The following is a 113745-nucleotide window of genomic DNA, read 5'->3' as shown; positions in this document are numbered from 1 at the left end:
TTCTTTTTGATCAAGACGAAAGATTGTTTTATCAAAATAGATCAAATTTTTTAAAATGGCATTTGTTGCCTTAGTTAGCCGATAACGTGACCATGGATACTCTTTGACTTTTGCAGTGTATATTCCCTCAGGCACTAGACAGGGAAAATCGTTGCATCACTTTGCAAACGTCAGAGCAATTCGATAATTGTTTTACTTTGTTGCGTGTCTTTTATTTCAACTTCCGGTGTTTTCGTTACACCGGAAATCCATCCTATTCGTACCCACATTTACTATCCCACAATGCATGATGCACTTATCTCCGCCATCTTACTTTTCTTTGCTCTCAAAACAACTACAAATTACAGCTTGTATCACTGCGTTTCCCAGCGGGTAATTTTGACAATAATTTATACAGGAATCTTCCTCAATTATAAAATATCAACTGCTAAGGAGGATAGCACGTCGGAGGGACGTTATTTCAAGAGAGCCCACCATTGTTGTGTCATATCGAAATTGGTTTTAAAGAGAGGGAAAACGGAAATAGGCTACAGATTTCCCTACAGAGTTTCGACAACTGAATGTCTAACGACAACTTTCAGCCAGAATTCAAGCTCTATACTGGCTGTTGATATACTGTTGTTCTAGTCAAGATGAGAGGAAATCGAGGTGAATGACAGCGACATAAAATGTCTCGGAATTCGAGCAAGAGAAACAGTTCTAATCGTGGATCAACGGGATCGGACACAGCTCGTTCAACACTGAAGGTTGTCCTTTCAAATGGCGATTCCAGATCAGTGAAATGTGGCGAAGCAACAGATGTTAAGGTTGGTTTATCCATTTCGTTGTATATCCAGTCTTTTCGTGGCGGCATTTTTGTGCTTTTTATTGTTTTGATTTTAGTATTTAATCGCACGAAAACTCTTCAGGAATTCTTGGTGGGGTTTACATAAATTCAATTGGTGCCTGGTGAGAGATTGCCGAACCGTACCCAATGATTTTCATCTTTTCTTTTTGTGTTGTTTTGTTTCTTGTTTTTTTTCTGTACGCGTTTTACCGGTACTCTCTCAGCAATGTTTTCTCTGTCTAATCTGTGAGCATAATTTTCGTGGTTGAACATTGTAACAATTTTTTTGCGACGGATATGGTTTGATATTTTAGCCGAACGTGCTCTAAATTTATTTTAGAAAAGTAACAATTTAAAGAAATAATACTAGGAAAAGATCTTTGGATTATCTGGTTCTATCCTAACAATCTTACTTTGCTCGAAACCAGTGTTTTATTTTGGACTTCAACAATGTGTTTTTTATTACCACCATTATCATAATGAACCCGTTTTTTTCAACTGTATTGATGACGATCCGAAATACGATAAAATGTCAAGAACTAAAGATCGTGCAGCAAATATAGAGGATTCTTCTGTTGGATTTGCTTCTTAACAACACGGATTAAGTTTAACAACAGTTACTGTAATGAATACAATGTTGGAGGTTAATTCACTGTCAGTGAACAATGTTTTTGTTCCCGAGATTTAGCCGGATTGAATAATATTTTTTTTCGAATTCGTGTGCCAGGTACTTTATGATATTGTTGAAAATAAATTTCTTTAGAAAGTACTTAAGGGTCAACTTATAAGATTCCATCTCTTGATCTTGTTTTGATGTCCTTTTAAGATTGTTTTTCATTTCGTAAAAAGAAAAGTTAATTTGATCCAGATCGTAATGATTTGATTAGTATGATTGGCAATTAGTTGATCACTTTCTTTTTATCCTTTAATAAGAATCCTGGTAATTAGATTTGTTGGGTTGTGGAGCTGTCTTTATCACCTAGAATCTTTTGCTTCGATATCCTTTAAATTCCAAAATTATATTCATGCAATGCATAAATATTATTTAGATCACATCAGCTTAGCAAATACTTCACAAGTATGCATTTTGCTACTCTGTAAGAGATCTGTTTTCATTTTTCAATAATTATTCCATTTAAATTGGTTGATTAAGGTACTACCAAAGTTTGGTTAGGGCTGGTTTTGATTAGAGTATGTAGGTTATTACATGTTTTCCAATTTTGAAACTGGGTCAGATTTTCTGTAGATCTTCCTAAATATGAGATTAAAAGCAAAGAAGTATCCAAGGGGAGACATAATTTGTTCCCAATGCAAGTTTTTGGCTTTGAGTAGCCATCTGCAGTTAGTTAATGTTGAAATTAATGTTCTGTTTTGCCTTACTCACCTGTACAATGAAATATGTCAAATTGCTGTAAACTTCCTTTTGAAAATTGTTATAATTATTGTACAAGGTTGCTTAACTTGTGGAAAGCTAGAAGTTCTGATGCAAACAGAATTTACTGGCTGCAAGACTTTAAAATCTGGTTTTAATTGCTGTCACTTGAAAAGTAATTGATCACTAAAGTCATAAATGAATGAAAGTGCCAATAATTATTATTAACTAGTAACTAGTCAATAATGGAAGATTTGGAATGTTCTAAATCACATGGGATGAAATATATGATGAAAAAAGTCATGCATTTGTACCTCTAGCTCTATCTCAAGTCATGAGACAGACATTTTCTCTGTCCTGTGACCAAATGGATACCTTTGAAGCTGTCTTAGAGAATTTGATTATGTCTCCTCAGTCATTAAATATAGTAATAGTCATTTATCACTGTCAAACCTCTGTAGTTATTTATTATTTTAATATACTGTCTTATGGGTGTTCATGTCATTTAAGCAAAAACTCACTTGTAGTATTAAGCCTTTTTTAAAGGTATATTAAAAGGTACACATTTTAGGATTCAACAGCAACTGTAATTGCTACTGTGGCCTTAAAAACTTCAGACTGGTCTGTGGGGTCTCTTGACCTTACGTCAGAAAGCTGATTCCCTGCAATTAAACACCTTCGATTTAACCTTAAATCTTGTGGCCAAAAAAATGTGCTCATTGCTTTTGATAGTGCTTCTACTTTTCAGTAGAAGTTGTAATCTTGGTCTTACACCAAATTATTGTATGTAATTAGCCAGAAAATGTGTAACAGCTAGAGAGGAGAGTAAATGATCAGATTTTGGGTGCCAAAGGGTTAAGGAGAAGTTCAAATGCCATTTAAGTTGCCACCTTGTTTTCCCATTATGTTTTATGCAATGCATGGTGTTTTTTTCTATTGAGATAGATCTCAACTTTTCATATTTATTTAATTTTGCTATTACTATGTTAAATTACAGTTATAAATAAGGAGGAAGAGAAACAAATGGCAATGAGACCCTAAAAAATTTTTCCAAAGCTGGTCAACATAGGTTGCCCCACATGAAAAGCAGATTGAGTTATTTTAGACAACAGATGAAAGGGACAATATATTGACAAGGAAATTTGTAATTTATAATTTAGAGTGCAAGAGACAATGAGAAAGTGTTTCAGAAAAAATGTTTTGGTTTATGGCCATCTGAATTCTTTCAAAATACATGATTGCAAATGTTTGTGAAGCAGAACAAATGGAATTGCTGCAGGGTTACTTGTATCTTGCAGGATCTTGGCTTATAGCTGAGAGATTTCCAATTTTGTTTGGTAAGCATCATGCTAGTATCAGCTTTGAAAAACTTAGAGTCTCAGCCTATGGCCAAGATCAGCTTATAGCTGAATTTCATAACATACCAAATAGTTTGCATTTGTCAACATTTCAGGGAATTGTTCATTTGGTGATTGGAAGTCTTGGTGCTGATCCGATAACTGCAGGAGACTACTATGGCATTAAACTTGAACATGTCAATACAAATGAGTCCTTCTGGCTCAACAGTAAGGTCACAATTGGTGAGGTACGAGGCAAGCATGAGGCTCTTTATCCTGCAGATGAGTGGAAGTAAGTTAGTGTTCTCCCCTATTTAAGTTTAAAAAAGCAAAATAACTTTTCATGCAGTGAAATACAATTTAACAGAGCTAACAACAAAGAGAATTAAGGTTCTCTAGTAGTCAGCAGTTTTTTGCATATGTGCATACATCTGAATTCCATGTGCTCTTCGTTTGGGGCATTCTTGCATGAGCTTTGAGCATGAACTTGAGCTTTGAGCATGAACTTGCAGTGTTAAGAGGAGTGCTAGCTCATCATCCAGGCAGTTTTCCCCACCCCTTCCCTCCCTCTTCCCACTGTTTATTCAGTGTGACAGTTGCCTATTTCCACTCATGGCTGGGTCGTCTCAGGATTTGCCAGCCACGGGAAAAGTCTCCATCTAGGAGCTGGCTACCAATAGGGGAAGCTCCTGGATGTTTCAGGTACCCAACCTCCACTTAGTGATGCAGTTGTTAAAAACTGGTAGAGCAAATCTCTTACCTGTGCAATTTTCAAGCACAGTACTTTAGGCAGAAATATGAGGTTCTACAGGCAGTAAATTTTATTGGTTACTACCTGAAAAGAAGGAAACTGAGTACTTATTGGTGCAAGCAAGCTGTTGGTTTACAGGACAAAATGGTGGCAGAAAATAATTGATAATAGACTGGTATCCTGTTGAGGGGTACTTAATGATGTAGTAATAATTCTATTTTACTACCACTACAGAAACTGTGGTAGTCATGAGTAGGAAGTGACATGTGCTTGTTATTTAAATTCATCTTCAGGTACCAACTAAGAGTGCGATATTTTCCTAAAGATTTGAAAGAGCTGTACACCAGAGACAAAGTTACTTTCTTTTATTTATTTGATCAGGTATGAGTACAGATTTAGTTCTATTAATTGACAGTTTTTCAGTCATCATTTTAAAGGATATGTTGTCTTTGTAATAGTTTTAAATTATAGGATAAAAGCTCTCATGATAGCAAAGGCAGTTATTCTTAGTAATGGGATTTTGAGTGAAACGACACTGTATTTCTCTGTCCTTAATCACTTTCATTATTAACAGTAAGGGATCAGCAGACTTTTGATGTTTTTAAGAAATGTATCAGAAAACAAGATCTAGATAAGTTTATCTGTACAACGACTCCAGAAATTGTGTCCGTCTAGTGCACCTCTTAGTATGTATGTATTTGCTTCAATTGAGTGTGTTTGTCTGTCATAGGATTATATATAATAGAACTTTGTACATCATCAGTTGAGTTATTCTAATTATCCCTTTTAGTTTTTATATTAGTCCTTACTAAGCAAGTATCCGCTATATTTATTGACATAAAAATGAAGTTATTTGAGCTAGATAATAATATATGAGAGTAAAGTATTTGATTGGCAGTTGCACTTATTTTCTGGGTTTTTCTTTGGTTGTTATTCTGTTTATTTACTCTTAAAGATCCACTGGCTCACTGGTTATTAACTCTTTGTAACTGCATGTATTTATTTAATTAACCTTTAGTTAATTTATTTTTCTGTAGGTCAAGAATGACTACCTCCAACACAACAGTGAAAAAGCAGATGAAGACACTGCATTTAGACTTGGAGTTCTGGAAATGAGGTAAAAAAGAAAAAAAAAATCATAGCTGTTAATTTACTTCACTCTAGCTCTTTTGTAGTAGGGACTGGAAGAAACCATGTCAGTATTGGCAACAAGAATGTTGTGAAGGAACAGATTAAGAGTGACTGGCATCTAAATTCCCCATACAATATCACCTCTGAATCACACATTGTAGTCACAGGAGTAAAGGAAATGACTACCACCTAAAGAAATTTTTGATTGTTAAACAAATTCTCCCTGCCAGCACCTTAAGGAAAGTATGATAACAGTATGGAGAATAAACATACTGATGTTGGCTTAAAAATTGTTATTTTTTTTTTTCTGAACAGGAGGTATTTTAAGGATATGCCTCAAATAGCTCTTGACAAGAAATCAAACTTTGAGTACATTGAGTAAGTAATGTCCTTTTATCTCTTGACCAATCAAACTTCTGTTGCCTCTTCTCTTTTTACTTTTTTTTAGTGTAGGTAATAAGTTACATGATTTTGAGTGCAATTTGGTGTTAATAAGCACAAAAAAATTTTTCAAAGACAACAAAACTGCATGAGCCTGTAGGACTTGTGCCATTTGCAGTCTTCGAAAAAATTAACAAGTGCTTAGTTACACAAAATTGTATAAGAAATCATGTTGTTACTTGTTACTAATTTACATGAAAAAAAGCATGATAGAAAGTCAGGACAAACAAAATTTTGACAGCACATGCACTATTTTCAATTTGCACTCTGGTGTTACAACTTTGCACTGGTGTTACAATATTGCATTTGTGTTACTTGAAAAATGCACACAATTTTTTCATTAATATACAATTTTTTCATGTATATTACTAGAAAAAAAATCATGATGGGGAGTTTTGATCTTATCAGATTTGTTACCTCATATGTCCTCTTGAGAAGAAACTTAGTTTTGTCAGCATGTGATATTATTTTGGCGTAGTATTCACTTCTCAGATTTCTTTTTGGAAATAATGACTGAACTACAAAAGGACATATTCACGATATGAATTTTTGTCAGTGATGACGCTACACTAGTTATTGAGTTGTCTTCAAAATTGTGCTGATTCTGTTGTTCATCCATGACTCTTCAAGGGATCAGTTTTCATCAGTTTCATCTTTTTTTTTCTATGACATTTAGGAAAGAAGTTGGCTTGACCAAATTCATACCAAAGGCTGTTTTGGAAAACATGAAGGTTAGTCTGTGTAACAAATGTGTACATGTACAAGCTGTATTTGTGTACCCTGTTGTCATGAAACTGAAGGTTAACTATTGTCAGAATCAGAAAATTTTTTTCTTGGGATGCTTTTATATGTGACTGCATGTGTCTACCCATTTGCAAGGAATGCTAAGTAATACAAACTGTGGTACTCTATCTTTTGTTAGGACAGTGGTAAGTCATGCTTGTGATTGGAGTGCATAATAGGACAGTCAATGCACATGCATGTCTGATATATGCATGTATGCATACTGCTGTTATGCATTTTACCAAGAAGTTTATTGATTGAGATTATTGAAACCATCTTACTGATGACCAGTTTTTTCCTCAAATGTTGCTTTAGTATTGATTAATTGGTAACAGGACTTGGTGTCACCCAATTCTGTCTTGTGATCATTTCCGTGTTAAACAAAGAGGATGCCTTCTTCATGGTCATCCCATTTTGTTAATCACCCATACAATTACAGGCTAAATTGGACTCCAGTCAGTCCTATCTCCATAGAGTATAAATCACCATATATGATGTAACTGATATTTAGTGTTACTCATAATGTTGTTTCTTGTTTTTTTTTCAGTCCAAGCTTTTGCGGAAGACCATCCATGGTTATTTTAAGCAGTATGCACACTTGAGTGAAGTGGAATGCTGTTACACTTTTTTTGATATTCTTTCCAAACTTCATCGATTTGAATTGGAGTCTTTCAGATGCTCCTTAGGGGTGAGTGAAGCCTCTGTTTCTTCATCAGTTATTTAATGTTTTAATATCAGACAAAATGTTGTGGGAATTTGCTATGGCATAATTGATTGTGACTTGAATGAAACAGTAGCAGAGGCCAAAAATCCTTCCTCCTCCCTTATAAAAGAAGTGCTATGTATAGTTGATTTCCTGGCTTTGCAAGTGACTGTGCTCACCCCCTTAACCTATGAGTAAAGCTTCAGACATGCCTTATATAAAACAAATTTTTTAATAGCAAGTCAGATTTTAAACATTTTTTCAATTTTCTTTTTCTTAAAGCAAGATTGTCAAAACTTACAAACTTAGCTGGTAGAACTGCATGCAGCTGCTAATGCACTCTTTAGTAAAATGGAACAGTGCACCTCTCTATCCCACAACATTAAAAAAAGTGACAAATTTCATCTACCCAGTGCAATTTACAATCATAAAGGGATCAATGAAATAAAGGGTACCAGTAACCTTGTACAGCAAGGACCTATTTGTTTGTTTTTGGTTTTTTTTTTTTGTATGTGTGTTTGTTTGGTTAAATTCATAAATTTCATTTATCCCTCTCATGTTGTTTTTTGGTGTTATGTTTGATTGACATCAATTTAATATCATTTTTGATAATTCATTTCCTTTAGACTGGTTGGACAATAGCAGTAGATGTGGTTATTGGGCCCAAAGATGGAATAAGTTACCGAGCTGAACGTGGATCACTTGTGAGTACCTGTGTATTTGAAACAGGAAGCTGCAATATGACTTGTTATTATTTGTTTAAATGTTTACCTTAATGAGTACTAATCTACAACCTGATAGTGTGGTTTTGGAAAAGTGCATTCACTTCTTTCAGGGATCTCTCACTGTAGTTTAAAGAATTTAGAGGTGGCCAATATTATTTTTATTGAATTAGGACAATAGATTTTTTTCGAGGTGGGCATTTCTCATGGGAATTATATGTGGTTTGTGAGTGAACAGATGTGTAGGAAAGTGAATGTATGTATAGCAAAACCAAGTGGTGTGTTTTTCAGTAAGGATTTCAGTGATGTAATTATTTCCTGTGGGTTTACTATGGAAGCATTAGACTTGTGTCTGTGTGTGAATATATGGAACTGATGTAATTCTTTTGTAGTTGAATGCCTCTAAATACCTCTCAAAAACAATTTTTATAACTTAGCCCTTTAACTCCCAAGATTTTCTTGTTAATTCTCCCCTCCAGCTGCTACTCATTACAGGAATTTGGTGTTAGATCAAGATAACAACTTCTACCTGATAATTTTGAGTATTCTCAATGCCTGTTTGCTAAATAATGAATAGTAGGGAGAAATTATATGTTAATCAATCTTGGAAGTTAAAGGTTTCTGATATGTTCCACCATGAAATGTCCACATTATGCATGGTTGATACGATTTTTATTTACCAATAAATCAATCAATGAATGAGCAAACAATACCTTTCAGTAGTAGTACTAAATGAAGTTGCTTTCATCTGTTTCACTGCAGATTACACACATGGCTGATTTCCATCAAATAACTTCAATTTCAATAACAAGGATACCACTCATCACATCATCTGTCCAGACTGATAAACAAAAAGCTACTGTTAGTTTGAAAGTGTTAGGAGCTGCTGAGGTTTGTTAGGCTTTATAAGCTGTGTTTGTATTTTGCAAATTTTTATACAGTCATATATGTGGGTTTTCTTAATTAAAGCTGCATTTACATTAGATTCCTTGATGGTTTTAGAAGTTAGGGTGGAAAATGTATGATGGTGATTGGACATAGTAAAGTCCAATCTGGTTTTGAATACGTAATTACTGGCAAGCATTTTTTTTATGGTTTTGTGGAGACAGGTTTTTGGTAGTCAAGTCTCTTAAAAGCTGACATGCTTATTTTTAACAGAGACATTTATCAGGGAAGTACTTGTTGCAAGATTATGTGCAGCCAATTTGTTCTTGTCAAGTGCCCTCAGCTAGATTTCTTGTCATTTTTAATAAATAGAAAAAAATTTTCTCAAAACTCTTATTTAATCGATTTCCAAAGTCTGTAGTTGTAAACTATACAAGTAAGGAACTGATCCACCCAGGTGAGCTGCAATTAAAGAAATTTCAAAAAAGAAGCCTGGAAGAATACAGGCTCAGATGGGATTTGAAGTTGTGCCTTCCAGCTGCTTGCTTTTTTGTGCATTACTGCATGATCTAAGATGGCACTTGTTGTGAATAAGGTAAATTAAATCATGTCGTTTGTTCCCTTAAAGGAATCTGTGAGGATCATTTAATACTTGTATAGTTTTCACAGGATAATATCATTTTTTTATTTAATTGTGAGTTATAAATATCAATTGCAAGTTGTTTGGACCCACTGTACAGTACGTAACTGTCTTTTTATCACCTTTTTGTTTGCAGCCTCTTGTGTTCACCACATTCTCATTAGCTAAGGCTGAAGAGATGGCCGACTTGATTGATGGATACTGCATGCTCTTTAGTGGAAACAAACATTCGCTGGTCTTTAAGAAACTAGGTAATGGTAATATTTCATAGCCATGTATACTATGATCCAACAATTTATATTCTGTACCTCACCCAAACGCCTGCATGCCATCTCCACTTGGAGTTGTCTATGCTATTGAGTGTGCAGTCTTGAAAACAAAAAATGAAGGAGAAGATCAAGTGCTAACAGTTGCTTATGTTCTTGCAGATATTGAGAGATCTCTGCCATCAATTCCAATACCAGCTTCTCCAAAAACTGAGGAAAAAAACAGGTAATCATAAGCTGAATAAAAATTTATCTTCAGAGGCTCATCATAACTTCCTTCTCTCATAATGACTGAGGAAATGAAGAGACACAGTAATGTTGAAATCAGTGCACAGGGGACAGTGAGGAGGGTGGTGGATACATGTATTTTTGAAAAAATACAATACTTAATTTTAGTCATGTAGGAGGATCCTTAAATTGTTTTGCCAATTATGGGACAATATCATCTCTCACTTGAATAAATGGTAATTTATGCATAGTACTTTTTTTTTTCAGCCCATCTATTTTCTCACCAACCCTGAAACAAAACACGCCAACTTTGGGAAATGATTTTGCTGAGAGGAAGAACTCTGTTACCTCACCTGTGCAGAGAAAAAATGGAGGTATGTTTACATTTCACTGGAATTCCTCAAATTGATTTTTTCAGTTCCATTAGCACTCTATTGGCAGGGGAAGATTTACTCAAAGAATTGAATAAATGTGTTTGTAACTTCTCCTTCAATTTCATTATTGAGTGATCTGGTACAGGGAATGGACAGACTTATCAGTTAGTAGGTGTAGTCTCAGTGTAACACCAAATTCTCAAAAAAAAAAATTACTAAAAAACGAATAGCACAAATTTAAGGTTAAAGGGTTAAAGAAGGGTGTACATGATCAGGAGGTGTAAAATTTCTGGTTTGCTTGTGGAAATAGACCCTGACTTCCATTCGTGTACTGTTTTCCTACAGGGTGTGCCTGCTTGTACAATCTAGTTTCCTTGCTTCCTTGTTTCATACTAAAATTGCAATAAACTTCATGTGAAAGGAAAGGAGAAGTTTTGACAAAAAATGCAACTGCCAGTTTTTCATATGCTGGGATTACTTTAATAAGACATGTAACAATATTGTCGATGTTTTCATTGTTGTAGAGTTTGATGATTATGCTGAGATTGTTGATGATGATCCTGATTACGCCCATCCTATGGCAGGTATGAATGATGTTGACAGTGTTTGGCTCTTTATAGAATTTGTTACTTTTTTCCAGTCTGTGTCTAAACTCACATAGGAAATTTGTTTGGAAAAATAATGCACAGTTATTAAATTTTAATGACTGAAAATCTAGTTACAAGGAAATTGATATTGTGCATAGGTAGTATCACCTACTACTACTACTACTAAAACTTTATTTGTCACCATTAAATTTTTTTTCTCTACCATTATGTACAATTTGTTTATTAGACAGTGATTTAAAAATTGTTGGTAGACTAAGATTTAATTTTGTGTTGAATCAAATAAAATCACTTTTAAAAAGTAAGGATTTTTAGTAAAATTTTTAACTCCCAGGATGATGAAAGAGTGAGTACTTAACTGAATGATTTGTTACACCCTAAAACCTAAAACTTTCCCTTTTGGTCTTCTATAAGAATTTATTGAACATGTAGCTTTGTAATGTATTTTTTATGTAGTACAATCTTCAGAATACTGCATGGCAAACTCAATTACTCTAACGTTTTTAAAACCTTCTAAACAGTTATTGGTTTGAAAGAAAATTGTGATTAGAATTGTCAGGGAGAGTGTAAAGTAATGCAAAATATTCACTCATAACACTGTACCCTATTATGAGCCAAATTGGTAAATTTAAAAGTCTTATTGTAAATCACAACTTCACCTCCTGTCAAGCTCTAGATTTTGTCAATTCTTAAATAAAAACAGAACAAGCAAAGTTCTTATTCTAATTGACTCTCTTTTGTAGAAGAGATTGTATAATAACTTAATGAGCTAATTCTTTGAACTAGTGAAATACTTTAAGACTAGATAACCTTTAAAAGATAATGCATCCGTGTTTGAAATGACTCTAATACACAGTACTGGCTGCTGCACGTGTAGCGGTTGCAATGTCCAGCCGAAGTTCTCTGGTTATTAATAGGAGACCAGGTAAAATAACAAAAACATAATTTATTTTTGACATAATTTTTGGTAAATGTTACAGTGTATTTTAAATTGTCTTTGATAACTGTGATGGCTGATGAATGACTGTGGAATGACTGAGTGGATTTCAGTAACAATTTTAATGCTGCCAAAAGTATTGTAAAGAGCAATTACTTTCTTTTTAATTTGTATTTTAAAGATCAATGTTGTATTTGTTTTGGATAATACATGTACCCTGGAGGTATTTTCTGTTAAAAAATTTATACCAAGACTTAAAGATTTCATATATTTTAAACTCCAAAAGAAAGAATAATCATTCCTAACTTTCTTTTTCATGATGTATCACAGTAAATGATTTGAACCTAGGACTAACATGTAATCGTGCAGTCTGATCGGCTAGTTGTGGGAAGTCCTCAGAAAGACATGTGACTCTGATGATGACACCCACTTAGGATGTCAAAATGTCAGTCACTACTACTGACCACAGTCCTTCTCAGGACAACCCTCACCTGGACAGACAGGCTAAACTTTCTCATTAGGTATCGTCTCTAAACAGTTAACCCTTTAAACCCTGGGAGTGACCAGCATCTAATTTCTCCTTACAGTAATAGGGCAGAATCATTCATTAAGACCATGAGAATAAAGGAAATGATCGCCCCTCAAAGAAGTTTTGATTGTTACACAAATTCTCCTTGTCAGTACTAAAGTAAACGTATAGAGAAGAGAATGGAGAATATGGATACTGATGTTAGGGTGTAAAGGGTTAATTCTGGCCATGTAATTGGTCTTACTAGTGGCATAGGAAAAACCCGACCCCGCACACAAGGCCTTTCTTTCTTTGATCAAGAGAGTGAAATAACATGGCTCTTACCTTTAAAAGGTTTGAGACAGTGTAGCTTCAGAGACTAAGATGGGTCAAAACATTTTCAGCATCATTGAATAAAATTATTCTTTCTAATCCCTAGCCAAAGATTATCAAATTCCCCGGACAAAGTTGATATTGGAGACGATAATAGGACAGGGTCAGTTTGGAGATGTACACAGAGGAACCTTCATCAGTCCAGTGAGTGATGCGCTCTCTAAGAACTTGACAGATAGCCGACGTTTGGATTGATTTCAGATTTACAGATTACAATTGAGTTTTCGAAAAACCAAAACCAAAACTAAAGTAATCACAACAGCAAATCGGGACAGAGGTTGAGATCATCATCAGCGAATTAGAACTCAAAGTAAAAAAAGGCAACCTGCGTGAAACGCGGGAAAACTCGGGTGTCCAAATCATGACTGGCTTTAGTTTGGTTTCTGATTGGTTGAGATGGTGGCGTGAGTTTTCTGCACCAATCACAGAGCGAAGTTTGGCAAAACCAAACAAACCATGGATTACTTTCGACACTCAATTCAAGACGGCTCAAACAGTTGACTATGGGAGGCGACATTGTGTTCTCAGCTACATGAACAAGGGTCATAGCAAATTCGTTTTTGATATAATTAACGATAATATCAAGTTGCAAAGGATAGCTTATATTTACAGAAGAAGGTATTCCTAAGATTGCAGCTCCGACTGTAAAATTTTCAGAAAAAGAAGGAGCGTGCTTGTCGGAGAGTTTCAACTTTCAAACCATTACGTTATATTTGTATTGTTTTATGGCAGTCACAAAATTTGCCAAGGTAGAAGGGTTCGTATTTTTGTGTAGATTCGACATCAAAAACCTTTTCTAGAGTTATCCTTGAAAAAAAAATAGGGAATTTTAAAACGTTCAATTGAAAAGTGCTTTACCTGTATTATCATTGTATCATGGCCACTGCTGAATTATGCCTAACGTTTTGTTTCCACTAGGATGATCCTAATTTACAAGTGGCTATTAAATCATGTAAGAATCCGGATTCAAGGGAGAAATTCCTGGAAGAGGCATGTGAGTATCAACTGTGTCAGTCTGAACAAAAGGGAAGTTCGAAAAATGTAAACAGTAACCTTCTGAAGTTGTTTTCATTAACCGATAATTGATCTGTAGTGTGGAATAAATAAGACTTGAAGCACGAGTGTTTGACTCTTTTTTCTTCTTGACAAGGTTGACAAGGGCGTAGTTAGGGGGAAGGGTCCTGGGGTGCCAATAACCTCCCCTCCCTTGTGAGCCTTTTTTTGTCACATTAAGTAAAACACAGCGTGAAGGTCAACATGACAATCTGGTGAGTAACCTGTATTTGACACTGTGTGAACACCCTGACTACTCTCCTGGTTGGTGGGAACTAAACTCGATGAATTTGGTTATTTACATTTTAAAGTTTTTGATTGTAATTTCCTTCTCAGATACAATGAAGCAGTTTGATCACCCGCACATCATAAAGCTCATTGGCGTGTGTACGGATGAAGAATTTTACATTGTAATGGAACTGGCTGCATATGGAGAGGTAACAGTGCTTCTTTCCTTCACCTATGTCATTACACCGGCATGTGATATAAACCCTAAAGAAACGTGTCCCTCGACAGCCAATCGACCGTTGACGTTCAGTCGGTCGACTTTTGTCCGACAGTGAACCCTACAGATAGCCCAGCGCACAATTGACAGGCAGTTGGTCAAAAGGTAACCAACAGTTGTCTGACAGCTGTCCTACAGTTGACTGTTACTAGGCAGTTGATAGACAGTTGATGGATTGTCAGTCGACATTCAAACGACAGTGATTCGGCAGTTGATCGGCTGTCGGTCAAGTGTTGCCCAATGGGTGCCTGACGCCTAAGCCTATTTGTTGGTTAGACAAAAGTCGTTACCATCCCTCTGCCGTTTGTTACTATAGAGGGGATAGCATCTTTGTGCTGTATGTAAAAAAAGTGGTGTCACTGAACGTCACAGGCGCGTTTCTGTCTCTGCGTGAAGTGACTACTCCTCATGAACGATATACTACTTCTATCAAAGATCAAACAATATCTTTATAGTTTCTCTCTCCTTCCCCGGGAATTCTTATGTCTATAACGTTATCGTTTACTCAACCTTCAACCCAAAGAATTTTCCTCTGACAAGATTTCCCATGATAGATTTTTGTCAACCAGAAATGTTTTAGCGCTGCATCATGTCTGTGATATTTCAATGTAGGTACTGCATTTTGTTGCTAAAAGATGTCAAGACTTGATTGGTTAAGATGTCTCTTGGACTGTTATAGTAATAGATTTGTTTTGTTTGCTTTTAGATGAGATCGTATCTTCAGAAGAGCAGACACTCCATTAACCTAGAAACACTACTTAGTTACATTTTTCAACTTAGTACGGCCATGTCATACCTTGAGAGCAAGAATTTTGTACACAGGTTAGCGTTTGCTTCATGAAATTTACTCACGCAACGGTTTCGACGTTGCTGATCGTAGCAATGCGCAGGTCGCGTCACATATGAACCGGGTACTAAAAGGGGCAAGTTTGTAAAGAAACTGTGGTGCTACATCGGTGGGAGAGTATAACAGCGTAATTTAGTATCATCAACTGAGTTGATAACGTAAATTGGCCACCGTAAAGAGTTTAAAATCTGACGTTTCGAGCGTTAGCCCTTCGCCATTCGCTTAGACGAAGGGCTAACGCTCGAAACGTCAGCTTTGACACTCTTTACGGTGGCCAATTAAAGTTATCACAGTTGATGATACTAAAGTACCCTGTTGAATCGGGTGATAGCCGAGCTAGCCAAGTGAGTGGTGGGGCATCGGTGTTGTGCATTGGCAAATAACGTGACTTAATCAAATGCGTTGCCACTATTTTCCTGAAACCTTGGTGGCGGCTATAAACAAAGTACAATTTTAGTAATGTTATTAGGGAACGATTCTGGTAGTAAAAGAACGCTACAGAACTTTTCACTCAGTTCAGAAAATTAAGAGGTTTTGATAGTTCATGCTTCAAATTAGAAATCCTATTTTACAGTACTAGTAAGAGATGAGTGGCAGCATTGTTTTAAGTAACCGTAGGTAAGTTTTCTACATTTTTGTTCCTTAGAATTTCTCCTTCTTATCCGATTCTTTTTTTTTTATTTTTATCAGGGACATAGCAGCTCGTAATGTCTTGGTATGTACGCCTAAATGCGTCAAACTAGCAGACTTTGGTCTGTCAAGATGGGTCGATGAACAGGCTTACTACAAAGGTAAGGATAAAATTGCAGTGAACCAAAATACACCAAATTTATCGGCTTCAAGACGAAGAAAGAGAAGGAGATCAGATTTCTTATAGCTTGCTTCTTTTTTTATCCTGGGATACGTTTGATGCGAGTGTAAGATTCACCTCACTTTACATATTCTTTGTTACAGCTTCAAAGGGTAAACTTCCAATCAAGTGGATGGCTCCAGAATCAATTAATTTCAGGAGATTTACAACCGCTAGCGACATCTGGATGTTTGGTGAGTGAATTTCATTGTCTAATGTTATAGGTGGTGGGAACGGGGAAAGCTTCGGTTTACTACAGTTGTTGTTAGTTGTTTGCGCTTGGAACAACAAACCGAAATGGAGAAAATCCTGCTAAAAGTTGGTTTCAGTGATTGACACGAGTATGTCTCGTTTCATATGAATTTTTTTGCGCGAGAAGCACGAGATAAAACACTTACTGCGAAGATCGTGAAGTTGTCAAAGTCACGCATTCAGCAAGCTCAGATGACATCTCCAAGCGGTAATGCTAGCAATGCATACTTTGAAATAGCTAATTACGGCATGCAGTACGCGTGAGGTCATAAATCGCGAAAACTCTAACTGTGAAATTGTCTTTCAGGTGTGTGTATGTGGGAAATCCTCATGTACGGTATCAAACCCTTCCAAGGTGTTAAAAATAATGAGGTGATTGGCAAAATAGAGAATGGAGAGCGACTTCCCCTCCCCCCTAACTGCCCACCTTCTCTGTACCACATTATGTTTGAATGCTGGTCTTATGAGCCCTCTAAGAGACCGGTCTTTCAGGATCTCAAGACGCGTCTAAGGTAAGTCACTTTACACCTTATAGTGTGATTTAAAATTAATTGTTGAAAGTAATCCGCGATGGCTTTGGTTTTGCTTTACTTCGCTGTGTGATTGGTCCAGAAAACTCGCGCCACTATCCCAACCAATAAGATTTAAAACTAAAACCGATTGCCACTTGGTCGCTTGCGTTTTCCCGCGCTACAAGCAGTTAATCCATCTTTGTTACGTGTCTAGTGTAATCGTCCAAGAAGAAAGATTTCAGGCAGATGAAAAAGTCAGAAGGGAAACTCGAAGAATACAGGCGCTGTCGATGGGTGAGTAAATATGTCTCTTCTCAGTCATATTCATTATCACAAACTGCTTTCCATCTCTTGAAAGTTTTGTTGCGGTTATAGAAATAAAAAATGCCACCATGTTCAGCTTAAAATTCATACCCTTTTTTAAACTCGAGCATCAGTAAGCATATTCTCCAAACTGTAATATTTACAATTCCTATGGTTCTGACAAGGAGAATTTGTGTAACAGTGAAGAGCTTCTTTACGAGGAGATCATTTCTTTATTCTCATAACCTTCATGTTTGATTCCAAAGTAATAATGTAGTGAGAAATTAGGTGCTTGTCTCCCTTAGATGACGTTGGGTTTATCTTAGACTTTTGGAAAGTCTCAAAGGCGACTTTCCTTACCAATATGTCTTAATTCGCATTTCAATTTTTACCAGAAGTTAACGAGTATTGCCTGTAACTGTGCACGGGCGATTTCCATCCAATATTGTTCTTGTTACTTTTTCTTGTGTCTGTCTAACAGGAGCCATACAAGACTCTGTCGCCCCACCCAAGGTACAGATGTTTTATTCAACTTACATTGCTCAGTTCCTGAGAATCCATTTTGTGCTAAATAGTCTTATACGATATATACCTAATTTCTATAACATTGTCAATGAAAAGTACCAAAAGAAAAAACTAAATACAGAATAATTACAGTACGTGTTTCCTTCTGAGGAACGTACCAGTTATAAAACATATGCCATAAAATTTGTGTCATGTTGATTTTAAAGTCTTAGTTTCTTGTATAATTTTACACATAGCTCAGTGTCAAATATGAACGATGTAAAGATAATGGATGGGATTAGGAGTATGTCTCAAAAAATAATATGCAGTGGTTTTGAAATCGTTTTATTTTAGTCTTAAGCCCTCATTAAGCAATTTGTATGTAATTCGTATATCAGGGGTTACTGGCGGTCTTCCGCTGCCCACAAGACCTCTTACTACCGTCTGTTGAGCCCGCGAGCAGGCTCTCCTTTCGCCTTATGGCCCTTTTCTGAACACACCCGTCTATTACACTTTCGGCGACTGCTTATGGAAAAAGTTAGTGAGACCTCTGCCTCTATCTCCCTTACTTAGTGATTATCCCTTGGAAGACTACTAGCTTTTTGTATGCGGTTTTGTTGGGTAACTTCAGATCATTCATTCTTGTGACCAAGCGTTTGTTTTAAAGAACAATAAGAAAAGACGAGAGACTACAGTGCAATTCATTCGTTTTAGAAAGGCAATAAAAAAAAGGTGGTATTACTTGTTTCCAGTTTGCAGACACTGTTGTTGCAAAGTAGCGAGGGCAGTCGCCTTTGTGTTTGAAATACATGGCATAATGGAAGCTTTATAGCTAAAACTTTGTGACTTTGTTGGATTATGTTTAGCCCTCAAGACCTGGGATCCAGCCATCTTTTGTACAAATCCCTTCTGGTGCGGCTCAATCCTCGGCAATGTCAACATTTGACAGCAGTAGAGGAGTAACAAGTCCGAGAGGTAGGTTGGGTCCAAGTGTGTTTCAATCAGTGATTCTTTCCACCCTTCACAATTATCTTGCTGATTTGATTTCTCATCACGCCCTGCCGAGGGCGTTTCATCCTTGAATTACGAATGAAACGTTTAAAGATAGCATATCAATAAGAGGCAAAAGCTGTGGGAATTAATTTTTAAAGGAAGGGAATATTTTAAAGTAAAAGTCTCCTTTAAGATTAGTATCGATATTTGACTAAATACCTTCATTCTGTAATCCTTTAAGGGTCAACTCTGCCAGCTCAGTACCCTGGGAATCCAGGATCACCCAGATCTCCTCGTTCACCACAGTCTCCATCGTCCCCTTCCCGGACGCTCCCAAGGAACTTCAAGTCGTACCACGAGGCCAGCGGTGTCCACGCATTGCTGGAACAGCCATATCGGAATTCTATCGGTGGGAGTCAAACCTTACCGAAAAATTATAAAGCGACCAGTCCAGTAACAAGTCCTCTTGGGAGTCCAACGAAATCCAGAGATGCCGTTATTGATTTACCGGTAGGAGAAACTGAAGCTTGATTGAAGGGTTTTCGTGTAAAGTGCAAGTTTAGAGAAGAAATCTTAAAAATTTACATACTGGGAAGCTTTCATATTGAAAGTCTTCAAGAAGTCTTTACAAAAAAAATTGGTTCGTACCGTGTGGACATCTTGCGCGGAGCCAACTCAACTTGTTTGATATTCCTTTGATTCGCGCGTCATTTACTTTTGTCGCTCTCTCCAAGCTTAGTCCCTCGCGTAAGTCAAGCAGGAAAAAATTAATTGGTATCATGCGAACTCTCGCGCGGAGCCACCTTCGTTGCTACTCTATGTTCGAATTTGGTAGTACCTAGTTTTCCTTTATTCCTGTTTCACGCTTGCGCACTGTCTCTTTAGGAAGGATATCACTTGCTTATAGCCGTACACGTCTGACATTTAAGTATTTAGGACAATCTCTCATTTGTTTCGCACAGAGTGACGAGGAACTGAAACGACGAGAAGATGCTGAAAAAGCCCAAATGGAAATGAGAGAGCAGGCCATGTTTCGACAAAGGCTTCGCCAGCAACGCCTTCAATCAGAGGCAGATTCCAAATGGCTTCAACAAGAAGAGCAGAACATTGAGCTCCCCTTTTCACCGGTTCGTGTTATGGCTTTAACTCGCGCAATCACCAAGATATATCTTCTAATGAAGCAGTTTTTAGTTGTCTGTCGAGAAAAACGAACTGAGTAATTCACAATAGCGAATTGTAACAAAATAAATACCATTATCAGCCAATCAGAACTTTGACACGAGGTGGCCGGGATGGCAATTCTGGTTGGAATTGTCTGATTCAAGTGTTCGATGTATACCCTTTGTCTAAACAACTAGCAGGACTACCACGCCAATTTTACTTTTAGTTATTATAGAAGATTTTCAGCGGTGGTGTTTTGTTCATGCAGCCTCGTTTTTCCCTTTAGGTACAGCAATCACCCAAGAGTCCTAACTTCCTCTCCCCTGAGGACGGAGTTTCGGCGGCGGTAGAATCATACAACCCACGTGGATCAGCGTCATTCATCGAACAGCGCCAAGCAGCCAAGGAATGTAAGTTTGGCGAAGTAACTCTCTCCTTTGCTTTGCAAGGTATCATTCAGTTTAAACTTGGGACAGAAGAAGAATAATCTGAATGTCAAGTAGAATATCTGTTGTTCCGTTTACTTTGAGGTACAAAGGGAAGATTTATACATCAGGCGACTGTTATGATGCCCTGGGGTTGAGATGAGAGGAGGGATGAGGGGGGAATATGAGTGGAGCTCCTCAGGTGTTCCGCCTAGAATAGGTTCTTCCCTTTTCAGGCTAGACTTTAGAAAAGGATAGGATTTCACATGTTGAAGTATATGAATGTTGTCATTAGGTGTTTGACAAGGTCTAGCAGCTGAGCCATTTATTAAGTAAGCTGCGGGAGTAACAGAGAAACATTAGCGCAATTCGCTCTCTTATTCACCAAGATTAAGGCTGCTTTTGCCTCTGCTTTGTCACCACAACGTGAAGCCGAGGTTAAGAAACAGGTACATCTTTTCATTCTAGAGAAGCAGGGAAAAGTAAAAGACGTAGGGGTTTTCGGTCTATAGTGGTCTTAACGTGAGTTAGTGTTTGGACCTCGCCACGGATAGTCCTCTTGCACAGCTTTTTTTTTTAAATACCTACTTCTTCCCTCTCATATCACAGCCTTTCGTGTACACTTTATAAAAGATTTTGTCTCCTCAGATCACAGTACCCCAGTGGATCCACCGAGCCATCAGGCTGCTACAATAGCCGATACAGATATGAATGAAACAGTAAGTATTAGCCAGCAGTGCAAGAGTCTTGTTAGGGAGAGCTGACGTTTTCTTTGTTAATCTTCTACGATGAGAAAAAGTTAGAGTTTGACAATTAGCTTCCTCATCTCATGTACATTCATCTATATTAACAATTTTTCAATTTACCAAAGTAAGTGAAAATCGTGAAATTTGGACTCAATCGTGGACTTGTGGAGATTACTGTAGCCTGCTTAGGTGGTTTGGGACGGAAGATTCTTTTTCCTTGGCGGCATTGCCTCCATGCTCATCACTTAGCGCACAAGATTGTAAAGCGCACAAAATTGTACAGCGCACAAAATTGTAAAGTGCACATAAAACTGCTACCTATGCTGGCTAAGATTTTCACTACTGATCGTTTCGTTTTCATTTTGTTATAGACTGTATTGACGCAGAGAGAAGAAGATCCCAGAGAAGACCGCTCCACAGACACTGTGTTCATTAACACCACTCATGTGGTGCAGGCTGTTATTGGTCTAAACAATGGCTTACCATTTGCCCGGTGTGAAGATTACCCGACCTTTGTTAAGGTATAGAACACCTTGTTTTAAATTTTCACATGTTGTATACGCTCGTTGCGTTTCACGGCGAAGGGAAGACACCACACCCCCTCCTAGCGGGATGTGAGAAGGTGAAAGTGAATTAGGTCTCGCTCCAATCTTTCGAGACTTCATACGCCAATTAGGGTTATGCCGCTTGAATAAATCTAAAGAAAGGCCATACAGTGAAAGAGCCTAATCTCCCTGTCTATTGGAGCCATGGAATTATTTGTTCCTCGAGCATCTTTGTTATTGCGCGTAATTTTCATCTTGTTCCATTATTTCCGCACAATACCAAGAGCTGACATGGCCTCTCTTTCCCGCAGGCAATCGGTCTTTCGCTCAGAGATTTACTAGCACGCGTTGACGAAGAAATTCACAGATTAGATCCGTCATCCCACAAGGAAGTAAGTATGAACTTGAGAGAAAGATTTTTTCATTTTGTCACGAGCGTGGGACAAAGAAAAAATTCCAAGTCCCCATGAGGAATCGAACCTCAGACCTTTGTTCTACCATTGTGCCATAGAGACTCTACGGTGAGCGAGGTCTGTTACGAAGTTCATATGACACGCGTCCTGCATACTGCTAGGATCAGCAATGTCAATAACATGACGCTATCGTCAGGGAAAAGGGGAAATTAGCTAACGAGCACACCACGCTCGGCGAAAGGCACCAAGACTCTCGAACTTTTTTTTTCCGGCGTTCTTTACTAACTGGGTTCTCCAATTCTACTTACTTCCAGTTTTACTTCACTCTGTGTAATTCTGGTTAATCTCTTAGGCTCTCACACTTTGATTCTCACTGACTTGTGCTGCTTAGAAATCACTTCAACTACGGAATTCTGTCTCTGCAACTCTGCACACTGTCTACATTCCTCCCACTCTCTCCTAAGTAAGCTCTAAAGAACATGCCCATATAGCCAGCTGGCTGGCCTTTCACGAGATTTTTTGAAATGAACAACGAAGTTCTTAATCATGAGGCTTCCGATGAATTGAATCAACCTCTGACTGCGTTATCCATAACAAGAACTTTCGAGTGAGTCCAAAACAAGGTCAGCGGCAGACAACCTAAACACGTCCACCTATAGAGGTTAGACAAGGCTGTCACAATTCGGAAGCTCGTCACGACAGCTTCAACCCCAATAACTTCGGAATTCAAATTCACACATTACATACATTTTAAGTATAAACGAAGTATTAGACCATATTAAACTAACTAATTAACTAATTATAAACTAACCGAATACTTCATATCGCTGTTAAGAAAATCAGGATAAATGACCCTTTGGAAGAACAGTCAGCGATGTTAGTATCAGTCAGTTTGACTTTGATTAAGCGTTCCAGATTCGGTCAAGGATTTGAGCCTTTGTAGGGGTCATTGATGCGCGCTGTTGGGAACGACCGCGTCTCTTGCCATACAAAGAGTGCTTTTGAGTTGTAATTGACCAGTGAGGAGTGGAGTGGGGGAGTGTAATTGACCTGTGTGGGGTGGAGTGGGGAAGTGGTATTGACCTGTGTGGGGTGGAGTAGGGGAGGGTAGCTCGGAATGGACTAGCATCCTACATAGAGGGGACGTTCGATTTGGCTCCTTCATGTCCAGAGGACAGGATCTGATGTCAGGTCGAGTCTAACCATTTGTGCGCGTTTTAATTTTTTTCCTTCTTGTTCTATTTTAGGTGGAAATGGCCCACAAAGTGCTCTCCTCTGACATGGCTGAGCTGATCAACTCCATGAAAATGGCGCAGAAGTACAGCACTACTACACTGGACCAGGAATACCGCAGAGGGATGTTGTCTGCTGCGCATGTGTTGGCTGTTGACGCCAAGCATCTATTTGATGTTGTGGATGAAGCCAGGAAGCAGTCTGCAAAGTTGTCATCCAGCGCCTAATTACACTTAGTCGTGAATTACGTTCACGAAACTTGGGCACAACGTGGATATTTTATTCGGAATATCTCGGTACGTGTCAGAGGAACTTAATAAATCGAAGGATGAAAAGGAACGCCTTCTAAGGAGCAGATAACCTCGTCTTTTACTTAGCTACATGGAGTAAAATATACCGCGCTGCTGCTTTAAAGAAAGGATCGTTTCATGAGAAGATTTAAGGATCTTCAATTGACTCTGCGATAACATGGCGGGTTGAAAAACCCTGTGAGATGCTTTTGTTGGCTTTTTTTCATGTGCTGTGAAAGAGCATGTTTGGCAAATGACTTGTGGAGTGACACGTTGATTTGAGTGTCATGCTCGACAATTTGATAATTCAGCTGTTGTGTTCGACCAATAGTTGTTGTTCTTGGTTTGTGAGCTGCCTGTGTTCATGGATATCTTCTTTCTTGGCCGCTTTGTGGACTTATGCCAGGGAAGTCGAACACCTACCTGCCTTTCAATTACCAAATTTTTATACTTTTTAGAAACGATGAAAGAAATTTGTAATGCTGCGAAGCTGTGCACTTTGGCCGACTATTTGAACTAAGGGCTATATATTTTGGACCATCGACTTGAGATTTTTTTAGACTTACTTAAAGTTTTTACTCTATTAAGGGACTTCTGAATTTCTTCTCTTCTACAGCTTTTGCCTGTAAGGGTATTTTCTTGTGGCATGAAATTTCTAAAAAAGTATCGTGTTAATCTTGAAGCTTAATTAGATTGTTTTAATTTTAATCCCGATAAAAAAAATGAATACGCAATGAATTGCATGCCGTTTGAAATGATACAAAGTTCGAAGCTATTTTTTATATGAACTTTAAAAAGGAGCTAGTTGATGTGGATAGTTAATTGCTGTACATATAAAATTAAATTGGTTTAGGTTACTTTGTGTACATTTCAGCTTTATATCGCATGTTACGATCTCGAACTTTTAAACGCACTGCAACGAGTGATGAACACGCGCGAAAATTTCGCATATGGCGAAGTTTGGTTTTGATTGATATTTCAAAGCTAATGAGTTTGAATTCTGTAGTTTTAGTTATTACACAATTGAACAGTTTTTACGTATTTTCATTCGGGCTGGTGTACTCCGCAAGAGCCACCGGATGTTGTAATGAGGCCATTTTGTTCGTTTTAGTTGACTTTACGTCTATAGTCGGTAGTATTTCTAACAGAAATAAAATGCAATGGAACTATAGTTTTGGCTCTGGAAGAGCTTGGGTGTTATTATTTGCGGGGAATGAGTGTGGGAAATCATTTGAACGTGCGTGTTATTCGCGAGTTATTTTTGAAATTTCTCCAATTCGCTCCAGCCGAAGGCGGATACTGTTAGAGAAGTTTCAAACCATCGTTAATGATTTTTAATAATATTTGTTATCTGTATCATTTATCTTATTCTTTTTCTGTAGCAACCTTGGTTTCGAACCCAATGAAAAAAATATCTCTATGACCTCTATTGCATTCAAACTTTTCATTCATCTGTTACTGGCCAATAAGAAACAAATTTCTTGTTTGCTTAAATGAAGGTACAGTCGCATTAGACTTCCACTCCTCTCTTGGATAACAGTTTTAAAAAGCTTCCATGGACTCGCGTATTGAACCTTTCAAGATAGGGATTATGACAATTGTTTGCAATACGGTCAGTAATGTTGGGCTCCAAATAAACCTTCGTCCCAGACGATGGTTCTTGAGGCTCAAAATATATTCATCTTGAACAAATTGGGACAACAGAGGATCCACAATCCTTTATTACAGTTAGAAGATGATACTGAATGAAACACACAGCAAGATTTCGCGTTGTTAGTATGTAGTATTTAGTATGTATCCGGGGGCTCCGCCATCGCACGTCCACGAGCTTTCCTTAAGGACCATAGTGCAGGGCAGAGGTAAGGGACAAGAGGGCGAAAGACCACCCCTGAAGTGAAGAATAAATCCCGGCCTCTCCTTCGAGGGAAAGCAGGGGAAAGCTGGTTAAAAGGAGGGCTGTAGTACCTCAGAAAAAGAAACTGGAGCTAATAGGACAGACAACGCCCTTGAGCATGAATACGTTAGCAGTTGTCTAAAAGGGAGGAGACCCCTCCCCTTCCCCTCAAACCGCTTCCCCTAAGTACAGAGATCAGGGAAAGTTGCCAATCACTTCCTCCTTTAATCAGTCCAAGAAGGCATCGCTTTTAACTGATACAATTTTCGGGAGGCAAATACTTGGATGCCGAGACAGAGAACGCCCAGGAGATGACTGGAAATCTTGAAAGTACCTTCAGGTACTTACGAAGCAGATTGATGATGGGTTAGTGATTTATTCTTTGAAAAAATCTATTTTTCTGAGTTTTCAGGTTTTTCACATTCTCTTTGCATGTCTCACTACATCGAAGTATTCTTTCATCCCGAGAGAGATTTAAAGATAATGAAATCAGTAAATTGAAAAGTGTTTCAACGATATTGATTTGAAAGGAAGCTAGAGCATGGTTAGCGTCAGAGCCAACCTCTCTTGATCAATAAATGCTGATGGTATCAAAACTTTTATTGCTAAATCATCATATTTTGCTAACACTCTCGGTAGACGCGCATTTTGCGTGTAGCGTGACGCGCGGATTTGCCTTGTCGAAAAGGACTGGACACAAGCTAAAAATAAATCAACATGGTGGCGTCTTCTTATGGAGAATTTGAGGTGCTGCTGAGGTTCTCTGCTTTTTTGAGACCAAACTGACAGCGAATACGACACTTACCTTTGGTAACATGTACGCTGTTGTTTGATGTTGTTCGGTTGAAAAAAATAGACAACAGCCGAGCGGCGTCAAAACACTGAAATGGAGACCATGTCTAACATTCAGATTAACTGAAGGTAAGGAAAAGAACTGATGTTGCCTCAATTTATTTCTGCCCCGTGATGTATTATTAGGAATTTAGCATGTAATTAGATAAGATTCGCCTGATACTTCAAGTGTTCATCTACTGCCTGTTTTAGTTCCTTCTGGTCAAACTATGATCATGAATTATTAATTTTTTCTTCACCCAGGATGGTCATCATTGTTTCTTTATGAATTTTTTTCATCCTTAAAACCCAATAAACTAGCTTCTTACTTCATAAATTATTATACGGAGTAAAATTATAAAATTTTCTTTTAAATCTACGAGTTTGTCTTTTATTTATAGACTGGTACATGGTCTGTGGACTGGAAGCCTCAGTCGAGGGTCTGTTTACTAGTCTTTGTGGGTAACATATGGACAAGCCTTGGTATCTGGCCTCTGGAGAACCCATGGAAGGTGGCCTGTGATTAGTAGGTAGCCTTTGAATAAGCCATGGTATGCATTCTTTGGACAAGCCCCATTGGTATGTGGTCTTTGGACAAACCCTATTGGTATGTGGTCTTTGGACAAGCCCTGTTGGTATGTGGTCTTTGGACAAGCCATGGAAGGTAGCCTGTGGACAAGCCATGGTGTGTGGTCTTTGGACAAGCCATGGTATGTGGTCTTTAGACAAGCCATGGTAGGTAGCCTGTGGACAAGCTGTAGTATTTGGTCTTTGGACAAGCTGTAGTATTTGGTCTTTGGACAAGCTGTGGCATGCATTCTTTGGACAAACTGTGGTATATGGCACTTGGAAAAGCCATGGAATGTGGTCTGTGGATAAGCTGTGGTACATGGCCTGTAGGCCTGCTGTATTACTCGTATTTGGTCTGGAAACAAGCCTTGCTACACCTGCTGGATGGGATGCAGATAATGTTGAAGGTGTGCTCTATTCAGCTATTTAAACTCTGAATATCATTTGCTATACACCTCCAGGCAACTCATTTATATATAGGATTTATGCTTGAATAGATTGTAATCATTGCAGGAATAAATGAGTTTAAGTCATCTTTTGTACTATATTACCTCACTGTGTTAAGTATATACTAAAACAACTATTCACCTCAGTGGTGGCTAAATTGGAGGATATATACCTTGCCACTTCATCAGTCAGAAAATATCCACCACTAGCCATGCCATTTGGGTGAATAGTTGTTAAATATCAAGTTTCCTTTAACAGACAGTTTGCTCGTGTCAGTTATACTCTGAGGTGGAGAGAGGTAGTGTGTGACTGAACTGCCTCTGTAGAGAAAGTACAACAGTGACCCTGGTCAACAACCAACCCTGGTTGGGTTTTCATTTTCTTGAGCCTTAAACGGTGTAGCAGCCTCATTAGAAGGAGCCTTTTCTGGGTTGGAAATCTTAAGTGTGCTATGAGAGTAGCAGTGAACAGTCTGTGCAGTTTGTGATGATAACAACTTTTTAAACTTTTACTCTATGTGTCCTTTTTGAGTCAGTGTTAAGGCACAACATGTAAAAGAAATTTTCAAACCGGTACAGCAATCCTTTTACCTGTTAAAATTTCAAGGTCAAGGGATTTTAGTTGGTATTAAGTGGTACTATAAGTGGTAAATTTTTCTGTTTGCTGCCTGAAAAGGAAAACATCACTGAATATCATAGGGGTGGCTCACTAAGGTTGTTCCACAACTTACATTTTTTCTTTATCCCAAAAAAGATTACAAGAATACTAAATGAAAAGATACTGGGGTTGCCTGATGTTAACCCTTTGGACTCCAGATCAAAATGTTCAGTTTCAATCCCTGGATTGTGTGCTATGAGACTTTCACCTTTCAGAGCATTGCGGTCTGTTTGCCTCCATTTTGAAAGAGTAGTAATACTTTCAGTTAATGTCAGCTTCAAAAACTGAATTGAATCCAAGAGGAGTAGGCCTCTTGGCTTGTTTTGTTTTGCTTTGTTTTTAAGACAAAAAATGACAAGACTAATTAATGTCTTCAGTTTATGGAATGAATTTTTGTATAAAAAGTTTTTGAATTTCATTTTTCTAATAATTATATTTTTTTATTGGCACTGTAGAATACAGAAATGATCGAATCAGACCAGTCTAGGAAGAGAAACCCCGGCAATGGACTAAAGGGACAGGAGCACAAGAAGATTTAACATTTATTTTTGTGGTATTTTAGTCTCTTTTAAATATCTAATTGGCCCAGCCCAGGAGGCCTTTGAATGTGAGGTACAGCTGGCCTGGGTTTTCCTCCTAGGGGCAAGTGGACGTACAAGGAGGTTTTCCACCCAGCTGTTGTTCCACAACCTCCATTCAATACTTGTTAAATCAATAAGCCACTCTATGGCTTTTTTTTATGTAGACAATGGTTAAGTGTGTGTGCCACAATTATTCAAACAAGTGTTGCCTGGACTATTGGGTCTTTGATTTTTGGTCTAAGGTTTCCTGGGTCTTGATTTTTTAGGGGTGGTTGGGTTTGTTTTGGAAGTTTAGGTTTCAGGTTTGTAGGTTTTGTAACATCTTAAGCTTTTTTGGGTCTTGGGTATTGTCTGGGTCATTGGTATTTTTGTGGTAAGGGTATTTTGAGTCAATCATTGGTTTTTGGGGATTTAAGATGTATGTTTTTTAGGTTTTTTGGATCCTTGGTTTTTGAGTCTTAGACTTTTTTGAGTCTAAAGTCTCTTTTTAGGTTTTAGGCATTTTTAGGCTATGGATTTTCTAAGTTTAGGTGTTTTGGGGTCATAGGTGTTTGGGACATAGCTATTAATGGGTTTTGGGTTTTGGATCTCAAAGTTCTTGTAACAAGGTTTTTTGGGTCTAAGGGTTTTTGAGCCAAAAGTTTTTTCTGGTCTTTTGGTTTTGGTGTCCTTGATGTTCTGGATTGAAGGTTTATTTAGGTCCTAAGTATTTTAGTGGAAGGGTAAATGGGATGCTCAGTTTTGAGTTGCAGAGTTTTTGGGTCTAATGTTTTTTTTCGAGTCAAGGGGTTTTGGGTGTTTGATTGTTTTGGGTCTAATGTTCTTGGTTCTTGAATTTCTGACTGTTAAGTAAATTGATGAATGAGAATTACAGAGGTCTTAAGGGGCAGAGTTTTCTTGACCCTAGATGTTCCTTTTCATAGTTTTCTGGGTCTGGGATTTCTGCCATTTTCTAATTCCAGGGTGGATCCAAAGCTAAAATTCTTGATTTTCACTGTGGGTCTTTATTATTCAAATTCAAATTTTCCTCATGCCTGTGTGATCCAGGTTTAGCACTTGTTTGTATAAAATAATGTCATAGAAGCCATAAAGATTGGGAAACAAGATTTCTTTGAGCAGCTTTAACCTAGATGTAGCTGGAGTCAGTGCCTCTAGATGTCTTTGGTTAATTTGTTGAGTTACATTTTATCACTTATTCAGATTTACCAGGTACAAATTGTAGGGATCTATTGTGCATCTTTATTTCAATCTAAAGGGGATTAACATCTTATTAACTATCATTCATTTACCAAATTAGTTTTTACAATGATAGGTATTGAACACTTAATCAGGATGGAGCCAATGCATATTAAATTGATAGGGCTCTCAATTTTCATAGTTAGGCAAAGAGGTGCTAAATTTTTAATGCAAGGATTTCCCCCACAAGAAGGAACGATTCAAATTGAGAACCATTTTACTTCCAAAGCTAGAATCTTCAGGGAAACTTAGGACCATTATGTGGCAATGAAATTTTTTGATAAGTGTAGGTGACTGATTTAAGTTGCAACTGGGCAATGGTGACTACTGACCAATCATAGCCTAAATTATACTTTTGGTAAAAAGAACCCTAAGCTACAGGAAAAACGTTTATTGGTTTATTTTCACATGGTCAGGTTTTAAAGATAGATAAAGTGTAAACTGTATGTAACTGTAGGACATATCTCACTGCTCAAAAGGAAACCTGTAAAACATTAGATATATATACATCTTAAGTTGTAATTTTTACCAACATCATGCTGCCAGGGTTTTTAATTTTTCAGACTTTAGGTAACTGAGTCTTGCTCTTGTAATGCTTTGGGTTCTTATGGGTTTCTAGGGCTAAATTATTCCAGTTATAAGGCTTCCAAGTATCGGATTTCCTGGTTGTAGATATAATCATTGTTTAAGGATTTCTTGGTTCCGAGTTCTATGTTTTTCAACATCAAGTTTTTTTAGCTTCCATTACTTTGTGTGGTAGGATTCCTCGGTGTTAGTTTAGGGGTTAAGTTTTTTCTAAATCCTTAGGATTTCAATTCTTAGATTTATAGGTCAGATAAATATTGTCTGTTTTTTGTGGGGCTTCAGAATCTTGAGTTCTGGGTTTCAGGTTGAAGGATCCTAGATTTTGGGTTAAGGTTTTTGGGTCGTAGATGTTCAGATATTGTCATCATATGTTTATTTCTCCATCTTGGGGTTAGCTTTTGGGGTATAAGGTTCTATATTGTAGGTTTCTGGGTCTCAAATCTTGGTATCAGGTTAGTATTTTCTTATTTTTGAGTTTCAGGATCTCATTTTCTATGTCAGAGGTAGGGGTCCTAGATTTTGGTTTAAATTTTATGGGTAGGAATCTTATCATAATAACTCTATAAGTCAGTCCTAGGTCTTCTGGCTGTAAGTTTTGTGAATTTCTGGATCTAAGGTTTTTGGGATTGATATTTCCAGGTTTTAGGTTCATTTTAGATTTCCAGGTTTCAGGGTCTCCAGATCTTCACAGTTTTATAGGTTTCAGATCCTTAGATTTCAGGTTGGCATGATGTTGGTTGTAGTACATCAGCAAGCTCATTAACACAAACTACTCCTAAATATTAGAATATATATTTTAGTTTGGTTATTACAAGCTCATCATACAGTCTTTTAGGTTGCTTTTTGGGCTGCTAAGATATTTAATCAGTTAGTTTTTACAAAGTATGGAAACCTGGATTTAAAGTCATTGGTAGGTAAATTGCCTTATTTAGAAAGGTATGATTTCAGTGGTGGGTAACACCTGGGATAATTTCCAATATTGACCCTTTTTTCACCCTAACAGGAATATAAATATTCTCCTTAATGTTCTCTATACATTTCCAAAGGTTCTTACAAGAAGAACTTGTTTAACAAGCAAGAGCTTATTTCAATTAGGTGATCATTCCTTTAATTTGTGATTCAGGGGTGATATTTTAAGGGGAAGTTAGAAGCCAGTCATACTTAGGTGTGTATTTCACCTCATTATCTGTATTGTTTCACGCAACCACTTGGGTTTGCTAGTCATGATATCTTCAAGGGTGTCTGATAGGTCTCTGAAGTTTTTTCTTGTTTTCTTTCCTTTCTTTTACCAACATGTAGATTTTTTAAGCTCACAGGTATTAGGAAATCCTTTGAGTTCCTAGTTAGGTTAAAGCATAGTGCCATGAACTTGCATCACCTATAAATATTGTTAATACCATTATTTATTACTTTCTAGTGTATCTAATGTGCTAATGAGCTTGCATATGTACTAAAGTTGTTAGGATTTTATTTAATTTCAGATTGCTGGTGGCACACACACAAAGAACAAAGAAAAAAATTCAAAATCTAGCCAATCACATCCCTGCTGGGTTGTGGAAGCTCTGCCTGCTTTGAAAAGGTGTGTGTTTCTGATGTCCTCTGAAACATTCTGACTGAGAAATCCTACAATGCTTTGTGTGATCTTGATATTCAAGCCAGGGGCAGTCGAACACTTGGATGACTACTTGCTCTCAAGTTGGAAGGACAGTGTGGAGGAAGGTGAGAGTTTGCTCTTTATGTCTTAAGGGTTTCACCCAATTTGTCACAGAACCACAACCAAACATCAATTTAGAAAATTTTGGCTTTCGATGGTGCTTTTTTGCAGTCAGTGTATCAAAATGTTCCACAACCAAGGATCATTAAAACAGGGGTGCTAAATTGTAGGACTCAAGGAAGCTGCATCTCTGTGAGCGCAAGGTTTGGTGACGACTTCACCGAGTTTCATTTGTCCAGGTTAGACTGGATGCTCATGATGACATCAAATTGAGCTAATAGTTACTGGGGTCTCTCTGATGGGTTGATCCTGTATCTGGTCTCTCTCTTCCTTAATTTTTTATTAGATATAACTTGAATATAGGATAAATATTTACCATAGGCCTTATTATAAACATAGTAACAAAATAATAGCAAAATAATTTTAAGATCAACATATTTCTTCATATACAAATAGTAACTATAGTAAAAGTAGCATAATTTAGGGTTTTCCTCATCCTTAAGTAAATAATTAAAAGCTCTTCTTTCCACTTCTTCCTTTTCCTGACAGTTAGCATTTTAGTATTAAAAAAACAAACTACTATAAAAACTTTAATTTAGAATCACCATAATTTTTTTCTAAAACAAATAAAACAAGGGCAATTTTGAATTTAAGCATTAGTTATGAATAGGATAGGCAAGATTAATTCACTTTTTGATTGGGGTAGCATTTTCTTTGGTAATAAGAGTAATTTTACCCCCTAGGATTTCTCTAGTTTTCCTATAAATACATAAATATATAGGTTATTATTTTATTTCATATAATTTAATCAGACAAAAGAGTGAGTTATCACTAGGCAAAATTTAGTAAATCTTTGATAAAATAATAGCACTTTAGGAATAATTATAGCACTTTTAGTTCTGGATTTTCCTCTTTTTTCAGTCAGTACATAGGTATTTAGGTTAGTATTTTATTTCATCATAATTTAATTATACATATATCAATTGTAACTTGCTTTTGTGTAGGTGTTTTTTGGGCATGTCTTCAGTCATGAATAACTTTGTGACTGGAGTCTACTAAAAAGATTAGCATATCAATATAAACAGTCTTAAGTGGAAATTGAAAATATTTAAGCAAACTAGGTTTCAAGGAGTTGTAAGTTGCATAAAACTAAAAATTAGAAGGGGGTTTAGGTATCACAGATTTTTTTTGGCTATTAGTTTTTTTTTGTTTTTTTTTTTTAATATTCTTGCTTTTCATAGATTAACTTCTATCTCCTTAGCTTAGAACTTACTGTAAGACTTGTTCGGCTTTGTTTTGTTGATTGCCTGTTTCAGATCATGGATATCCTCAGGAGAGTTGTTCTTTTGTTTTCTGATTCAATTATTCCTTTGCATGCATGAACATATAATTAAAATTTAAAAGGAACAATTCCCTGAAGACATCTTGTGATTTAAGATAGTCAGTAAACAAACCAAGTTGAATAAAAAAATTTAAATAACACCTTTTGCATCATTTCTTTTCCTGTTAAATTCAACTAAACCTTTCCTGTAACATATAAAAATGAAAGTAGTGATAGATTACTTTAATTTAGTTGAGAGAATCTTGATTTTGGTATCTTCCCTGATGAGAGACCTTTAGTGACTTGTGCTCTTTGGTATTGTTGTGATGTGTCTGGTTAGCTTGGACTGGTGAGCTTGGCATCTTTCCTTGCTCTCAATGGTGATGTGCTGAAATTGGGCACCGCAGGCTAGTGCCTCAGTTTTTTTTGTCCAGGTTGGGAACATTTTCAACTCAAATAGGTTTTAATGGGATGGCAAACTTAACCTTTTTTTTTTCAATTGCGCATAGGAAAATTACTTTAGCTTTCTGGTACACTGACTTGCAGATCAGCATCTTCAATCAAATTCCATTTGGTGTGTTAATTTTTTTTCACTCATGAATATTCCAAATTGATCGGCTGTGGTACTGTGACAAATTAGGACTGACACCCTGGAGACATGGGAAGCAAACTCACACTTTCCTGTACCCTGTCCCCCCTACTTGGGAGCAAGTTGTCAACTCTACCAAGTGTTCAACAGTCCCAGCCTTGAATAAGTGATCAGACAAAACAGAACAGGGTTTTAAAGTTGGAATAATAAATGAGGACTACAGACACAACACTGAACAAAAGAAGCAGAGTGGAAGCAACCCGATAGCAGGGACAAGATTGGCTAGATCATTATTATTTTTTTAAATTTTAATTTGTGTTTATTGTAAAATAATGTAGACAGAGACAATTTTTATTTCCTCAATAAAAAATTGTTGTCTAACTTTACAATCTAACTGTTTAAGTGAAGAAGGTAAACACCTCATAATAAAGCAAAGTTCAGTTCAAGTCTCAGCAAAACTTTGTGGTACAAAATATGCTGTAAATAAAAACTTAGACATTATTTTGCCACTGTTCTTGAGCAAGCGTCACATAAAGTGCTGCCTGTTGGCATGAAAATCTGTGATCTATGTTTCTGTGATTTTCATTAGTGTCTTTGGCTTTGGTTAAACAGGAACTAACCATTCACAAAAACCAGTCTACAATGTACCACTCAGTGTTATTTAGACTAAGATAAATTTACTGTGAACACAACTTAACTTTCAAATTATAGGTTTTCTCAGCATGTGCCTTCCCTCTCTTCAAGTGTGTTCCCATCACTTGTTTCTCAATGTTAGTCTCAAAAATTGTATGTAACATCAATTTCCTACATCCTGATTTTGATTTCTCAAGTGGTATATTAATTCAAGTTATTTGATAATTGAGGAGCTCAAGTAAATTTTCTAAAACTTCTCCCTCACTAGATTTTGTTCTCTTAAGAGCACAAGAAAGTTACGAAATAAATTCCCATTAATTTTGAGCATTATTCAGTAAATCAATATATATGAATCTAACACTTGGCTAATCATGTCTAGAGACTAATAAACCTTTGATGCATTTTACTTGAAGAAAATTCCCAATAGTTTTAAAAATTGATGGTTGATCAATGGTTCAAACGCGTTGTGTCAAGTTTGTAATCTTACTAGCGACGTTTCAATTTTTGAACCGTGCAACGTTACACTTTGATTTGACTAAAATCAGTTCCGAGATTCTTTTCTTTTATTCTAATAGAAAAATGAAATGAAAAGTTTAATAAAAATTTTTGAAAAGAATAGGTGCTAAAGTGAATTTGCGTGAAGTGTGACGTTCTTTTGAAAATGCTTGTTTAAATTAGTTACCAATAAACGTGTAGTTTCCTCAACGTAATACAAACGACTTAACGTTCTATTCAACGAACTTTCAGAAATCCAAAAAGCTTTAAACTAAACTGATATAAGGAACATTAAAAGACAACTGAAATTCGTGATAAGTTCACTGAGGAAAAAGCCATAGAGATTTACGTGTAAATAAAAAATGCCAAATGTTGTGTTCACAGTAAATAATATACAGTCAAACCATCCACAAGCAACAACCTTGGATAAATCAAGTTGATTAATTAATAAAATAATGGTTTATGCAAGGGGCAAGCATAACCCTTTACACCCTATCATCAATTTGCATGTTCTCCATACTGTCCACATACAGTTCTTAAGGTGATGACGGAGAATTTGTTTGGCAATCAAGAGCTTCTTTGGTTAGTGATCATTTCCTTTACTCTTGTGACCTTAATGGTCTAATCTGGTTTAAGGACACCTTTGGGCAGCCATTTCTTTGAACACTTGCATGTTTTTTTTCTCTTATCTAATCTCCTCCCAATAAAGAACTCCCATGATAATTTGGTGTTTCCAACAAAAATTTGCAATATATCTCTAAAAATAATAAACTCAATTTTCATTTCAAGTTTTAATTTAGTTTTGATCCAGACCTGACTCCAAACACATGAACACTAGTATTCCAGTGACTGAAGGTTCAAAATATTAAAGTTTCTCTCCAATTTCTGACAGTAAATTGGAAAATTGCCATAATTTTTTGTTTCTCCAAGGTTGTCACTAATGAAGGTTTGACTGTGTCTGACAATGTTGACATGCAATTTACCAAGGAACCATGCTTAGATTCTAATGAATGTAAAGAGAGTTCATCAGAAAACTGGAGGAGAATTTCCATTCCTATCCTACATATTAGTTTTGACTTTAAGTTGTTCAACATTTGGATTAGAAGCCTAATGAGAGGCAGGCACAAGAGGGAGGAAGAAAGGAGATGGGATGGGTGTGTACAATAGGGTCCCTATCTTCCTTGTGTTTCTTCACCTTTATATCATCTACACCAATTTTTTTTTTTCTCTTTTCCAGAAAAATCCATACTTCTAACATTACAAAATTCTTAAACTCACTTGGAATTTAAAATGCATGTAAATGAGAAATATGTTCAATTCTTGGTTTTGTACCGTGCTGCCTTAAAAAAAATCACTAAATTTCAAGATTGACTATGTTTTCAAGGTTTCCCAAGACAGTAAGTAGGTTCTTGTGACTTGATGTTTCAACCCTCAGATAGATTTACAGCTCAGTTAGTCAAAATAAAAAGATGAAAACACTTATATTTATGTTTCACAAATGGCTTATTTCATGCAGATGATTGACTGCAATTATGGGTCAAAAGCCGTAATTTGTCTCAGAATGCCCAATTTGCAACTTTTGCATGTACAGATGAGGACACATTAACATTGTTGGTTAAATTTCAAGCCATTCACAAGAAACATTTGAGAAATCTGAAAGTGACTTCCTTTCCATAAAAAAAACTGAAATTTTTCTAAATCAACTGACCATCCATTACAAAAAAAGAATGTGATTGGTTACCACAGATCCTTGAAACACAGTTAGAATAAAGCATGGTATTTGAGGTAGATTGCATGTCAGACATGAATTTGGAACTGAACTTAGCTTACAAAAGAGTTTTGTTTACCTTGTTCACTCAACAGTTGGATTATAAAGTAAGACAATCATTGCATTAAGATTAATGCCACATCTTGATCACTTGGGCTCTGGTCTACTTCATCTTCATTATAGCATCTATTCTACAAAGTAAAAATTCCCTTCATTAATCTTAGTATTAATGTAAATACTGACATGAGTCTAGGTTTGACTTAACATCAGCAACTACCAACTTAAAAGTATTTCAAAAGGAAACGATTGAGAAGATAAAGGTCGATGACAGTTACTTAATAGACAAATACTATGTTGATATGATGTTTCACGATGGCATAACCACAATTATTTTGCATTAAAGTTTGCCCATATAAATCAAAAGGAGTAACCTTTATGATCTAAATCAGGTTATGAAGCCAAAGCAAACTGTCAATGCTGTTACTGCGCACTACTCAAGATATTGGTTTTGGGAATTATATTAAACAATTGCTTTTGTTATTTAGAAAAAGCAGTTTCTACATGAAATATAATGCTAAAGGGACATTTCTTTTGAGCAGCATTATTCCTACACTGGCCATGTAAAGCACATTTGCATTTCAAGTAGTGATATTTGAGATTCACTAACTCTCTGGGTGGTTGTTTTGTGATTTACAGATGCTCATGATTGTCACTTTTTACTGCTCATTTGTTTGATTCATAATGAATTGCTGGAAAAAGTCACATGTAGATAGACTATTTAATAAGCAGAAAGCATGCTGCTATAACTGACATAAAGGTTATGATATTGGGGATTCAAGAAACCTCGAAGGTGCAGAAGACATAATGAGGAAATGCACAATGAGCGAAAAACTTCAAGAATTTGAAATTAAAATCAGTTGGCAGGTGCATAGTCAGTTGCTCTATCAGACATTCTGACAGTCAGTTAGTGCACAGCAATCAATCAGTCAGGTTTCACATACACAGTCATTCAGTCACTCGTGTAATCATGCAGTTAGTCATTCAGTCTACCAATAATTTAATCACAAAGTTAGTCAATCAGTCAGTCATGTTATCACACAATTAGTCAGTCAGTCGGTAATAGTGTAATTACAAATTCAGTCATCAGTCACAATCACGGAGTACAGGCGTAAGTTAGTCACTCGGTCAGTCTGTAATGCAATCACTGAGTACAGATGCAAGTCAGTCAGTCAGTCAGTCAGTAGTGTAATCACAGACTACAGGTGTAAGTCAGTCAGTCAGTAGTCAGTCAGTAATGCACAGAGTACAGATTCAAGTCAGTCACTTGGTCAGTCAATCAGTAATGTAATCACTGACTACAGGTGCAAGTCATTCAGTCAGTCAGTCAGTGATGCAATCAGAGAGTACAGGTGCAAGTTAGTTGCTGAGTCAGTCAGTAATGTAATCACAGACTACAGGTGTAAGTCAGTCAGTCAGTGATGCAATCAGAGTACAGATTCAAGTGAGTCACTCAGTCAGTCAGTCAATGATGTAATCACAAAGTACAGGTGCAAGTCAATCAGTCAGTCAGTAATGCAATCACAGTACAGGTGCAAGTCAGTCCCTCAGTCAGTCAGTCAGTAATGTAATCACAGTGTACAGGTGTAAGTTAGTCACTCAGTAATGTAATCACAGAGTACAGGTGTAAGTCAGTCAGTCACTCTGTCAGTAATGCAATCACAGAGTACTGGTACAAGTCAGTCACTCAGTTGGTGAGTCAGTCACTCAGTCAGTAATGCAATGGCAGACTACAGGTGTAAGTCAGTCAGTAATATCATCACAGAGTACAGGTGCAAGTCAGTCACTATATACATACATATATACATACATACAGAAATACTTTAATGAATAGCTTCCCCTTGGGGGCTCTTCCACCACTCATGAATATCAAAACATCAAGTTACAAAGAAAAAAGAAACTCAGTCAGTTGTACTCAGCACAGAGTACAGGTGTAAGTCAGTCACTTAGTCAGTAATACAATCACAGAGTACAGGTGTAAGTCAGTCACTCTGTCAGTGATGCAATCATAGAGTACAGGTGTAATTCAGTCACTAAATCATTCAATCTGTAATTTAATCACAGACTACAGGTGTAAGTCAGTCAGTCAGTCAGTCATGTAATCACAAAGTCAGTCAGTCAATCATTAAGTCAGTAGTGTAATCACAGAGTAAGTCAGTCAGTCAGTCAGTAATGTAATCACAAAGTAAGTCAGGTCAATCAGTTGCTCAGTCGTGTGATGACACAGTTAGTCAATCAGACTTCATTAACTTTGAAATACCAGCAAAAATGAATTATCTTAGCAGGGTGAGGATCCCTTAGCATAGGAAACTGTGAAAAGTCCTTAACTCCTAAACTCTGTCTAACAATTTCCTCTGTCCTTACAATACATTTCCTTGTGATAAAAAAAAAAAGAAAGAAGGAAAGTGGTGTTGTCTTGCTACAAAACCCTTAACCCTTTAACTCCCATGGGTGACCAAGACAGAATCTCTCCTTACAATATTAACACAATATCAACCAGATAAGTGATGAGAACAAAGGAAAATATCAGTTTGAAGATAATAAGTTGATTCAGTACTAAATTATCTGAACTAACATCATAACAATTGTATGGTTGACAGTAAGGAGAATTACAAATTTGATCTCGGAGTTCAAGGGTTAAACTGATTAGCTTGTATTTTCTTATCACCTTATTTCAGGATAATATCTTGAGATTGCTTAGAGAAGTATACATATCTCTTGGGCAAGCTTAAGGGTGAAAGGGTCCGCAGTCTGAACATTGGTCATTTAATCAGTTACGGCAAACATGTTTTACTCTAACAAAATTAGAAGATACAACTATTGTATATCTATTTAACCCTTTGCATCCTAATATCAGCAATATATTCTCCGTATTCCACATTCTCATTTCTCACGAAGTGATACTGTAAGCGAGAAAATGTTTCTCCTTTAAAGAGTATGCTGTGTAGATCCTGCACGTGTCCCGAATCCAGCGAAAAAACAGAGTGAATATTAAGTATCTCAAGATTAGCGTGAAGTAATCAAAATACTTTAGTCGCTTCAAAAACTTCAAACAAGGAACAAACCTCTGCAAAATGCCATAGAACAAGAATTTTGAGAGTCTTCTTCTCTTCTTCTTTGGCAACATGGCCGGTGATTGCATCTTAACACTCGACAAGACTGCTGGGAGTCCTGCATCTTATTACTCCTAATCGCGCCATCTTGAATTGAAACGATGGGGAGAACCCTGGGACGAGAAGTCAAGCTAATCGTTGGGAACCAGTTATTAACTTTCACCTAAGGTGGGTGGGGAAGGGGGTTCGAAGGATCTTGGGGAGCATCACATGATTTTCAAGGGAACGGAAGGGGCATCAGTCGTCGCTAACAGAGTATAAAAAGAGAAAATACAGAGCATTGAATGCCAATAAGGGGGATCATTCGAATACAATAGAGGGACTTGCCCTTAAAATACTGCGTCCAAGTTTTAGAAACAACCTATGGACAAATTTTACTTTGACTAATAATCTGAACCGATCATCTTTAAAAGACTTAAATTGATACCTAAAACAGAAAAACAACCGGATAAACAGACATAGCAAACGAAGAAAAAACTGGTGTGCAACATATTGGCGTAAAAATCGAAAGACGAAGAACACTATAAAGAATAAAAAGGTTAAATAACAAAGGAAACTACCAGAGCACAAGATGCAAATGTAATAATCAATTAACAGGCAAAAATGAAATTGTGCGTGTTGCAACCTTGAGAATCAGACGACAGAAAAAAATATAGAGTAAGTAAGATGCAAACGTCTTAATCGAATAATCATTAAAAATACTTCAATTGCGCAGAAAACTAACGTGGCAATAAGGTAGAGGGAAAACTATATGTGCACTACATAATCATGCAAAAATCTAGTCGCAAAAAATACCAACAAACGAGAAACTAATACAACAATCAATTGACAAAGTAAACTACAAGTGTGCGAGATAGAAACGCAACAATGAAGTGACATATAGGAGTAAAGGTGACCAAGTTAAGAACTTAGCACTCGAATGACAAACAAAATTATCATTGCGCAAAAACTAACGCAACAATCAAATGAGACAGAAAAAAACCACAACTGCGCGAGATACTAATGCAACAATTACGTGACACAAAATACTACAAGTGCACGAGATACTAATGCAACAATGAAATGACAGAGAAAACCACAAGTGCGCGATATACTAACACAACAATCAAATGAAAGAGGAAACTACAAGTGAACGAGATACTAGAACAACAATCAATTGACAGACCAAATAGTGCGCAAGATATTAACGCAACAATCTAGCGACGGAGGAAACTACAAGTAAAGAGATACTAACTCAACAACCAAATGACACAGAAAACTACCAGTGAACGAAGTAATAACGTAAAGATCAAATGACAGAGAAAACTACAAGTGCGCGAGATACTAACGCAACAATAGGTGACACATAAAACCACAAGCGCGAGATACTAACGTAACAATTGCATGACACAGAAAGCCACAAGTGCGCGAGATACTAACGCAATAATAAATTATAACGTAGCGCGCGTGCTTGCTCTATATAATTCCTATTGAGCCGTTATGAACAAAATCTTTATTTGCGCACGCTCGTGCGTAAATAAGATGACGTGAGCAATGCAATGTTCGCAGCCAACCTGAGTCTTCTGCTGCAGCCATAACTGTTCGTCAAAATAATAGTGTGGTGGTTGCCCAGGAGAAAACTGCAAGTTTCCTGCAGCCTGTCTTCTCCAGTTGCACCTTGCACGGCAGCGTAAACGTTATTTTGAACCATCAAAACCCTTGATAACTTCGGGTCTTTGACTTTTAAAACATTTTTTAGTGTCACTTGAGTTCATTTGGCTTTGATTTTCTCCATTTTACCCGTAGATTTTGTGCTTTTCATTCACTGTTATCGGTTAACTGGCTCAAATGTTCTCGCTCAAACCAAAGTATAAAATGTTGCGTGTTTTTGACCAGCCAATAGGGACGTTTGTTTACTTTTTTTGTGCGTTGTGAGAATTTTGCTCTCTATCACAATAAAAGGCTACTTCGCGCAGATCCTCATTGTCGCTCTGTTATAAAAGAATTTGCTCATACTTTTAGCTGTGCGTATATCGAGTTATGGATGCACTTGGGAAGTTTGGAGAGCACTAAAAAGCTAGAGTTGCTTTCGGCTGCGCCTCGAGCTACTCTTACGCATTTTTCGCGCTCTCCAAACTTCCCGCAGGCATCCATAACTCGATATACGCACGCTAAGCATGAACAAATTCTTAAGTGACCCATAAAGCCACAAGTGCGCGAGATACTAACGCAACAATCAAGTAACACAGAAAACTACTAGTGCGCGAGATACAGACGCAACAATAAGTGATATATAAAACCACAAGCGCGAGGTACTAACGTAACAATTACATGACACAGAAAACTACAAGTGCGTGAGATACTAACGCAATAATAAAGTGACATATTAGACCACAAGTGCGCGAGATATTATTAACTCAACAGTAAGTGACACGTAAAACCACAAGAGATACTAACGTAAGAATCAGTGACACAGAAAGCTACTACGCGAGATACTAACGTAACAATCAAGTGGCTCAGAAACCACAAATGCGTGAGGTACTAACGCAATAATCAAGTGGCACAGAAACCTCAAGTGCGTAAGACACTTACACAATCATCAAGTGACACAGAAAACCACAAGTGCTTGAGATACTGACGCAATAATCAAATGACACGGAAAACTACAAGTGCGTGAGATAGCAACGCAATAATCAAATGACAGAGAAACCCACAAGTGCACGAGATACACACAAAACAAGTACATGACACTTGAAACTACAAGTGCACGAGATATAAATCCAAAAATCAAATAACAGACAAAACTACAAGTGAGGGAGATCGTAATGTAACAATAACAAAGAGAGAGATGACCAGGAGTACGCGGGATACTAACGTAACAATCAAATGAAAAAGAAAATTGGAAGAGCTCGAAAAACCTTGATAATTATCAAATGACGTAGGAAACTAGTGGTGCGCAAGGTGCTACTGTACCAATCGCGTGGTAGGAATACAACAAGTGCTCACGATACTGATGTATCAATGCCACGACAGAGAAAACTACAGGTGCGCAAGTTGGCCAGCTGCGAAATGTATAATAGCCAGAAAAGAGGATTACTACTTATATCTCGAGAGCTGAAGTGGGTTTGTCTTACCTTCGACTTGACTCATTTTTTTTTAGGCCTCTTCCTCTCAGTTTGTGAGGATGATGAATGACTTCCACCACCTATTTTATGATTGTTTCCCGTGAATCACAAGTGTGACTCCATTCAATTCAAACACGTTCGCAAGTTGATGGACAACCGTGCATGTCTTCGTGAATTCACAGTGGTTCATAAAGTGGGCAAACAAAAGGACGCGGTGGACAACTGAATACGTAAGTAAATATCAAGCAGACCACAGAGAACAATAGAAAACACGTCACAGAATATGCCAGAGCGCACATCACTAAGCATAGAATGAAACACATAATGGAGAGAATGAATTACACAACAATGTAAGCTATCGTTAACGGATAACGAAGGAAATATGCAACGGAAGACAAAAATGAACACAGAAACGAAATACGTCAGTGAACGCAAAACGAAACACGTAAAAGAAAGCAAAACGATCAGCCGAGTAAATTAAATGCGTGACGTGACCATTTGTAAGTGAAAAAAATCACACGTTTTTTAAAAGTGATTTCTAAAGATAACTTCTAGGTGAAAGTACAACTTAAAACCAAAGTTCTGATTGTTTCTTTTGTTTAAACAATTTATTTCAACTTATTTTTTTACACTAAAGATGGACGAAAGGCACTTTCGCGCATCACATTGCATATCCAAATCTCGCGCTTTATGAGGCTTTAAACAACTTGTACATCTATAAATAAATAAGCCTGTAGCTTTAAAATAACTCTGCAATATTTAGTTACGAAACTGAATCTTGATCTGTTCAATAACAGTTTCTTCAGCCATGGTTTTCTTCATGGTTCTTGAGTCTACTCTGTTTTTCAAGAACAGTAAATAAAAAACCGCAAGGGTGTGATTCACACATATTCCTCATCTAAACACTGTACGGTATCATTCACGTCTATCAAACCACTATAAGTTTTCATGGAAATAATAAGTCAATTTTCCAATACTGTATATGTGCAGTCCTTTTATATCCACGTAAGAGATGAAATAAAAGATAAAAAAAATGAATGCAAGAGATACCCTTGAACAGCGTCGTGAAATTGACTGTCTTGATAACCACAATTCAAAACGCACAATACGACAAGTTGTTCAGAGGACAGTTAGAAGCAAAACCAAAGAAGAAATATAAACTAGGGGGCTAATCTAAGGGTTTCTAACACTTAAAAAAGTGTCTGAGTGGACGAGTCAAGGCTGAGAACCTTTGCTTGATCACGAACCTGAATTTCTTGTCAGAAACATTACGTACTGCATTAGTTACAATTTCAAGGATTTAAGAACATTCATTCTGATGGCCGCTTCATCAGCGACGCGATTGAGAACTTTATCATCCCGAGCTTCGTCTGTGGCTCCAGACAAATCTATCGACTTGGTAAGTTGCATGATTCGTCTTTGATCCTTTCGTGTCCGCCTGTGTTTTTCTCTTGAGCTTTTCTCTCCCCTGGAATCCAGAAACTTTTCAACGACATTGTCCCAGTCGACAACGGATTGGATTAGACTCCATTCTTGATAAGCATCTTCATCCATGGCCTCATCCGTGAAGCTCAACCGCCGGCGTCTCTGAGTGTCACATACGCCATTGTTGTCGTCCTGTTGCACAGCAATCTCTTGCACTCGGCACCTGCAGCGAGACCTATACAGCATCTTGATGACATGGACCAGCTTTGAGAAGAGATTTATCGGCGTTGGGTTGGAGGTCTCGCGTTCCATGTTTCTGATAAGCCTGGCTCGTCCGAACTTCCACTCCACATCCGACGCGACTTGCAACCGTTGGTAGGTGTCGCTCATCATGGCGATCAGGAGGTTGATTAGGACGATTATTACAAGCACGTTGTAGAGTCCGAACACCACTTTAGACATGTCTTTCGCTCGCACATTATCGTCTGAAAGAAAGTCTTTTTGATTTGTCAGTCCAAAGATACCAAAGAAGAGGAGTTCCACGATTTTCAGAAAGGGAACTGCAGGTTTTGCTGAGATCGCACCGCGGTCCGTGTCGTTGGCAGCCTTCAACTCCAATGGCTTAAACACTGCTGCGAGCTGCAACGCGAAGCTGGAGAAGAATATTGTCAGGATGAGCAGAAAACGAAGGACATCGACAACGAGATGACCGATGATTACTCCCCAAGGACCAAATAACCTGTGAATGGACAAGAACTGAAGAAGTTGCAGACCATTTAGCATCAGCGCCGTGCCCAGAAATTGGTCCCGCGCGAACACGATTTCAACTCTCTTTTCACCATCGTAACCAATTGCAATCATTCGAAGTAATTCGCCAAACAGTACCAAGAAGATCACAAGGGTAGGGACCCATCCAAGCCCGCTACGTTCCCGTTCGCTACTAATCTCAGTCAGGAGCATACCAATGATCCACATGAATAGAAGGTATTCGTACCAGTGGGGTAAGAGGTCGCTACCGTCGTGGTTCCACGGCACTACCACCGTCAGACAGAGAATTAGGATAAGATAGAGGTGAGAGATGAGCCGGCAGATGAACTTGATGATGGGGATCTTGCGGTGCCTGTTCTTGAACGGAAGTGAGAGGTATACCCAAATGGGCGGGAACAAGAATGCCACGAGGAACAAAACCATGAATTTCCAGTCCTCCCACTTGAGGTCACCGAACCAGATCTGAGTGACATATTGCTGAACCAAAGGATGCGAAACACACTGTTTCAGCTCGCATTCGATCAGGAAATCGAGGAACGCCACATTTTTACCGTCAATTGAGTTGAGCACTGCTCCAGAATCCTCGGCACATGAGATGCTGATAAGGTCCTTTGCCACGGTTTCGCAGAAACCGCTGGCCAATTCCAGCTCGTTTGCGTGTTCTTTGTTTTTAGTAGTTTCAATGCGGTAGTGACGCGACAGGAACGATGAAATGTGCACAGGGGCTGGTGCACTGAAAAAAAAAAAGAAAAGATATTGAGTTAATAATTGGCTTTTACAAGGAGTTCTGTCGGGAGTAACATTTTCGACCTGTTGATTACTCAACCTGGGTAGCTAGAAGCTGGGTTTTGGCCGGCGAAACTGCTAGAGGAATGGGAATGAGAGTGTTTACGCAGCTTCACCACAGTTGTAGACCTGCAAGCGCGCAACCTAGTTATCACTTAATACGGTTTTACATGACGCTTTCGTTGGTTTGTACGTTCGCGTATACTCAGTTGTTCGTCACCTCGTTTGTTTTTCCCGTTTTAAGTAAGTAATTAAGTAGGTAAGTTAGCAGTATCCTTTATCTAAACATGACGAGGAAGAAAGAATTACATGCTTGAGGGGTGCAAGTAACTAGTACTTACTTTACCTACAAGTAAAAGTGGATAAAATACATGAAATGAATAATGAAACTTCAAAGTAAATGCGTGGCAATACAAAATGTGCTCATACAGTGCAGGTTGGAAGGTCACAAACATTTTCAATCGAATTTGAACCAGAGGAAAATACCCCCAAGAAGATGTGTATTCAAAACCATTAGTATAAAGTAGACAAAACTTTATCATCAGTTTTTATCGCTTTTCCCTTCAGAAACTGTAACAGTAGAGCGTAGTAAGACATACGAGCTGAGAAGACCACGATGCCAGAGATTATCCCGGTTTCCTGAGCATGAAGCGACTAAGAGCTTTAATGCTCCTCCGCTGAAACGAGATGTTAGTGTATCAAGGAGCCTTTTTAATTAGCCCCCCACATTAATTCGTCTATTTTCACCGGAGCTCAACTAGGACCTTGGCATAGTACAGCTTTATGTTACTATCACAATCAAGTTTTCTGTATATTTGTTAAAATACTAAGAAGAGCGAGCACTTCATTTTGGACGAAGACAACAGTAGTATTTTTAAATTATACATCCATATGTAAAAAAAAAAATTAGAGTGTACTTGGAAATTATTATCTTTTCGCTTTCTAGATAAGATAACCACTGACTAAACAAACCTAAAATATAAATCTACCTGAGAGTAAAGGTCATCAAAGATTTGCAATTGGATGAACGAGAACAAATCACAAGGTCCAGCAAAAACTGCAAAACAAACAAACAAACAAAAGATAAAAATCAAGGATCCAGAAATGAACCTTTTCTCTCCCATAGGTGACCAAGAGAGAATTTCTCCTTACAATATCAATATAATATCAGGAAGACAAGTGATGAGAATTTAAAAAATATCAATTAGGGGATCATTAGTTGATCCAATACGAAACTCTCTGAACTAACATCATAAGAATTGCATGACAGAAATTACGGAGAATTACCAATGAGATGCTGGGTGTTAAAGGTTTAAATCACTAATAACTATTCGGAAAAAGTGTTGGTCAATGAAGGAAAAAAACCTGCAATAAATCTTAAAATCAACGTCGCGTGGCTTATGTGATCCACAGGAGTTACTACTCACTCTTAAGCACGTTAAGACTTATTGTTAAAAGTTAAGCGTAAAAAATTTTATTGTTATGGTTGATATGTTCTGTTTGAAAAGTTCCTAAAATATATTTTCTAGGTGTACAAAGGACCTTCTTGGATTTTGGTTGATCCCCCATTATTGGCATTCAATTTTCTACAGACCTCAATTCATACTCAGTTAGTGACGGCTGATCTACCTCAGTTCCCGCTGAAAACCATGTGATCCTTACAAAATCCACCATCCCCTCCCTTCCCTCCCTCCCAGGTGATAAACGATGACTGGTCTCTTACTCACACGTTAGAGCCATCAAATACCTTTTTGTTGCTCAGAAGTCGTTCATGATTTACTCTTTGACTGAGTAGGAAATCCAAAACTCCAAGGTGTCTTTCTCTCACTGCCAGACAAATAGGTACATCTTCAGCCTGGAGGAAAATCGACACCAAAATGTTAGATATCGACGCCTCAAACTATCGACATCGGTCAGCGGTCCATCATAAGTGCAAAAGCACTATTGTAGCGTCAAAAACTGTATCAAATAAATGTTAAAGGAAAAGGGTCGTGAACACTAGATTGGAAAAAAGTAAGCCTTTATACAGGTCCAAGTGGCCCATGGGGCAGGCGCTTAACTCCGGTTTCATTAGCATGAAGCGGCTAGGAGTATTGCTACTCCCCTATGCTAGTCCATCGCAGGGTTACCCTCAGCATATCTGCTGATACCCATTTGTACACCTGGGTGAAGATAAGCACTGCGAGAGTAAAGTGTCTTGCCTAAGAACACAACACAATGACAACGGCCAGGGCTCGAGCCCGGACCACTCGATCCGGGGTCGAGCGCACTAACCATGAAGCCACCGCGCTTCCACACTAGATTGAAGGCTTTGAATTTTTCATAATGGTTGCAGAAGGAAAACGGAAAAATTTTAACATACAGTTCTTTTTGGTAGATTAAAATTAGAGAAATGAGTGTAAAGCAAAAAGAAAAAAGGTGTGTTCAAAGGAAGAGAAATGACATGGACTGAAGATGACAAATATGATGAACTGAGGCTGGAATGTGCAGTGCAAATGAGCAAATGAGCGTTTTTCGCATTCTACAAGAAACGCTGAGTCCCTCTAAAAGGGATAACATAATTTCCTTACGTCTGACCTTGTTTTCGATCAAAGGCGAAGCTCCATACTCCACCAACACTTTTACCACCGCAATATAACCAGCTTCGGAGGCAATGTGTAGAGCCGTATTACCCATCTAGGAAGAAACAATCACATATCTTTAATACGAGACCCTCTAGCCTGTCCCGTTGGTTGAAAAAAAGAGAACCCAAAAACACGACTTTCGTTAAAGACTGTTTAACAAGAAACTCTGACGATGTTTTTCTTTGGATAAGGAAGGAGTTAAGGTCGTGCATTTCCCAAAATAATGATCTATAGTTAGCATACGTTGTCCTGGGAGTCAATATCAGCTCCCTGGCCAATCAGGATCGTCAGCAGCTCCCTGTGGCCATTAGCAGAGGCGAGGTGTAAAGGTGTTCGACCATCATTGTCCGTCAGCTGAAGTAAAGCTGAGGCTTTACTTATCAACGTGCTGGCTACTTCAATGTGACCTTCCATGGATGCTATATGGAGTGCTGTGCGACCCTGCAAAGATGGAAAAGAAGAGAAAAGCGTGTAGCCAGAGGGACCTTGAACCACGTCATTAAAAGCATGGGGCACGTGCTCTGTCGTGTCGCATACTTTTGATACACTGATAATCTTAAGTGAGAACAAATTAACTGTCTCCCTTCTCTCAATGCAATCAAATTTGTCTCGCTGACAAATCGTCCGAACATCACGAGCTTAGGAAAAGAAATAAACGGATTAGAATTGAATGAATACATGAATGAATGAACAAGTATACAAAATTTTGTCAGAGGGCCTTGCTCACCACGTCTACTTTTGGGTGTGGTTTTGAGGGGAAATCTTAAAGATGTCCCCTTGTAAGTCACTCTGAATTCATTTGCGTATTAAGGGTTTTGAACAAAAGAAGGCATTCAACCTACCGCCTTGCCAGTCACAGTGTCCACTCGCACACCAGGATGGTTGGTAATGGCCCGCACCAGAGTGTTGTCGCCATTTTGAGCCGCAAGATGAAGAGAAGTAAAACCATACTGAAATAAAAAACAGTATAACATACACTGAGAAACTTTATGCTCTTACCAAAAAAGAAAAATTGGAATTTTCTTGAGTAGAGACAGTGGACTTTCTTTGAGGTATGGAAGCCAAGTACTGCCGTACTTTTTAAATTGAATTTTACTTTTGATTAAATGACTGTAAATATATGAAAATCTTAGGTGTGAATTTCGGTTGAAGAAACGAATATGGAAGCGATCTCCGCAGTTATGAACATTACTTAAGTAGTAGTGAAAATAAGGCCTGAAAAAAAATTTTCTTCAACCGCAGTTCATATACATGATTTTCCTATATTTGCAGTCATTTATTCACCCCTTCGAGGCTTTATTCGGAACCAACAAAATGACCAGCTCCCAGTTGGCTTTTTAGCTCAGTTGGTGAAGTGCTGCACCGGTATGGCAGAGGTCATGGGTCCAAATCCTGTACAGAAATGAATTTTTTTCAGGCCTTACTTTCACTAATAGTTAAGTAGTGTTCATAACTGCGAGGATGGCTTCCATATTACTTTTAATAAGTTTTATACAAAATTGTCAATTCAAAGAAGTAAATAATTAAACGATAACTAAACAAAGTAAAAAAGTGCTCACGTCATCGTCTTCGTCTTCACCATCGGCTTGAACTGGACGCTAAAATAAAAATAAGAGATAATCCGATTTTGAAGAGCTATGTTGCAACAGGGTTAGAAACTCTAACATCCTTTCTTTTTTCGTGCCGAAAAAAAGAGCATATTAAATAGATCTTAAAAGGATTTTTTCATTGGGGTGTCAAGGGAAATCCGGGTTGTATTGGTCCAGAAAACACACGTCATCTTCTCAGCCAATCACTTGCAAATCTAAAACTAATCGCGACTAATGAACACATTTTCCCGCTCTCCAGGCCCACGTGATTACTTTTAGTTCTAATTGGCTTCTTCTGGTATGCCCTTTGTTCTGATTGGTTGTTGTGACTGCTTTTGTTTTAGCGCTTAAGGTGCCTGTTTTCTGACTTATGAAAAACATCATACATGAAAAATGCACAAAATGTTTCACCAAACTGAAAATCATCAAACAATTTATCATACAAGGAGACCAAGATCGTTATTTTTCTGGCTCATCAGTCGGTTAGTTTTTGCAGAAAAGTTAAGAAAATCACACAACGATGAGTAACAATTATTGGTACCTCACCTCACTGACGAGCGTGGCAGAATAAGGGGCCCTAGTGAGAAACTCCTGCACAACCTCTGTCTGACCATATAAGGCAGCAACGTGAATGGCTGTCATTCCATTCTGAAAGAAATTTGACAAATTACATCACTAACCACAACCCACTTGCCGGTTACCACCGCAACATGTCGCGAAGGGGGCCCGTGGAGGGGGGGAATTTTAACATGGAATTGAACATGGTTGAATTCCACAGGAATGTCGTATTTTTTAGCCACTTTCAGGTACCAACTCTTGAAAAAAGGGAAATTCCAGTGACACTTTCAGGTGATCACCACCACAAAGAGTACCTGTGAGAACAGACCCATGAGCGGGGTGTTGCTCGAAAGGGAAAAAAATTCAGACATTTCATAACCTAAATGCAGTCACTCCTAAGATCTTGTTAGAAGTTCTCCTTACTTTATACAATTGTTGCCATACAATTCTTACGATGTCACTTAGGAGAATTTGGTATTGGATCAACTAAAAACCCCCTAATTGATATTTTTCTTTATTCCCATTACTTGCCTGCTTGATATTGTAAGGAAAAATTGTTTTGATTACTCATGGGAGTTTTTTAAGGGTTAACTTACAAAGAGTCTCCTGAAGGAACATCACAAAAAAACAAAGAGGAATGGAAAGAAACTTTTACAAACCTTAACACTGGTTCGGTTAAGAGGTGTTTTCCCCCATAGCATATCAATAACTTTGACTTGACCAAACTTGGCGGCTAAGTGTAGAACACTGTTGCCCTCCTACAAGTATGAATGAAACAAAATATGTATCTTTCACCACAGAGCATCCCAAAGTGCGGTGCACGCAAAGAGATGATCTTAACAGATAAACTGCAATAAGAGACAGTGCAGAAAAGAGGCCTGAAAATTTGGGGCTTCGACGGAATTCTAACCTAGGCCTCCCAGAAACTGGTTGGGCTCTATTACCAACCGATCTGTGAAGCAAGGGGTTTAGTTTCTAAAGAACCTGTGATGCTGCGTCGGTTGGAGAGTATAACAGGGTAATTTAGTATTATCAACCAAGTTGATAACGTAAATTGGCCACCGTTTAGCCCTTCGTCGGAGCAAATGACGAAGGACTAACGCTCGAAACCTCAGGTTTGAAACTACATACTGTGGCCAATTTGCGTCATCAACTCAGTTGATAATGCTAAATTACCCTGAACTATGAAGCCACAAGTTAGGAGCTAATCTCAAAGTGCAGTTAGGAACCAGCGAGTTGAATAAAACTCAAGGTGGATGACCACACATCAGATGTTCTCTTATTCAACACTAGAGGCGACAACGGAAGCGGCTGGAAAATGATGGAGTAAAGGAACTTAACTTTTTCTCTGAAGAGGTAACTAATGTGATCGCTACCCAGAACTTCTCACGCCCGTTTCGCGTTCAACAGAGGAAAATACTACAGTTTGTTGCCTCATTTTGCTTTACATCCTACATTGCTTAACTGATAATGCTTTAAATTTAGTACCTCTCTGCTTAACTTGGTTTTATTTATCATGACGTGAAACTGGCAGTTCATAACATTGAAAACAGGACAATACATGAGGGTGTTTTTACCGTGTCTTCTTCAGTTGGTGAAGCTCCATTTTGAAGCAAGAATTCCACTATGTCTTTATAGCCTCCGCGAGCAGCCAACAGAAGAGGTTTGCACAAGACGCCCTACAGGACAAGAGATTTTGAGACAAACTGTTTAGCAAGGTAGTTTCTTTGATATACGCGACAAATTAATCAAGGGCCGGAGATTGATAGGAAACCTTGACAGCAGTAGTATGTGAAGAATGGAAGGGGGGCATAAAGTGACCTTAACGTCTGATTCAGGGATTATAGTGTATACTGACATTCTGCTTTCGGCATCGCAGTCTTAATAGAATAACCTAGACAATATCTTTGTTCATATCAGAAATCCTCTTTTGCCAAGAACTTTCCATGCTCCCGCCATTTTTCATGGGAATGGCTTTTTGGGTACCCTTTTCTCGTTTACACAGACAACAACAAAATTTAACAAGAATCAATAAGAATAATTTACAAACTACATGTTCTCCTGTTCAAGAACTAGATAACTTCAATTAGGCTAGTGTGTTTAAATCTGTCCTTGTTATCCCTAGATCCAGATAATGTGATGGAAGGCTGCAAGTATTCTGTTCGTACATACTTCCGTGCAGTCTTCCACATGCGACAAATGATACAAAGGAAAAATTGTAAAGTCTGAGTTGTGTGGCATCACAAAATGTGAACACGTTAGCCTAAATCCGTCTACTGTCATGTTTAGTTGGGAGATTTACAAATAAAATTTGGTTCACTCTTTCTTTGAAACCTTTCATTCCCAAGATCTGATTGTTAATTCTCCCTTCCAGTTGCAACACATTTTGTCGTAAATTAGTTGCAAGAATTTGGAACTAGATAAAAATGACAAATATTACCTGATAACTGAGTACTTCTCATTATCTGTTTGCTAGATAATATATGGATATTGAGGGGAGAAGCTGTATCTTAATCTCTTTTGAGTGCTAAAGGGTTATGAAAAATCCTTACCTTATCTGATGAACATTTGGCAAAGTCGAGCTTAACAAGTTTCCTTACAACTTGGAGACTTCCATTTGAGGAGGCGATGTGCAACGCGTTAAGTCCCTCCTGACAAGAAAAAGCAAACGAAAGAGATAATTGAGTCAAGAATTGACCCTCGCAGTTGGACTGCAATTTAAGTTATTATAGAAAAGGATTCTGAAAAATTCAGAATTCGACGAGATTCGTACCCGGGCCTCCGCGATACAAGTTGGGTGCTACTGGGGATTGAACTGCGAAACCTCATGTCGGGAGTGAGGCAAAAAATTGGCTTTCAAAATATGATTTATTTCATCTGATTTTGAAAGATATTTGACGGAGGCCAAGTCAGTCGCACCTTCGTTACCTACAGTCGCACAAATCACAACAAAACAAACAAGTAAACAAACACGAGGGGTTTTCCTGAGCTCACCGCGTTAATCTGTGTCATGGTGTCGGGTCTCACGTTGAAAAATAATTCGACGATATCTTCCCTGTCATTTAGAGCAGCGTAATGTACAGGAATCATGTCTTTCTGTTCAGGATAAAAGCCATGTAATTACATTAATAAATCTTATTTGTGTGATATCAAGTGCTTTTCTATTAGGTGTCGTAGAAAAAAACAAAACAAAACAAAAAAAAAGAAAATACGAAAAAGAAAACAACAACAACAAAAGCAACAAAAAAACCAAAAAAACACCGTAATCCCAACAGCCGATCAAATCAAAGGTATACACCTAACCCTTTCACCCCAAGAGAAATTATCTATTTTCTCTTCTCAGTATTACTGCTGAATCGAATATCAAGGTCATGAAAATAAACTAAACGATCACTAAAGTTAAAAAACACTTGATCATTAAACAAATTCTCTAAGGCAGAACCATAATAAATATGTAGAGCACCTTATGGAGAATATGTATACTAGAGTTAAGGTGTAAAGGATAAACTCCCTTAAGCGCGGGAAAACCCGCTTGGTTGAGTCTCACTTTTGATAGGTCAAAACGGTTGCATAAGTTAATGAACTGCATAGCATAAGGAAGCATATGCAGTGCAATCTTGGATTACTTTCCACCCTCAATTATAAGTTATAGCAACGTCCAATTCGATCTGTCACCATACATGTGATTAATAGTGTATTGTTAATTACGAGTATGATTACAGAACGAATTGGAAGACACAAAGTCCTCCGAGTTACCAATTAATCAGAACTATGACAAAATTAGAGAAAAAAAATAACCTTTAGTTAAATATTTTTAGAAAAAATGCGACAGCTACCCAGGATAAACGTGTGACAACAGAGTTTACATGTCTAATTACTCAGGTATGTCGTGTACACTTTCCAATTGGTGCTCAAATTGGGCTCAGGATAGGAAACAATTACGTTCGAGAATATGGTTAAAGTTTTCGGTTATTCTCTTGTCAATAACTCTGGTCATCAGTGACATTTTTGGAAAATTTACAGCAGGTCTTTGTAAACACTCCAACTGAATTTTCGACCTATAGGAAAATAAAATGCCCCACTAGTGTATAGAAGACAATTATCCCTAAACAGAAATGACTCAGACTAGATAACCGAGCTGGCCAGAAGTTGGGTCTCAGTGACATTAGCTGTGGTCTCGGAATATCGAAGGAAAGTACTTAGCCGAAAAAACTCACACTATCTGTCACGTTAGCATCTGCACGTAAATCCAGTAGAACCTTGCACACTTGAAGCCTGCCATTCTCAGCTGCTAAATGCAAAGGACTCTTCTTTTCCTATGGAAAAAAAATCAGTATTATTGTATTTATGAAAAGGCAGCAGGTACGCTAAAGAAATAATTCAAAAGTGCAATCTGTTGGCAGGGAGTTCGACAGGTAATTGGAATTACTTTAGACATTCAATTAAGAACTTTCCCATAAGGAGTTTCCAACTCTTTATGATAGAAAAATATTTTCATCACCATCTGGAAAATTCCAGACGATTGACAATGATGCTTTTCACCATTTACCCCTTTAAGTGAGCAGCATCACTGCTAAATTAATCATTAGGGTCACGAGAACAATGCCAGAGTCTATTGATGGGTGACTCAGCGAATTCCCTCTGTCAGAACCATAAGAAATGTATGAAAGACAGTATGGAGAATATGCCTATTGATAACCAGGGTGTATACGTTTAAACAACACACACCACTGTCAGAGGGTCGATAATGGCATTGTACTTGGTAACAAGCACACGAACAAATTCTGGGTGACCCTTCTCGGCCGCCATGTGAAGCGGAGTCGTACCAATCTGAAAAAAAAGGTCCACACGTTATTAAAGACCTAAACCAGTACAATAGGGTATGATTTGTGAATCTGATTTGTGATTTGTGCGAAGACGTTTCTAAGACTGAGATGACCAACAAGTGGAAGGTGAGAATTAACCTTTTCACTTATGTAAGCGACCAAGACAGAGTTTCTCCTTACAATATTAATAAATACAATGTCAAGTGATGAGAATAACGAAAAATATCACTCGATGGTCCAATACCAAATTCTCCGAACCAACATTATAAGAATTGTATGGCTGACAGTAAGGAGAATTACTCTGAGATCTTGGAAGTGAAAGGGTTAATTACAGAGAAGTAAAGACGGTGTTTGGTGCTTTTTTCTAACGAACTACTTAACGAATCAGTTGAAACTCAGACAAGGCCCAAAACATATCGTTTATGTTCAGACACGAATAAACTTTAATTTTATTTTAATCAACATGTTATTAATCAATGAACCAATGAGTGGAAGATAAGAACTTTGTACTCGTTGACTAAAGTTTCTAGAATTAAGTTACTTCAGCATTTTAATATGTTTTCATACCAACCTGGCAATTCTTGATAGCGAGACGACGACACACGAAGTAAATTTGATTTTAATTAAGATATTGTATGTAGAAATTGTGAATTATCCGTTTATTTATTCCTTCATTTAACTATTTATCTCTTAATCATTTATTCATTTACTTCTTTAATCATTTGTTTGTTTGTTTGTTTATTAGTCTATTTACTCGTAAATATGCAGAGGAAAGCAAAGCAGAGGCCATTTGCGGGTAGAAATGTTTTATCAGAGAGCAGTTTTCAACTAAGTGTCGATAGTAATCAAGAGTTGCTTTTGCTTTTTATTACTTCGCCTCTTGTTTATTCCAGAAAACTTGCGCCATTTCTCAACCAATCAGATTCGAAACTAAACCCAATTGTGAGTTGGTTACCCGCTTTTTTCCCGCGCTTCGCTTTTACTATGAGCTCTCATTGGCTGCTCTTCACATTTTCCTTTTGTCTGATTGGCCGTCGCGAAAATTTCAGTTTTGATTTTTACGACACTTAATCGAAAAATACTTCATTACAATAAACTTTCTTACAAAAACGAGACGCAATGCTTTAATTTTATTTCTGCTTAAGCAAGTTATTTGATAGAGTGTAACAAGGTCATTAATCAGAGTGCATTGAAGGCAAAAATAGATGATGTAGAGGAAGATTTCATGGATGGAATATGTCAGTGAAGATGCAAATGGAGCCCTTACAGGCAAATCTTCTGTGTTGTCTTTGCGTGTTTTATCGCTTGAATAACGGACATTTGGCTGAAAAGAGAACATTAATGACCAATATATGAGGTTATCAATTCGGTTAAATGTTAACGGTTAGTTTCAGTAACTGTCGTTTCTTGGTGGACCGTGACAAGTGTGTTCAAACGTCAATTAGCCATAACTGACCATCATAAGTAAGCTTATGAAAGTTGTTGAAAGCAGAGAATATGGAAATCGATGTGCCTAACCATTTCCTTTTTTTTGTTGTCTTTGGCCTTTTGGTTCGTCACGTTCTAACTAACAGATGCAACGTTGAGTCGTTCGTTTGATCTGAATCAACGTTTGAAGGTAATTGAATCGAATCCTTACATTAAATTGTGATTTCTCATCATAAATAACGATTAAAATAAAACACATAAACGGAAGAAAAAAATACTTTTAAAGGAGGCTAATGACTAAAAATCGAGCAAACACCATGGAATATTTGAGGGAGTCAAGCGCGCTGACTACAAAGCCACCGTACCAACCACAACTTTTAGACTTCTTGGTACTCAATGGCCAAACTCATTTTCGAGTCGTTTGCGCCAGACACAAATATTAGGTTTTCCTAATTTTGTGCGCAACTAACATCAGAAACTCGCAAAACGCTGTGAAACTATTAATTTATACTCAGTTTTTGTAAGTATACTAGTTTATATGATTTCAGGCTTCATATTAAAATGGTAAATACTTAAAAAAGTATATGAAAACGTTTTTTAGAGAAAAGTAAAAAAAACGAGTCAAAGTTACGAATTTAGCATGAGTGGTGGTTGATGGCGCGATGTGGAGGTTAAACCTTTTAAATCACTACAAATTATTTGCACAAACCTTGGTTCTGCCGTTCACATAAGCTTTGTAATTCAGCAGTTCACGTGCAACCTCCACATGTCCTCTGGATGCAGCGTAGTGGAGCGCTGTGCCACCCACCTTAAGATAAAAAGGAACGAGAATTTTCAATGCGCGCGCACTCTCCGAACATGTATAAATAAATCATCCAATCGTATAGCTCCAATCTGTAGAGATCCCATCTGTATACATGTATACTGTATACATAAAAAAATTATGACAAATATTTCTTTTCTTGTCATTGTTCTGCTCCCTCAGAACAAAATCGCAAGAATTCGTTACTAGAAGAAATCTCGGTCATGTAGAACCGCAAACATCTTTTTCCCGAAGAAGAGAAAAAATCCTGGCAAATTTGATGTTTCGTGCTACTCTCTGTGGCATTTTCAAGCACATGTACCATCTCACATGAGGAACATAAAATTTTGCTATACACAGTCTTTTTCAACTCCATCATTTTTCTTGTGATATTTTGTTTTTTTATATCACCTTGCTGTTGTGGTCTCACTTAAGTTAAAAGTATTTATGCACGTTACCAAAAATAAGCTTCCTGAAGAGACGTCTTGGTTTACTTTAAAGTGAGAGGGGCAACTATAAGATACTGTGTTTATCCCACAGTAGTAGTTTTTAAAGTTTAATTTTCATACTTAAAAATTATTTAGAATACTTGATACCTCGTCAAAAACATCTACTCTGGCGTGAAAACGCAAAAGTGCTCGCACCACTTCTAGCTTGCCATACTGTGAGGCAATCATCAGTGGAGAGGCTCCGCTCTACATAACATTAAAAATAAAAAATCTCATTCATTAAAAATACAACAGTTTTACACATTGTGAATTTGATGGAATGGTTTTAGTTTAAAATAGTTCCAAGTAATTTCATGCTAATAGTTATTAGTTTAATTGAATGTACAACTACCAGCCTAAGTAGGATCTTGGAGTAAAAGCCCTCCCTCTGTCTCCCACCCACTGCCCCCCCACCCACTGCCTCCCACCCACTGCTCCCCACCCACTTCCCCCCACCCACTGCCTCCAACCCCCGTCCCCTTCCCTCCAACCCCATGCCCCCTCCACCTCTTGTCTACGTGTTGTCCCCATTGGTCAGCCAGACAGTTATGTCCCACCCAAGGAAATCAGAATTAAAAGTCCGCCCTGCTCCGTGCCCAGTATTGTGTTAGTTACCTCAGTTGTCTTGTTAATGATACTCAGTTTGATGTACTCTGGAACCTTTGGGGAAGTAAATATTTTCTCAATCATTTGGTAGTTTCCTGACCGTGCGCACCAGTGAAGGGGTGTCTCTCTTTTCTAAATTAGGCAAAAAACGAAAAGAAAATGAATTAAAACAAGGAGTAAAAAGAATCTACACAGAAAGAAGACATTTGATAAAAGTTGCCATCACGTGTAGTGTAGTTCTTCTTAGAAAAAAAAATTATACATGACGACAAAGCTCAGACACCAACGAAGCTGGAATTCCGCATGAAAAGTCGAGGCCTGGTCGGTGTGAGCTCTGCTAGGGGTTTGGCACTAGTAATGAGTACGTGGCAGACCCCTCGCTGCAGACTTCATGGCGGTTCTCTTGTTCAAGGCCCGCAACTCTTCTACGAGCGAAGGAACACTCGTCCAGCAATAACGAGGGCCTGCTCACCACATTAACGAACAATTCTTCCAGGTTACTATCCTCAACAACATTGTGCATTACCTGGTAAGTTGAAAAAGTCAGGTCTGCACCATGATCAAGAAGAATCTGCACGGTATTAACAAGATCCTCTGTGCCCGCTGATCCTTCAGGAATACCAGCCACCGAATGAAGAGCAGTCACTCCAAGCTTAGAGAGAAAAGCAACGTGTTAACCCTTTCACGCCCGGATGTGATCAAAGAGGAATTTCTCCTTACAACATCAAAATATTTTTACGGAGAAAGGTGAAGTGGAGGATAAATTACATCAGCAGGAGAACTGATTGTTGGATTGTGGAACAAATTCTTAAAGCCAAAATTACAGGAAATGCATGGCAAACAATGCAAGGAATTGGTTTTGGATCAGTGAAACCTTTAATCCCCAAGAGTGACTGGCCTCTGATTTCTCCATTCAGAATCACCCTTAAATTAAATGTAAAGGTCATGAGAATATTGGAGATGATCACCAATTTACGAAGCTCCTGATTCTCAAACAAATTCTCCAGGAAATGTTGGGAGATCAGTGTGGAGATTATGAATACTAGAGTAATGGTGCAAAAAGGAAGCCTCCACTGGTTTAAGAGAATTTCTCAAAGTTATGCGATAACATCGAGTCCTTACAGTTTACCACAAACTTACATTGTTTGGTATGTTAACAATCAAACGAGCGAGAAGGTACGTCTTGTCCCTAAAAAGTTGCGCGATCAGAGCCTCTACTATTTGAAAGTGTCCATTTTGACAGGCAAAATGAAGAGGGGTGTCTCCTGACTGCAACAGAATAACAATTGAGTCCTTTAGAGAGTTTTTAACCCTTAAAAGAGTGATTAGTAATTATTTCTCTCATCAGTATCGCCCCTAAAACGAACATGAGTCATGAGAATAAAGGAGATGATCACCAACTAAAGAAGCTCTTGATTGTTATATGAATTCTCCTTGTCAGTACCATAAGAAATGTATAGAAAGCAGTGTGGAGAAAATGCATACTGATGTTAGGGTGTTAAGGGTTAATTGAGTGCCGAGAGTAATCCGGGACTGCTCTGTTTTTACTTCACTTCGCTCTGTGATTGGTCCAGGAAACTCGAGCCACTATCTCAACCAATCAGATACAAAATTAAAAAAGAAAAACTTTTGGTTGGATTAACCTCTTAGAGTATAGGCTAACTTTAAGTATACCTTGCTACGGCGGGCCACTTCAGTATTTTCTCGCAAAAGGATATTTACAACTTCTAAATTCCCGCATCTGGAAGCTAAATGAAGAGCTCTCTCGCCGTTCTGTGAATGAAAACCACAGGTTTGTTTTCAGATATGTAATTAGCTCTTATTGAATCATATCCACCATGTTCTCAATGGTCTGTTGTTGTGTTCATGAAGAAGACAGCAGTGATCTGCGCTAAGAGGAAGGGATGGGGGGGGGTGGGGGGAGGGAAGTTTGCATTGTGCGTAAATCAATCAAATAATCAACGGTCACTTCACTATAGTAGACTACGTTATAAAACCATTCAATAGAATGTCAAATTTCACATTTTCATGAGAAACTTACGTCCTTTGCAGAGTCTGGGTCAGCTCCACTTTTGATCAAAACGTCCACAACTTTTTCTCCTCCTTTAACTTTTGCAGCCATATGTAGCGGAGTTTCTTTCGCCTAAAATTCCAATATTGAGAATTTAAGAATTCTTTTTCAACTAAACCAGGCCAACATGCCTTATCTCAGTACAAAATCACAAACGAAGATAGGTGTCAGAACATGCCCGAGAAAGTCATTGACAGAAAGTGCCGGCTTTCTTGTGGAGTGTGAATGAAATCTCAAAAATTCAAACCTGAACTGATGAACAAAACACCTAACTGTAAGTTAGCAAAGAAATTCAGAGAAAATTTTTAACTAAGTATCCAAAATAATTTCGGGAACTGAAATGGTATCGCTTTTTTCCCGCGCTCTGTGATTGGTGATAAATTTCAAACCAGCCTAACAGCCAATCAAATGAAGAACTATCCCAACTTGACCACTCAAAGTTTTCCGCGCCTCTGATCGGTTACATATTTCTGCTCTGGGATCTAATTGATTCCCAGTGAAGTTTTCCTTTCCTCTGATTGAGCGTGATTTCTCTGGTTTTGGTATTTCGATACCAAGTGGCGCTGTAAAGTAACAGAAATATTTATAAAGCCTTACCAAACCACCGTCAACTGTGACATCCGCCCCGTGTCCAATCAGCAGTTGCACAACTTGATGTTTCTTACTGAGACAAGCCAAATGAAGTGGAGTGTATTTACGCTGTCAAACATAAGAAGAGTGAAGCCAAGAATGAACGCTTTTTATAAAACCACTAACGATTCTTTTACCAGACTCTTAAGATTCCAGGAGTTTTAAAACGTAGAAATATCTAAGTCAAGGTCTGTAAATTTTGAGAAAAATTATCCGAATTGTTTCAGTTTATTATTTGCAATCAGTGCCAATCTTCCTTATCGTCAACAGTCCTCGTTCCTTTGGACTTTGTCTAACCCACCAAACGATTATCAATATGTTTCATTCTTTGTTCGAGCAATCCTTTATGACCCCTGAACACGATTCACATCATAGTATCGTAGCATTTTATGGTGAACTAAAGTCTTGATCCGTTATATAAAGGGTAAACACAGCTGATTACATCACCAAAATAAACTGACTTAGTTAAACTACTTTACTGTATTTTACGTTCACGTTGATCCCTCTGTACAAAAATAGACTTCAGATTAGTTCAAGTTGCTGATCTAAAAAAGAGTTATTTCGATCTCAAGATCTTTTGCTCATAGGAAGACTGTGTGCTTTATCACAGTCACCCCTCTCCCGTGCAGTTTTTACGTCGTGTCTGACCGCTATAACTGAAAGGTTAAAGAAAAGAACCTTGAAGGAGTTTTCTTGTCTTGATGAACAGCCTATTGAAAGAATGAGCCAAAAAGGTGATCGTTATTCTCACCTTGTTCTGGACGTTTACAGGAACTCCTCTTTCGATCAACATTCTAACCAAACCCAAGTGACCTTTCTTCGCCGCCTCGTGGATACATAAGCCCCCACTCTGTAAAAAGCAAATATCTGAATGAATCACATAAAAATTGTTGATGGAATGGAAAATTGTCAAAAGGAGTCTCTTTTCTGAACACGTTTTAGGGTTAAATTCGGGACCACCGATCCCAGATCCACGTATTTTTCTGACAGAGTGTTAAACTTGAACCCGGGAGCAAAGTTGCGGGTACCGTAATGACATGACCAAAGTGCACCCTACGTGTGAAAGCCAGTAATATCTAAAATAGGATATCGCATTACCTTATTAGGCATGAGTAGAAGGACACCTTTCTTTATCAGAGCATTGGAGGCGTCCAATTGACCCGCCATGCACGTCTGATGAAGCAAGGTACTGCCATCCTAAAGAAGAACAATAAGGAGCAACAAATTTGTTCACAGACAGCTTTCTTAGCCCTTAAACTCCCAGAAGTGATTAGCATGTAACTTCTCCTTATAATATCCATACATTACCCAGAAAAGAGGCAATGGGAAAGCTTAAACGTATCAGGCAGCCTCATTCGAGCGGATCATAGGACAATTACCTCTCTATTTCTGATAAGAAAGGACCTGTAGATCTACCTAGAAGCCGCGTGGATTCACTTGTTTTTAAAAATTTATTTTTATTTTTATTTTTTTCTATATATTATACTTACATATGTACTTACATTATACTTACTTCTTACACGATGCTTACACTACATTAACTTGCACTACTTACAATACATATATTACAATACAATTACACTAATCAAATTGAATTACAGTTGATCTACTTACTTTATTGTTTGCATGTTAATTGTTCGAGTAACTAATACGAATTTTGTTTGTTAATTACACTACATAGGGTATTAATTTTCTAGAATTTAATAGATTATTAAATAAATAGGTAGCGAAAAGAAACAAATCAAAATACAAAAGTTGAGAAGAAAAAGGACACAATACAAATTTTATAAAGACAAAAAAATTTCCAACATTTTCTCCTTATTACCAGTGACAGCAATATATTTTTCTAAATTAATTTTTTCGCACACAAGTGAGACAAAATCATCGAATTGGTACGTTATGGTTTTTAAAGCGTTAACATATAAGAAATATTTACCCAAAATAATGAGTTGGTTGAGGGCTAAACAGTAGGTGTGACAGCGAATAATTCCGAACACAACCTTTAGTTCTGACGGCAGCAGTTTCGTATTACTAGAGATTGAGTACCAATCCTGGAATCTATTCCAAAAAGAACTTGCGTGCATGTAGTTTATAAACAAATGCCACAGGGTCTGACACTCAGAAGGACAAAAGGGACAGGAGGGCGAGACAACTTTTCTCATTTTGTGTAACAAGCTATTCGTTGGTAAAATTCGGTGACTGATTTTGTATTGGAACATCGTCAATTTAATTTCTCTCGTGGCTTTGAATGGTAGGAGGTAGATTTTAGTCAAGTCAGTTTTCTCGACGCCAGACGCTAAAAGTTTTTTCTCAAAAGTTGGTGGAGGTAGATCTTCAAGGTTAAGCAGCGTACTGTATATTGTCTGGCACGACAGTCAACAGATTGAGGTGGGAGGCGTAACTGGGTCTTTGGAACCTTCTTGCAATACTTTCTTCCAATTTTGGTGAATAGAAGAAAGAATGCTGTAATTTTGTAAAAAGTTACATTTTACATTGAATTTTTTGCAAAAAGAATTAAATGGAAGGAAATGGCCCTCACAGGAATCAAAAAGGTCCGAGATTTGTTTTATTCCTGCTTGATACCAATGAGGAAAGAATACCATTTTCTTATTCACAGTTAAAAATCGGTTATTCCAGATTTGCTGTGAGAGAACCTCACTTTTATTTTTAGGTGTGGCCGTTGCGATGTCTTGCCAGTAAAAGATGATTTGTTTGTAAAAAGCAGGAAGATGGTTGTCTAGGTCAAGGAGATTATAATCATAATTACATTTTAACAGTTCTGTACCGCCAACATCGACTAGGAGCGATTTTGGTATGTACTGCCATGGAGCATCCGAGTTAGAGCATAACCGTTTGACCCAGTTTAACTTAAGCGTTTTGTCGAAGAGTGGATTCACTTTTGCTTGCACAATTTAATGTTTAGTTTTAAAATGTGTGAAACTAGAGAGTAGATTTTGTAGTTCATTATGAAAATGTTTTGTTACCCTGCTTCTGGAAGACACGTCCACTTTAAATTTTTCCAGAAAAAATGTCACAATATTGTGATGCCCAGCGCTGGCTGCCAAGTGAAGCGGATTCATGTCGTCCTGTAGGTAAAAGTAAGAAAGTGAGACCCTCGAAAATTTTTTCCGAGTACAAAACTAAATCATGGGTGTCTAAACGATAACATTGCGAGTCCTGGTAATAATTCAATCCTATAAAAGACCGAGATTTTGTATATTTTTAAGTATTATTATACTGTAGGTAAATTTCTAGATTAGTTTGAACTTTTGTTTGTCAATGATTTTTATCGACTTGTACTGAATTAAAATACCATAGGGTGATTTTACAAATTATTTTGTTTATTATTTCACATTTTACTAGTTAATTGTAGTCCACATCAGCATCATGGCTGCACTTTTGTAACCTGCTTTTATCACTAAATAAAATGATTGATTGATTGATTGATTGAAGGTCTTTGTTAACGAATTTAATTTCCCTTTGGGCTCTCCAGGTTTCGGGTTCCCTGCTCCACCAAAACATTCAAACTCAGTTGGTAGACAGCTCATATTCAAGTGATTGACGACACTATTTACATGCTACTCTTCATTCTTGGATGTTAATTCTGCCTCTCATTTCCCTCATTGCTTCCATACAACATTTCCACTCTTCACATCAGTTACTTACGTTATCTAGTGTGTTGGGATTCACTTTCAAGCCATGTAGGTATTTCACCATTTCTTCGTCACCTTTTTGAGCTGCTAAATGTAATGGAGTTTTTCCTTCATCCTACAAAACAACACAAACGAAAGAGAAACCAGAAAACGTCACCACTATCACCACTGGCGTATTAGAGAACAAATCGCGCTTGATTGTTCAGGAAGTTAGTCTGACAAAGACTTCCCTCATACGCGTCAGATGCGCTTTTAGCGCCCACAGAAAACTGAAATGAATCCTTATGGTAATTATCTCTATTCTGTTCGATCGTTGGAAAAAGCGATCTTAGCCCTCGTCTGAATTTTAAAAAACTTCCTTCCTGGGAGAGTTTTTTTTAATCTTGATCTTTCTCCTCCCACTTAAACAACAACCAACCCCAGGAGATTCAATCGAGAAAGACTAGATTCCAAACCGCTTTATTCAAGCCGTTTTCGATTGAGTGTCATAAGTAACCAATTATTTTCTTGGTTTTGTTAAACTTCTCACTGTGATTGGTCTGGTAAACTCGCGCCACCTTCTCGACCAATCAGATTAAAAACTAATACTAATCCTGATTTAGACACTCGTGTTTTCCTGCGCTGCACGCAGTTTTCCTGTTTCTACTTGGAGTTCTTATTGGTTGATGATGTCAATCTTGGCTCCAATTGGCTTTTGTGATTAATTTGGTTTTGGTTTTCCGAAGGAAAAATTGCTGTACCACTAAAGTATCCCGTTCTTCTTACGAGGTATCACTCCTTTTATAATTGATGTTGGTCAACTTACGTTCTTTTCGTCCGGTGGAGCCCCCCACTGTATCAGGAGTTTGGCCAATTCTGGATCCTTACTTTTCACTGCGATGTGCATCAAAGTGTCTCCATTTTTCTATAAAATAAAGTCTTACATAAGTCAACCAAGAACAGGACCACAGCGGGACGCAGAACCCTGTGGAGCTGGGTTACAATACCACAGTTAACCAATCTTTAAAAATTCAACCTGTAACATTTTCCAAGTACATCGTGTTCGATTCGATTAAATCTTCATCATCCTTAACCATCCCTGGTACTTGTTAGTCAATTATTGACTCTGCATCCATATGTTTCAGTCATTTACATTGTGTCAATTTTCTCCATCCCGAACTGTCCTTGTCTCTTACAAGGCTCTTCACGTTTCTTGTATGTTTTTCCGTTTACTTCATAAATGTTTATAGTCAGTTATTTCTTCTTGGTTTATCATATGGTCACTTTTGCCTTCTTCTTCCTCAATAGGCTCATATATTGTAGTCTTCGCTTAACCCTTTAACTCCCAAGATCTGATTTTCAATTCTCCCCTCTAGCTGTTAACATTTCCTTATAAATTAGTTATGAGAACTTGGTGCTAGATCAAGATAGCAGCTTCTACCTGAAAAGTTTGAATATTCTCATTACCTTTTTGCTGATTAATGTATGAACATTATGGGGAGAAGTTTCATGTTGATCACTTCTGGGAGTTAAAGGGTTAATGAGTATGAAATTAGAAGGTCCTCGCAGCTAAGAACACTACTGAAACTAGTAGTTGTAAGTAGGACCTGAAAAAAATTTCAGGCCCGTACGGGATTTGAACCCATGACCTCTGCGATACCGGTGCAGCGCTCTACCAATTGAGCTAACAAGCCAACTGGGAGCTGGTCAATGAATTGGGCACAAATAAACATCCGAGTGAATAAAGATTTTAGACATTTTAGGTTAATGAGTAGTTTTGTACCTCACAGTAATTGTCTCAAGTAATCGAGAAGTCCTCCTTGAACTTTCCTGGTTTTGTTTTGTTTTTTTTAAGGATGTTAAGATCAAAGAAAGGAGATTACCAGACAATGTTACGTCACTCACCGTTCTACCAGATCTGACGTCTTGATCCGCTTGTGAAGTATGCAAAAGGTCCTTGATCGCCTGTGTGCAATTTACTCGGACAGCAACAAACAAAGGTGTATCGCCAATCTGATAGAAACAGTCAATTATAAATAGATATTACTTTACCAGAACATCATACAAATAAAGCTCAAACTGAGGATAAAAATTTTCAGTTTTAGCTATTTTAATTGAAATAAGTTTCCGGCATTAAGATTAGCCGTGAGAGTGACGAATGGTTGGCCTGACTCGCGGAAAACCAAGATGCCCTCACGCCAGCCGTCAATGACGAACATCTTATTTCTCCCAATAGTGTCTCCCCTGAATCAATCATTGAGGTCACGAGAACAAGGGAAATGATTGCAAACTTAAGACAATTCACCCTTTAAGTACCAAAGGAAATGTTTAGATAACAGAAGGGAGAGCTTGCATACCAATTTTAGGATGTAAGGGATGTAAATGGACCTGGATTTTATACCTAGAATCAAATATTCTACGTACGTTTTATCGCACTGTTGTCTAAAACCAAAAGTAATAGCAACGAATACTTCGTCGCCTTTGAAAAGGATAATTCCAAATAGAAACATAAATCTGAGAGACTCAGATATTAATAGAATTTTTTTGCTGATTCAGCCATCTCCTGCTTTAAAAATCTTCGAAAGGCCTGAAAGGTCCCTCGGACAGTAATCTGTAACTGCAAATTTTCCGCAATAATCAAGTGCTTTATGCTTTCTTAACAAGTTACTCGTACAAAATACCTTGTTTTTGATGTGGATGTTAGCTCCAAATTTCCCCAGCAGCAGTTCCACAATATTCACATGTTTTTTTCTACATGCTATGTGTAAGGGCGTGTCTCCCGCCTGTAACAAAAGCAAAGTTTCCTCACGACACAAACTGTTATGATGGGGAGGCCTTAAGCAAACCCAGTAGTACGCACACTGGTCAGGTTAAATTAGCGGATTTAAGATTTGTTTAGCGCTATCTTCAACGGAATGTCTAAAGTAATCTGGGACTGAACTGGTGTTAGATGGTTCTCACATTACCGCCTTTGCATATCAGATACAAACGTACACCATGCACGACTTGCAAACTTCTGTTCCACGTTTACTAACATTACTATCTAATCACTTCAGGCCGGTTATTTAAACAAATTTTTAGCGTTTGTTTAACAAAACCGCGTTCTAATCCAATTTCAGTTTAGTCGAAACTTTTATCTGAACATTTATTTTTGTAAACAGTGTAAAGAGGACCGAACGCTATAGTGGGAGGACATTTATTTAACTAGACCAACCCTCTTATACAGAATCCCTGAGGCCCACTACTTGCTACTTGGTTTGGGTTAGACCTCGTGTAAATAGCTGGCCCTTTTATCTCTCGTAGGTTCTCTTGGCAATTTTCACTACTCTGTAGTTGGTTGTTTCACGACATTAAAATGAAAAGAATTTCTTCATATTTTTCGCACTCTACGAAGAGAAAAACATTTTAATAACTGAACAGAAAGCACAGCTGGATGTATAATACGATCCACTTGATTAACCAATCCCAAGACACGTGCTAACAAGTGTCTGGGGATACTTATTGATTGCTGCTCTCGATACACGAACCTAGGAAATCAATTTCATCGACCCTGGTGATTAAGTTTCGTTCATGCATTTGAGGTTATTTGACAGAGCTCAGCGTAAAGAATAATTCGTCTAATTATTTAACTAAGCGAAATGAAATCTTGATTAACATGCCGCCAGGTCACATAGCCGACATTGTTCAGATTTGAACTGTGGGACAAACCGTACATCGTTGGAAACGTTTGCTTTGGCTTTCACAACTTGAAGGAATCTTGCCATATTGATATCTCCTATCTCAGCGGCAAGGTGAAGAGCGGTGTTTCCCTCAGTCTACAGGAAACGAAGAAATAGGGACAAAAGTGAGGCTAGCATGCGTATCACAGTTTTGGCTTTCAAGGGATCACAGAGACGCAAGAAATAACCAACCAGTAACAACTGCAATTTAGCATCATTAACTGAGCTGATAACGTAAATTGACCACCGTAAAGTGTTTAAAAGCTGACGTTGCGAGCGTTTGTCCCTCGTTATTCGCTCCGACGAAGGTTACACGCTGGAAATTACAATTTTTTTTAACTCTTTACGAAGGCCAATTTACGTTATCAACTTAGCTGATAATACTAATTACCCTGTTATACTCTCCCACCGACGCGCAGTACCACAATTTCTTTAGGAACTTACCCCCTCTATCCAGTAACAACCGTGTTCGATAAAAAACTCCTATCATGGGAACGGTGGAGGTGGATATCATTAAGGCATGGTATCTTTGCTTGAAATTGAAAGGCTTGGGCCTGCTTATTTAATTTTCTTTAATCATGGTTTACACAAAGTTAAACATTTCCACGCGAGAAAAAAACTATGAAGACCTTAGACAGAATATAAAAACAATCAAACGCACATAAGACGTTTAACTTACCGTTTTAGTTTCAGTTTTAGCTCCTCCTTGAACCAATATTTTGCAAATTTCGACGCTTTTCAGTTTAATGGCAATATGTAGGGGTGTTTCGCCATTCTCCTGCATAAGAAAGATGACAAACATTTTTGTATGGTCTGCAGGGTGGTAATTAAAAGTTATCAATTAACCTATCCACATAAGCTTGTTCTTTAGAATTCACAGACTCGCATCTTTAGGGAATGATCATTTTTAAAAAATAACAGCTAAGGATTGCCAAGCTTCTGAAATTGAGCTTTTCTAAAGTAACACTTTAAGAACCGCAGTCAGTGTTAATATATCGATGTTCACCAATGATTGAGCATTTCTTTAAAACCAATATTTCACGCAAAAAAACTTGATATTTAATAACTTCACGCAAAACAAAAGCGCTAAAAGATGTTCTGTGCCACTTCAAACTGCTAACACTTCGTTGCCCGCTAATTCCGACCCAATTTCTTGAGCAAATAGAACAATCTTCAAATGAGCGTCAAAAGTAATTCATTGGTTTTGCTTTACTCTGCTCTGTGATTGGTTCAGAAAACTTGCACCACTCTCTCAACCAATCAAATGCGAAAATAACACTAACCATGACTTATTTTCCCGCGCTTTCAGCGCTTTGCTTGTTTTTTATTTTGAGTTCTCGTTGACACTTCAGGCCATTTTCTCTTCTTCTAGCTGAACGTTGTAATAACTTTGATTTGGTTTTTACAACACTCAATTGAAAAGGCCTGTGGTAGAAAAACCAGTTTACCATGCGACGGAGAAGGTCAGTGAAAGCTTCTTAGAGATTCTGGTACCAGAAAATGAAAGTATACGTACCGATTTAGTTTCGAGGAGATCCTCGTCCAAATATCCACCATCAAGAAGCTCCTTCAAGTCTTCTACATCTCCAGTCGCGATCGCATGGAGTACTGAGTCAATCACGCTCTACAGAGGGGACGCAAGATATGTCACAATCATGAAAAAAAATACGGTTACAGCAACCTCACCGGACATTCTCGAAAGCAACCAGTTGTCCTTGCGGTTTTAAATCACCTCCCCAGTGGGGGGGTATTGGCAGAAAACTGTCAACTAAACGGCGTGGCTGAGGATGGGTGCATCTGTACCCCCTTTTAGCCAAGCAATAGTACAATACAGTAATATACAATACCGTAACCTGGTGTATCCCTAACCGCCAGTTAAAAGCTTATTTAGCTGCAGCCTTTGGTGGAAAAATCCTGCTTATGTCCCCGAAACTCTGAATGAACTTATGAAACTCGGTGTAAACTCTTTCCCGTTAGTGACTTGATCAAGTTCTGCATCAGCCTGGGGTTTTTCCTTACGTAAATATAAAACTTTATTTGGGATAGACGGCAACCATCACATGTAGTTACTTTGCCTTTAATGCGGTAAAACAGCAATAACTCGAGAAATCATGAATAGAGATACAGGAAATTAAATGTCAATAAGAAATGAAATATTTTCGGTCGTTAAAGCTCATAGTGACATCGGTTACTCACTCAATGACTGCGATGTGAAGTGAAAGTTTGACCGGCACTAATCGAAACACGCGTTATATGTCGACAATCCATTGGCTGGAATGAAAAAGTCTTTGCACCTTGATCGGCTAATGTTAGCCAGTTACGGCAAGTGACCAATCAGAAGATACGTAAGCCATACTTACTGATAGTACTCGTCGTCGCCTTGGTGTTCCAGGTGTTCTAGGTGTTGGCACTCTTTCTCGGAGCCTTTCGCTAATTGCTGTGTTCTCGAGACGCGATGCTAGATCAGTCGCAGTTACTGATTCCTAAACATAGAGCAAGAAAATGTTTTGTTCAGAGGAGGAGCGAATTTCATGCGAGTGTCTAAAATATTCCGGAATAGCCATTAATTTGACTCAATTGATGGTTTTCAAAATTCCTGCCACCTTCTCTTTATGTCCTTCATGGGTTTTTGTGATGGCAATCTTTGATCTGACTGACAGTTGTGATTATTTTGGTCCTAGTTCCACGATGTTTTAAGTGCTCTCTAATAAACAAATAGATTCCAAGATGCCTTGCGTCTGCAAATTGACAGACGTAAAAAATTTGGTAAGAACAAAAAAAAAAAAAAAAAAAAAAAATGTTGTTGATAATGACATCATTTATGCGTCTGTCCCCCAATATATCATAACTAAGAACTGATCAAAATTCGCACAAAATTCAGCTTATCAAATAAAAACTTTTTGACGAAAAACAGATCAGGAAAAAGGATTTTAGTACTGCTCAGTATCGAGCACAAAGACTGAGTGCTTTGCATGCCTACGGAGACACGGGCTTTGCAAAAATGATGTGTGGTACAATTGTGCCATGCCATAACAATTACCAAATACACTCCATGTTGCCGCGTGTCTCTTCAGCAATAGATCACAGATGACGTTGAAATGTGGTGAGACCAAAAAATTGGCACAGGAGGCGCAGTTGAGTGTTTCATTGAGTTACCTGTCCTCCAGCAGATCATAAGTAAGAAACAATCAAAATGCGTGAAGATCATTAAAGAAACACAGCAACTCACACTGTCTGCAATATCAGTTTTAGCACTACGGCTGACGAGAAAGGCAACCATTGTCTCATCCTCGTTGGATACTGCGATATGAAGAGGGGTCTGGCCTTCACTCTGTAACACAATTGTATGGTTCAGTTTGTTTAGAATTTTCTTAACACTTGGCCCTTATTCCTCTTAGTTTTCAGAGGATATTATTCTATGAAAATTTTAAAGGTTCAACTACAGCGGAATCAATACAGGAGATTAGTTTCTTTCCATTCCGGTTATTTCTATCTCTACGTGCTCGCAGACTTCCTTTATGTACGTTATCTGTTCTTTAACTTTTGTCCTATTCCCGTGCTATTGAATAAGCGATCCCTCGATTAAGTGCTCTTCTTCCAAAAATCGCTCCTTCTCTTAGCTGAAATATCAAATAAGCGCCTGGGTGCTTATTCGAGGAAATACATTATTCAAAAAAATTGAATTAAGTATACAGTTTCCATTATGGTCCGTTTAACACCTTTTCACCGAGCAAAATGTCCTTCAACTAAATGAAAACTTAGAAAAATTAGTTCAACGAGATAAAAAGACAAAAGTGAAGCATCCACGAATCAAAAAGGAACTAGAGTACTTAGCACGAATGAAGATTACACTGGATGGCAGATGATGAATTCGAAAAATTCAGGCTAAACCTCTAAGGGTCGTCAAATTGTGGCAAAGCTCTCTCTAACCAACGCGGTTTTTAACATATTCAAAAGAAAGTAAAAAGTAAACACCCAGAATTTAGTTTTTATTTGACTCACTTACATTTTGAATGTTGACGCTTGCTCCGTTCTCCATGAGAACTTCGACTATTTCAGTGTTCTTTATCCGGGTTGCCACGTGAAGTGCAAAATCACCTTCTTCCTGCAAAATTATACCGTAAAGAGGTCAGAAAATAACTTGATGGTTATAAGATAAATAGCGCTGATGCCACTTATGCCACGGTGAATCATTAGCAAAGTTAAGATTGTTGCATTTTGAGCGAAACATGGAGCATAGAACTCACAAATCTTCAACTATTTCTATAGTCGAGTAACCCGTGGAAGCAGCAAAACCACGAGAAGGGATCCAATGATACAGCTCTCACTTCCTCTTTTGTTACATCTATTTACTCGGAGAGTGTCTTCTGTTTCTCCCTCTTCTCTTCTGAACTTCCTTCCCCTCGGCTTACCAACATATACACACACACAGACAGTTTAAATCGATTAAAAATATTTCTGTGGGTTTCCACAAATTAAGAAGAAAATACCTTAGGCAAGAATGGTTTTATTAAAAAAAAGCGACAACGGGCTCTTGTTATGTCTACGTGAAAACATGTTTAACCTATAACAGACATTTTTGAACAAGTAATGCGTATACTCATGCTGATCAGGTAGATGGTGTTTTCATGATAAAACACAAAATTCTTGTAACTAATTTATTAGGGAATGTGTAGCAGCCAAATAGGAGAATTAACAGTCAGATCTTGAGAGTTAATGGGTTAAACTATGGTTAACTTAATTTAAGCTCGAACACGAGACACTAAGAGATGATGGCGCCGTTACGACCAAACTTCTGTTTCAAGAGCTTTACCCTTCGGCTACGAGATCAGTAGTCTTGCTGTCTTACATCATTGATTATTAATCTCGTATTATCACATCTATCTTAATGCATCATCCTACACAACAGTGAACTGCAAGATAGATTAAGTGGAGCAATTCAATTACGTAACTGAATGCCGGGCCATTGCTACCAATTTAAGTTTTCAGCCTCCTTATCTCTTGGAGTTTTACAACGGACCGTTAAGTAAAATTTATCTGGTAAATTCCTTAACTTCCAAAAAGAATTGATCACTCTATCTTCTTCTCCATATTTTTTTGTAAATTTGCAAAGACTTTTGGTGGTTTGATTATCAAGATGTTAAATCCTTCCTGATACGTTTTTTATAACCTGTTTACTGTGTAATATTTTCGATACTGTGAGAAAAAGTTACATGTTTATTACATCAGGAGCAATTAGTTTTTCGTCATTTCAACACGCGCCCCCGCTCCAACGAGGTGCTGGAGGGCGCGAAGAGAGAACGCAGTCGGTTATTTCTGAATAGATGTGTTGTAATAACAGCCGCTTGACTAATGTATGGCCCAGTTCATGAGAAGTTTCACAGAATCACCGCCTTAAAAAAAAAAATACTTCTTCACATAATATTAACCCAGATGTACATTTTTTTAATTTGGCAGTTTATCGCGAATATCACCGCGCAGGAGTTTAAAACACCTTGTACTGATTCTTTTTCAGCTATCTTCAGATCTTACAATCCATAAAATATTTTTTCCAACCGACTCCTTGCTGAAGCGCGGCATCAAATTACTTAAACAACGTCCCTAATCCCCGTCTCCACTTAACGAAGCCTTCCTGAAACTAAGCCGCAACAAATCGCGCTACTCTCTCAGATCTGCTCAATGAGCCTAGTCTTCCTCCAGTATATTGCTTCGTTAAGTGTGATTATGCAATGACTGAAAAGAAACCGTCACTCAGAGAACAGAAACAATTTCGTTTCACTGGCTTGTCCAACTTGATTGTTTTTCCATAGTCTACCATATCCGAGCTTAGCTAGTGTCCTTAAAAAAACCACGGAGATCATTTATCATGAACTAGTAAGCAGTTTAACTGTAACAACCCATGAGAGGAAATTTTTTCATCTGGGTAATTAACATGATCGAGAACACTGGCATAGACTAAACTTCCGACCTTTTAAGTCAGCGAAAAGCGCAGAAAAATTAGAGTCTTCGACTGACCTGACAAAATAAAACAGGTGCAAAACAGCAAGGTCAATCTTGAGATGTTTTACATTTTTAATATCATGATCAGCAATTTCGAACTTTCTATACGCCTTAGGGAATAAACTTTAGCGACAATCTGTATTGTTACATTAAAACCTTTAGATTAAAAAAAATTAAATATAGTCACAAACAACTCGATATTAACACTGTTTTAATGTTTCCACCTAGAAGGCGGTACAAAAGTTTTTCCATTGTTGTCAAGAAACTTTTCCGCAGACGACGATTTGGGTTACTTGGATTACAGTATCGATATTGCAAGGCTCTCTCTCCCTCGAATATATCGACTTGCAATGACAAATTACTTCTTGTTCCGTTAAGTTCTTAATGATTTCTGACGTCTGCATTTCTTGCAGACTTATTTGTTACTTAACAGATGTGAGAGATGGAAAAATAAATTCAAAAGCGGAAATTAAGAGAGGGTAATATGAAAACAATCGAATTGAAGTGCTTTTGAGTGAAAATCGGCACAATTGCACCAAAATATTTCAGAAAAAAGAAGCCACCTTTAGGAAACTTAACTTATTTTTGACTGCTTTGAGGAAAAAAAAAGGAAAAATATTTCTAAGAGAGCTTTGCAGGATTTATTTGCACGATTTTTTTCTGTTTTCACAAAGAAAACAGGTGTGCGAATAGCGACTTAGGCGAGAACATCTCTGACCTAATTCAGATCATATCTGATCAAAGGGAACCCAGTTTAGTCAGTAATGCAGGTATTATGATGAGAAACCGGAAGTTTTACAATTTTTACAATTTTCATGGCGTCGAAGTCTAAATCATGTTATTATTTTTATATGTTTGCTTTCAAGCAGATGGCTAATTATATTCAAACTAAGTTTTACCAAACGTTAGGCATAGGCATAGGCATCGAAATGTGAATCCAGATTCTCAGAACTTGAATGAAAAGACAAATTGGACTTCTTGATAAAGGATAATAAAGAAACTATAGCAACGTTAAAAGCTGTGCCTTGAACGTGATAAAGAGTTAACAAGTCATGTTTGACTTCTATAATATGCGTTTTGTATACGCTTCTAATGAAAATTTTGACAGCTTCAACCTTGGGGAAAGTTGTTGCTGACATTTCCAATATTTAAAATTGAAACACGAGTCAGACAGTCACGATCGATTCACACAAAGACAATAAAACTGTCAAGAGGAAAACTGTGGTGAATATTACAAGAAAGCCAGGGGTAAAAACTAACCCAAAATAAACTGAAATTCTCGAATTTAAAGAAAGCGTTACATAACTAACATAACGAATGAGATGCATGGCATCATAAATATGGTGGGATATTTAAACTTTTATGAGTGGTCTTGAAAGAGCTTTACTGAGGTTGAAAATTGTGTTTCAAAGCCACATTTAAAAAGGCAAGAAGCCGAAAATTTCTGCAAAGGAAATCAAATTTATTACAGAATTGTGTTGGTGCTGGAACAACTGTTATAGGAAATAATTACGGAGCAACGAAAATTAAACCTACTTTTCTATGCATGGTGGGTTAAATAATATTAATTAAGGGGAAGGTAAACATCTTCTGTCTCAACGACAGAGTAAGTCCTCGAAGAGCTACACTCGTAAATTGTACGTGACAAAGAATATTGGAAAAAATTGAAGCGAAGAATCCTTATCTTGAATGACCGAAAAAAGGAAAACACGAAAGTATTTTGTAGGCTGTTTCTAATTTTAGATTGTAAACATTTAGTAAAAATAAAACATGACTTGTCAAAGTAAGATGAATGATGAATTTTCCACGCAAACAATTAAGGAAGAAATATCAGAAACAATTAAAAATTGTGTATTCGCTACCTTTAAGAATCCGAAAAGATCTGCGAATCCGTGGAAAAAAAAACCCAAACTTAAACACGGCTTGTCAACTTCTAAGTACAGTAAATAACAATCACTTAAACACTGGGAATAAAAATAACAATATTTTTAACCGTTTTAGCAAAATATAGATTATCATAACGTCAATACCGAAAACTGTTCCAAGTTTGAAGTTGTGGGGGCAGTGAAATAATACTATTTAACTGGAAATATAAGATTTAAATCTCTGTCACGGATTTTTAACCACTTCCCTCAACAGGTTTTTGCTAAACTTCATATGTCGTGGAATACTTCCATAATTTTTGCCGAAGAAGTTGATTAAAGTACGTCTTTTACCCCTTGTAGAAGGTCATACACAAAGAAATGAAAGACGTATTCATGGACGCACAGCGTGCATAAAAAATGCGAAAACAAACTACTTAAATGTAGTCTTAACTTGTCACGAGAAGAATTTTAAAAAACTTTGCCAAAGTTCTTATCTACCGTTTTGATGTCGTTTAGTTGGGCGGGCTGTTCTTCCAGAAGTTCCTTCAGCGTATCTCTGTCGCATTCGCTGATTGCCTGGAACATCTTTGAAGCCAGCGCTGACGCACTCATCCTCTGCAAGAGAAAAACGGTTTTACGTTTAAATGACCTAAAGGGAAATTTAACCATAAAATTTGAAGCCGGAAACGTACAGACATTACTACAGTGTTAGTGCTCGTCCTTATTGCATGTTTCACGAATGAATTTGATGAAACTTTGATGAGGCATCACGCGTCGGATATAAATTCAGTTTTGTCTAGATACCAGTTTCTCTCGAAGTTTCCCGCTATTGTCTTGATGTAAAAATAATTAAAAAAAAACTAAGCTCTAAGAACTATTTGAAGACGTTTCAATGAATATTGAATGCTAGCAAACAGACTAATTGGTTTCCTCATTAGGGCTGAGATCGGGGAAGTATTTGCATTAGTGTTGTCAGTAACGAGCATCATTAAGAAGGAGCTACCAATGAAATGACAAAATAAGTTAGGACTAGTTTTTCACGTGAAAGAAGAAAAAAGAAAGTGAGTTAAATTTTCTTAACATACACACGAAACGACGACAGCTGTAAAGGAAGAGAACGACTTGAATGGAGGAAAACCCAACTCCTCGACAAAAATCTGGTGTGCCTATGACATAATGTCATAGTTAAAATCGAAAAAGTTGAAAAAGAGAGGATAAAATCACTGAATTAATTACTTAAGCAAAAGCAGCAGATATAAAGACAACATTAGTTCATCCTGACGGCCAACAGGACCTAAAATTGATGCTATTGAGCCAATGAGCGAGATTTCACTGCGCAGACGATGGTGAGAGGCGGCAAACGATGACACATTTCTTCAAAAAAAAAAGGAAAGACCAACGATAAAGCGTCCTTCCTTACGAATTCATTTCATCTCTCGATCTGGAATCACAAGAAAATCTCGAAGAGCAGAAAGATAAAGAGAAAAGGTAGTAACCAAGAGAAATTCCCTTATGATAACTATTCAATTATTCAGCGAATTGCAACTCATGAAGGCTAAAACCAAATACACCTTAGCTCGTTATGATTAGAAGGCATTCAAATATTTGTTTTCTCATCAGTTTACTTAAGTTGACGGGAGAATTTAGAACTTATGTCCAATATTGGGAAATTGGTCAAATGCTCTGTTTATCTATCAAGCAACTGTAGCTGGAGCCAGATGACATACAGAAGGGCCACCCAGAAAGCACCCTTAGTCCCTTTGGTAAATAGAAACTGCTTTCTTAAAAGGAAAAAGATTACAGAGTTAACCAAAGACCAAAAGGAAAATGGAGGTCAAAGGATGAGCAATATCCGAGCAATTTTCGATCAGGTGCCAAACGTTACGCATGATTATCAAGGTTTTGGTTTATTTCGCTCTATGATTGGTCCAGAAAACTCGTGCCAGACTCAAACCTAAAACCAAACGCGACTTGATCACTTATGTTTTCCCGCGTTTCAAGCAGTTTTCACGCTTTCACTTTGAGATGTCGTTGGCTAATTTTGTCGTTCTCTTTTTTTCGTATTGGCCGCTGTTACTTTGGTTTGTTTCTGTGACGCTAACTCGACAGGCGCAACAGAGACACACTAACGATCCCCCCCTAAATTGATGTCTACTTTTTTAATTGAAAAACAAGAACGCTTTGTGTGGACATGCATAAAAACATTTGATGACAGATTCCTTTCGCTTTTACGGGACGAATAACTGCAAAAAATAAAAAGGACCAGACAAGCGAAATGTTGTTTAGCCTTTGTTAGTTGTAGTATAGCATGGCTTAAGCGTTTTTTTCGTTTAGGCAAATACTGAAATCAACAAAGCAAGTGGTGACGTCTTGCAAGCATACATTGGTGGCGAGACCTGACCTTTCAGACCATAGTACTACATATGTGGTGTGTCTTTATTTTCTCTGAGGTTTGAAGAATCGTCCGTTTCCAAAAGACACATTTGCATCTTGCTTCTCGTGAAAAAAAGTGTATTTTTACTGAGAGAAAAGTAAGTCACGTAATCCATTGGCGCAGAAAGCCCATAAAAAGTACCTATGGTTACGGAGAATTTCTCCATGATAACGAGCGGTCATACTCCTCTAAAAATGAGGGAGGATCTGACTGTTCTAAATTTTTCTTTAGAAAGAGGTGAGCAACGATTTTAGCTCTGTCTTATTGTTGTCAGTTGAAGCCTTGTTGGTTACCAAGACTACAAAACCAAAATAAAAAAAATGCATTGCATTGAACATAATTTGTCGACGACTTATGCTAACAGATAGATCTGGGGAAGGGATCAGAAAGTACGATATGGATTGTAAAACAGTACAGGTGGTCTATTGTATCTAAACTTGTTGTCTCCTTTCAACTACAACAACACTGCAGGGTCAAAAACGAGTGTCTCAAATGAAAGCTTCTGCAATGTATCCATTCGATGTCCGATGTTTTTTTTTACTTTTCGCATTTGATCGAGCGCTTGCATGCTTTCCTACGTGGGTTCAAAGCCGTTGACTTAGGCTTATAAAAACACTATTTTTAGCATGAGGACCGTGCAGCGAAGACAGAATACAAATTGAATAATGCAAATGTAAATTGAATGATATATTTTTATATGTGATAACATCAAAGGGGGTTAATTAAGGTTTGTTTTTACCTCCGGCAACCTAGCTCTACACCTAAAAATTTGTCATTGTTGAGCTTTTAAGAGGCAAACTAACAATTTTAAAATTGCTCCAAAAAACAGCTATGTTTCGCGTCGGTAATAACAAGATTTCGACTGAAATTTGGTATTTATAAGCACGACTAAAATTTGCTCTTACCCGAAATAATCAGAAGCGCGTATTTTTTTTTTATGTATATCATTACATACCTCACCTCTCTTCGGACAACAATTGCTTTTCTTCATGCTGAACTGAAAGATTTAATTCGCGAAAAGGCGGCAAACGTTTCTCACCAGAGAACCACCTCAAGGGCAACTGCAGGTGGCAGCCCAGAGGGCGTGCATCAATCATAAAAAGTCGTCAAGTTTCCGAGACAGTATGGTCGGGTAGCTAATGAGAATACACTGTCTTGCCCACGGGCGCAACTTAGTAACCCGGCCACGGCTCGAACCCTTGCCTTGCAATGCAGAGTTAAATCAGGAGAAAAAACAGCCCATTGAGACAACACAAAAGAAGAAACTCTACTCATCATCATTATAAATATCAGCGTGACAGGGCGATCAGGATTCAGTATTGGCCACACGATATTGACCATACAAAAAAAACCGCAGTCGAGAAGAGAAACGCGAAAAACTATGGCACGTTTCTCCTCGTTAATAAAACATTTGTCGAGGCAATTATTGACAAGCACAAGATGCTTGCTTACGTCAGGAAACCGCACGTCCGTGCTACGCTGTAATTTTCATATATTTCATTTTTTTATAGGGATAGTTTCCTTAACAAATGACGCTTTTGATACTTTCATTCCCATAAAATTGTCTGTCAAGGTCAAGCGCTAGCTTCATGTGTGCTTTAAACCAGGTCAAACCTTTCCAAAACTCGAGCCTCATCCAAAATTAATTTTGCCGTGTATCTGGACATCTGTTGTCGCCTCTTCACCCGGCGAATTATATATGAGGTTATTTACTACTCTTTGAGATCATATCCGTGCGAACTAACACATTACGAGTGCAGGAAACTAAGACATTCTTCGCGAAATATACACTTAGAATAAATGTTTGGAAAGATCGGGAAAACCATGCATCTTTTAAATAAAAACTGCATCCGAAATATTTCCTCGGTCGATAGAGCATTTTTATTATTTCCACTGAAACAGTTAGTTTATAATAAATTTATTGTTGTGCTGGCAACATTTTCCGATTTTCGTTGTTCTCTTGAGAGTTCAATTAAACTGGAATATATTTTGCTAAGGATAAAGTGTAAAGCGACCTCATGATAGCAGAACGCAAGGTGTAAAATCAATAAAAAAGCGAATTGATAAGATTGTTTCCTCTGTATGTTAAACTGAAAGTCAGAGAGTCCTAGCATATTACAATGAAGAAAATGTGCTTTTAAATCAACTTTTTTTGAATGAGTAGGATTTTAAACACAATGACAAACCTTTGTGGGGGTGCTAGCCTTCTCATGAGGTACTGGTGTCGCCTAACCAATAGAAAAATTGCAATGAAGTTGTTTCTATGTCACTGATGCTACATGTTTTACAAGTACATGAAACATAAAATATATTATTGAGACACTTTGTTCTCTTTCCATTAAATCCACTTAATTACTTCTCATACTGACACATGTAGCTCCCTGAGATAATAAAGGAAGTTCTACTTTCGGTAATTCCGGCCGCCTGGTGTGTTTAAAAACAATAATTCGTTAACTAAACATAACACAAGAACATAATTTTGTATAGTCTTACCTTATTTTTGCGAAGATCTCGATTATTTTTCTTCATAACGAACTGCCTTATTGTGAATTTGCCCGATATACGTTAACTGATACACACAAGAAGAACGTGCAAATTTGTCATGACGCTTCGAAGGTCCTAAGATTTGAAAACGTGCAAGACAAAAAAAAACGAGTGCGTCACTCGAGAAGAATTCGCCGAAATTACTTTGCATGTGGAGATGAAATTTGAACCAAATACAGGAAGATCCATTACTGACAGTTAGCATTTATTGCTGTTGTTTACATTGTGACAAAAGATGTACCTGCCGCCAGGAACGGTATTAAATTATATTGAGTTACATGTGCAAGTCTTTCAGGTATTGGCCCCGTTCACGAATAAGAAATTGTCTAAACTCCCTAACTCTGCGGAAATAGACTAAAACGTGCTGGAACTCGACGTGCTTGTTGATTCTGATTCTGATTACAAATGCGGTAATAAGTTAGGAATGAATTGTCATTACGTTTGCCTAAGAAATATGAGCGCCGGAGTTCGTTGACACGACGAAGAAGTACGGCCATACACAACGGACATAAACTGAGGAAAATATATTGACTTGAAATCACTGGCGCCAAAACAAATTTATACAGTTCCTTTCCGTCTTGTCTAATTCATTTTATCTCAGCAGCTACTGTAAACCTTATTAACAACAAACTGATGTCCACATGGATTTTCAAAGTGCTAGAAGTGATTGGTAGATTCATTCTGTTTACATTTCCAATGTTGGCGCACAAGAGATAAACAGAGGAAGACTGCGGGGCCGGTGAGCCACTCAGGGGGCATTATAGAGAAAAACAGAGCTTAAAAGTTTTTCAGGTAAAGAACGTGCTCGTTAGCAAGTTCTTCACATACTGTAACACAATATATTAATAACCAAAAATACGCTTATCCGACGTTTAGATTAATATTATAAATTGGATAACCAGGAAGTTGAAACACTTGAGAAACGGAAGCATAGAAACAATATTTCGTGAGCTTGTTAGTATGAAACAGTAAAAATAACAAAGAATTTCGCCAGAATGTATTGATAATTCTAATAGTTGTTTAAAATAAATAAATCAATTTGAACGCGTGTGGATGACATTTCACGGCGACTATCTGGCTACGCTGGAACCCCAGGCTAACATCAATGTCACGGGGAGAATTTTTTTCTCTCTTTGTGAAATATCACCCATTTTTTGTAAAGAAAATGTTTGGATGGTATTCGTCTACCTATGTGAGCCGTTATCCAATACTCAGATATAAAATACCTGTAACTGATTGTACATGACAGGAACATGCGCAATCGTGAAGCACCAGTCAAGTGAATTTAAAATTAATACGAAATTAAACCTACCTTCTTAATTGGCTTCCGCGAACGCTTCATGTCTTTCTTCAGAGTCCTTAATTGAAATAAAAGTACTTGTTTATTAAAAGCATAAACGACATTTTTTTCTAGGGGAGTTCTGCTGCTGAAATTGGATACGAGGTCATCTTGCACCGTGTCTTTTCGATTCCGAATTGATGTACCATCATATGCAAATATGAAGTTTTTCTTTTTTTGTCATTCGACAATAAAGCTGAAAAAGGTACAGGCTAAAAAAAATAACTTCAGGCACCGTGTCTGTTTATTTCTAATAACTGGCGGTGAGAAAACGAAAGAATTGTCGTGGAAATCGGATTCTTCTGAAAAAATGCTTGTACTGCCGCAGATTACTTAGCCGCGACCTGAGCGGAAGTCATAGTTGTAGTCAAACTTAACTTCCGATCAGGTTGAAGAAACGTCAGTCTCCTTGACCGACTACAAATTCTTTACTGAAGGACTGATGCTGTCTACTGCACTATCACGCAACTCGATTGACACAATTGATTTGACTCGCAATTAAAAGTAAAACTCAGTCCCGCTTACAGTTAAAAAAGAGAGAGAGTCTGGAGTAATTGAAAAGAAATTACTAATATACGATTGTCAAGGACTCATCTTATTTCGCGACAGAGAAACTTGTTCTTGTGGTTAAAGCTATGAACTGACGGTACACATCCATTTTTGAACTGAGTTTTCGCTGAATTACGTTACAATTACGATCAAAAGTTACAGTTACCAGAGCCAAAGCTCGCGAACACGGGAAGGAAACGAAAGTCAATGTAAGGCTTAAGCCTTTGAGTCTCAAGATCTGATTGCTAATTCTCCCTTCTACCTGCTATTCATTTCCTTGTAAATTAGAATTTGGTGTCGAATCAACAATTTCTACCTGATATGTTTGAGTATTCTCATCGCTTGTTTGCTGAATAATGTATGGATATTGTGGAAGATAAGTTACAAGTCAATTACTCCTGAGAGTTAAAGGGTTAATGAGTGATGCAGCAATCGTGCATGTGGATTAGAAATCCCGACAGCTTTAATGATTTTTTAAGGATATTCCAGAGTTAGAGAACGTTACTTTCGAAACGCCACATTTTCATAAAGGCGCGAGTCTAAGAATACCATTAGTGATAACAAAGAAGCAGATTTGACCAATTCATGGAATGAATCGTCGTTTCAAGTTGTTTACTCTCCCTTGGAAGGAGCTTTTGAGAGAGAAGAGGAACCAGCTGCCTAATTTTTTAAACAAGAATGCACAAACCTAAGTGTTAGTCGGAGCCTCAGAATTCATCTTTTTGATGAATCGTTTATACCCGACGAAACAGACATAAATGGATGAAAAGCGACCGTGACTGGTCGTCAATCAGAAGAATTAAAGGTAATTTTCTTTGCTAATCTGCCGAAGTTCTCAACACCTCTGAGCGCCAATTCAGACAAAACAGTTTGCAAACAAGTACTCGTGAGTAGCATATTAATTGGGATCAATCATTGCGTTCGTAGAAGTTAAGCTTTTTTGAAAAAAAATAATAAGATGACAGATAAAAATTGTATTGTGTGTTTTAGGTTGAAAACAAATTGACATTTTCATTACTGATTTCTCCACAAATTAAAAAATGAACTTAAATCTTCTCCATCCGAAAGTCAAATGTACTTTACGGCGGCGGTAAACCATGGAAACAAAGATTACTATTTTTCATAATATAATAAGCTGACAAAAACAAAACTTTTTTGATGACCACAAGTAATGAAAGAAAAGTCAGATGAATATAATTGGTGGGAACGATCGTGAACCGCATAGAATCATTAACTCTTGAATTATGATTTGAAACTCGTTATAGCTGTCGCAATTTCAATTTTCGCTACAAAATGCTTGTATACGTACTTATATTGAGACAATTTGTGGCACGAGCATGAATTGAAAATGATAGCTGTCATGAAAGTTTTCGATTTAGCCAGACCGCCGGAATAGCTTTTTCAAGCCTATTTCTTAATTAAGGCATTGAGGAATTGCTTTAAGAATTCTCTAGATGTATTCAAATTCTTAAGACCTTTAATATCAACTGACCAAAATAGATTTAGACATGAAAGTTTTTTCAGTTTAAAGTTATGAAAGTTTTGCGCACTTTCACATGGCTTACCTTCACCTGCAATTCTTCCTATCATAATCGATCATGGAAACGAAGGCCGCTGTTTGACAACATGGTTTTGCGGTAAATACAAATACTTCGTAATCCGGCTCTACCTTGTTGTGATGCACTAAATAATTCATCGGCTTAATTCCCACTTTCTTCGTTTTCAAAGAAAACTATCTTGCTTGTCTTACACGAAAAGGTTTGCGTCAAATGCAAAGAAGCTGGTAGTATCTCCTGCTGTTTAAAACAATATGTCTCACACCTTTCATGCAAATTGAAACACATTATTACAAACAACTCTATTTTGGGTATCGGCTTTCCTTATGTGTGAAAACTAACCTTTTTTTACACGGGTACTCTGCACAAGACGAGTCTGATAGTTTTTGACACATGTAATTAAACCATTTGCAATCAATGTTTTGATTGAAGTTACATGCCTAATTTTTAAAACATCACATGACGTTGACCTTTCACGCTGGGCGAATTGCATTCCAAAATTTAAACGTTGTACAAATTGTAATTTTCGTACTTAGTGAACAATATCTCAACTGCAGACAACAAATTACAGAGAGAGGCGATGTAGGGCCAAGACGTGCCTGGTAAAACTACGTCGTAAAGAGCTACAAACTTATCTTTGGCAAATTGAAGGCTATCGTGCTCTCAAAAATGGCCAAGAGTGATGTTGCACCGTTTTAGTGGACACTAATTTCAGGTAAAAGCAAGAAATGAAAGACATTCTCATTCCAGGGCCTAATACAAAAATAAAATCTAAATATGAAACAGCAGTTAACCAGATTTTCAATGTGTAAGGTGGGAGGATTTAGAGGAGGAGCGAATGGAAGTGACTGACTGAATTCAAGCACGAAAATTATGTATTAAAGATGTAAGTTCCAGTCAATTTGGCTTCAAAGTCCTCCATTGTCAAGGATTCATTTTTTAAGTTTATGGCGGACAAACAAATACTTAATTGAGGATGTTGTCGGAGCTATTTATAATTCGGCGTTTCCAAGTCTTATTACGGAACCAACTGATGATTAACCTCAAGGTTACTAACGACAAACAAACATTCATCAAAAAAAGAAAAAAACAATTATAGTCAACAGTAACATAAAATTCAACTCTTGATGGATGAATCGAGGACTATAAATTCGTTTGACGTGATTAATACTCAAAGAAAATCTCTACAAATATTTAGGAAGTAACAAAAATTGAAAATAAAGTGAAAGAACTGAAGGCCGTGCTACTTCATCGCCTTAGCCGTTTGAATTAATTCATCATGTTTTACATTCATTGGGAGTACCACCTCCTTTCCGAATCATTTAAGACATGCAACGCTTTCTTTAACGCTTAATTAAATCTAGTTTTAATTTTTCCCTTGACATATAACTTCGGCATACCTCACGATAGAAAATATATTAACATGAAAAATCAGTTTTGCTCATTCTGTAATGTTTGGTTGCAAACTAATTGTAATGTTACGCCTACAAAAGACAAACAAACAATCAACAACAACAACGACAACACTAGTAAAACAAACGTAACATTCTTCTCGCGGTGCGTGTATTTCTAAATGTCAGGTGATGGTCCTGTGGCTTAAATGCGAAACGATTGGAGGTAACAGATTTGTAAACACGTTTGACAAAGGCACAGAGCTAGATTTTGTAGGATTTTGGCCTACATTGATGTCTCACTCGTACTGGAGGTTTGACAGATTTTTTTTCTTTATTATAGGAGACAATTATCTTGTTGAATGAAACGCCCTATTCTTTAACTTTTAATGAGGAGTGTTAAAAAAAGCTACTGTCTCCAATCATCCAGAGTCGCATATCGAAACCGGAACACGCTCAAGCTCACACTAAATGTGCGTTGAACCGTTTATAGAGGGTCTAAATGAGGGGGAGGGGGGGGGGGTACAAATGTCAGTTGTCAGTTAACATTTTGGCTATTTATCAGTTCTCAGTTAGATTTTAAGCCATTTGTCAGTTGTCAGATAAATGACTGTTAATATTTAACATGTCGAATTAATTATTACTCTTAGACCCTATATTTGGCTAAAAAGGCACGTAACGCGTAAACTCGAAAATTAAATCGAGAATTAATACAATAATACAATAAGAACTCCTTTTTCTCAATTCTGGAGTGAAACAACCCCAAGATTATCCAAGTGACTTGCAGTCTTTGTTTGAAGGGTGTTTAAATAAGTTACAACTCTTCTGCACACAAACTTCTGTTTGCCCGTGCGCAAAATTGAAACATTCCTTTTCAACCACTTGGCCGGTCAAAATGTTGGAAAGAGGATCGTCAGAAAGACAACTGACAAACTTGTGAAGAGTCCCCTAACACAATATGATGGTTTTATGTTTTGTTCAACAATGCGTCGATTGCGATTGGCTCCGATGAAATGATCGGAAAGGAGTGTTCTTTTGTCCACTTTTCAATTGGGTTATTAGAGATATCTACCGAAGGCGTACCTTAGAAATCCAAGCGAAAATGGGCGCAAATTGGCCGCCCGAATCTAGAAACCGTAATTGGGATAATATATTCATGCTTTCGGTCAGAAAAGACGTTTTGTGAGTCCGTGTCATATTCGTCTGCATATGTTCGCACCTTAGCAACTGCCACTTCAACGATACAATCGTCAACAAATGCGACATCTGTCGCATTCCCACCTTCTGAAGTAGCTTGAGGGGCTCCTTTGTCGCTACTGAGCTCTTCTGGCTGATCTCCAGAGTTAAAATCGTTCCCTAGTTCCGCCAACAAGTCCACTTCGGTGGAATCTTGTTGCTTCGTGTAGACGGCCGGTGGTTAAGCCCCTGCCTTGTCCTTGGTAGGTATCTGCCGCGTTCGCGCTTTATCGAGTTCGCCCTTACCTTATACTATATTCATCCCCCCACTTTTCGAGTTTAACCCCACCAAGTCGAGTTCGTCCCCAGATTGAGTAATGTCCAGATGAGATGATTTGCGTGTGACGAAAATCGCTCAAGAACTTGCTGAATGTCAAGTCAACGATGATCATTTTGAATTTCGGCAATTGCGTGGAATCTGCGTGGGATCTGGGTTCGCGACATCAACTAAATACTCTGCGTGGGATCGTGAAACCCACTTAAATCAAAACAACATTGCTTTATTTACTAAACTCGGTTAATCTAACGAACACGAAATGTGTTGTCGTGAAATCACTAAATGTGATCACACTAAATGTGATCATAACAACCGGACTTAAGAAGATGCAAACCACGCTATCATCGCGACAGCATTGCTTCCGTTGTTAGACTTGTAATAAATGTGTAACGGTTCTAATGATACTTTCCTCGTTTAGCTTTATTTATGAAAATAATAATTATCAAAAGAATTATTATTCGGACTCGAAAAGATGCTAAATAACCTCGGTTTATCTAACGAACACGAAAAGTGTTGATCATAGCAACCAGACTTGAGAAGATGCAAACCACACTTTCATCGCGACTGCATTGCTTCAGTTGTTAGACTTGTGATAGATGTGTAACAGTTTTAGTGATACTAACCTCGTTTAACTTTATTTATGAAAATAAGAATGGAGAATTTACGAAACTACGATTTGATCACACTTTTGATTATTTCAGACTTAAAAAGAGAATGCGTTCCATGCTTCATGGGGCTTTCGATTATAGCAACCAGACTTGAGAAGATGCAAACCACAGTTCCACCGCGACAGTATTGCTTTAAGTTGTTAGACTTGTTATAAATGTGTAACAACTTCACAATACTCACCCCGTTTAGCTTTATTTATGAAAATAATACTCCGCACTTGTGATAATTTTATATACACTTAAATCCAAATAACATTGCTTTCTTATTATTCGGACTCGAAAAGATGCGAAACAACCTCGGTTTATCTAACGAACACGAAATGTGTTGACCATAGCAACCAGACTTGAGAAGATGCAAACCACACTTTCATCGCGACAGCATTGCTTCGGTTGTTAGACTTGTGATAGATGTGTAACAGTTTCACAATACTGACCCCGTTTAGCTTTATTTATGAAAATAATACTCTGAACTTGTGATGATGTGAAACACACTTAAATCAAAAACAACATTGCTTATCATACGGTCTCGAAAAGATGCGAAATAACCTCGGTTTATCTAAGGCATACTATTTTGCGAAACGAAATGAAACGAAACGAAACGAAACGAAACGAAACGAAATCAGGTAGCTAGAACAAAACTAAAGGAATGATATAGATTTATTTTCTAATAAGGTAAAGATAACTTTTACAAGGATTTTGGAGTAATCGTTCATTAACGAGAAGGATTTTTATTCATTTCGCAAAATAGTAATTTAAGAGGAGTTATTATTTTGCGAAATGGACTATTTTTACCCTGCGGCGACAACGTGACCTCTTTCATGTCACAAAAATACGTGTAGATGTTACAAATTAGTATATCACCAAAGATTTTGGGCTCCTCTTATTTCTTAAACCGTATTATAATATATTTCGCCAAATAGTAATTTAAGGAGAGTTACTATTTTGCGAAATGGACTATTTTCACCCCTGCAGTGACAGCGTGACCTCTTTCATGTTACGAAAATACATTTAAAAATCACAAATTAGTATGTCACCAAAGATTTTGGGCTCCTCTTATTTCTTAAACCTTATTAAAATATATTTCGCAAAATAGTTATTTTAGGAGATTTACTATTTTGCGAAATGGACTATTTTCACCCTTCAATAACTTTCTCTTCGGATCACAAAAATACGCTTAAATTTCATTATAGTATATTCTCGAAGGGTTTACAGTCAAGTCGCCCGAAACCTGAGTCATGTTGCCCGAAATTTTAGTTATGTCGCCCGAAAAAAAAGTCAAGTCTCCCGACGAAACAAATAATAAAAAGATCTGAATTTCAGACTGTTAATAGGCAATAACGTTCAATTCAATAACTTTTTCTTGGTTTCTAACAAAGCCATGAAGACTTTGACTACACAGAAGTCGATCATATGGTCAGAAAGGCCATATGATCGACCGTAATCGTTGCACTGTAGGGCTTGTTGACGTGGCCTAACTTCATCATCACACTCATTTTGATCAGTTTGTATTCGTATTGTAGCTAGCTTTACCCCCTTCATATATACTTTGATCGGATCAAAATATACATGCGACCGCCGGAGAAAACAGAGCACAACTACCTAATTTTTGCCTATTCTGATCCTAAGGGAAATGATGCTATCAGACTACTACTGTGAAAAAAGTTACAAGCATAAACAATAGACTGTTATCTTAAAAATGTCACACTTACCTTAAGTTAACTTTATTTGTATGTTACTCGCTTTACCTTTTACCAACTTGTCGAACGCGACGATCGACATTTGTTTACCAGGTGTTTTCATCTGTTATTGTTAAGAAAGTCAAAAATAGATGCAACAGAACTTTACTCGTATGTTAAGCTGCATCCATGCATTTGTTGTTATAGAAACGAACGCTTCCCTAGTTAGAAACGAACAACGCTTTTAGAGTCGTTACTCACACATATTTCAATTCTGACCATATAATCGATTTCTGTGTAGTCAAAGTCTTCATGGCATTTTAAGAAACAAGAAAGAGTTACACAAGCTTACGAAATGTCCGTGAGTAAGAAACGAGTACTTACCAAACGAACAACGCTTCATTTTTTTTTCGGAGAAAACGGAGAACGCTTCCCTTTGTTGTTAGAAACGAACAACGCTTTTAGAATCGTTACTCAAACATATTTCAGTTCCGAGCATACGATCGATTTCTGTGTAGTCAAAGTCTTCATAGTATTGTTAGAAACCAAGAAAAAGTTTCTCAAGCTTACGAAACGTCCGTGAGTAAGAAACGATTACATACCAAACGAACAACGCTGCATTTTTTTGTTGGAAACGAACGTTTCCCTTTGTTGTTAGGAACGAACAACGCTTTAAGAATCCTCATAGTGTTGTCGGAAACAAAGAGCGCTTTAGTGATAAGAAATTTCTCAACGTTATTGCCTATTTACAGTCTGAAATTTTGATCTTTTTAGCATTTGTTTCTTCGGGTGACTTGACTTTTTTTTCGGGTGACATTACTAAAATTTCGGGCAACATGACTCAGGTTTCGGGCGACATGACTTCGGGCGAGATGACTCTCGGGCGACTTGACCGGTTACCTCTCGAAGACCTTGGTCACCTCTTCTTTCACTATCCCGATATAATTTATTTCGCAAAGTAGTAATGTCAGAAAAATTACCGTTTTGCGGAATAAACTATTTTCACTCAGTGGTAACGACGTTACCATTCTCGTGTCTTGCAATAGGATTTAGATTGTAGGTTTTAATTTAACGTACCATCAAATTGCAAAGATCTAAGCTATCTTCACCTTTATAGACGTCTTCTAAGTGTATTTCGCGGGGCAGTAATTTTGAAAGAATTGCTGTTTTGCAAAATGGCCCATAAATGATTTAAATGCCTGACTCGTGACAGATTGGGTCTCAACTTTCCTTGTACGTAAGTGTTTTAATTAGCTGTGGTCTGTACTTCTTCACTGCCAAGCAACAAGACGGTGTTTTCCTCTCCTCAGCTTCAAATGATTAATTAAAAGCCAATTAATAACTTCATCTCCATAAAAGTTCAACAAGAGGTTTGGGCTAACAGGTTCATTTAGTCATAATCGACAACTATGTAGTACCGTATTGCGTGACGCCGAAACCAAGTAATAGAGCCCCGCTGAAGGCCCAAACTGAGGTTGTGTCCAATTAATGACATGGGAGGGAGTGGAAAATAAGAGGTAAAAGCTGGTTTTTACTAGCGACGGAGCCGGAGTTAGAGTCGCAATCAAAATCGCAGAGCGATACGACATAGTGAAATAAAAAATGAAAGAAAAACCAGGTGCAAGCCCGGAGACAGGTTTTTGCGCGGGGAGTGCGTTTGAGAGCCAGAGGCGTAATTTGACCAGCGCCGGAGGTGCAATATTCAAGGGGGGCGGGTGGGGGCATGTTCTCCCGTGAGATTTGAAAGACTCCATTTCGTGCGTTTTGAAGGGTGTACACTGTTTCGGTGCAAAACCAAACATGACAGTTTTCCAGTGGCGACTAAACATGTTTAGACTCTTCGTCTCGTGTAGAGAAGAGGGTCCCAATGGGGTTAACCGTTAGCCGTAAAAAGGCCAAAATATTTAGCCGTTAGACGTAAAAATTGACAAATTTTAACCGTGAGTCGTAAAAAAAGTTAACCGTAAAAATATCTCTGGTGGAAACAATGGAAAGGTGTTAACCGTTAACCGAAAATTGGCCAAAATTTTAACCGATAGCCGTAAAAGCCATCACCCCATTGAGACCCTCAGAGAACAGCAGCATATCCATGCCAACATAGTCGTCCAGCAGTTTTATTATCGCAAGTACTACAGTTACTTTGCTTCAAACTTTTTAATAAAAATAATATACATGGAAAAGTTACGCGCTTCTGATTACGCATCCGTCGCACACCCCTTCCTTACGAGCAAGAGATCGTGTTTCACATTTGCGCAAGTTCCACGTGTTGCAAGAGGTTTGCTTTGTGCTCGCTTTGTGTGTTGTTTAATCAGGCAAGATTATGGCTTTTAAATTTCTTGTTCTTAAGCCCAAGACCATCGACTATTCAAGTCTGCCAGTTCTCGATTTCAAGTGTTTGACATACAAGGAAATCATTGGTAAGGAAATAGCCCGCGAGCTTTTAGGCTCCGAGCATGATGGGAGAAGGATTATAGGTCTTTTAGATTGTACCTCTGAAGAGCAGTTTGATAAGGAGCTGAAAGTTACTAAGCGCCAATGACCAGAGGCATTTACCAAATGAGTTCACTCAATTGAAGGTCGTCTTTGACCTTTATTTGCGAGAATGTATGTTACGACCTGTTCGCGTTGCTGCTGGCCTTGGAAATCCGCCAAAACAAATGGCAAAACCAGAGAACCGAGGCATACAACACTGTTATAAAAGAGGAGATTTTCAGACAAAAACTGATCAGGTGGGAATACACGATCTCATTGAGTAACGCGTAGTGCAGCCTTATTTAGACGAGCTGGTCAAAGTCATCTATCAGATGGGAGAATATCGTCTGTCCGCAGACTATAATCACCTTGAGGTGGATCCATTGCAGTGGACACAAATGACATCTCATCAACGCGATGACACGCCTTGTCGAGTGCGAGCTCTCATTACAATTTACTTCATGTGAGCTTAAAGATATATGGAGGAGGGCGGAAATCATACTGTCGCATTATAAGATCATAGAACATGTGAATACAAACTTCTGTGTCACCGAATTTGATACCAGTTACACAGTAGAAACAAAGAACGAGAATATATCGTGCGACAAGACCTGCAAATCTTTTCGTGATAGTGGTGGTTTGTGCCCTCACGTCCTTGTTGTCGCAGGGAAGACTGGTAGGCTGCGAAGTTTCATCGCCACTCACAAGAAAGCTTGTAACAAAATGGGAAAGATCATCAGCGCAAACCTCTCTAAACAGCTTGAGGGAAAGCCGAATCAACGAGCAAAACAAACAAGAGGGAAAAATAACGTAAGCCACGTGCCAGTCGTGTCAGAAGAAGACCCCTATGACGTTATGGTGCCAGAGCCCATGAGGTACATCGAGTACTACCAGAATGACGAGCCCTTTTATGTAGTGTTTACTCATGACTACTCGAATGCAATAACATGCACCGGTTGCACAAATGAGTTCTCCAAAAGAATACAGATAGCGCCCTACGACATTGTTCTACTTCACGAGGAGCGTTATCGCTACTTAAAAAAGACGATAGCGGCAATGTTGAAATGGTCGTAACGCATTAAAAAAAGGCAAAGAGGTTTTATTGCATTGATAAGAGCTGTATCCTTCCAAGGCACCCGTATTTCTGGAGAGGCTTGATAACTGACACCAAAAGTGTAAAGCAGCGTTTGGAAGACGGTCACAAGGATTTGCTTCTTGAAATAGGCGAAAATTACACAAGGACTTAATTCAATAAATTAATAGTATTTCAACTCTTGTTTCCACATCAGTCTATGTAGTCGCTACAGTAAAACCCAGTTCTGGGTTTCCAATAAATTTGCAATTTTTAAAGCTTATGTAAATCTTTTATGTAATCAAATATGTACTGCTAACAATAGAATGGCAATATTTTTCATCATGGCGTAACAATAATTCATTTCGTGAAATAGCAATTCTTCCAAAATTACTACTTAACGAAAAAAGTTTTAATACGGTTTAGGAAATAAGAGGTGACCAAGATAGGGAAATGTACCATAATGTAATGTTTAAAAGAAAATTTTTGACCCGAAAAGAAAGACACTGATGTTATTGAAGGATAAAAATATTCCGTTTCGCAAAATAGTGTATCTCCAAACATGACTATTTTGCAAAATGTATCTAAATACGGTTTATGAAATAAGAGACCAAAAATTAGTGCGTCAACCAAATACATATTGCGTGACGGGAGAATAGCAACATCGTTACTGCCCGCTTAGTGTAAATAGTCCATTTCGCAAAATAGTAATTTTTCTGACGTTACTGCTTTGCGAGATTAATTTTGTATGGATAGCTAAAGAGGAGGTGACCGAGATCTTCGAGAATATACTATAATGTAATGTTTAAATGTATTTTTGTGACATGAAAGAAGTCACGTTGTCACCGCAGGGTGAAAATAGTCTATTTCGCAAAATAGTAACTCTTCTTAAATTATTATTTTGCGAAATATATTTTAATACGGTTTATGAAATAAGAGGAGCCCAAAATCTTTGATGACATACTAATTTGTGATGTTTAAATGTATTTTCGTGACATGAAAGAGGTCACGTTGTCACCGCGGGGTGGGGGAGTGGGGAGCTTTCCCCCTTAAATTTTTGAGGTTTGATCATTATTTGAATATATTTGATGTTTTAATTGACGTAAGGATTACTAAAGACTCGAAGGTCACGATGGTGGACTTTCATGAAAATGGAAACGTATCATAAACATGAGTGCAAGAGAAGAGGCAAAAGTAAGCAAGTATACTCACAGATAAAACGTTCCTGCGGGTGACTTTCCATTGGTAAAGGAGGGGGATTTCTGTCATAGAATTCTGCAGTAACCCTCCAACGGAGACGAATCTGGACGTGGCTCGAGGATAATATCGCTTAAAAGACGACTGACAATTGGACGTTAAAAGGGCAACGTAAAATTCCGCTCCTCTCACTAAAATTAGACTACCAGAACAGTCCCATGATACTTCAGTCATGTTCAGGCCCAAAGGATTAGTTGTCGTTTCGCCGCAAGTGACCATCGTCCGTGTGTCACCCTCTCATAATCACCCCCCCCCCCCCCAGCCTCCCTTCCCGGGAGGCTCTTTAAGTTCTTTGGCTTCTATAGAATGGTCTAATAGGATTGGCTTTGCTCACAGTTAATGAACACCGAATGTATTGACGTAGTAAGAATAAGCCCAAGACTAAGTTGCTATTTTGATCTAACACCAAATTCTCAGAACTGATTTGCAAGGAATGTGTTGCAGCTAGAGGGGAGAATTAACAATCAGATCTTGGGAGTTAACGGGTTAACTCTCACATATAGCTCTCATCAGGATATAATAATATACTGTTAGTTTGTATTTAATTTCAGTAATTGTCAGTTGAAACAAGACTTTGCTTGTGATTTACATCTTTGTTGGTGATTGAAAATTTGAGCACTCTTTTGGAGGAGGAGGTGGTATTCTGTTGGTCATGTATATACCAGCATGGTCTTCAGAGGAGTTTGTTGAAAAAGGGAAAGATGCAAGCCTCCCCTGTTAACCCTTTCAAATCCCACCAGTGACCAAAACATAATTTCCCCTTACAATATCAATAACATATCCAGCAACAAGTGATGAGAATATAGAACAATATGAATTGGGAGATGATTAGTTGATCCAATATTGAATTCTCTTAACTAACATTAAAAGAGTTGTATGGAAAACAGTAAGTAGAATTACTATCAAGACCGTTAAGGCCTGAGCTTTACCACGCAAGCAGAGATAACCACGCAAAGTCTACTTAAAATAAAGATTACTTGTTAAGTTACAATGTAAGACAAAAGAACAGGTTGTCAATAAGATTTTATTATTGTTCAAGCAGGCATTCAGTCATAGCTTGGGAACTCAAATGTAACATCCTTGCCTGTGAGCTTCTTGTACACTGAGGAAAAAGTGTCCACCTGACAAGCAATAAAAATCACAATTACCATTGCTATTGACAAACCAATGAGGGAACAAACAATTTCTCTTGGAGCACATCAAAAGATTTTAAATTCAAGCTAGGGATGATTAAACAAATTGAGAACCCATAAGAATCATAATCTTTAAACTTTGTTGAATTCCTTCTTTTCTGTCTCATTACAGACGTAGGATGCCAAAAGGTTATATCTCTGATAATACACAACTTTACACAACTAAGCTGGAAATTTGGTCGGTCTTCTATTACTAACCCATTGATTCCCCTGAGTGACCAATACATAATTTCTCCTTGCCACATGAATACAATATCAAACAGACAAGTAATGGGAATAAGGAAAAACAAAAATTTGGAGATTATTAGTTGATCCAATACCAAACTCTCTGAATCACCATCAAAAGAATTGTGTAGCAGACATTAAGGAGAATTACTGATGGTGTTAAGGTTGGTCATTTCAGTCCTTGATTAATCTAATTTTAAAAAAAGATCCCCTCAGAAATAGTTGTAGCCAACTCAATCATAACTTTATGTCAGATTGGGGCGGCATCTTCTATCATCACTAAGGAATCAAGGAACACTCCCAGTATGTATATGATAATGTTGGGCACCACTAAGCCAAAGTTTGACTCTCACCTTGTGTTCCACATTTGTTTGCTGCAGTTTGTCAAGATGTCTGAAAAGGGGAGAATTATTAGAAGGCTGTCAGTCTTCAGTCGGCCTAATAGTACTTGGAAGAGAGAAAGGTCACAGAAACACAAGAGCAACCAACCTTTTCCAAAGGAGCTTGCTATTTATTTGCATGCATAGAGGACTTTCAAAGGCTTTTGAATTGACAAGCATCAGAGAAAAAGAATGTAGAGGCAGAATGAGGCCATCTGATTATGCTACTTTTTGGTTTGAAGATGTGCAAATTCCCCGTAGAAATTTGGGCATACTGTAACATACTAAAATACAAAACACTAAGTTGCACTCACACTTTGATTAATTTTGAACCATCCAGTTTCACTCTTGTCCTCTTTCCAACTATTTCACTTGGGTAGACCAGTTCTTCAAGGATGGCATCGTGAACAGCTGTCAAAGTTCGACTGTTTACAAACAAAACACTTGAACTCAGAGACAACAAAAAATAAAAGCACTTCCTCAATGACCAGTACAATCTAATTAAATAAAAATTTTGATACCACATGTTGGCCATTAAGCCTATCACATACATATTGTCTCTCATGGTGTCAATCAGACTGGAGCAACAACAGCTAATCATTAGCGTCATGCCAGTAAAGCTTTCTTAAACCCTTTAATTCCAAGATTGAATTAATTCTCCTCTTTGGCTGCTACACATTTCCTAATAAATTAGTTACAAGAATTTGGCGTTTTATAATGAAAATGTCTTCCTGATCAGCATAAGTATTCTCATAACTTGTTTGCTGGATGAAGTGCAGATATTAAAAGAGAAGTTAGATTTCAATCACTTCTGTGGGTTAAAGGGTTAAGTCAAGAGTGGTGAAATGCAACTACCGTGGGAAATTACTGTAGCCTTACCTTCTTGGCCTCTTCTGTTTTTGATTTCTTGATTTTCTTGTTTGTCGTGGAAGGATTCTCCTCTGCAAGGAAAAATAGGATAAATTTTTAAGGATGGCTCTTCAAACAGGCCAAAGTGTAGATTAAGAAAATTCTGTATTCATTAACTGAGATAAAATTTAACCAAAAATTAAACTTTTTGGCAGATACCCAGTAATCAAGTACTAGTTAAGAAACATCATCTAATAACTATTAGACTTCATTCTGTACAAACAACAACAACAACAACAACAACCAAAACCAAAATTGGCCAATATCCAGCCACATTGATCTTAGCCTTGGTCAATAATGTATATGTAAACAACCTGCTGAACCAAGCTGTGTTCCAGGGTTCAAAATAATTTTTCAGCTTTCAGCGTGAATTTGTAGGCTTTTGCCAAGGCTCATTTTTTCCCCCCCAACTGTCACTAGTAAATTTCAGCATCAGAATCTTTTTTTTGATCAGCATGTTTTGTTGTGGCAATTCCTTTCCCAACAAAGTGAAGTGAATGGCTCAATTTTTTGGTGTTTGTTCAAATGTGAAATATACAACTTTGTCTAGACAAATTGTCACACTACTGTCAAGTATCGACTTTAATTTGAATGCATGAGAAGGCTTTACAAACGACATTAAACATGATTTGGCAGAAAATAAATCTTGATTCAAGATTGTATGTATGTGCAGAAATATAAAAATGGTAATATGATGGTGTGTACACAAACTTGCATGTTTCATGCTTGAAAAAATACATAGAAAGCTGAATACTGTAAACAAAAAATTCTCTCAGTAGCATGCTTCAAATTTAGAAACTTTATACTTTTTTACATTTCCATAAAGCTTTTAAAACATTTCTGCTGCTTTATTGCCTGATATGAAATGTTCACCATAACATGAAAGCAACTTTACTTCAGTTGGACAATCATAAGCATAATATTTTTTATAAAATTTCAGTTCTTTGGTGAAAAATCCATGGCAAGTGTGCTAAAAGTTCCAGCTGCTGCTAGCAGCTGGCTGTTATTTTGAACCCTGGTGTTTTGATAAGAATTACAGGAGTACCAAAAAGAAACTGAAGAGTCCTCCTCCTAACTTTCAAATAAATCAAGTTGTGAAAACTGCCCAATGATTAACAGTCATTTCCCAAAGGCAGAGTGAATATTGTCACTTTATTCAATGGTCATAAAAATGTTGAATAGCAAAGGATGTAAAAAAAAAAACCCACACAATAAAATGGAGAAGGAAGAGTCAAACATTACAAACCTGAGCAACAATGACCACATGCCTTCCACTGAACTTCTTCTCAAGTTCACGTACTAGACGGGTCTTTGAGAAAATAAAAGGCAAAGTATTAATTAGAAAGAGTCCAGAAGTCAATGAAAACACTACAATAAAATTCTCTAATGACAGCTTTCATCAGAACCTTTAATTTTCTTTCTCAGGTTCAGACAATTTAGCTCTCATCAGAGGGCTCCTCTCAGAAATATTTGTCATCTCAATCAAACTTTAAATCAGACTGGGGCGACATTTTCTTTCATCATGAAGGATTCCGGTGAACAGGATATTGTTTGTGCAGTGTTATTACCAAAATCACAATACCCTGCCCTAATTCAAGGGTGCTTTTATGTTCATGATACAACACATGGTTTTAAATTTCATTAAGTGTTGGAGTAATACTTTCCACTGTTTGAAAGCAGCATCATACCACCATTCTCAAAAGAAATCAGAGACAACAGCAAACTATTACAAATAATTAACAGGGACAGATCACAAACTTTATCACACCAATTGTGATAAAGGGTACCATAATTTCCAGCCATTTGCTGCATACGGCGAAAAAAAAAAGTCAATAGATTACCCGCACTGGTGGATAACCTGCATGTTATGTTATTCAACTTTTTGGTGGCAAAAACATGACATTAATGTGGTACAATTCAGTCTTTTAATAGTTGTCTGATCTAACTTTCAAAAACTTGAACACTTCTTTGTTGAGTTTAAGGTCAAAGAAATTCAGACATGTGCACAATTCTGTGTCAATATTAGCATGTACTTTATTGCTAAAATTATGCAGTAAAAACACTAGCAGCCCATGCCCAAATCTCCATGTTTCATACTTGACAGAATGTGAATTTGTGGCCAAATTTTGTATGAGCGATCGTTCAGAGCCATTTTGATTTGTTCAAAGAAAGCTGGGTGAGTGTTGAAACTTGAATTATAAAGTACTGTCAGCGATTTCTGAAAAAAATAGATATCTCCGGTTCAAGTCCCTTAAAACGGGAAAGTTCTCTTTAGCTCAAGCTAGTGTTAAATGGAAATTTGTTATTGATGCGCCGGATATCTTTGGATTATTTTTGTCACCATCATGGTTTTGTTTTCATGCGTGCTGATAACAATTTGTTCATCACACAACTAATTATGCATGAAATAAATTTGAGTCATAATCATGTTTTCGTGCTGCTTTGTGGCAATCTTAATACAATAAAATTCAATTGAGAGGTGGAAACACATGAAGGTGAGAATTTTTTCTAGTTCAACTACTAGTAGATTTTAAAATTGTCACATAACCTGCACCTCCCTATTACCCTCAGTGGTGCGTGTTTAACGCAAAATCAGCAGATTGCCCATGGGTATACGGCCGGAAATTATGGTAATTAAGTATTATTAACAAGTTGATAATAATAATTATTAATATATTTATATATATTTATGTATATCTATGTATATATATATATATATATATATACACAATAAAATTCAATTGAGAGGTGGAAATGCATGAAGGTGAGAATTTTTCCAGTTCAACTACCAGTAGATTTTAAAATTGTCACATAACCTGCACCTCCTTGTTACCCGCAGTGGTGTGTGTTTAATGCAAAATCAACAGATTACCCATGGGTATAGGGCCGGAAATTATGGTAATTAAGTATTATTAATGAGTTGATAATGTAAATCGGCCACCCTACATAGTTTCAAAGCTAGCTTTACATTATCAATTCAATTGACAATGCTAAATCACCCTGTTAAAGTCTCCTACCAATGCAGCACCACAATTTATTTAGAAACTTACCCCCTTTACTCAATTATGATAAAGGTTGTATTGACCCCTGAATCATTTTTGGACGGGACATTTTAAATTTTATTGCGGGATTGGCGCAATGGCGCGGTCTGACTCAAACCCTGAAGAACCTTGCCCTATCTCTTTGAGAGAGTAAGGTTGCTTCCTTCACATTTCATCAAAGATTATAGTTTTCCAAATAGTAAAAAGAGTTGTACCTTCAAGTCTAAGAAATCACATTGCTGTTATAGATAGCTAAGAGCCTTTAAATGACACCTTTTAAATGCCTTACTTTAACAAAAATGCAAGTAGATCATGCATAGTAGAGAAACACACTGATTATTACTATCCTTTAGGATTAAATTATTTGAATTTAGGGGCAAGTTTCTTAAGAAACTTTGGTGCTGCATCAGTGAGGGTATAACAAAATAATTTGGTTTAAGAGCCTTTAAATGACACCTTTTAAATGCCGAACTTTAACAAAAATACAAGTAGATCATACATCATAGAGACACACACTGATTATTCCTATCCTTTAGGATTAAATTATTTGAATTTAGGGGCAAGTTTCTTAAGAAACTTTGGTGCTGCATCAGTGAGGGTATAACAAAATAATTTGGTTTTCATCAACTGAGTTTAAAATGTATCTTGGCCACTGTTAAGAGTTTATGACGTTGATGTTTCAAACATTAGCCCTTCATCAGAGTGAATGGCAAATCTGCTCATGAATGGCTTTAGAAAAATTTTTGGTAGTAAATTTTAATCATTGATTCAGTTGATAAAACCAAAATGGCTTTTGTGAAAAATTGTTGGGAGAGATTCTTATATGCTTTCCTTGATAAGGGTAATATAATGTTGTCAACTGAGTTGATAATGTAAATTGGCCACTGTAAAGAATTTAGAGGCTGACGTTTCGAGTGTTAGCCCTTGTCAGAGTGTTAGCTCTTCCCAATTGCTCTGATGAAGGGCTAGGGCACAAAATGTCAGCCTTTAAACTCTTCACAGTGGCCTTTTATACTCTCCCACCGACACAGCACCAGAGTTTCTTTTAAACTTTACCCCCTTTATTCCCTGATAAGGAACAAGCACTTGATTCTTTCCAAAAACATAAGGCTACCACTCTCACATTTAGTTGCAATATATAAAATATGATGTTTAACTACCTGGATCTTCTGGAAGGATCTGATTTGTGGTACAGGTACGAAAATGACTATAGCTTTTCTTCCTCCAACATCGACTTCCTGTAAAATTATTCAAGACTGTAAGTAATATAGAATTTTTAAGACGTCTTACGTGTAATTCTGTGTTCTTATGGTAAGACACAATCGTGATAGTGAGTAGTTACTAAAATTTAACTTGACATACCTTCGCTCCAGAGATGTACAGTTCTCGAAGCTGCGACTTGAGATCGGTAGAGTTCAGTTCTAACTCGAGAAGAGCCTATGAAACGAATGAACACAAAGTTTTTCCCACGTGAGCAGACATACACAAATTAAACTACTAAACATTGTGCTCCTTTCCTTCGTTAGTTTTAAGGGTAAAAATTTAGTTTGAGAAAGTGAAGATAGTACCTCTGATACGCTTTTCTCCAATTCATTTGGCTCGCCTGTTCCTGACGGCTTGACTATTTTTTGCGTTAGCATAGCTGATCTAAAAACAACAACTCAGTTACGCCAACGGAAAATAGAGTGCGTAAGAAGAGCCATCGGAGAATAATCGTGGCTCAATCTGAGATTTAAAGAGTTAAAAAGTCATACAAGATACGTAAAACTACTATTTGTCAAAAACTAAGGCTAAAATATAGCAATCTTTCACAGAGTATCTTGTACTAACCACTTTCTTGTGAAGGCAGCCGAGAAGAGGCCGACATGCGCATAGCCTCTTCAATTAGGTGTTCGAAGCGCAAGTCCTTACAAAGAATTCCGCTGACCGGCCTCCCGTTCTTGTTGTTGTTGTTCTTCCTTCAGCAGCACTTCTTGCAGACTCACCGCGGGAATTTTAAAGCAGAAAAGAAGAAAAGAAGAAAAGAAGGCGAAATGGGAAACACGTTAAGCAAACTAAAAAGTTTTGCTTCATTTGTAAGAATTGCTGTCACTCTACTCACTTTCTGAAAAGGAGATGAATGAAGAAGTTGAAGGTTTGTAGCGTTGCGGTGTTGTTTAAATTTTCTTTTTCGTGTGTGTGTGTGTGCAGTATTTCGGTTCCTACTTTGCACTGCGAGAGGAAGAAAGTACCAGGAATTAATTCCAGTATCTCTTTATGGAAGTCTCTCCCTATAGTTTCTATTGTGTTTCAAAAAATGCTTGTCCAACAGCCCTGAGTGGTCCTGAATGCGAAGATTATCAGGTCGAGTGTCAAAATTTCGAGGGGCACTCACCGGGTATCTGAAGGCCTTAAGTATTGCCTTCTTAATAGATCCAAAACTGATCCAAAAGCAAAATTTCTTCCTTTAAATAATCAGAGAACTTTAGTGTAGAACTCTTTGAGACGTGGACGGCGACCGGGAGACGAATTATACTAATTCTGGGGCACTTCGACACCAATGTATCGATCACAAGGTCACATTACATGTAGGTCTCAAGAATAAGGGGAGTGATTGCAAATTTAAGATGCACTTGAGTATAGAGAATTTCCCTTTATTAGTACCATTGAAAATGTATTGAGAACGGTTTGGAGATTATGCACACTGATAATAAAATGGAGAGGGTTAGATGATTTATTTCCCAGGACTACTGGATCCAGCTTTATTCTTTGATTTCTTTTCATACATTAACTCTAAATATGAAACACGAATATAACTATAACAACGATATTTGATGCTCTTTTTCAATATTTTGTGCGTATAAGATTAACAAATTGTAGTGAATTGTAATAGAAAATGCAACACTGAAATATATGTTAAAAAACATGTTCAAATTTTCCAGCTGAAGATTCAATAATATTCTATTTAAACTGATTCATTCATGTTGCATCCTTGCTGTTATTGTGAAAAAGATAAAGTCATGCTTATGGCAATTAACTCAACTGAATCTTGTCTTCAAAAGATAGTGACTAACATTCGAATACCAAAACTTATGAAGTTATTAAAAAGACAGTGACCAAAATTAATGCAATTCTGCCATAATAATAACCCTGTTATAAATTTTAAGTTAACTCTTAACTCACTCACAAACTCAACTTACTTTTGATTTTTCATGATGGGCCTGAAGGGGAAAAATTAGAAATGGGACTTTGGATAACTTTGGCCTAAGAATGGGATCCCTTCCTTCAAGACCGTCCCCTCTAATAGCAAACAAAAAAGAAAAAACACAAACAAGCAAACAAACAGAAGCAGAGGAAAGAGAAGGAGAGAGGAAGGGAGAGAGAGTAGGAAAAAAGAAAGGAAAAAGTCAAGACCAGCTATCCTACAGCAGTTCCTCTTATCCACATTTTATCTGAAGTTGAAAAAATGCATCATGAGTGGTACCCAAACTGGGAAGAGAATTCTCACACAATTGTATGTGTAATTGGGTGGAACAACTGATATGTAAATGGAATCCCCAACATACATACCACAGTCACATTCAACATGCAATATTCACATAATAGTGTAAAGAAGAAAAGTACTTTTTTTTAGAAACAAGCTACACATGGGTAGTTCTGAAGAGGATTGCAGAAGCAAGTACAATGCCTTTCTCCAAAAAAGTAACACCTAAGTTCCCCCTTCTACAAATTGGGGGCTTCAATTACCCCCTCATAATTTCCAGTCAACCTCCAAAGAATGGACAAGATTATTTCCTCAACCTACTCCTTCCATAAAAATTTCTCCATGACCTGATTCTAATGGTTTGATCTTGAATCAAAACCTGTCATCTCATACAGTGCCCAAAATCCCTCAAAGTATAGAAACAAGTCAGAAAAGGTTCAACATTTGAGTGTTGTTATATTTAAATGCAGCAACTACAACATCAAACTTGTCCAATAACAGAAAATATGATAATTTAGAATTGTCCCAAAACTAGCTATTTTCATGAATTTGTGGTGAAAATTTACTTCACATCCATTACTTTAATGAGAAGCATGAAATCTTGTTCCCCTGAGTATGAACTGAACATGTGTTAGAAACAGTTCCACTCTTATTGCCATATTGTGGCATTGTTTAATTTTGTGAAACTGTTAAGACAATTAAAAGCACAGTCCTGAAATTCGAATGTCACAACAAAGAGCAAGATATCTTATTCTTTTTGCCCTTTGTCCTCTGCTTGTTTGGTTTAAGTGTGATAATATCTCCAGTCTCTACTTGTTGTGTTGCGCGTGCATTGTTGTTTCCACCTTGTGATGCATTCACTGGTGAGGTTGAATTAAACATTCCAGCAACTGTGAAAAAGAATTCAAAGAACATCATTACCACTGGTAATACAAATATGCTCATATCCTGCACTGTCAAAAGAATGCATACAGAGAGATTTTTCTTTCAGTCTGAACGCCATTAAATTTTTAATACCTAGCTGGTGGGAGCTCTACAAGTTGCCCAATTTACTCCCACAAACCAATATATTTGATATCCTTGCTGTCTGCCTTACATTTCATAAATTTTTAGATCTAAAAAATGCTTGGGTAGCTTTCATTACTCACATGCACCTAGTTATGATTATCATACGTACATGCTTTTAGAGCCATCAGGTTGTATTGTTCATACTTGACCCTTTCTTTTGTCAACTTTTTTGGCATTGAGTGTATGCCAGTGTGTATGCTATTATTTATACCAACGTGTATACGAAAAAAAGTGAGCATGCTTAACCCGTAAACTCCCACGAGTGACCAAGGCAGAATCTCTCCTTATAATATCCATACAACATCAAGCAGATAAGTGATGAAAATTAAAAAAAAATCATTTAGGGGATCATTAGTTGATCTAATACCTTATCCTCCAAACTAACATCATCATCATTGTATGGCAGAAAGTAAGGATAATTTACTATAAGATCTTGGAAGTTGATGGATAGGGTGGTGAGAACTAATGACATTCTGAACATTTCAGTGCACTAAAGGTTGAGGGAGTTTTGTTACAACTAGAAAAAACATTTCAAGTTGAAAATCTATAAGACATATAAGAAGCCACAAAAAGTAAATCAGTAGTTCTAAATGTCTGAGTATATTTTTCAATGCAGGTTCATGTAATGTTATTGTAAATAACAGTGGTGAAACTTTACCATTTTTGTGTTGTGATGGTTTGGGTTCCTCTACATCAACATTCTGCAGTATTTCTAAATACTTTTCAGTGAGATACATGAATACTAGAAGAGAACAAAATCAATCCATTACACAAGGAAAAATTGTACACGAGATTTATGTTTCTATCAAATTAATTTGTGACAAAATATACAATAATTTGTTAATGTTTTGTGAAAATAAATTAACCATGGGTCTCTCAAATGCATGCAGGTGCAAACACTGAACTACTGCATGGGGTAATTTATTAAAACTGGCCACATCAAATGTTGTTTGACTATTTAACTCCCATGAGTGATTAACACTGTAAACAGGTTAAGAGAACTGACATGGTTATCAGCTAGCAGGTTTTATCTTGACATACCGTATTTACCCGTGTATAATATGCGCCCATGTACAATATGCACCCTGATTTTTGACCAAATTTTCCATAAAAAAAAGTTTTCACAGCAAAAAAACTTTATTTCTTCCTACAACTGACGTTTCGCAGTGGTAAGTTTCGTTACCGTTTTGAATTTCTTATTGCTTGTGATTACAGTAATAAGGTACGATCGTAATGTTTATCTCATCAGCTTTTTCTTAAATACTCTACTAAATTTATTCATGGATTGAAATTGAAAATGTTTCATTGGTAGATTATTTAACTCAAGCTAATAAAGACTAATTACTATGAGGCTTTCATTACTTTCTTTGTTGTGTTTGTGGATCGAAATTGAAAATGTTTCATCAGTAGATTATTTAACTCAAGCTAATAAAGACCAATTAATACTAGGCTTTTGTTACTTTCTTTCTTTCTTGTGTTTTTAATTTATGCAAATTAGGACGTGCTTGAAAAACAATAGAAACCATGTATAATATAGGAAAAAAGTGCATATTATACATGGGTAAATATGGTACATGTAACACCAAATTCTCTTGTCTGATTTGTAAGGAAGTGTATACCAGTCACTCGTGAGAATAACTAGTTGGATCTTGAGATTACAGGGTTAAGCACAATGAAGGTATTCTGTAATGCAACACAGTTTACCTTAATTTTAGATTCTCTATTTCACAAGTTCAGATTAATGGTAAACATGTAACAACATCATGATCACATAATACCATCATGGTGTTTTCTCTTAGTTTTGAACCAGTTACAATACAATGATCACTGTAATACACAGAAGTGGAAAACAAAAATGTAAATTCAACTAGTTTACTGTACTTTCTGCTTACCATCATTAACATTTAGATCCTCTTTCACAGAAGCTCGATAAAATTTTAACCTTAATCTTTTGGCTAGTTCATCTGCCTCTTCACTGCAACCAAAGAAACAAAGTACTACAAATTAGTGCCAAACACTAAAAGGCTAGCAATAAAAGAAAAAATATATATTTTCAATCTAACCAGTCAATTGGGTACAATTATTACATGACTGTGCATTGAATATGAGAAGGTAAATAGCCAATGAGGCATGTAGTAGTGAGTTGGCTATGACCAATCTCACATCCAACAAATGCAAATGAAATAATCGTTGTGTTAAATTTCATTAAATCCTAAAAGTTTGGATATTTGACAAATTTTCAGCTTTGCAACACTAGGCTCAATGCATTCCCAAATAAGGTGACTCAGAATATGAGCTGATAACCAATCCAAATTGCAATATTTGGAGTTGAAAATTAAATAATTCCTAATATCCTTACTACACAAGCATCAATCAATTAAGACCAGTAGGTAGAGGAGTCTTCTTTGTCTTTAATACACTAACTCTTAATTTCATTTGAGAATCCTCCCATCTATGCACCAAACATGAACATTTTGGCAGCGTTTGAAAACAAGGTTTAAACTGGTAACTTTGAAAGACAGACTGCTGGTGATTTTTGCGCAAAATTGTTTAACATTAAGGAAATCTGGGGGAGAATAGATTGAAAGGGTGTTACACTTCTAGGAAATACTGGTCACCAGAAGATTTTCTATATTTTCAAAAACATACTCAAACCTAATTTGTCTCACAGGAAAATGTAGAAGCAATACTTGGTATGCAGTTACAATAAATCAAGTAGCCTGAAAATTATAGGCAGACAAACTTACACTTTAACTAATGCTTGATCAATCAAATCTATTTTGTTTTGAACTAACACCATTGGTATATTACCACATTCATCTTCCACCTGAAAACATATGATCAATTGGATAATTGTTAACCATTTACATCCCAACATCAATATCTACAATCTCCTTACTATTCCTTATACATCAAGGTACTGATGAGGATAATTTGTTTGACAATCATGACCTTCTCTAGTTTGAAATAATTTTTTTTTACTCTCATGACTTAAAGTTTGATTTAGCCCTGATGTTGGGAAGAGAAATTATATCCCAGTCACTTTTAGGAGTTAAAGGGTCAAATAAAAAATAAAAAGAAAGGTAAAGTTAACTGATAGTTGAACTAGCGTGGCTGTGTTTCCATACCATGAAGCTAGTAGGAGTATTGCTAATCCCTTGGATAGGGAATTTCGTCAAGGATGAGCATTTCATCACCTTTCCTTGACAGCTAGCATTAACCCTAGAAATTAATACCTATAATCTGATGCCATTTCATGTCTGCTGAACTATTTCTCATGCCTGGCAGAAAAATTCAAGCTATCACAATCCTTGCCATGTGAAGTGTCAAGAACTAACATGTGAACATACTTATGCAGCTTATTATATCTGAACTTTCATTCTAGTCAAGGTTTTAAATCAAGACCACAAAACTGAATGCCTTGATGGTTGAGTATGATTAAGGTAATTTTGGACTCAAGCTTTTACACTGTGAAATATTACACTTGCATCTCCACAGGTTCACTTTGACACTTCTCTATTCACACTGATTCAAAAGTTATAATATATTTTAAAGCAGTGTAAATATTAATTATTTCTAAGAACATACCTTTGTTCTCCATTTTTCGACAGCTTCAAAAGAGTCTCTGTCAACAGTAGAAAATACAATTGCACAAGCTTGAGCACCTGCAGTCAAGAAAACACAACATAATTAAGCCAGCCAAAAAAATTATTGTTGACAATCATCCTTGGCAAGTGAAGAGTCACTAGGGAGCACAAATGGTGCTGTCTAGCAATTTTCCATACAATCCCTTAGTTAATGCTAATCAAAGGATCTTAGAACCTCTTTGAGTCTAACCCTTAAAAACAAAGTTCAAAGTCTGTACTTTAAATTACAGAAAGAGTTTTATCCATTTTATCCAAGTGCACTGGCCATAAGGTTAAGAAAAGTTACTTTGTTTGTGGCAACTGTCCAAGAAGTTCTGTATACCTCTAAGTCAGACTCAGATCCTGACCCCTCATAAATGGGGAGACCATAGGAAAAATTGGGCAAAGCTAGAGAAGTAAAGAAATGATCTATTTCCTTCTAAGTGTACTGCTCCATCCTAAGGGTCTGTTAAACATGTAGGCATTTGTTTGCTTTTATTAATGTAAGATTCAAATGGGCCCAAAATCTACAATCACTTAGGAGAGTAACACTGGACTGAGTTAGCTCTGAACTATTTAACCTTGAAATTCTCTGAACACAATACTAGCAACAACCTGAGGGACTCTGAGAACAAACTTAGGATTTGATTATCACACATAAATTATCTCAAAATAGAATCCCTCAGGTCCTTTAGCAAAGCTCTCTGAGGCATGGCATTCAAGAAGAACAGCTATAGTTAAATCCTTTTGTAAATAGCTGATGAATTGCCCGAGATTAAATAAAATTTATTGATTGATTAAAACTAGATTACAACATTGGGGAATATCATATATTGGATCAAAATGACTGCTGCTACAGCTTTTCTTCCTAAAAAATTAGTCCTTAATATTTAATTGAATTGCAAGACCTGGACACTCCAACCCCTTTTGAGGGGAATTAGGGAGTATATTTTAGTGCTAAAGGTGCCAGCCTCAAGGGGGTTCTGGGGCATGCCTTACCCAGGAAATTTTTCAAATTTAGTTTCTCTCAAGTGGCATTTCCTGCATTTTGACATCATTTTGTTGTATTCTAGAAGGTTTTCATTCTTATCACATATATCGTGGAGCTTTTCTTTGCTATAGTTGATTCATCTTTTCAGAATCAAAAAGGGAAAATTCTTTTACTACTTTTACAATAGCCACTTTGAAAGACCATGAATAATTGTAAACTTTCTGTCCATAAGGTATAAATGCATTCAGTGGGGAGCCACAAAAAAGATAACATATTTCCTTTGTCATCAGAATTTTATGATAAATCTGGAGAACCTGATAAAAATAGGGATAACAAGAGGCAACACATCAAATCTGGAGACTCCAGATTGGATCAGGAGGGTTGGAATGTCAGAAAACCCCTTTTTCTCTTTGGACCATGGAAAATTTCTGGCTTGAGTCAGAATTACAGATGTGGACCATTGGGCCAGATTAAAGTTACTGTATGCAAAATCATTAAGTTCTAGACAGACATTAAGATATCTGTTACAAGGCTAGCCCTTAAATCAATATATCAATTTTTTTAACCAAAAGGTGGCATAGCAAGAGCCAGCCTAATTAACTGCACTCAGATCAGAAGCTCTAAATATCTCCATGGAGGTTCAAGGTGAGACACATGTGGTGTAATCATTGAAAATATTACAAAGTGCATTATAGTAATCAGGAGATGACATTAATTGTTCACATAGGGGTCCTCTTGAAATTATGCAAATTTAGGGAGGATATTGGTTCTCTAAATGGTCAAGATGTTCAAGACAAAATGTGTCCGTGAATCAGCAAAGACTTGTGCAAATGATGCTGTCACATGCTTGACATCTCTAAAATTCACCAGACGCAGTGAGGCGGAAAGGATTTTAAACAATGATAGTAACTTCATTGTGTTCCATTCTTACGGCCCTTCATAAGGATTTGTTAAAACAAAGACTACGATCTTCATAAAAAAATCCCATTGTGAGCTCTTACAACAACCAAACATCCGCTCGAAAGATTTAATTATTTCATCTTCGATCGTCATTTTATTGTGGCAAAGCTGAATTTATTTTACGTAACAGTTCATTACACGAGAATTTATCGCAGTTAAGTTGCAGGGTGCGCCGAACAAAATATAAATAATTATGTATGTAAAAAAAAATCACCGGTTGCTCTACATGCATATGGCTCATTTACTTTTAGAATTATTTCACTCTCTCAAGGAAATAAAAACATGACCACCCGAACTAGGATTTTAACTTATAATTTCGAAACGATGGAAAGTCGAAAATTTCCGCAACGATATAAAACAAGTGGGTAAACACAATTGCCAATCATTTTTAATACTCTAGAAACTGCAATTTAACGAAAGGTTTGCTGAAGGGATTCGTTGCCGAAAAGGGTATTAACTGTGATTAAGAAAACGACGCAAACTTTGGAAAATGTACCGCAGCAAACGACAATTCCACTGAAAAATATTCCAATATGCAGCGTTCCTTGAGATCGATTGCGATCGACGAAATAAACAAATTCTTTTACCCGTGTACTTCAAAGTAAGGTTTCGAAAACCTGGAGACTGTAATGCCTATTTACAACTACCAATCATACCTGCAATCAATTACAGACACACATCGCTACCTACCTCGGTAGTAAGCCTTAGTTATGGCGTCAAATTCCTCTTGTCCGGCTGTGTCCCACAACATTAACCGAACGTCTTCGCCCCTAACACTGCAATGACACAAATTAAAGATCGTTTAGAGAGAACTCTTAGACCAACATTTTCGCCCATGAAAACCGGTGATTACTCTCAGTTATATACACTGCCGAAATATGCAAAGAATATTGGAAAATCACAAAACATTTATTACAAAATCACTGAGCGGTCTTCTCGTAAAGTGCATCAATACTCCTGAAGGCTCGCCCGACAGTTGATCACACACCCGTTCGCGTTGCTCTTCCTCACCTGATTTGCCTCTCTAAAAAGTCCACTCCTATCGTCTTTTTGTAGTCTCTGGTGAAAATACCTTTGCAGTATCTCTGAATCATACTACTTTTACCAACGGCTCCATTTCCTACAACCACGACTTTGATCGCAACTTCTACGTCTTCCTCGCGCATAATGGCCGACTAGGCGATCTCTAAACAAGTCCAAAGTTACCCAAACGTGAATCCAACGATAGACACAGATTAGCTCTTTCTCCTGTTAAAACCGATATCCTTCAAGATCTCGGCAGATGAAAGTAAATTTATTTCCGTTAACAAGACATCGCAGTCGAACGAGACAATCCCTGGATCAAGCGCGTGCACACCCTCTACTCGCTGCACGAAATGACGGCTCACGAATGTAAATCCAAAATGGAGTCGTTTCCTTTGCAAAACTCTTTTTGTTAGTTTTTTGAAAAGAGGTGTTATTGATAACTTCTGAAGAATTGGGCAATGGTGTCTAGCGACTTAAAGATGTGGATTTTTGGCCTCGTCTCGAACTGTACTCTCTACTGGAAGCATTATGGGTAATTTAGCTTGGTGTTGCTGTTGTTATGACAACGCCAAATTTTCGTTCTCTCCTTAATCAAGATATGAACATTAGTTCACATTAATATGACCGTATTTTTTTTTCCCGATCTGTTTTCAACTTCATATTTTACAAATTAATGGGAATTGTGGTTAGATATTCTGTGAAATGATTCGTTTAAATTAAAATACTTTTTGAGCGTCTATCAATTCGAGGCTCGATATTCAACCGGAAGAGTTGAGATTCAGCTGTTACATTCATTCTCTCAGCTGTTCGTTCGACTTAAGCTTGCTCACACAAAAACAGAAGAATTCTGACAATAGAAGACTAAAAAACGCAGAGAAAATGTCTGAATTATGTCCCATATATACTACATTCTTTCGTGGGTCAGTTGTTAAAGTGATTCTATAACATCGCGGGGGTCGCGGAAGGCATGAATTAATTGTATATCAGTCTTCTTCTTGAAATTGTGCGTCGAAAATCCTTCCGTCTTTTCTTTCACTTTGTCCTACAAATATGTCATCATTTTACGTCTATGGAATATTATGGAGACCAAGAGGGTCTAGTCTTTATGAAAAACAGGAAGATCTAGTCTTGTTGAACTTGACAACCAATCAGCAGCTGTTCAGGAAATGTTCCACGAAGGCTTCTCAGAAAAATCGACGGGCCTCATCTTCGGGGGTACTTCCCAGAAAAGACTCATGGGAATGTGCCACTGAATGGGGTCGCTATGACACAACTGGATTGACTCTAATGCTGGTTGTATTTTGAGTAGAAATACAGGAATTGCCTCGCAATTTTTTTGGGATTTGGAGGGTAAGAAAATTCTGGTAAGAAAGGATTTAAAAATGGGAAGATTCGCGGTTAAAAATAGTTAATTTGGCCAAAAATTGAGCTAGATGGGGTCCATAA

At 37.4% G+C, this 113745-nt stretch overlaps 4 protein-coding genes and 1 long non-coding RNA gene across 12 annotated transcripts; 2 read left to right on the top strand and 3 right to left on the bottom strand.

The window, feature by feature from the left end:
• Positions 1-301: 301 nt before the first annotated feature.
• On the top strand, positions 302-24705 carry LOC131798650 (focal adhesion kinase 1). Its single transcript, XM_059116352.2, has 30 exons — positions 302-806; positions 3652-3827; positions 4580-4667; positions 5324-5403; positions 5733-5795; positions 6535-6589; positions 7189-7329; positions 7971-8048; positions 8829-8957; positions 9728-9842; positions 10020-10083; positions 10353-10459; positions 10984-11043; positions 12949-13046; positions 13821-13896; positions 14292-14392; positions 15167-15282; positions 15998-16098; positions 16262-16351; positions 16717-16921; positions 17136-17215; positions 17706-17737; positions 18595-18703; positions 18963-19231; positions 19684-19848; positions 20169-20292; positions 20956-21026; positions 21425-21574; positions 21910-21990; positions 23259-24705. The coding sequence occupies exons 1-30, from the start codon at positions 669-671 to the stop codon at positions 23469-23471; spliced, it is 3375 nt and encodes a 1124-aa protein (XP_058972335.1). The 5' UTR covers positions 302-668; the 3' UTR covers positions 23472-24705.
• A 1465-nt stretch (positions 24706-26170) lies between these two features.
• Positions 26171-34383, top strand: LOC136279187 (uncharacterized). Its single transcript, XR_010716757.1, has 3 exons — positions 26171-26349; positions 26661-27236; positions 28389-34383. It is a non-coding gene; the product is annotated as an uncharacterized lncRNA (long non-coding RNA).
• Positions 34384-43735: 9352 nt separating this feature from the next.
• LOC131798590 (serine/threonine-protein phosphatase 6 regulatory ankyrin repeat subunit B) lies at positions 43736-90693 on the bottom strand. Of its 8 annotated transcripts, none has more exons than XM_059116263.2 (40): positions 90650-90693; positions 83237-83282; positions 81567-81608; positions 77445-77561; positions 73088-73186; positions 72311-72412; positions 71442-71564; positions 70598-70705; positions 69761-69859; positions 69076-69177; positions 68044-68145; positions 67268-67375; positions 66189-66287; positions 65397-65498; positions 64715-64816; positions 62829-62927; positions 62482-62580; positions 61698-61799; positions 61071-61172; positions 60704-60802; positions 60170-60298; positions 59556-59681; positions 59039-59161; positions 58532-58630; positions 57843-57941; positions 56973-57029; positions 55608-55709; positions 55097-55195; positions 53874-53975; positions 53432-53530; positions 52457-52558; positions 51539-51637; positions 50868-50969; positions 50292-50330; positions 49575-49682; positions 48976-49173; positions 48686-48784; positions 47856-47963; positions 47098-47165; positions 43736-46055 (listed from the first exon to the last, which is right to left on the bottom strand). In XM_059116263.2, the coding sequence occupies exons 2-40, from the start codon at positions 83264-83266 to the stop codon at positions 44414-44416; spliced, it is 5436 nt and encodes a 1811-aa protein (XP_058972246.2). In that variant the 5' UTR covers positions 83267-83282; positions 90650-90693; the 3' UTR covers positions 43736-44413. The 8 variants fall into 8 exon arrangements, with proteins under 8 accessions (XP_058972246.2, XP_058972247.2, XP_066018346.1 ...); XM_059116264.2 differs by lacking the exon at positions 90650-90693 and adding an exon at positions 85378-85396; XM_066162249.1 differs by lacking the exon at positions 90650-90693 and adding an exon at positions 81874-81999 and having other exon boundaries at positions 83237-83249.
• Positions 90694-96427: 5734 nt separating this feature from the next.
• LOC131798566 (small ribosomal subunit protein eS7-like) lies at positions 96428-103057 on the bottom strand. The gene is made up of 9 exons (XM_059116225.2): positions 102996-103057; positions 102734-102812; positions 102528-102602; positions 102326-102403; positions 99371-99433; positions 98095-98156; positions 97530-97640; positions 97189-97228; positions 96428-96538 (listed from the first exon to the last, which is right to left on the bottom strand). Exons 2-9 carry the CDS (start codon positions 102803-102805, stop codon positions 96464-96466), a joined length of 576 nt encoding a protein of 191 aa, XP_058972208.1. The 5' UTR covers positions 102806-102812; positions 102996-103057; the 3' UTR covers positions 96428-96463.
• Positions 103058-105069: 2012 nt separating this feature from the next.
• Positions 105070-112811, bottom strand: LOC131798618 (ras-related protein Rab-23-like). Its single transcript, XM_059116314.2, has 7 exons — positions 112285-112811; positions 111964-112049; positions 109285-109361; positions 108444-108523; positions 107589-107671; positions 106355-106438; positions 105070-105518 (listed from the first exon to the last, which is right to left on the bottom strand). The coding sequence occupies exons 1-7, from the start codon at positions 112437-112439 to the stop codon at positions 105355-105357; spliced, it is 729 nt and encodes a 242-aa protein (XP_058972297.1). The 5' UTR covers positions 112440-112811; the 3' UTR covers positions 105070-105354.
• Between the last annotated feature and the right edge of the window lie 934 nt (positions 112812-113745).

Source organism: Pocillopora verrucosa, chromosome 2, assembly GCF_036669915.1.
Source record: "Pocillopora verrucosa isolate sample1 chromosome 2, ASM3666991v2, whole genome shotgun sequence".
Taxonomy (NCBI): Eukaryota; Metazoa; Cnidaria; class Anthozoa; order Scleractinia; family Pocilloporidae; genus Pocillopora; species Pocillopora verrucosa.
This window is presented reverse-complemented; position numbering and strand designations above follow the sequence as displayed.

Excerpts from the sequence above, each read along its gene's own strand:
- LOC131798566 (XM_059116225.2), bottom strand. The coding sequence starts at position 102,805 with ATGCTAACGCAAAAAATAGTCAAGCCGTCAGGAACAGGCGAGCCAAAT. Across the intron at positions 102,603-102,733 it reads TGGAGAAAAGCGTATCAGAG|GCTCTTCTCGAGTTAGAACT; the intron begins GTACTATCTTCA and ends TTCGTTTCATAG. Across the intron at positions 99,434-102,325 it reads GATCCTTCCAGAAGATCCAG|ACCCGTCTAGTACGTGAACT; the intron begins GTAGTTAAACAT and ends ATTTTCTCAAAG.
- LOC131798618 (XM_059116314.2), bottom strand. The coding sequence starts at position 112,439 with ATGCGCGAGGAAGACGTAGAAGTTGCGATCAAAGTCGTGGTTGTAGGA. Across the intron at positions 112,050-112,284 it reads TTTTTAGAGAGGCAAATCAG|TGTTAGGGGCGAAGACGTTC; the intron begins GTGAGGAAGAGC and ends GTGTCATTGCAG. Across the intron at positions 106,439-107,588 it reads GGATCTAAATGTTAATGATG|TATTCATGTATCTCACTGAA; the intron begins GTAAGCAGAAAG and ends GTTCTCTTCTAG.
- LOC131798650 (XM_059116352.2), top strand. The coding sequence starts at position 669 with ATGTCTCGGAATTCGAGCAAGAGAAACAGTTCTAATCGTGGATCAACG. Across the intron at positions 9,843-10,019 it reads GCTGGTCTTTAAGAAACTAG|ATATTGAGAGATCTCTGCCA; the intron begins GTAATGGTAATA and ends ATGTTCTTGCAG. Across the intron at positions 13,897-14,291 it reads GAAATTCCTGGAAGAGGCAT|ATACAATGAAGCAGTTTGAT; the intron begins GTGAGTATCAAC and ends TTTCCTTCTCAG.
- LOC131798590 (XM_066162249.1), bottom strand. The coding sequence starts at position 81,909 with ATGAAGAAAAATAATCGAGATCTTCGCAAAAATAAG. Across the intron at positions 55,710-56,972 it reads ACAACACAGAAGATTTGCCT|ATTGGTACGACTCCGCTTCA; the intron begins GTAAGGGCTCCA and ends CTTTTTTTTCAG. Across the intron at positions 50,970-51,538 it reads TTAACCGAACCAGTGTTAAG|AATGGAATGACAGCCATTCA; the intron begins GTTTGTAAAAGT and ends AATTTCTTTCAG.